Source organism: Mastacembelus armatus, chromosome 19 (assembly GCF_900324485.2).
Source record: "Mastacembelus armatus chromosome 19, fMasArm1.2, whole genome shotgun sequence".
In the NCBI taxonomy this organism is placed as follows: Eukaryota; Metazoa; Chordata; class Actinopteri; order Synbranchiformes; family Mastacembelidae; genus Mastacembelus; species Mastacembelus armatus.
The window spans coordinates 13,227,747-13,361,211 of NC_046651.1; the positions used below are offsets into that span (position 1 = coordinate 13,227,747).

Consider the following 133,465-nt stretch of genomic DNA (forward strand, 5'->3'; position numbering starts at 1 on the left):
TGATAACAGCAACATCAGCTTCTTTTTCTCTTTACTGTTTCAGCAGCACATATTGTATCTGAAGCTGTAGAAGTTATGTTTCATATTTTATCTGAACCCTCTGTCATATTGTTTTATGATTTTTATTTATCTAAAGCTATCCTTTACAAACTAACAAACTAATATTAGAGTAAAAGTGTTCTTGAAAGTAAATTTGTCTTTTGTTTGAGTCAGGACAACACCCCAAACACATGCCGAACAGAACATCAATACTTAGTAAATCTTTTTTTATTAACTCAGCAGTATATGCGACAGATTATTTTTTCATAAGTGGATGTATGAAGGTTTAGATCCTCCCCGCATCCTAAGCCTTTAATCTAACACCACATGTTGTAGCCTATAGTGCCAGAGGGAGGGGTGTACTGTATGTGTGGGGGTCATACTTAGGTCATCATTCACACAAACACATGCAATTAGTGCAATGACTCGACTTGTTCGCATAATTCACAGAAAACTGCACCTCATAACGCAGACTGTTAAACTTTAAAGCACGTGTGATTATTCATAATTGCTCCAGAAATTGATTTATTAGCTCTGGTGTGAAGCTGTGCAAGCCGAGTGCCATCTGACCTCCAGCTGAATGAATAATCAACAGGCACCCCGAGCAAGCAGATGTTTGAAAGTGTTGCTGTTTTATCAGGCCTGTAATGTGAACAGGCATGAAACCAGATTAAATTAAATGATGTGAAGACAGACAGCTGTGACACATTTGGACTTTGCTGCTTCCCTTCCTTTTTGTGCTAACAGCAACTAATGTTCTCCAACATAAAAGACACCCTGGTCTGCTTTACCCTGCTTTAATTAATGTGATAAACCGACACGTCAAGAGAAACTGTTGAAAGTGTTTGTCTGCTTTTCTGTTTTGCCTGAAATAAATCATAAAAGAAAAATAGCTAGTGAAAACAACAGCTTTAGAAACAACAGTAAATCCAAAGCTGTTTTTCCTGGCTGATGTTGCACCACTGGCTGTTTTGCAAGACATGGTTTTCCATAGGGACATGAATGATCCCTGAGCTTCAACATCTTTTTTCTAATTGCTGTTTAATTTCTTGCTTTGCTCATGATTGCAAGGTGTAGCCAGCTTAATGACGCACAGATGAGTTGTTTATGAACTCTGTGCACTTTCTGTTGTTAGCATGAGGAGGAGCATATGGTTAGATTTTGGGCTAAAACACATGCATTGTTTCTTTTGCTAGATCTCTTGTTTTATGACCTTTCAGAACATCTTAAGCAGCACAGAAAAGAATAATAAAACATACTGTAGCTATAGAAAATGCTCTGATGGCTTATCTTTGAGCGTTGCCAATATGCAGTATGTGATACTTTCAGCTGGAGAATGGTTGGTTGGCTTGCTTGTATGTCGAAATGACAGTCGTTGTACGTTTGTTGTGTCTGCCCCGAGGAGCTGTCGACTCCAGTATTTTTCTCCAAACCTGCCACACTTTTCAGGAACAATTAGAGAAAAGAAAGTAAATTGTTCCCAGGCACTTGGATTGCTGTCCTCGCGACATCTGCCACTGCAGTGCGGATGATAGATTCCTCGTTCATTAGCCAGGGGTGTGGGATTACCCAGTGAGAACACATTAATCACCACTTTCTGTGGCAGCCTGAATGCACTGCGCTTTGTTAGAAAAAACTTTTTTCCTGATGTGTCACTCTTCTCCTGTGACAGCCCACAATCAATCATCTTGACTGACAGCACAGATAGGTTACACTGTTTACACAATGTGTAATGAAAGATCATGTTGCCCACTATTGTTGTTACTGAGACAACTCTTTTGGGCTGGATCTCAATGGAGTGGTACAAGCATGCACACACTCATCTGCTTTCCCTTTTTGTTTCTATTGGACTTCCCCTGTGTCATTTTCTCACTTTTTCCTTCTCTTCACAAAAACCTCAGCCCTGATCTTTATGGGTATTTCTATATTGTGATTGCAAAGTTAATTGTTGTTAATGTTATAAGTTATAATAATTTTAAAACAGAAAAATCTAATTGGCTAAATATTTTATAAGTTTTATCTGATTCTATGTCCCAACCTGCAAGATGACATACTTTAAAAGTTGATTCATATGGCTTTTAATTTTAGGCTGCTGTGTAGAAAGTCATCTGACTTAAACTACAATGTATGACATTTGCTCCTCTCTTACAACCCAACCCATTGGACCTTATGTCACATGCTCTTCATGATGACTGTTACCCCAGCAAAGTGTACAAGATCATTGTCAGCATGAAAACAATTATAAATGCACAGCTAGATTGTGGAACTGCATGGTTTGATAAGGTTTAGGTACACATACACACACACACACACACAGAAACTTGAGTTAGAATTTGTTTTGGTTAAAATATTTAATTGTTCTAGGTTAGGAAATAGAAAATTAATAGCCCTTTAGACTTATGGAGCTGAATCGTTATACAAGGCTGTTCTAATGTTGTTGTGTCCTGAGTCACACACCTTTGTGGTGAAAGGCTAGAAATGACCTTTAGTCTTTCTTTGTAACATTCAAAGTAAGGGCATGTACTGAAGAGCACATGTTCTGGTCATAGTGTTTTGTTTTTATGTCACCTCTAAAATCAAGCCCTACACAGGACATGCATCATCATGCCATACAGTGCCAACACAGTTCTAATGAGAAATGTATTAAATTTTCAGAGGCTATAATTACCTAAAACACTCATACATCAGTTTAATGTGGACAGGTTGGTAATTGTGCTCTGGAGCGATCAATCAAGATCAGCCCATGAGTTATAATTAGCCCTTCCAAATTGATGCATTGACAGTTTATATTGAATTTCTTTGTTATTGGAGGTTTCCCATCAGTTGTCTGCCTCTCACTTTTATTACTAAACTGAGCTGTCTACCTGGATGACCACACAATCACAATTCACATGTATTTTCTCACATGCGTGCAGATGTAGTGTGGCCTCTATATAATGGTCCTCCTGGGGTCTTATTCCAGTCAGTGGAAAGGTCAGGCATCACTGTATTTTTACTTCAGTCATGGAAGATCTGTTTCAGCTCTGTGAATTTAAAAATCATTTACTCGATTGCTATAATATTAGTCTGTGCTGTACAAAAAGAATTTACTGATTGGAACTGTATGCAAGACTACCCTATTGATAGCCTTTAGTCTATGTAGGCAATAGCCAACAAATGTGATGCATTTCACTACATTCTTTTTTTTTCCCACCCTAAACTGAGACCTTAGTGCTCCCTGTAATGCCTTGTAGGAAACTTCATAACCCATTTCGTTACCTTGGTCATAGTGATAATGTACAGCTTAGAGTCAAGCAGTGCCTGAGAAGTGCTCCTCTGTGTAGCTACAAAGGGTTTTATTAGAAGAAAATCTAGATCTAGCCTTGACTTTTATTTGACTTTAGGTCTTTTTGACATTGTTCTTTGGGAAAAAAAGATGGTGATGTATTTTGCATTAATTTGCTAGCAGTTGCAAATTCCTGGAGGGGTCATCCATTGAAACAAAGTCTTCTAATAAATATTTGGGTCTTTTTAATTTAGCTCGGAGCGAAACGAAAGATGTTTTTAAGCTTTTATCAGTCATGTTGAATGACTCATGAAAATATGCCATCATTTGGCAACGGCGGTCAAATCTCTTCCTTCTGGGCATCAGAGATAAGCTGTATTATTTTACATTCCGCAGCTGCAGCCATGTGTTTCCTTTTCTGATATCAACACTCTATTCATAGAATTTTATACTTCCAATCATTTGATACAGTAAAGTACCTGACTGACCCAGATGAAGGTGTGATACTTTATGTCCTTCCAAACATCAGACAGCCGTAGAGATTGGTTTGCAGAAATATGATGAGGGGACGTAAACCAGCCAAATTCTGTGCACTCTCCTTGCAAAAGAGCTTTTTTCCCCCAATTGCTGTTTTTTCAAGTGGAATATAAAACCAGATTTATGTAGAAATCTTATGTATTTTTAACATAAAATCTTGTAGGCACATTTTGTTTTTTAACATTCAGACATTTGATGCTCGATACGTACTGTACATGGAGAAATGCAGCAAAAAAGGCACAGCAGCAGCACTAATTCAGTCACATGGAGCACAAACCAGCACCATTTTTCATATACTCTGGGCAGTACTGGATTTAAAGTTGACTTTCTCTTTTATGTTATGTTCATCACATCCATGTAGCTAAATTAGAGTCCACAAGACAGAAAGCAACAGTGACTTGGGTAGATAAGAACCACAGTTCCGACTGTAATGGAGTCGACTCATTCCCACATGGCTGCAGGAAGAGACATCAATTCTTACCTGTCATTTTTACCCCAGTACACTGTCTCATTACAATTATCTCTGAAATACACACAGAGGATAAAAGCTCCAGTAAATCAGATCTTCTTCTTTTACAGGTTGGGCTTTACTACTGTAATGAAAGTCAATGATCCGTTATGGAAATGCGGTACAATGTCGAGGAGTTTAGCTGAATTTTCTGCAGATAGAGAGGAAAATATGTATCTAGTAGTATTGATTAAGCTGGAGATTGTTACAGACACACAACTTTCTTAGAGGAGACCACTCTCCAGCTCCTCTTGGGTGGTCTCTCAAGACTACTTTCTGTATACTACTGCTTGGCGGCCATTGTACAATGCCAACAGAGCACAACAGCAAGATATACAGACTTGAGAAGAGAGCCACAAAACATACTCTGAAGGTTGAAGCTCTGGGTGTCTGCCTCATGCCTTTAAAGAGACTGTTAAATATGAGTCAGCTGTTGTGCTTGAGACTCCAACAACAGCTTTAATTCCTCTGCCTCCCCCTCTCTTGCTTAAAAGGGGGCTTTGTGCCTGTAGGGCCCCCATCAGTTACCTGCTGACAGGCCAAGCATGACTGATGAGCTGCCTGAGGCGCCTCAGTATACTTTGTCAGCTGCTCATAATTTATACATCTTATCTCCGTCAGAACAAAAGACAGAGCATGGCTTTATGGAAATGAAAACAGAGTTGTTTAGACTCCAGCATGTGGAGTGAAATGGAGTGATCCTACTGGTAGTTGTTTCTATCTGCAGACGAGCTGGCTTTGAATGCTCAACACCTATTCTGTCTGCCCACACCTTGATTGTGTGTGTTTGTGTGAGGTAACCCTCACAGGCCACGTGAGGTTGTTCTGGCTGTGTGACTGGCTCTGGGTGACAGATGACAAAAATCTAAAACAGGGTCATAATAGTTGCTAAATTGGTTAGTTTTGATGCACTACATTAAATCAAAGTGCCATTAGGCAATATTTCAGATGCTGACATTTAATCAAATTATTCATAGTACCAAATCTGCTGAAAATGAATGCCCAACTGTGCAGTTCTATGAAGCTATTAACTGGTTTTAATCTTAGTTCACTGTTTTGGTTGTCTGACTGTACAAATAGCTTTTGATAGATAATCAGAGATTTTTTTTTTTACATGACATCTCATTTGTTTGACTGATATGGACCCAGGGTAGCTGTCTCTCCCTTCCTCAAGTCTTTATACTAAGCTAAGATAACCATGTTCCAACTCCAACACCATACCTAATTCACATACATTAAATTGATAATGATCTTCACCTCTCACTACCAAGACGACATCCCTGATTTGAAAAGAAAACCTAGAAAGCCGGCAAAGTGTAAATATGGCAGAAAGTTGATCATCCTGCAGCAAAGAGATATTTTTCTCAAGGGAGTTGATGAAGATAAAGCTCAAGCCAAGAGGAGAATTAATTTTGGAATTCATCAGACAGAAAAACATTACTTTTCCTCTCAGATGTGCTGGATATGGTTAGCTGTAAATTTTTACACTCATAGTGCTAGGGTTGTGTTTGTTGTTTTCGGGCATTGCTGCCTTCTAGTGGTCAAAAACCACTGAGCAAAACTTAATTGGTGCCCAGTTAATCTTTACATTGACATTCTATATTTAAGAGCACATAGTAAATTATGATAAAGATGTAAATGTTTGCTGATTGGATAAACTGCACGACCTAGTTTTCTATAGTAAATTAGTTGAAAATATCCTTAAATATGCATTAAAGATTCCTGTGATGGGAGTCAATACATAATAATGAATGCAATATTGATGAGAACCATGTGGAAGACACTGCAGAGAAAGGCAATTTATCACTGGAGCATTTTTCTGCTAAGGGTGGATTTCTCCCCAAATGATCCAAATGCTGTGCTTTGGTCTGTGATATTGAGTGTTTCATTTACTGACTCATCCTCAACTACTTTGTCAGATTCAAATTGTCCTGCCAATGTTTTTTTTTTTTCTCATGGTCTTGAGCAAAACATGAGATATGCAGTTGTCTACACCAACTGACATGGCTGCCAAAACATCATCCTGGTTTTGTTTTGCTTTTTGGTTTTTGTGCCTCGTCAGTAATGAGACTCAGAGCGGGGCTAGAATAGTTAGCCCATAGTCTGAATTGTATAAGAAGTCTAACAAACAGATAATCCTCAGCATTATATGTAATGTCACCATAGATGCTTAATGCCGTTTCCTTCACAAAGCTCTTTGTTTCGTCGAACTTTTGCGAAATGCATTTTTCTTTGTGTCACTGAATTTCCTGTCCTCCATGATTCTAAGGTGAGTGTGAATAACAAAGACGCCAATCTAGGCATGCACAAAAGATGATATTTAAATCATGTTTGTAATAAGAGAGAGATAATCCAGAACAAACAGTGACTTTGAGAAGACCTCGCCCGGACAGGTGTGTCTGCTTAAGCGGTGAACGTTTGCATTATCCAGCTTCCATTTTTTTCCTCCAGCATTTGTTTTTGCGTTTTATCTAAGACGACTCATTATATACTCCTGGAGTGTCTGTTGAGTTACCTGGTTCAGATAGGTAACAAGTGGTCCAGCTGTAACTATCAAGCAGTGGAATGAGCAGATATCAGAACCGTTGAGCTGATATCCATATCTTTGTGTGGATTCTATTAGTTGGATTCTGGCTGTGCAGTGAATCATTTGCACCCCTGTGACAAGTACATCATCATCCACCTGTAACCCTAGCTCTGACAGACGATGCAGGCTTTGTTCTCCACCGGGCTCACTTGGGGGATGTTTGGCAGTGTGCTGATAGATATGATTATCCTTAATGTCAGTGCATAGCACCATCCCCGATAACAGGTTCTCTCAGTAGAATCCACCCTGCTTATCTTGCTGCTGTGTTGTTAGGCTGTGGCTGCCTTTCTGTGTGGGGAGATACAGACATTCTTTGTTTGCAGACTTTTGAGAGTTGATTCGGTGTGTAATTCAAGAGAAATTTTTACAAAGTTCTTTCAAAATCTCTGAGATCAACAAGAAATTAAATATGATAACATACAATTACAGCATTCTGTTACACAAAACTACCCTAATAAACCTGCAGTTTTAAGTAACAATTGCACCATAATCTGCTGATTGTGAGCAGATTTTTTGTGTTAAAGCTGCTAAGAATTTTCCACTGATGTATTCCTGGTTTGATGCATATTTTCTCTAATCTGGTCCCTGTTGTGAAAGGTTGTCCTTTTTTTCAGATATTTGTTTTTATTTATATGTTTCCTTGGAAGCTGATTAAGATCTAAGGTTTCTTTAGTTTGCAGCTGTGTTAGCAGAAGACTGCAGACAACCTCACCTGACACTTGTGATGGGGGGGGGCGGCAGTGTGGGTGTTGATGTTGTAGTGGTGGTAAAAGGGACAAGGGAGAGGCCTGAGGGGGAGCAGAGGATCCTGTTCAGCTCCACTCAGCAACCCAGTGATGAGCCCGCAGGAGAGGACTGTCTGCAGATTAGAGCCAGGAGATGAGACAGGGGCTGGAAGGGGTTGAGGGCAGGAGGGGTTGCAGACCTGGGAATGCCAGCTGCCAGACAGTTCACCATGTGCAACACATGTCTATCAGCACCTACTGTTTCACTATGCAAAGCCCCCTTCACCATTAGGATGACAGAACAGTTCATATCCTGCACTGGGATGATAGATATGTCATATCTCTGAAAACCCTGTTTGTCTTCCACAGGTGTATGAGCTCTTTTTTTCACTCTCAGCAGACAGCGCACATGGCACTTTTCGACACTCTTTCCCCGACAGTGATTTGGCATGCAGACAGTATCAAAGGGGAGATCTTTCCCATGCAATTATGGCAGAAAATAAAGGTGATGAGGTGTGTCACACAAAAGAAAGTAGGGGATCAAAAGGGCTAGAATGAAAGCAGATTACAATAAAGGGAAAAGCTTCCACCCACCCCAGAATGCCACGATGGGAGTCATAAATAAACAAAAACCAGAAGTACTCAAAATGTGATAGCTTCCCTATTTAAATGCTTTATTTAAATAGTTAAATGGTGCTATTCATGTGCTAATGATTTAAATAAGCATCACTGTGAACAAGATGTGATCGTAACTAGAACTGTTACATGGTGATTTAGCTGTTTGTGAATTAGGCGAGGGTGGGTCATTTTCTCCTGGCTGTCGGAAATAGTGGCTTATTGGTAACGAGTGGCCACAAACAAAGCTGACTCTGTATTTTCTTTTTTCTTTTTTTATTGCTAATAATGCATGATTGTTCTGTGTAACTTTCAGCACCGTTTCTCTTTCATCTTAGTGATGAGATAAATAAAGGAGATTTACTGGCCAGGCAGCCCTATGCCATGCTTAGACGGATCAACTCTCTCAAAGGGATTTATCCAGTTGTTATGACTTATACTGTGTGGATTACAAGTTAGTGAGAGGTCATCTATCACTTCTGTTTCCTGCAAGTGAGACTCTTGTTCTCTTTTACCAACCTAAAATTTACTACATGTCAAAGTGTATGAGAAGGAGTAGTAGCTCCAAATCATCTGCTATTGTCTGACATGAAGGCTTGCTTCTTTTGAACTGATCTCAAATTTTCCTTTCTTTAATTCAAAGAAGAAATCTGCAGCTGCTAAAATAGTGAATTAGGCTGATGGACAGAATTACAACAGGCTGGCTACCCAACCATCCAGTGACGCGCCTTCTGCTCCCAAATGCTGCCTCTGATTTAGCACCCTACTAGGTCAAGATGATGGAATTGAATTTATTCAAAGGAAGGTGGCGGCTAGCATTGACCAATTGCTTTTTGGCAGTGGAGCATGTCTCAATTCATCAACAAGTAAGCCCTCCCTAAAAGGGCAGGGGAAGTTCATAGGCAACAGGTAGTTAATTATTTATGAGTCAAGATTCAGAGGCCTCAAGGCCCCGTTACGTGGTGACAACCTAGCCCCAGCCCTGAATGATTTGAACCTGTTACAATCTTCTATCTGATTTATTACTTTAATTTTTTGAAAAGATTTTGAATTCTCAGAGTGTTTCCACTGTGAAGTTTCTGGCCTCTAGTAACCTGTTCAGTCTCCCTCTTAAAAACTGAAAAGTCCTTAAGGGGTTGATAATTTTTGGACTGATGCTTAGCAACAGCATTCCTGTGCTTTAAGTAGCAGTAAGCCCCTCACTGCACCCTTTGATGTGGCTGTCGGGGCAGATTTATTTCCTCTTAACACATTGTCTTCTTGTCCACATACATAAAGGGATGAAAGAGAATGATGTTTACACTTTTTTAGTTGTAATTAAATTGTGTTACTCATGATTTTTCAGGTGATGGGAGAGACATACATGATGGCGGATCACAGGGGGAGGTCTGACAAAGCAGCTTAATTTGATTTTACCAGCTGACATTTGAAAGCTGTTGTCAGGCTGTTTTAAGGCCAACTTGATGTCCGTTGTTTGTGATGTCCACAGAAAACGAGGTGCAGGAAATTTTTATTTTTAAAAATGTGTGTCTCAGAAATTGAACAATATTTTATCAACAAAATTCTCCAGTGAAAACATTTAATTTCCTCTCAGTCATTACTTATTCAGAACTGTATGGTTTGTTTATATCAGACCTCACATTGAAATCACTACAGTTATGTGACCAATAGCTGTGTACAAACCACAACTCTTGCTCCAGATTACTCACTGGATACCTGTTAGAAAAGCAGTAATACAATCCTTCTAAGGCCCCTGCTGTACATATGGCCTCTTCTAAAGCAACACTTGATGTCTGCTTGGCCGACCTGCCTGCTGCTCATCTCCAGTGAGCGCTGACTAACCCTCTGTGAGTTCTCATCACTCACACATGAGAATCAGGCAGCTGGAGAAGTGCTTGTTCTTTGTGTTTTGTCAGACAGCCCACTCTGTCAGCCACACGTCTCTGGAAAAGATGTCCAAGTGTGGCAAGGCACCAGGAGTTTCTTTGAAGGGACTAGGTAGAAAAAATCCAAAGAAACTGCTGGCACAAGGACATGGCGGCCATCCTGTCCTTCACCAGTGGAGCTCATCAGAACATGTTCATTGTCTCAGGCAGGCATGGAGAAGTATTATCATTGATTTGGAGTTGTTTCTGTCCGCCTGCCAAATGTACATTGTAAATTCACTTTCCTTTTAGCTCTGTTTAGGTCTCCACAACTTACATAGTAAAATATCTGACTCTGTCGCTGCGACTTTACAGCTACATCTATCCTTTGATTGCAGTTTGTTGAAAAACGGCTCAGAGAGATACCACAAGAACTAAGAGGTGACAAGATGACATGGCACTGATAATTCTCTGAGATTGTCACCATAGTTAATGTTTTGCATGTTGTAACTTTAGTCATTGCTAATATAATGCAATTCAAATGCTTGTGTTTAGGTGAAAATGTTTTTCTTCTTCATTATTTATCCATAAAAAAACACTGTGAGCACCAATCACAACAGTTTAAGAAGACAAATAGTATAATCCAATGATACAATGACATAAAAATACTTGCTTTAGGGGTTTATCATCATCTTAACAACAATCACATTAATACCATTCAAAATTTCTGATTTTGTTCACAGTTTTTTAATTGCAGCTGTATATGGGACTTTCGAGCAACACAGCCATCCTGGAGGACTGTTGGAGGTTAACTGTGAATGATTCAGAAGGCCTGCTGGACTGGGGCCCTGAGATATGCCAGACATAGATTTTCTCTGAGTCAGAGCTCTTACTGTGCTGGTGCCCCTGCTACCACCTTATTAATCAGCATTAACAAGTCCTGTAGTGCATGTCTAATCAAACCATGTTTAGTGTTTCATGCATTTTTGTTTCTACCTCAGAGTTGTGGTTCCTATTGTTCATATAGTCTACTCCTGCTCCCCTTCAGGTATAAAAACACCATCTCAGATTTTACTGAGAGTCTTTCCTCAAAACCAGGGCTGTGATATATCAGTGAGAATTGTGCTTTCTGTAGAAAAATGGTTTCTTCATTCTCTTCGATAATAACTTCGATCACTGACATCAAGTCAAGCCTGGCCTCCAGAATTTCTGTGAAATATGTGCTTCATATATTAGAAGTAGAGAAATCTTTCCTCATGACATGAGGAAAGCAAGATAAAAACAGGGCTGCAAGATAATACTGAAGTAGCAGTTAGAAGTGACGGCTGGAGGTGTGCACGTCTAAAACTGTCAGAAAAGAATTGATGTTTCAGTTTGTCATACATCATTGCATTGTGTGAAGTTTTCCAATGAACAAACACGACTTTAGTTTTTTAGTGTTTATCACTAGAAATCATTATTCTTACCCTTAATTCCAAACTAATGCATTGGAATAAAAAAAAATACACCTGACCACAAGCACACACTAGATTTCTTCTTTGTTCAGATTTGATTTAATTATGTTGGTTATTGACACACAGTCAGGGCTCTTGGTCATTTGCCAGTTTCTAAAAACAGTTTTTGTGTGGCTCCACCTACTCAGGTTCATCTCAGCACAGTGTGCAACTCTGCCTCTGAGAAATGTTTGTTTGACTAAAACTTCAATCTGGGATGATTCATTGCTTAATCTCCAAAGGCTCGACAGCAGCCGAAGACAGTCTTGTATCTTTCAGTATGATACTTTGGTAAACAACATGGCTCAGCTCAGCGGGACTGTTTTCACAGCAGGGCTTCGTTGTAGACCTCAGCATAATCAAAGCTCTTGTTTGGAGATGAAACGCCTAGTTTTCAGTTTGGACATCCCCAGTAATTTCTCACCACTAACAAAGCCTGCAGCCTTCTGTGCTGAGTGGAGCCTGAGATTTAGATCTAAAGGCCTTATTTGAAAATGCTGGTCATGCATGCAAACAAGAGGGTGCTATGAAACCATGCCCTTTGTCTGACACACAATAGCATTTCAACCAATGGGGAACAGCTTGGATCTCCATAGAACTGGCATTACTTTCATGTCAAGTGACACTGAAGGCAATAGAGTGACCAACTTCTCAAAAAGCCTCCACACATTCAGCTCTGATGCTCTCCCTTTTTCTTCTCTAGTCTTTCAAAATTGCTGGATTGGGACATTATTTCATATTCTTTTAAAGTTATGCCAAGCTCTTCTCGCAGCAGTAGCTTTGATCACGACTATCAACTGAAGAGTATATGCTAACAGCTAGGACTTGACTGGTAGAGCTCACCCAAGTAGAGGGATATAGTGATCACATCTTTAACACAACAAAGTGGAATATTGTCTTTTATTAGTGTACTCTGCAATCAAGCTTAATATATGCTTTATGCTGTATTAGAAAATATCGGCTACTTTCATAACAATAGCATCCTTTCGAAAAGTAGTTTGTTTTGACACATCAGCTGAAACGTGTCAGCTGCAGTATTTTACTTTGATATAACTGTCTGACTTAGAGTTCTGATCTTTCTCAAATGGAACACACTGGAAGTATATTCATTAAGTGTTGCTGCCCAGTTTTCAGTTGTGTACTCATTCTGACCAAAATCCATAGCAGTGACATTATTCAACAAATTCTTGTTGACCAACCATAAATGCACATATAGTTTCAGCACTAGGAAACATCAAACCAACCTTGCTCTAAATTGAATAGAATGTATATAGCTGTGTTTAGATGAGATAAAGTGCTAATTTCATTTTTTTTTCCCCCCTAAGTATTTTGCCATATCTATAGTGTCTTCAGGCAAGGGTAGATGGAGATAAAAGTTGAGAAAGGACACAATGTTGTATAGAGAGCGGGGGCACCCCTTGATGCTGCCAGTGGTCAGCTGTTTAAACCCCTGGAGTGACTGACACTTCTGACTATGGGCTGAGTGAGGGGGGTCGCACACAGGAAGGCCTGTTCCTGGCTTTACATTTGCATCCTCTGCCTGTGGGTGGTTGTGTTAATAATGTGGCAACTGGGAAGATTAATTGTGGACAAGCAGCAGGATTACGAAGGTCTTTGTGGGAGCAAAGGGAGCACTGGGTGGGAAAGGCTTGTGATCTGTGAGGCTGAGAGGAAATTAGTCAGGGCAGACTGGAGCTGCCTTTTAACAGCGCACCTAAGGAAATGAAAGCCTTGTGCAAAGAGGATATTGAAATAAGTAGCCAGAAAATTGTTGACATTCTTGAGAGGCTGATATTCTTAATATTCATTGTGCTAATGTGAACACTCAAAAATGATAAATACTTAGTAAAGTGAAAATATTTTTTTAAATTCACTTACTGAAGAAAACAACACTCTAACTGTATCAAATATTTTACATGTATTTTTTTTTTTTTTTTGATCAAACATAATGTAGGTTCATTTACTGAAAATGTAACAAATGTGCTCAGTTTCTGTTTAGTGCTAAATTAAGAAAAATAACAACAGAACAAAAGAGGCTTCAGTCCCCTGCAGCTGTGTCTCTTTTCTGTTGAGGAAAGAAATGATGGAACAGGGCAGGAGTCTCATGCCACCTGTTGGATTGTCCTTACATAGCAGCAGAAATTCAGACAGGTACTCACCTGCTTTGTGACCCTCATATGACCCCATCTTCACCACATTTTGTAAAGAAAACATTATTTTTAGGCTAATTTGTGCTCTTTGTGCACTACTTTCACATAATAGACAGTCTAAAGAGAGCATCTCATCTAACGAGTTTTAAGACACTCCAGTATTTTGGCAGTATCAAGATAACTGTGTGCTGTTAGAGAAGCACACAGCCTGTAATGGCACAAACAGCATGGTAGCAGCTTCAAAGAGCCTTAAACATCAATTTTCACCACACACAAGAGAATTCTCACTTTGCAGCCTGCTTGCTTTCATCGATGTTTGGCTGCTTCGCTTGTGGCTTTCCCATCAGTAATCATTTAAAAAAATAGGTAAGCATCTGGACATTCAAGCCTCTTAATTAAAATACTGGTGTTTTTCCAATATAAGAAAAATCATGAAAAATGGCCTGTCATGATGAGTTTCTAAAACCAGATGACAAAGCTGGGCGGCCTGGGAGGTGTTTCCAAACAGAAACACAAGGCTTAATAGTTGTTAATTAAATTTAATTGTTCAAAGCAAAATTGTAATGCTCAAATAGCATGGCTTAAATGTTCTGTAATTTAAAGACAGATTGCTATTACCTACTTATTCTCAAATAATTTCAGCCATATTGATCATTCTCCAGTGATACAAATGATCTACAGCATAATTTCTTTCACTCCTATCGCACTCATTGGGGGAAAACAGCTCGTGTGATTTAAAAACATTATACTTGGCAGGGGGCCATGCAAATTCAAAATGTGCTGTTGAAATGGAAGCTCGTTCACCTATGAGCATTACCAGACTTTCAGCATCACTCACCAGTGTCTGGAAAGATATACAGTTGCAAATGCATGTGTGACATGGTGCGCTTTGAAATGAATTCCTGATACACTAAACCTTTGTGATTTGTGGTCTTAGAGCTAAGCATCTGAGCTGTAGTCTTGTATTTCAGCATGTTTTTAGTTGTGCCAAGATGTTGCACCACTCATTATTTTCCTCTGATTTCTGAAGCAGCAACATTTATTAGGGAGATTTATTGGCAGATGGACTTCCAGATGTTTTGAGTATCTTTGCAGACAAAGACAGTGTGTTTTAAATGTTAAACCACGACAGTGCTGTAGATGTTTTTAGTTATTTTTTTTTTTTTAGCAGAAAAAATTGCGGTAGCTCTAAGTGGGGGAAAAAATAAAGTAAAAACCTTTTCGTGTTGTTGTGGACAGTTTTTTGAAAGCTTTGAACAGTGAGAATTAAAAAAACATTCACTAACGGTGTCGCATTGGCAGAAGTCATGGCGCGTTTCTCAAAACATGACCACACAAAACAATAACAATTCATATAGCTAGATACCAGTATGGGGTAGTAAGAAAGAAATGTCAAGGTATATCCTATTTGACATTTGGCTGAGACAGGATATTTAGGAGTTATGGGGGTTATGGCCTCCTGACTGCTAACATCACACATTATGCAAATTTGACTCCTCAAATTAACCTTAATGTCAGCTCTTTGAAATGATCATAATTTTTTCCATTGTAGCACAGGCCCATTAGTGCCAAGTGATAGCTATTTAAATAGTAGAAGTTAAATAGTGCTGTTACTACAGTAATAGACTTGAGACCAGTTATAAAAATAGTCCTATACATGGTAATAAATGAAGGGATTTAATATAAATAGGCTTCTGATGGAATGAATCACTACAAATAAATGTGGAAAAACCTTTGTGCCTGACATTATTAAGTAAATGTTGCCATTTGACCCCTGAATCTGCTCACAAATCAACACTACTCGGTGTCACACTAATCACGGCCCCTGTGATGAGACTATGAAACTGCTGGATGGAAAGAGAAAGAGAACAGAAATACAGTTTCACTTGAATTAGTTATCTATGCCTAATATTCCCTGAGTTTGATTTGATTCTTCATTGACTTCAAGTTCAAGTTTGAGTGAGCAAGCTTTAAAGGTAATGCATCATTGTTTGAAGGCAAATGGCTGTGCTGAAGGATTTAACAAAAGGATGCAGTCATTTAAGTCAGAAAAACAGAGACAGTTTGTGGCTGGCAATACTAAAATAACCTTGGGAGTGGAGATAAGAAGCCACAGGGCCACTTTTGTTGTCACTAACCAAATGTGACATTTGGGCATTAGAGCCGTTTCAAGTCAGCGTGCATAAGAAATTTGTATCTGAACATCTGGTTCTTTCCATCTTGTGCTTTGTGAACAAGCAGGAACAGGTTTGAGCCTGGTGCTTATAGTGGATGTATCCATAAATTATCATCAGAGAGCTGCTATTGTACAGCTTCACACTCTTCTCATTGAGTTTCAGCTCATGTTCCACTCCTCTCTTCTCTCATATCTCAGCTGCGACTTTGTCATGCAGCCAAGCACGTAATATGCTTTGAGCTCTGTATCATGTCCAATTATAATTAGCTTTGTCAGGCCTGAGCCCTACAACCCTCATGCAGATAATATGATAATATGTCTTCATAACCAAGTGACCTTACATGTGCAGTATTTCTTTCCTTCTTAAGATTGTGTGTCAATAAAGTAATGTATTCTGGGAGGCAGGGGCAGGGGAAGATTTAGGTGATTGGGCTCTCCAGTGCAGTGATGTATAACCGTTATGATTCTACCTGTCGGAGTTGTATACACAGCTGGGCGCAGCATGGCAGTGGCCAGGGATAGAGCCGGGCTTTCAAGGGAGGCCTTTGTTAATGAGCCTTTTAATCCTTCATTAAAACCCGGCACGAGGGACACTTGCTCATTTTCACTCTGTACATAGAGATTTTGTGCGAAATGAGTTTTTTTTCTAAAAGGCCTACAGGGTCATAGATATGATATTAATAATACTAGTCCCATTCATTATTTGGGATGTTACAGTAGCAGACATACAGTGTAGATTAGTGAGGTTTTCTTTTTTTTCATTGATCAATTAGAGACTGGAAATTATTTTCAGTCTGTAATTGTCTTCATGAAAACATGCCAAGCACTCACTGCTTTTGGTTATTCTGTTGTACATTATTGTGAAGTAAACTGCATATCTTTGCACAGAGCATCTTTGTCATGAGTAATTTGCGCTGAGGTTTTGCCTCCAGCTCATGGGCACAGACATGTGCAGCCATGCAGACACTTTGCGTTCCGTGTAGCAGCAGAGGTCAGCTAAAACACCAAACACATCGACATATATGTAATAGCTGTGAGATTCCCATGAGCTGTAGCACCTCACCCTGCTGTTTTCACCTCATGCCTGATAGAAACAAGTGGACAAAAGATGCTGTTTTAGAGAAAGAAGGCAGTGAATTCCTGACAGGCCGAGGTTTCACTAACACTGACGCAATGTAATGAGGGAGCCAGAGGTGAGGCCTATCTCAGCATGTCTGTGTGGATTTCCCTGAGTGATTGATGTGTTCGAGTCAAATGAAGCAGTGGGCTGAGTGATATGACACTTGTCTCACTGTGACACACGTGTTCGCAGCTAACGGTTATTGGTGTTGATGGGACCCACTCCACTCAGCCAGCCAGGCACAGTTATTTTGATCTCTTGTTCTTTTATTTCTGTCCCCCCTCTTCCCTGTTTTCTGTCTCCTTGCCACATCAAATCACAGTTTAAAGACAGAGGCAGGACCCTCAGGTACTAGCTTATTAAGCATCAGGAGCTGAGACGAGATGACGAGATGAAAGTAATAATGGGGACCAGGCAGCCGGGTGGGGGCCTAACATCTCAGGTAGGAAGTGACATTTAGGGTGTTTTTTTGGGGTTTTTTTTTTTTTTTTTGGTTGGTTTTTTTTTTGACAGAAACTTAGCTTTTGTGGCTTCAAAATGCATTAACTATAAAATGTCAAGGTGACATCTTCAGTAGGTTTATTTAGCCTGAACAACAGAACAGTATCACATGCCTCAGTATCAACTGAGGGCTTAATTTACAAAGAAATGAAAAACCGCTAATATTAACGTTACAGAGACAGGAACTAGCAGATATTTGGCATTTGGAGCCACACTAGCTGTTTGCCTTGGCTTTATAATGGTAGTGAAGGTTGGTTCACTGCATTTGGTCCAGAATGAAATATCTCAACAGGGTGGATTGCTGTGAAATTTGTTGTCAGACTATGTATTTTCCACAGACTTTTCTCTAGCATCCGTACCAGGTGGACTTTTGTGGTTTGGACTTTTAGTTCATAGTGAAATGTTTTGTCAACAAATGGATAAATTGCTGTAATATTTGGTATAATATACCAATTAACTGATCAATTGACAAATCAGTTTTTCTTAAATGTAAACCACTATGTTAATAACAATCTTTATGATAGATCCAATAAACATTACCATCCTATAGAGCTTTAGCAGTTAATTGATTTATTGTATAAGTCCATGCAAGAACTGGTGTGGAAATGTATCTAAGAGCATCTTTCTTGGCTGTTGTCTTGCTGTCTGCACTTAATATTTTCATCAGATGCTGTTTCTTTCATGTCAGCATCCCTGAATCAAACACTGATACACTCTGATGGTCTAATGACTAGTAATTGGATTAAAGTGATTTCAGATCAGTCCCTAATTTTGAACTGTTCCTGTAGTAAGAGCTGATGTGTAAAATCAGGGAGGCCTCCAGTCTTTTTTTTTTTTTTTTTTTTTTAAAATGCTGATAGGTGTGGGCAACAGTTCTAGTGGTCACAAGATGGTCGCCATCAAACACTATCTGCTTCTGGTCTCTGTGACAGCTCTCATTATTGGAGGCCATCGAATAGTTAGCAACTGATAAAAGCATATCACACTGTGGAGGAAATTGAATTTTGGAGGACATAAATTCTGACTGCGAGAGATCATAGTCAGAAGCTAATTTAAGGAAGATTAAATTAATTTCAATGACATCCATTCTATCTTGACGAAGTCAGTACATAACATAATGTACATGTAGCTCTGTTGCCTGGAGATAAGAGGATAGTCATTTGAGACTGGGCACAGCAGTAGCTGAGGATCAAGCCCTAATCCCATTGCTGCAACCTTTTTTTAACAGAACATCATGGGGGATACAGAGTATCTGACAACCATTATTCAGTAAGGGGATTTTAAAAGTCTTTCAGTTTAGTGTGATAATTTAATTGACTGCTGACCCAAAGCCTCAGGACACAGCTTGCCTTCATACACAGCCAGCTCAGTTTTCATGTTCACAGTCATATTTTTTATTTCCTATTTAGCCTCAAATAAAAAACTAGATAGCGATTCTTTATTTTTAAATTTTTTTCAGTAATGAAGTCATACTGCAATTCTCTAGCTGAGGCTAATGGAAAACATACTGTATTTGTGAGTTGAATTAGTGATTTATGTTTGGTATGAGTTGTGTTAACACAGCTTTTATATATTATCATCTAATTGTTAGCCACCCTGAAGTCCTGCCCAGGTTGTCCTCTGTTCTCCTTCTGTAATTCATCTGATTTTCCTTTTGTTAGAGAAATTGTATGCAATCAAATGTTTTTACAGACCTTTCACTTTATAACATAATTATTTCCATTCTGGTACTGAATTTTCTTTATAACACAAAATCTACAGCATGTAACATCTTGTTTGCTTTCATACTTTCATTGTGTGAAAAATAGCATTTTCTCGCACAGCAAAATCCTTGTGGTTGAGCTGTCTAAATGGCTAATGAATTACAGAGAACATTGATGGAAATTAATCTCCCAGAAGTCTCTGGGCAGTATGGCAACCATTTAAAACTTTAATCAATAACCCTGAAGTTGAAAGCGTGCAGGCGCTGCACTTGTTTGGTCACAATAAACAGAATGCAGACCGCATTCTCCTCTAAATCATGTTGACAAGCACAGTCATGCTAAATCACTGGAAGTGAAGAATAAATGTCTGCATAACTTTATCAGCTGTGCCTCCATGTTTCCTTTGGGAGCAGGAGAATATCAGCAATAACTACAGTGGAAATTAATGATTTATTGTCTAAACTAGTATTCCAGTCCTCTCAAATTGGTTGTTTTGGTTGATTATGATGAAATATGTACCATATATAAATATTGAGCAGGCCAGAGGAACATGTCATGAAGTATTACATGGCCTAGTAATGTTGGAATGTCAGTTAGTCTCCATTTTCACCTACATGCACAGTATTTTATTGTATGTTAACATTTTTCCCCTTCAGCTGCCATGAATTCATGACCATAATGTAACAGTCTCAGCCAAATATTACATATTTCTTTTAAAAAACTAGAGCTGATGGCCTATTCAGTAGCTAGCTTTAGTGCTAAGTGTCACATCCTTTGGCTGTGTCACCCATTAACACAGTAATGATCCTGAAGGGCTAAAGGCTGATTGCAATATAAAAGGTTCCTGACATATTGGCGGGGCTTGTCTGACTCTTTGAAGTTTCTTCCATGAGTTTAGGAAAAAAGACATCTGATCAAATTGCTTTCATGCTAATGCCTCTTTAATTCAGCCTGCAGATAACTGTGATTGTTAGACAGGTTTGCTCTGACACTGACACAGCAACAGTTTATGACCCCCCCCCCCAAAAAAAATCATCATCCTTCTCATGAATTTGACCCAGATTCTCTACCTCAGACAGATGATCGGTAGATGCAAGCTCTCTCTTCCCTCATCTGTCTCTTCCTCCCACTATCCCTTTCCTGTGCTCCATCTTTTAGATCTGTAACCTACGGTCACCAGCTGTGCAGGGAGCCCCAGAGTGTATTTATTGTGAGCTGCACTTTATCACACACAGCTGCACAGCTGCCAACTTGACTCCGAGCACAGTCCAGCCTTTCAGCCTCTGGCCATTTTTTTTTTTTTTTTTGTGTGTGTGTCAGTCAGATCCTGCACTGCTGCTACATGCTACTTTCTCTCCAGGTGCTGTCCTGCTGGAGAAGGTGAGGTGAACTGTTAATGGCACGTAGAGAACAGAGTTGCCTGGCAGTGCCACCAGGCTTCCAGGACACCTTTCAGTAAAAGAAAACCGAAACCTTTGCCATCATTCACTTTTATCTAGTAAATAATTCTTCTCTTCAGGGTTTTACAGAGCTCTTTTTTATAGCCTTCTGCAAAAGCAGTGTGTGTATTTATTGTTGGGCCTTCTGTCTACTGGCCTCTTGTTGATATTTTGATAGGTCATTAAAATATCTCCCACATGTTTAGCCCAGTAAGAGCAAAAGTCTGTCCTTAGACTGCGGGGGGCCTGTTGATAAGCTGCCTCCTTCCCCGCCGACCTCTTGTCCCCAGGCGGACTGAATGAAATACATTCCCCCCTCTCTCTCTTATATGGTCCCCAGCATGCTCAAAGCCTATCAGGACAGAGATCTCCACCCCCTCCTCTCTTTTTCACATAACAGGAGCTGTACATCTTCTGCTGGTGCAGAGCTTTATGCAAGGTGACAGCTCCTCACACTTCAGTGTTCGGATCACCTCAAGTAGCTCAGATATCGGAAAAAATGAGCACACTTCCCACCGTGGTGACCAAATGTAGATTGACTGAGGGTATCCGCAGGCCGCGGCGCCCCTATCCTGTTGTCCTGACAGAACAGGCCTGCTGGTAACTCTACATAAGCGAGTGTGGAGTCTGGAGACACATCAGAGAAGAATGCTGGCTGCAGACAGAAGAGCGGGGGTAGTGGTAGTGGAGGGTAGAGAACGCTTTGAAGCCATTGGAGGTGATGTCAAGTTTGCTTAGACTCAAGGATGATGTTTGAATATGCTGGCCACTAATATGGCACCAGTATCTCTGTCCCCATCTCTGTTTTCTGTCACTTTGTACAATCTGGGCTCGTCTTCTCGGCTCCTGACAATGTCCTTTCACATCATGTTATTGCGCACTCGGAGCTGCAGTCAGCAAGCCATCACTCAGCTTCTTTGTCTGAAAGTCAGGCACGTTGTTGCCATTAACGTGCTGCCTGTACAAAAGTGACACAGAAGACGCTGTTTTCCTATCAGGAAACCATCGGCAGTGAAACTGGAATATCCCTCACCACTCACTTTATCTACACGGCACATAGCTAAATACTTTACAGTCTGACGTGTTGTTTGCAGACATTTAAGATAATAACTTAACCTACTGCTCCAGAGGCCTCTTTATAGGAATTTCAGGCTTCTCCCAGATATCATCTATACATTAGTGTAATATATCCATATAATTTTACTAAAATGTGCCCATCTACCCATTTTCTAAACATGTAAATAATTTTTATTCACCCTGGGTTTTTTGTTTTTGGTGTGTTTATATAAGGTCAGCTCAGGTCATCAAAAATCAATGAAGAGAAGCTTAAAAATAACATATTTTAGAATTTTATTGTATTTTTTCTTCTAATTGCCAAGATGATGTTATAGTCGTGGCTCAGCAGCGTACTCTGTTCAGCCAATGATTCCTTCAAAGTAAGCTCCATCTGCTGTATGTGTCTAGACATTGTCCTAAGGCAGAAACATATTTTGAAGGTCAGACTTGAAGAATTGTTGTTATCCTGTCTTTTTGTAATGTTAGGAGCAGCTTTAGATCATTGATAGTGGATAGTTTGTATGGATAGCAGTTTAACAGAAATATGTATTTCTTAAAAACTGAATACAGTTTTTCTGCAGAGAGAGAACCCTGATATACAGTTTGTATCTTCCACCTCAAAAGCAAAACAAGACAAAAGCCAAAGTAAGGCAGAAAGGTTGTTCGTTAGTTGAATCTCCACCATTTTTGAGTCTATTCAGTCAGTTGTACAGAGAGGATAAAATCAGACATCACTTTATGGCTACCAAGCAATCAGACACAGCCCTCCAGTGTCTTCAGCTGACTCTTCTGGCCCTGTCAAGTCCTCCTTCAATCTGGGAGTCTGAGCAGTCGCGTGGAGGTTGACATGATTGCCTTTAAGCAGCCCCTCTTAGCCAGTGACACACAGCTGCAGCCAGGCACCTCTTCTGACAGTAAGAGCACCATGATGGATTGCCTTGCCAAAACTGCTGATCAAAGGAGGTCGAAGTTCAGATGTGTGTCTGGCTGCACTAGGCATGTAAAATCACCAGAGATTGCTTTTCCTGTCCAAACATCCAAATATGAGGCTGAATTTTTATTCCACTGATAGCTGACTGATTGAGTAACAGAGTAATTATGTTAATTATTGGCAGATATGAGAAAAAAATCTCTGTCAAGATTATTTGAGCTTATTGATGCAGAGGATTCAACTGAGCCTCAGGATGATGAAGTACAACCTTCTGACATTATGCCAATATTAGAGCAAATACTCCTCACTTTTTTTTAACCAGTATTCATCCACACATTAATGCACATAAAATGCCATCTTTAGACTGCAGAGGCTCTGCTGAAAAGAGCAGACATTTAAAAGTTTCTGACATGTGTCGAGCTACCACTGAGACAGTGCCACTGATGTAGGTGGAGCTGACAGCGTCCCAGCTATTGAAGATGGCTCTGGGACATACCAAGTTTGGTATGTGTCAGTTCTCATTGTTGTCAGGATACATCCTAAGTGAAGTCAGAATATGTAAACAGCCTCATTAAAAAGGGAATCCTTATGAAACATTTTGGCTGGAATGAGGGAAAAATGTTTTTAATGTTTTCCCTCACTCAGGAAATCCTCCAGATACTATAAATCCTTTTAAAAATAGAATGTATTCTCAAGAATGCATTAGTCATGTGGAGTGGTCATGTTTTTGAGTGACAGAGTGGGGGATGGGTTATGGTAGAAATGACTAGTTCATATGACACTTTGTTTACAAGTCTTTCTCAGCAGTAGTAAAAAAAAAAAAAAAATCATAGAGAAGAAGGAAAAATTATATAATGACGCACCATTTCCAGACTCTTTCTCCAGGAAGACGTTGTAGCTGGTTGTTCACATGAAAAGTGTCACTGAGAATTAACACTCTTTCTTTACTCCTGTACAGTTGGACCCTTGCTCTCTGAAGTACAGTAGGTGTGAATGTGGGATGTTTTGTTTTGGAAAGTTAGAGACGTTGTTGGACACAGCCTCTCCCACCAGCCCCAGGCTGCGATCATCCCAAAGGTGTTGGTGAAGGTGCTTTTGGGAGCTGTGAGGTTAGGGGTATCTCATGCTCTTCCTGATGAAGCATACATGCACTTTTGATTTTAAATATGAATTAATGTGTGTGAATGCTCAGTAGATAATACACGACCTAACGAGCAATTTCACAATTTGATGCTTGACTTCTTTAAGATAATTCAGGATTAAGGAGGAAATGAAACAGAGTGAAGCATCCATATATAAAGATCCTGTCTGGAGTGGAATACTTCTGTGGCTGCGGTAACTAAGGAGTCTTATTTCTAGGCCAGATTCACATTAGTGACATTTATCATTGAGAAGGAAGATAGTATAATTAGCTTGTCAGTCTACTTTAGGCTGAGCTAGCGCTCTTTGTGAAGAGGAATGGACTGCAAGCCCAAGGAGCTGACAGCCAGTCGATAATGTAGCAATTAATGTCATAAATAATTCTAAAGCCAATTATATTAAAATGGACCTCACACTCTAAAACAGCACTTTATTTCCTATCATTTTATGATGTGTTCAAGCAGCAGGAGCAGATTTTCTTCTTTATATCTACATATGGCCGACATATGGCCAAGCCATAATGTGAGGCATAAAAATCAGGAGGGCCATGCAGGAGATTTATTTGTTGATTTAGTTTGCTTTTGACTTATGAATGTCTTTCCTATTGCTGAAGCATCACCTGCGGTAAAAAAAAAAAAAAAAAAAGCAAATACAAAGTGTAAAACCACTTTTAATCAAAGTTATATTGCTCCATGTTGCTAGCTGTATAAAATGGCTTTAGCTCATAAAGGATGTGAGTAATTTAATGTCAGTAGTGGTTAAATATATCGAATGCTCCTTCTGGCCTTGGGAGGGTCAAGCCCAGTGTGATATATAGGGAAGATTGTGATGGCTGAAGGTCGTGTCAGCTTCTTCTGCATAATGCATGAATCCTGTAACTCTGCCTGACTCCAATCTTCTGAACCTGAACCTTGGAATGAAAATTTTACTAAGTAAATCAACAAGCATGCTGGCATTTCTATTAACCTCCAGTGTGGTACTGACAGAGACATGAATCACAGTAAATAATATCTTGCAAATTTTAAATCATGTTTACAACTCGGGCTGAGAAGTGACGTTATGGGATAGTGCCATCTGTTTGCTGTTTGTTACTGCTAATTTCTTTGCACAGAAGGAAAAGAGAAGGGGATTTGAAAAATTATAATTGGGCATAAAAAAATATGGGGTAAGTAATTGCTGATGCTAACACAAATTTCATGGACAGCACTTAAAGTGTTTATTTCTTAAACCAAACCATAAAAACATTTGCACTCAACATCTAAAGATGGCATTTTTATCATGTTTTATTGAAGTTGCAGTCTTCATGATTATACAGATTACACTTTTTTATAAGTGGTATTTCCCACTTCAAACACGAACATAGCCAAGAGCTTTGATTTATGCATGCGTGGACTGAAACAAAAGAAAAGGAAATGTTGACCTTTAGAAAGAACATAAAGGGTCAGTGTGGCAACTGTGCCTTCCAGGCAAATTGCCTCCCAGTGCCGATGGTTTATCCATACAACAAGGATGAAATTCTTATCTTTTACCATTTGTTTTTCTGTTTCTCTAGTAGTGGCAGTGTTTCTCTCTCTCTGTGTGCAGAGGAACAAATTATGCCATAGGGATAAAAATGTTAATGTCAAAGTTTTTCTCACTTTGAATCAGATTTAGAGAAAAGACAGTGCTGAGAATCTTCACTTTGTTTTAAGCACTGCATACAAGTCAACACACTCTCCTGCCCCCATTCATTTCTATATCAAAGGGTAAACTAATGCAAAATGTATATGGCCCTTGGCACAAAAGATGGCAGTGCAGCTCGGTACAGGAAGATCTGTGTGCTAAAAGCTTGAAACATCTGTGTAAACACATGGCTTTTTTCCAACAATGTAGACAATGTACTCATAGCCTTAAGATAGATGTCCAAGGCAATATACCTTGCCCTGGGGCCATGCTGGAATGACTTTGAACATCTGAAAAACCTTGAGCTCCAAGCAATATCCACTTGCAATATATACCAGCTTGACAGCAAAGCATTAACAAATTCAACCTATGGCTTTTATTTGGCTCTTTGTTGCTTCGGATTGATTATCTGAGTGGAGACTGGAAATGTTTTTGAAATGATAAAAGTACAGATGTTTTAATGATACAGTGATAGCTAATGGTTGTTATTTGCCCAATTCGTTTCAAATTTATGGCATTTTAACATAAAAGGATTTGAAAAGGCAGAAGCAGACAGAACAAAAAAGAAAGGACCTTCTGTCTTTGTTGTTGTTCTTTAATTCTGTTAATAGCCCAAGGTAAAGATTTATCTGCTCCTGTCAATTTATCTCGGCCTCAATATAAAGCACCAAGGTCACTTTTTCCTTGTCTGGCCCACAGGATTAAATTGTCATGTCTCTCTAATAGGCAGCACAGGGAATCATTAGTCCAGCTCAGCTGCCTGACTGATAGGCATTTCAGTCCAATCATGGGAGTGTGCCGCCACAGGCCAGCCAGTATTGACACTGTGTCAGGACTGAGAGGGGACGCCTTAATCAGCCAGGACACTCTCAACATTGATTTGACAAGCTGCCGTAATGACCCCCTTGTTTTGGTAAAGGATCACTGTTTATCCAGGCTAGCATTGATGCACTTGGAGTGCTGCATTGTCATGGAAACTATTATCACCAGCCAGGCCTGTGCAGCTGGACAACAATTGTCTTCAGAGGGGGACTGTGGTGTGTATGTGTGCGGTATATACAATCACAGTCTACTTACCAAGATGTTTGAAATACATATATCAAATGGTACAGTATTGTTATGGAGGACTTCAGCAAGTGTTGATTCACTGGTGAAAACAGCAACTAGTTTAACAGGTGGCATGAAACTCGAGTTTTATTGGGTATTGTCATAACTGATACTAATTTTACAAATGAGCTCAGCTTAGATATTTTTCCAAAATTCGCATGAATTAATTTCCTAATTTTGTGCTGCAGAATTGGAACAAATGTTCACTGTAGTATCTTTGTGATATTTGGAATTTCTGACACTGGCCATAATGAAATGTTAATTGATAGTTATACATAATTATTGAGACAATTGCTATCACAATTTGACAGAGCATATTTATAATTATACTCTTCAATTCTGGTATAAAACCTTAATTCAAAACCATTTAATGAACACAGGTTTCCTTATACTTAATATGTACAGTGTATTTTTGTGTGATGGCTAGATGTGTTTGTTTACTAACGTGTGATGACAGTGCTGCTAGCAGGAGGATCAGGGGAATCAGCAGCCTAGGTGTTAGATTGTAAATATTATTGGCATGCTGACAGTCTCCCACAGTGCTGTGGTGTGTAAAATCGTTAAACAAGCAACATGATGGGCCCCCTCATCCCCAAGGTTCGAATATGGAGGGTGTTTTTATCAGCCATTATCCAGAGGGTGCAACAGAGTGGCCTGTGTCACATGATCGGTTTGGTAATGACAAAATACCAGAAGTAAATACACACTAGCAACTCAGCAGAGTAACTTCATGGAACAGTTTGAGAAAATAAAAGACATGACATACTGTAGAACACAATACATCAGCTTTTAATTTGTGAAAATACAAAATGACATCATGTACGATTTATGTACAAGCCTATTTGTACAAGACGATAAACTGTATTTATTATTGGGTATTATGACATAGTCAGACATATCAACTTAGCACTGCCATTGTATCCACAAGTGAATGTGCTAAATAAATGCACAAAATAATACAAACTAGGCTGCAATGCTGAATGTTTCTCAACCCCACAAACAATATTTGTCAAACAAGAACACACTAGAAAGAAATATTTTACATGAAGCTTTACAGATTTCTTTGAGAATACAAACAAATTCCTGTTAAGCACCGCTATTGATGGTGGATAATTTAAATTAACTTTAGGACTTCTTCCTAATTATTTACGGTATATTATAGTTATCTCCAGGGAAAATTACAACCTTAATTCAAATTTTTTAGTCAGTAGTCTCTGAGCTGCCAAGATGGAAAGCAAAAAGGAAAGGAAAAACGTAAATTTTGCTTAAATCCAGCTAAACTGGAAGCCTCTTTTCGCAGCACAGTGGGTCTTCTGGAGTCCTCCGCTGGCTTCAGCACTGCCTGGCACATTACTGGCACTGAGGGAACAATGGTTTGGATGTTCTCTACATTGCCAGTAAAAATGTCACAGCCTCTCTTTTTACATCCAACAGTAATACTAAGCTAGACCACATTAAGGATTTTATGGATTGTTTGTTTCTTTTACCTTCCCTTCCCTCATTGATCCTAAAGTAAAGTGATAATATTATTATATTCCATTATTTAAATAGGACGTGATTAATTACCACTCTTAGCCCTGTATTCTGGCCTCATGTGCTTACAAAACAACTAATTGGTGCTTCATCAAATGTGTATAAATGGTTTGCTGTATACAGTAGGTGTACAGCATAAGAATATGTAATTGATCACATATGGTATAGCAACAGAATATAATCGGAACATAACAATAGCCAACAACCAATTACTTTATATGATAGAGCTGTTTTGTGTGTCTTAAAAAGAATATATATAAGTAAGATTTGTCATGGAGTACATACAAATGCTTGATGACCTCCAAGACAATCCTGTGTCAGGCAGTGCTTACAGCCAAAGGAGGACTTCACGATGCCCACTTCATGCGATATGTGGCTTTCACATTCAGCTTGTCTATAGAAATATCACATGGTGTTTTGTTGTATCATACTGTTTGGCTTAGTTTTCTATGGTGTAAATGAACAGCTCTGCCACTGTTTAAGTATCTGTGAGATTTTTTTTTTTTTAATTTATATCATAATGTTACCAACAAAACAGCTCTTTCATATTTGGCTCCTGACATAAGGAAAAGTAAAATAATACTTCCATAACATTTAAACCCTGGAGAAACTTTGCAGATACTTAAAAGCTTTACTTAATATTTCTGGGGTTTTGGACAACAAGACCGTGAAATGAAAACATGTATAACAAATGACTCAAAAAGGCAAAGATAAGAAAATATAAATGGATAGAGATAAGGCTGGAGCCAAATGCAGTTTACACATAGGCACTGGCCATCATAATGGTCACAAATGTTGTGAATTACCTCCAAATGGAATCGCTGAGAGTCAGTAACGATGCCATTGTGGTAGGATTGCAGCTTGATGTAAAGTACACATTTTACCATACTATACAAAATAACTCTGCAACACTGGGTAAGGTAAAAGCATTAGTAGTTGTTCATTAACAGCTAAAAAGGCAACTTTTACAATTGCAAAACTTGATCCAGGAATCTTTCAGTAGTAGCCATAGCAGACTTCTCCTTCAAGTGACCCCCGTTCCCCAAAATGGAACAGAAAAGTCATGGAGTCTGATCACCACTAAGGAACAATTGTGCAAACTAATAATTGAGTGATTTGCAACATTTGACTATGATTGTCTTCATGTATATTTTATATATGATTCTAAATCTGGTTGTACAGTAAGCTTGCTGCAAAGGTGAATGAAGAAAGCAAGCAGACCATGGAGAAAACAGGAGAAAGTTTATTCTCATCTTATCTAATGCCAATTTATGATTTTATGTTTGCAGATGAAAAAGTATCGCAAATCCTATCCTGACACCTACGCATCATCTGAGGGTCGAGGTGTCACGGTCCGAAGCTCAGCGCTCGTCCTCTGCTACTCTGATGGGTTGAATCAAGCTGCTTGTGGATTTATACTGGTTGGTTGACGGCGAGAGTATTCACAGGCTTGATCTGTACAGTCCTCAGGTGGGTATTCTCTGGTTCATCTGTAAACCATGTCTTTTCTGAGAAAGAGCAAAAATCATATAGAGACAAAGAGGAGGGACATCAGACAATGCCACATGGTTGTCAATTATAAATTCAGTGTCATCACACTTTTCAAAGCAGAACATTAGATGGACAAATTTTTTAAGAAGAAATTTTAATTTAAATTGATGGTGCTGAAAGAAATGTTAACATATAAGATGTTTTCTTTTTTAAGTATCAGTCAAACAGGAAAAAAAAATTGAAGAAAGGTGAGATCATAAAACAAGTCATACAAAAGCTTTGCACACTGCATCTGAGAGAGATCCTATTAGCCTTTATGTGGTCTGCATGACTGAGTCAGCCAATCAGAATAGTGCTGGACAACACTGTCAAGCATTCAAATTTTTTTTTCTTTTGGTCTTTATGTGTTAAAGATTTTTTTTTTTTTTTTTTTTTGTCTTCACAAGTGCAGCCTAGAAAGATCTTTTACAGGCAAATCTACTTTTGTTCCTGAAATGCCTCATTAGATTGTTAAATGTGGTTCCACAGTAGTGATGAATTTGTGCGACTATGATAAAGAAATCAATCAACAGCTCGGCCAGGAAAGAAATTCAGCTGAGATCGCAGTGAGGATATTAAAAAGATCATTCACTCTAACGCTATTTTGTTATTTTAATGGTAAGGGCAGAGGCATTACTTAAAAAGAATTTGAGTTTATGAAAGTAGATTATCCAATCACACCAATTACACATAACCCAAAATACACAAGAATTTCTAAAAAACCACCAGGTAGACCTATCATAACTACTTTGGGCTTTCTTACAGAGAAAATACCAACATTTGACTGTTTTCTAAGATGTCACATCACTCTCTTGTCCTTTGTGAAAGATTCCACTGAATAATTTCCAAAACAACTTATTTTCCTTTATGATGTTGCTGGTTATGCTTCATGTGGAATCACTCTATAGCAATATAGCACAACCTAGCAGTCTATATTTTTTTTAAACCTTAAAGCAGTCGATTTATTCCAGGGTTGCTTAATATTAAAATTAACTAAATTGATTCTCACAAAAAATTCTTCGACAGTAACAGTTGTCCAGCATTGGTCTATTCTGAAAATGGAGGCATTCTCAGTTATGCAGATCACAGCCACCTAACTCATGAATTTGTTTGTAACTATATCATGATTATTCCTCTTTGCGATTGGACAATACCTGGTAAAGCTCTGCATTAGATGGAAACATTCCTCTGCTGCAAGCTATTGCAAATCCTCTCTCTGATCTTTGCCTGAAGAATTACTCAATGTCCCATTGCCCCAGTTTTCACCTCTATAGTGCCACCCGTCTTAAGGCGGAAAATGTATTACATATACACTGTACTGTCACTGAAGCATGCTGTTTTGTTGGATCAGCAGACATGCAGATCAAATTTGTCTACTTATTTCATCAAATTAGACGTTCATTGTTTTAAATTCAGAATTTGAGGTTATCTTTAATCCTTTGGTTTGATGCAGCTTTCTTTTCTTATAGAAGGAAGTAGGTAATTTGGCACAGTATAAATAATTTAGTTGTCATTTAATTTTCATATTTTGACAATAAGAAAACATTCTTTTGTAAAAGTCTGATTAATCAGTTAATTGAAAGCATAATTGACCAATTATTGATTATTAAAATTGTTAGTTGCAGGCTTAGTTAATAATAGAAAATGTTTGTATCCATTTTGAATACAAATATCTAGTGATGTTTATTAACTTGTACTGTTCCACTTCCACCCATGATTTTTTTGGGTAATTGAGTAATGAGTAATGCAATGTAATGAGTTATGAGCCTTTTTTGTTATGTTGTTTTTCTAGTGTTGACCAGATTAAAAGATGGGTTTGGAGATACTATCCAGCTGAGCATTGCTGTGTCATCGCCAAAAATAAGATGGTTGCCTGTGTATACGACTGAAATCCATAAAGATGAAGGCTAAGACTGTTTTACCCAGGTAAGCTTGGAATTTCCACTCTTCTTGAAGTCTCTGGTTCAGTTCCTACACAGGGTGCCACATGCAGACTCAATATACACCAGAAATGAAGGAAGGTGGTTTTTCATGGCTTAGATGGCTCAGGGGAATTCCTGAATCAGCAGACAAGCATTGGTAGAATAGAAGGACTATAGCTTCTATGGTTATAGACGTACAAGCATGAGTGTAGAAGTAATTTGGGAAGACCATGAAGAGGCTTTTAGAGAGACTGTATGCTCTAATGACTGCAATATCAAACTGCCAGTGTTCTGTTAGGACAGTTCAATTGTCAAACCTCCAATTCAGTAAAAGACGTGGATGCTGTTGTGTTTCTTACTTTTGCAGTAATACTGGAAGGGTCATGGGAATTTCCTATTCAGTCTGTATGTATTGTGTGGATTTGGAGATAGTTTTGTGGATGTACTATTTGAGATGTTACAGCTTTTTCTATGAGGCATTTGGTCCTGTCATCTCACTAAAAATATTCTTGGCAACACTGCATATGTTGAGGAGTGTAGCGTGTCTGGGTTGGTGACTTGTGAACTGGATCTCTGCCTTTTTGCAGATGATGCAATTCTGTTTCATTGACCCGTGACTTTTGGCACACATTGTCCAGTCTCTCTTGAAGACATAATTACAGGTAATGCACCATGTTAGAACAATCATGTTATTGACTGTAACGTAAATGCATTTTATTGAAATAATATTTTGAAGTAATATTTAGTTGTGGCATTCACATGTGAAGACAGTATAATTATTATGGTGACGTAACTTTATTTATGGTATTATTTTCAACTTGCAGTTATCTTGACATAATACTTCATGGTTGCAAATAACATTTAAAGAGCTGGTATTATGACTTTGACCCACTTTTAGAAATAATGTACTTTAAACATATCCATTTTTTTCACCAGTTGTTTAGATTTCTCTATATCTACTGTTTCAAAGAGCCCAGTTTCCCCTGTCCTGTTGCAGACTGCTTCAGCAAATGTACATTATTCATGAGCGCCTTCTCTGATTGGCTGGTGATGATGTCTTATGTTTACCCCAGCTAATTAGAATAGGATCTAATGAATAATGCCAGCTAGCTTAGTTTAGAACAGCTATTTTAATTTAGATCAGTATGAAAAAGAATGTTTACAAAATAAATTTTAGCCATTCCTGATGTAAATTTCCATAGTGTGAAAGGATATGTGAATACTTTTAAGATACAATGCAATCTGAAATACAGAGATTAGTGGGCTCCCTATGCTCTCAGGTTAGTGCTGTGCAGGTGGTAAGCTTATCATTGCATATCTAATTTCACGATTGGATGAGATGGAAGATTCAAAAATTTAAATAACTTAAAAACACAATGAAGTTAGAGTTTAGTAGTTTAACAGCAGTGGAGGTCCTGCACCATCTCATCCCTCTCAAAGCTGATTGCTTTTGCTGTCCATAATACCAGCTCTTTAAGTAAAAATATAGCATTTGAATGATACTGGAAATCAAATCATTATCAAAAGCCAAATGGATCATACTCTCTGTGTTTTGTGGTTTATACTTTTTAGAAAAACTGATAGTTTCTAAACGCTGTTGCACACTGCACTCAACATTTGTGAACGCCACTCTGCACTGGGGCCCATACCACTGATAGATGTTTATTCCTTGCTGTGGCAAAACTGCAAGTGTACATTTAGGTATGCCAGGGGAATTAGCAACATGTAAGGAATAACAGTATTTTCCCTTTCCCCTGCTGACAATGGGAGTGTCTATAAGTAAGGTTGATTTTAAAAAAATATAATACTATGATAGTATTCATATACATAATGTATATAAAAGGAATAAATGGTGGTTGATGTCATGGGCATAGAGTGGTATTCACAAATGCTGAATGCCACTTACAATGGCATTTCTAAACAGTGGCTGGCAATATTAAAACACATAAAACACAGATCACCAAGGGAAAGCAGACAAAATTGACATTTGGCTTTTGATATTTAAGAGGAAACGATGTTCAGTATTTCATAGTCATGACAATATGAACTTAAAACATGTCCTTTTAAAATGCAGTTCAAGTACAGTTCAGTTCTATGAAAGTTTTCTGGGCACATTTTGAAATTCATTTGATTTGGCCTGCATTTAAAAAAATTCAAACAGAATTGATCATTAAATTGACACTTCAAGAGACCAGAAAACTTCCATAAGGTTCCTCTGTAAGTTTAAGCAAAAACACAAGTTTCAACAAAGTAAAGCTTGGAATGCTGTAAGTTGGAGAGACCTGGGAACCATTATCAGAGCTATTAACAAAAACTATAAGTGAAAGTAAATAGCTTAAAATGTTTGACAATGTCACTGAGGAGACACTCTGTTATATGCTACAATGTCAATACCACGGACAGCCCATGGCCAAACTGGGCCCTTTCTGATTGGAGTTTGCATGTTCTCCCTGTGTCTGTGTGGATTTTCTCCAGGTACAAGTCCTCCCATTCTCCAAAGACAGGAAGTTTATGTTGATGTCAGCATAAAGCTTTAGCCAATTAGCTCTCACGTTTTAATTCATCCATCGGGTGAAAGAAAGGGTAAACACTGGACAGATCTCCAGACTGACAGAGAGTTACTCACAGATACAGTTTGTCACCATTTAACCTAACCTGCATATCTTTGGACTGTGGGAGGAAGACAGCACCTGGAGAAAACCCAGGAGATCATGCAGTTTCCACACAGAAAGGCCCTGGGATTGAACAAGGTATGAACCCAGGACCTTCTTGTGATCTAACCAATGTGAATTCAGCACCTTAAAATCATAGCAATTAGAACAGTTCAATTAGGAAGCTAAACAATTTAAAAATGATAAACTTAGTTTAAATTATGACAAATTGTCCTTCATAAAACATTATGTACTTAAGATAATTGAAATTGTTCACAATCCTGGTAGATTTAATGTATTAGTGGCAAACGTAGAAGAATGGATATGGATGGAAAGAAACTCAGCGTGTCCTCAGGACAGATCAAAGCCCTTAGACGTTGCCAATTTTTCCTATGCCATGGACTTTCCGTGATTATTGGGCAACTCTTCTGTACTGAATGGTGTTACTGAATATGAACGAAGACAGAAAATTAAACACATTCAGACAAACATACACATGTCAACAACCAGACATGTTACAGTCTGTATGGATCCTGCAAAAGGACACCCAACAATGATGTTGGCAGGCACTGTTCATGAACAATGACAGAGAGAGCTTTAGAGGGGCACATACTTTTGTTTGTCTCGTGAGTCTCTGCTTTTGGTGCGGTTGGTGCGGTTGGTGGTTGGGATAGAGTGGACGGAGGAGCTCTTTTTACTGGAGGAATGGGATGAATGGGAAGAGTGGGACAGGCTGGTACGAGACTGGCCGGCGTTGTGGTCAAACTGCATCAGGCAGAAGATCAGGTCTGAGGGCACCAGCTCAAACGCATATGGTGGATTGGTTATTACATACCTAAAGGAGAGAAGAAATGGATGAGAAGCCAGTTCTAAATATAGTATTGGGAGTCTTCTTTGTGGATCCCATGCTCACCGTTTGGTACATTGGCTTTGTGTTGTTAGGTGTGCGTCTCGTAACCGATAGATACCAAAGCACAGCATGTTGTATGTTTTCAGGGCTTTACAAAACAGGTCACCGTAACACCCACCATCCTACAAGATAACAAAAAAAACAGTATACAGTTTTTATTTCAACCAGAGCAACTTTAAATAAGTAGTATTATATAGCATTGATAGTGACAACATATACATAATTTAATGAGAATGCTTTTGTTTTTTTTTCAGAAAATCCGAAAGGCTCTGGGACACCAACACTGAAAATGACCAAATTTTGCAGCGCAATTAATATTAAGGGAATCACAACAATCAGCAACCAGTAGAAAGCTGTTTGTTTTAGGGAACCCTGAAAAGCCTGATACTCCAAAATAGAGGATGTTATTGCACTGTCTAGTTTTGCGTAATCCTTATCTGTCTTAGTATAAACTGTTCCACAAAAAGATACTGTGGACGGTTAGGACAGGAGTCAGTGGTGTTGCAATAAATCTTACGGTCGTGTTAGTAACTTAAGTAATGTGCTACAGTTTACTCTATTTGGAAAGAAATTATGTACAATCCTGTGAACAAAGCGCCACTGGGGAGGCAGCACATTACAGAGAGAGAAAAAAGCTCACAGTACCATTGTGACTGATAACTATTAGCATGTTTATGCCACCAGGCCTCTAGCAATACATATTTTGCAAAGACAAACTCTGCTGTCCTATTTTCTGATATAACTAAGCTTTAAGATTGTTGTTGCACAAAAGATCTGCTACACATGTTAAACTTGACTTGTTGCTTATTTATGAGCTGCAAAGTAAATAACTGTTCAGGAGAAATCAGCTCAATGTAGTGTCTGAGATTAATATGCAGTACTAGTTACAGCTGATACACGGGTTACTTTAGACTACTTTAATTCTAAAAAAAAAATTCTAATTCTTTGCTTTAACACTTTTAACACAAAAAATTATACTAGAATAAGCATTATTTTTGCATTTGATGACAATATTGCACAGATGGCTATGAGGTTCTTTCATCTGCAACTGACACTCTTTGCAGTCCATAAATAACATACAGTATGAACTTTTGGAGTACAAAATGTTATATTGCTGTATTTCTCTCTAAATGTAAATACATTTATCTGAGGGATATTTGGTTAGATTAAATAATTTGTTGCATATTTTTGGATACACTGTTCTATTAATTACTAATTCTGAATCATAAACATCCCTAAGGTCGGCTCCCACAACACATGTGCTTAGCCCTTGAGTGACAGCACCAGTCGCTTACCCCTAGGTCAGCAAAGGGCCCATCGTACAAGGCCAGCTGTGCCACACGACACCTGTCCCTGTTTGCCAGGGTCTGTGGCGTGCTGTAGCCGCCTCGTAATGCATTCTCCTCTGCCAACAGCCCCTCCAGCTCTGGTGTCGCCCCGCCTGTTACCAGAGTCCGGATCAAGGTGAGGATATTGTCATTGAAGTATGTCTAAAGGAATGAAGGTAGAGGAGAGGTGAATCCTTAAGCAAATGCCACCATAGTCACAAGTGAACCTTCTCAAAGTGCCAGACAGGCCGAATGGTGCTATCTAACCCTGCTCTGTCATGTTGCATTGCTCTGCACAGTGAGTGAAAAGACAAGAGAATCCAATTACTGCAGGTTACTCTCACTTCCATCAGAGACGTGTGGAATCCATGTACACGTTCATGCTGTCCAGGCATTCCTTACAGCTAAATAACAGACGTGGAAAAAAATTCAGCTTTACAGACTTCACTTCTCGTGTGAAGATGGGATTTTCCACTGTGAAATCGTTTTTAATTTCAAACAGTTATTGCTCTGTTTATTTTAACAAGGGCAAATGTCTGCCCTTCTTTTTTGCACTGCAGTCTTTTGTCTCCCCCTGCTTGAACAGCACAGTGACATCTCCCTCGGCTGCTGACAGCACTATTGACTAAAATGATGGATGAGGGCTGTCCATTAGGAAGCATTACCTTTGTCTACACTGGAACGCACTTGAAGGCAGCTTTGTTCTAACCTCACTCAAACTGAAAGGCAGACAAATGAAGCCATCATACTAGTGTAAGTTCCAGTCATGCCATTTATTCTTTTAAGGGGAGTAGAGATTGGTTTTTGGGGGTATCAGTCATTCTACTATCTGTTTTCAAAACATAACATTTCTTTGAATATTTCAGATATTATCTGTCTCTGTATCTACAGATTTCTCTTGTCAGCTAAATCAGTTCTTACTTACAGCACTCATTAAAGAATCCAGTACACTGACTGCGAAGGCTGTCCCACAGGCAAAAGGCTGAGTGAGGTATAACTCCGTGTCTGGATCGTCGTCATCATCTTGGTCCAGGAACTGAACGTTGGAGTCATTCACTATGAGGATAACATGTAAATTTCATTAGTCATCTAAATGCTGCTTCCTTGTTGTTAGCACAATTATTTGTGATTTAAAAAAAAAAAAAAAAAAAAAAAACATTGGCTCATGTGCTCAAGCAATACATCAGGCAAAGGGGAGGACACAGAAGTACAATGATGTACACAAAAGTCAGTAGCTGCAGATATGGACTATATTAGAAATCTGTGAATGGTTCAACAAATTCTCCATTTCTTTGATGCAGATTTATGCAAAATATAGCTTTAATGAAAACATAGAAATTAAAACCGGTATTTGTTGTGGGCCTTGTGGCCAACATGTCTCTGCCACATTCCATATCCAGGCCGGTCATGCACACTCATGACACCATGCATATTGTCAAAGCTCCAGGCCTTAATTCAGAGTCCTCCTGAGGTCAATATTAGTAACACCAATATGCCATTGTTTGTTTTGTAAATCCAGGACAACTTCCAATTACTTGTACTTGCATGTCAAAACAAATTAAAGTATCTCATTGCCCCAGAACCTTCTTTGAAGATGTCTTTGAGCACAAAAACACATGCAGTAGCTGGAAGAAAGTAATGATGTAAAATTTAGTTGGAGAACTACTACTTCTGTAAGGACAGAAATATATGTCAATCATATAGAAGGAGCTTAGATGAAAGAAGGGTATGGGCCCGAGAATGTGATCCGACAGAAGATGCTGTGAAAACAGCCACAAGGACTTCTGAGGGATCAAAGGCCTTGTAATTCTTAGAAAAATAAAAGGGAAAATTTTTGCTTTGAGATAAGGGGCAAAAAAAAAAAAAAGACAGGCAATTTTAACCAGAACCAAGGGTAACATGTGCTCAAAGTGATGCCATGGGAATGGACTGAGCCTCTTGTGCAGCAAGAGAAATCAAAAGAAAGCTGATATGGAGGCAGCAGCAGTTACAACACTGCACTACAGGACAGAGGCACTTCTTACCCAGCTCAGTTATCATTTGTATGCTGGTCCCACTGCTTTTATCCTGACTGAATGAAATCACAGGCAGTTTTTTGCCTGGCTTTGCTAATGGTGCTAGACAAGTGTTGAGGAAAAACAGTTACTGAAGCATGTCAGCAAGGGACAGAAAACACAAAAACTTCACTTTTACTAGGGTTAATCAAGTGTTGACAGCCTCTAATTGCACAAATTGTGTTTTCAGATCTGTTTACAACTACTTAACTGAAAAACATGCAACAGTAGAACTAGCATATCAATCATCTGACACAATTCAAATGCACAGCAACAAGCTTACCTAGTTCTGTTATGATGGGAATATTTGCTCCAGTTGTGACAGAAGTCTGCCTTACTAGTCCATGGACTGGGCTGTTCTCAGAAGAAGATCTATCCATCCCTGGTGGTGTGAAGCCTGGACACACAACATAACAGGTGTGCTATATTAATGCAATATTCAGTGCTTCATCAGATGCTACAAATAATCATCATCATCTGTGGCTACTGGTAAATATATATATATATATATGTGTATAATAGATGTGACATACTGCACATTTTGTTACCCTTCTCTTGTGTGTGCAAGGAGATGGAAACCTTTTATACATACAGATACACAAAAAGAAGTACAGTATGGAGCCACGAAATACAAAATAAGTGACACGAGATTGAATTCGAATTGACTTGACATTCCTTGCTTTCCTCGGACTGACAAGTAAGCACATTAAATCAGGGATGCTGCATTTATTATACATAGGCTGTGTTTTGACATCACTTACTGCTGACTAAGGCAAAAGTGAGGTCATACATGTATTAGAGGAATAATGAAATTGGCAGGAATTTTCCTCTCTCCTTAGGTCAAAACGTTTCTAAAAGCATTTATCTCAGTGCCAAAGACCACTAATCTTAACTCACAAAGACTGAAGACCATCACAGCCAGAAATTAGAAATAATATATAATAAATAGATTATACATACATTAGGTATAATAAATTATACTTTTTTTTTTTTTTTTTTTAACAAAGCAGCGCCAGATACGGAAAAATCAAGTGTAAGCCAGATAAGGCTTTTGTGCCAACGTTGTCGTCGTTGCCACCAATTAGGTTTGTGAAGAAACCAGTTGCTACAGTAACCTGAGGATTAGTCAGTAGGGTTTACTGTCAAATGCAGTGACACCAGGTCAGCCAGACAGCATCCAGTGAGGGATATTCTCTGTGCCATGGCCCTGTCCCTTCCAGGCAGTGCAGTGAATTATCATAGGATGCTCCTTACCTTGGGAATTAGCCTGCAAGACCCCAATGCTGTCGTCAAACTGCATGGATTTAATGTTGAGTGACGCCAAGATGCATTCTTTGTCCTGCAGTGATGCATCATCAATATTGTTCTGATTGGCTGACAGAATGACACACATGTCACAGAGGTTGATGTTGACAGCCCTCAGATCTGCCCGACTCAATGGTGTGCCCTTTAAGAGGAAGTGAAGGAGAGGATTTGTTATCTCACCTTTGTAGTAAGAGGGGTAAATGAAAATATAGCCACTTTTATTTCTGAGAATTGTGTCAGCGCCATCTACTACAAAATACTTTTATACACTATTATTTTGCTTTGCCAAATATATATATATATGAAATAACTTCCATCTGGATTACATTCACTGGGAATTTTTTCCTAATCCACAGAGTGATGTTCACATTAGAAGTACTTTCACAAATGAGAACAGGGCTTATGTCCTGCGTTACAGGTGTTAAAATGTGGGTATTACTTAAAAAGAATTTGCTGTACTCACTGGCAGAATGGAGACTTTGGGAAAATTGTGAAGCGTCTCCCACTCTCGCTTCAGATACTCAAGGGAACCGACAAACACAATGTGCTTTAACTCATGGTAGTGGAAGTTGCTCGCTCTCAGAGGCATGACAAAGTTTCGGAGGCCGATCAACGCCGATTTCACATCTCCAAATATGCACACGACCACATGGCCACTTAAAACGGTCATGGCTGCCTCACTCCGGGTCTGAGGGAAAGAAACAACATTGGATAAAGAAACTGTTTATGAGAGGAATGTGGCATAAATTGACTTTTCTAGTAAATGTTAGTGCCTTCTCCTCTTTCAGTTACCAGCTCAGCAAGGAAAATATTTCCGGCTCATGACTGCAACAGACTATAAGTAAATTGAAAAATGGCATATGATTTGTACAACAAATGTACTTGGTACTGGGACCCCATATAGCAAATAGCATGTCAAACACCTCATTTCAGAGTGTTTAAGTGCCCTGTCAACCTTTGATGGTGCTTTGTGACATGACACATCTTTCACCAGAGAGAAGAGTGTCAGGGACAAATGATGTGTGCCGAGTAAAGGAGTAGAACTCACCAAGATGACCTTCTCGATGTCTTTGGACGGGCACCAGTGAAACATCCCCGTGGAGTCGTATTTCTTGACATTCTCGTCCATGCTCTCAATCTGCTCATTCCCTGGGATGAGGAGCGGGTCATGTCTATTCAAAAAGGTGAGGGAGGGAATGAAAGTGTATCATAAGACATCGCAGCTGTGGAGCGCAGATTTTGGCACTTTGCGAATAAATCTTAAATTATAAGTTAACCTAATATAATTCATATAATTAACAGGCAGACATAATAATAAGAGAAGCTTTTGTATCTTTTAAAACACTATTACCTGGTGGTTTGTATTACATCAAGGTAATAAGTAATGAAACAAGTGAGACAATTAAAGGTGGAAATATTAACTCCAGTACCATAAACAGAGATGAAGAATTTGAAGTACTAATGAATAAAAAAAAAAAGTAAACATTTAAACATTTTTAACTGTCAAAAACATTCATTAACAGACCATCTGAATTTTTCAATAAAACACTATACTACAAAAGTAGCTTTCTTCCTTTTCCCTCTCTTTGTTCGTTCCTGTCAGAGGCCATCTGCAGGAATGCCAACGAAACTGTCATGTCATCAAGCAGAGTGACATCAGCAGCGGCAGCCAGGCGGAAGGAGATGGAGGCAACACACTGCGTTGACTGGCATGAGCACGGAGATGCAATTACGCCCCCTTACTGCATACAGTTTTTGACGTAGTCTGCTGCGTGGTAAAAGCTTTAACAGACCAGACCTTAAATATTTCAGCAATTTGCCCAATCATATTTGCTTTCCAAAGTGAAGAGTATTAATGTTTAAACAGAGCATCAGAACTAGATAAACTAATTTCACTGAGTGCAGAGGAGAGTTTCATCCCAACACTGACCATTAAAGTGATCTCCAGACATGAGTACCTGCGGTTCAGCCACACTTTTAATCATACTGATATGATCTTCTTATACAGATCTAGGGATATGCTAAAATATAGACACCTGAGTTACCAAAAAAAAAAAAAATCTTACTTTCAAATTCTTGCATTTTTACCTTTCCTCACTTTCAAGCCAGGCTCAAAAATAGAAGAAAACTGGGCAAAACTAATATCACTATTACAATCGGGTAAATTTCTCAATAAGGTAAATTTATGCATATTAGAAATCAAATTGACATCTCACCTATATAGCACACTGTATTTCTACTGTTAGGTATAATATCCAACAGAACTTTATACATTTAAAATAACTAATATAACATTGTTTTAGTACAATTATATCTGGACAACTACATTTTGTAAAATGCTACGCTTGTATTACAGGATGTCAGACAGGATTCCACTGATGATCAGTAGATGATAACATTCAAATACTGCCTGAATTAAGTTTTCAGTTCAGTTCATGTCATTTCACTGTGGAAGGAAATGCATACAGACAAAAGGAGAACCTGAAAGGCAAAATGGTTCAACCAGCCAGTGCAGTCAAACATGACTAGCCCTCGTGGTAACTACAGGGCCTGTGCGCTGCCCTACAAAATTCCCTTTGCACTAAAATTGATTGTGTCAGATTCAGATCGCAGCTGAAGATACTATCGCCTGAAAACTCAGACAGCAGCCCTCTGTCTCTGTCCAAAACCTTTTAAATACTTCAAGCCTTCTCCCCATAAGAAGAGAATGTCTTTAATCCATGTGGGTACTTTAAAAGAATGGTACCTTAAGCAACACGTTAAGTATGCATGAAAATGTCAGCTGAAACTACCATCCCCTGAGCTCTAAGAGACTGAAGCCAAAGAAGCCTGCCTTTGGGCTTATAAACCCTGGGGCGAGACCTGGATGTCCTTTCAAGAATAGTAGTTTTCTGCCACTTTCTAGCTCTGACACTCCAACCTATGAAAGCAATTTTAATCTGAAAGGGCAAAGTTTAAATTCTGAGGTTGAAGGTATGTAAGTTCAAAAAGCAAATGAACAATGCAGGATCAGGAGGAATATCACTTATGTCCTTGTGCAAGCCCTACACAGTGACAAGTCAAACTCCATGTTCTTTCTGTATATAAGGTAGTAAATATTTTTTACTCCTTTACAGTTTGTACATTATTTTTACAGTAAATAACTTATTTTATGGTTAATCATTTTAAAATGCCATAAAGTAGCAAATATTCACACTTACAATTTGTATTTCATCCATGATCTCAATGGTAGCCCAATCTGTTAAAATTGCTGCTTTTAACATATTCAGCTTTGAATGAGTCAGTCTTCAACATTAGAGAAGCTTGGAATCAACAAATTCTCCCCAACAAATGAAGTTGTTGATTAACTTCTTGTACCTCAACTAAAATATAAATTTGACCTCTTTGTCCAAGGCAGTAATCTTCCATAACGCTTGTTGTACCCTCCATCATGGCCTATTCTTGAGTCTGATATGGAAGTTCCAATAAAAAAAGAAAGCATTTAGTAGTTTTACACCTCAGCTGTATATTTCATCAGAAGTCAGATGTTTCACCACTCACTCAGTGGAGCCACTGTCACTTCAGTTTGTCCTTGTGGAGATGACTGGTGAAGCAGAGCTCTGCCAGGATAGCTATCGCTCACTGTCAGCCATGACGGCCTGTCACTATCCTGCACTGCCAATTGCCTCTGCAGTGCTGTAGCAGACATGATGTGTATGTCACGGTATGGTCAGATGTGACCAAACGCGTTATGACATCCCACAATTAGATGTGTCTTATGACCCATCACGGAGCCTGTGGAAATGGTGTTAATTTCAGTGGAGTTGTTGCTGCTAAGTTCCAGACAGGATGTGCTAGTTTGCTGATACATCTGGAAAGAGGAGACAGTTCTGCTTCCACAGCTGAACGCTTTCTTCTTTTGTGCGGTTCATTTCATTACACAGACTAGAGGCGTCTGTGAGTGTCAATTCTGTGAGCACACTTCTAAACATTTAAAATTATCAGCACCATAATTCACTGCTTTAGTCTTAAGATGATATGTGACAAGACTTTACATATCATGACCGCAAAACATAAGGCCAGGTGTCTTCTAGAAGAGCGGAATGACAGCTGGGAGAGATATGAAGTAGAAGCTAGACATGCATATTATGTAGATTTTCTATTTCAGCATCACTGCACTGGCTTATTGTACACAGAGAGAAACCAGGCGAAGTCTGAAAATCCTCCCATCATGCAAACTGACAAAGGCTTGCTCTTCAAAACCCACAGCCAATCTGTTCATCATTATTTATTTACAATGGCCTTGAGGCCGCAGGTCCTGTAAAAACACATCTGATATAGTATACACTCAGATATTTTTTTTTCTACGCTTGTTGCGTGAAGTATCCCTTAGGCTACCACAGCGAATCCCTCTCCAGCATGTAGGCAGCGGACACACTAGCTGAAATAACACATCCACCTGTATCATACAGTGTATTAGCATGACAAGTGGATGGATTGGTTTGGTGGGCTGATATTTAGCTTATAGCTATAGCATTGGAAAAGCCTGGTTTCTGTTACCCTGGAGTCTGGAAATCACCTGGAGCAATTCAACTGTTAACACTATTTTAAAGCAATTCAATGAAGAGCAATGAATTAAGAGTATGGCCATAAGAACAAGTACTAATGCTAAGTCATTTGACAACTAGGCCTACTGTATGTTATTAATCTGTATTTTATCTCATAATAATAAATAATGTTTAAAACTTAATTTCTGATTGCCAAATAAAAAGTAGCCACATTAGAAAAGTCAGCATAAAGTAATCTGTTAATTCAATTTCATCTGTACAATCTCACTGTGTCTATGTCGAGCTGCAGGATTTCCCTTCCTTATACCATGGGACTTAATGACAATGACTGTTACTATTATCATTGCTGTAATGGCTTCTTGTTAAATAATAGTTTTATCTCCAGTCAAAATCAATAAGCGCCGCTTTAATTTTACGGGACAAGATAAAAGCAAGGTGGTATTTGAATTTGCTTTTCATTGTGATGATACATATCATCTGTGGCCTTATGTGCTGAAAGAAGCTCAAAGGGATCCGACAAAAGATGAATAGCCTTGGGCTATCTATCCTTTAGAGCCTGGTGCTGTCATTAGTACTAGGTCTGTTTAAGAGCTGTAGTCTGTGGATGTTACATGAAACCTTGTGGCACGGAGCCTTTCTGCAAGCCTGACATGTTTTCCATGAAAACATGGAACACAGAAAATGTTCCCTAAGATGTTCTCTATAATATATAATTTAGACTCCAATGGATATTGGATGTTTGTGGTTGACACCAATCTTTATATTTGAGAGTTTGAAAAATCAGAACAGTGTCAGCAGTATTTGGTTTTTTTCCATTTCAACACCTGAAGAATTTTGATGCAGAAATCAAGATTTTTGAATCAGCAAAATAAAAGGGATGAAAGGAGCCATAGAGAATGATCATCTCTGCAGGCCCCCTCTACAGAGCATTTTAGTTAATATTGACTAGTTAGCATTTAATGTCATTGTTTTGGCTTTATGGAGTGAAACATGTTTTGGTTCAGGCTCGCTGCTGTCATCAATCATGTTCTAGCCACAGCAGACAGCTGTTTTCTAAAATAATCAAATAAACCAGTTGTCCTACCTCATTATCTTGGGCGAGGTGTTCGGAGAGTTCCTCATGCCTCCGTTGCGTTGCTTTTTTTTGGGTGATAGAGCAGACTGTTGGTCCTCTTCAACTGCAACAAAAGCCAACAAGTATGAGAGGGCGAAACCTCAGAAGACACTCAAAAATCCACACAGCAAAACAGCAAAAGAGCAAAAACACAACACAATTTGAGGCCAGTGAATTCAAAGAGAATACAGCCAAAGAGACACAGAGTAAAGGTGAGTTTGGTGAAGAAAACAGAGTGGACAGGATGTTTTAATTACTGTGCAACAAAAAACAGTCACATGCTTGTATGATGATGACAGAGGATACATTAGTACATCATTTGCATGGTTGTATAAGAAGATGCAAACATGTAATAGTGCCATCTATAAATCTGATCTGGGTGGATTTATTAACCACAAACTCATCCAAAGAACTGCTGTCTGTCAACAATGTTACCATTCAGATAATGTAGTACCAGGGGTATCTTAAGGGGAATAAGGATACATTCATTTTTTAAATCACTTGTTAGCACAGATTTCCTCAGATCTAAGCTCTTTTGGCTATGCTAATCACTCTCAGTCTCCCTCAATCAAGTTAATAACCTATAAATATCAAGTATCCAACATTATAAATAAGGGTGTTTTTATGCCAGTACTTAATCCAGTCTGCTGTGTTGGTCTTTCTTCATCTTGGGAGTGACACTCTTGGCTCATATACTAAGGTTGGTCCATGTGCAGAGTGATTTATGTGCAGCTGAGATGCCCCTTAGACACTCTCTTTATCACAAAACTGCTCTGAGCTCTTTATCTACAGGGAACAAATTTAGCTTTACCCTAGAGTAAAGTAATCAGGCAAATATTTTCACAAGCTAATATCACAGTCTAGGAAAAAGAACACTATTCTGTGGCAGTCACTGGTAAAACATTCACAAGCTGCAAAAAAAAAAAAAAAAAGTGTTTTGCCTAATCACATTTTAACAGGCATCGTTTACAGTGAATATACCTCGTTACAGGTCATGTAAAACACACGAGTATCTTTAAATGATGGCTCAAGCGATGAACAGTTTTTGTTTTGTTTTTTTAACTAAGAGTTTACATTTAAATTTATAAATCCTTAAAGATCATGCTTCTCTGCAGATCAACACAGGAGTCAAGTAATACTAGCATGTCTGGGAGCGACACCATAATGGAAAATATTGAAGTACAAGGGGCTTTCAGTGGAGAGGGATGCTCCAACACACTGGCCCTTCACATCTTGCCTGGCCTGTTTAATATTTAATGTTTCACAGCTGACAGCTGCACACACTGGGTCATTAGTAAAGAATGCTACACATGCAACCACTCCAGCCTGGCAAGCACATGCTCTGGTCGTGCTGCTGTTGACTACAGGCCTGCCAAACACGCCGAGGGGACGGGGGAGGGGACGGGGAAGTGACCCTTACAGTGCCTGTGACTGAGTGTGGTGTTATAGGAGTGACTGGGGTGGTATCTGTATTTCACTGGCAGGCTACGTGCCCGCTGTAGCTGACTGGGCTCTTCTGCCACCTCTGGTAGTCGGCCCACCTGGCCCAGGTCCCTGGAGCCCATGAAGCTCAGTCTCAGAGTGGAGGCCTCTGCAGGTGGCAGGGGGTTTCCCTTACGATTGTTTACCAGTGGGACTGAAACGGCAACAACTCCGCTACGGGGGCCTCTATCGACCTTGCTTGCTGAGTTGTGGTTCAGTTTAGGTGACTTGTACTGATAACTTGAGCCGTTGTTTACTGCTAAATAAAGAGGAATCAAAATCAGCAGCTAAGCAATGTAAGTTCATTCATTCTTGGCTTTAAAAAAAAGCCAAGAGTGCTAAGCCAAGTGCTAGAAGTTATAACATCATTCTCTCAGATTTCTCTGTTCACATCTCAAAAGGATTCATGTAAATTAAATGTCATTTGTTGTGCTCAGAACATTTGAAAATTACTTCATCCCTATGAAAACTATTTGTTTGGTAGAATATCCAGTTTAAATAGGAAAGACTTGTTGCAGTTCATTCTTTAAAAGTTAGATTTTTTTTTTAATGCAAGAACCACAAACATCTACTGTATTAGAGAAACTAAATGTGTGAGATATCTCAAACCAGGTGGATTAAACTGAAATGTGTAGATACAACAGGGGTAAGAAAATGCCCGTGTTGTGATGTGGCTCAACCCTTTATTCATCAAGACAGGATTTGATTTAAACTGACTTCAGTTAAGATCTGCAGTGTATGTGTTAATAAAACATCTTGTGTCTCTTATCATAATTAAAGCACATTCACTGTTTTCTGTGGGTAATTCTTTCTGGCACAAGAATGCTAATATCTGAATAATTAAAAAGCCTCATTTTTATTAAACACCACTTAACCACTTGGCATAGCCACCAATGAAATGTTGGATTTGACATTTACTTTGATATTTATTATAAACATGAATTAATAAATATGCTTTCAGGTGTTCCAGTGATTGTTACGCCATAAGAACAAGGAGGTGACAATGGGAATTAACAAAAAGTAGCTGCTATATTCAACTTATGCCTGATGAAAGAGCAGTGCACTTAGTACTTCTTTTACCATTTGAAATCTTAACACTTATTCTCCTGGTGTTGTAGAATAAATAAAATAGACAGAGGCAGAAGAAAATATCTTTTCCATACTAAAAAAGTGACTGTAAGATAAAACAGGAGAAAATGCTGCTTAGAAAATGATCCTCCCTGCTCTAGACCAACACTATTCATCTGCCCCAGGTCACACACGCACAGTGGTTCTCCGGGACAACACAGTGGCAGATTTGCTGCCTATCACCAATCCTCTTAAAGTGGATTCCCTGCAAGGTTCTCAGTCTTCTAATGGCTGGAGAACAGAGAAAAATACTAAAACAGCAAACATTTCTATGCCTCTGTTTACAGATATATACACGTTTCAATGTTTTAATGTACACTGATCTTATTCATCCACTCTCACAGTGAAGCAGTAGCACCATCTACTGCTGAGCTCTAAAGAATACTCAACACAAGCCACTCTCAAACAACTTCCTAAAGCTTCACATATAAAATGTAAAGACTGATGATGACAGACTGGACAGGGTAAAATACAGCAGGTTAGAGACAGTGATAAAATACACAAGCAGAAAGGTTAGAAACAAATGACAAAAGAGGAAAAATGGAAATCAAAACTTACTTGATTTGATATATCCATTATAGCTATTTTTAGCTGAGAAAATGCAGAGACATATGAGAGGTTACAGGGAAGAACAGTTTTTAATGAAAGCAAATTATAAATGACAACTGGGACCTGAAGTCTAACAGATTTCTCTTTTAAGGCACTTTGGAAAAAATGAGAAAGCTGCCTTGACGACAACATGGACAACGCAATGAAATAAGCACAGGTCATTGTATAGGTGGTCACCTTCTGAATATGAATATTCACATTAGAGGCACTAAAGGAGGCACCGATTTGCTGTTCTGTCAAAAGCTGACTAAATGTCTAAGCTAAAACATAAATTTGGTTAAAATGTAACTTTTATAAATCAAGGGTTAAAGCTGCAACAAATGAAAAATGCTTGTTACGGTATAATTTTATGAAAGTTTAACATTGATGTCTAAAAAATTTAAACCACATTTACCCTGGCTTTAACCTGGATGTCTAGATGTCTTAACATGGAAACCACCAGTGCTCACTGGGTAAACATACATTTAGTCAGGAGCTTTGCAATGTAACAAAACTGCCTGTCTTTCCAAAAATCTGTTTCCCATTCTTCAGCACTGTCTTGACAGAACCTGCACAGATGTATGAAATTCTTTGTGCATCATTTTTTGGAGCTGTGAGTCCCACACATGCTCATTAGTACCTTATTTCAACCCCTTGCTTACAATAAAGGTCATGCATTGAGCTTAAGGCAGGACAGTGACAGCAATGTTCAAACAGGGACCTTGCTGGTCCTGGCATCTGTCGCCTGCAATCGAAGGGCGCGAGCAGAGTCACAGGACTAACAGGCTAGCATCTGTCCTACAACAAGAGAGGAGGAGAGGGGTGGGGGCACTCAGCTGCCTGGTGGTTAGAAACTGTCAGGCTGAGTTTCATGACAACCGGTAGCACTCCAAAAATGAAAATGCAAACATAATTTCCACGTCAGGCCGCATAAGGCCCCGCTCCATGCGCCTCCTTCACCGTGTCGACAGCAAACTCTGGAGCTCTGCTCAGGCTTAGCTAGCCAGGCGATGCTCACAGGACACAACCCTGGAAGACATGTTGAGGGGAGGAAATGCCCAGACATGCTCAACCATATGCAGAATGAATGGTCTTTGATCAAGAGACATTCACTTAAATTGTGTGACAGTCTACAATGTTTTCCAGCAAATTGTATCAGTGCTCTGCAAACTCAGACACATTCTTCATGCCTTCTGCAATACATCAGTAAAATTTTACATGCCCTCTGGCTTTAAAGGGGATTTACACTTAAATTAAGCATTCATATACAGCTCAGTTCCAGTAAGTTCACCAACATCCAGTACAACCCCTCTAATGCAACCCAGCTCTATTCCACTGTGTTCTGTTCATGTTATCGGGAACTCATTTAGTTCAATAAGACAAAAAGCTCTCTCAACACAAGAAACTACAACGCAGAGCTGCTCCAATGACAATGAATACAATAGTTTGTGTACTAAATATGTTTGAGATTTTACTCTTGGTGCTTGTTCAAGCTTTTGATCTTAATTTAACACAACCAGCATATTAACCTCAAAATGTTCTGCTATCTTCAGAAAATGCCCTCAGGTGCTCTCGACACCGCCTTAATTATTGTTGGCATCATACATATACAAATAAATCAAATCCTATCCTGTTCACCCATTTCTGCAGGGTATAGTAGTTAAATATTTTGATTAAAAGGATCTTATTTGGGCTATTTTTGAAAACATGAATTACCCTTTCCACTGACATCATTATAGCATTTGTGCACTCCAGTCAAATCAAATAATTTAAAGACGCATGTAAATTCTCCAGCAGGATTCCCAGTCTTAGTATGTGCTGTAGATATTTCATAGCTTCAAAGTTTTCACACCCTACAGAACTTTAGCTTTAGTGACCACAATTTACAGTAGAGCTCAATTTGAATTCACATTCTCAGACAAAACACCAGCAAAACAGTAAACTGACATGCTTCACAAAAACTCAGTCACCTCCAAAAGTTGCAACACATGGGGAAGAGCACCAGCTGACTGAAAATCATAAAACACCAAAGCAACATCTATATAAATATACAGTGGGTACGGAAAGTATTCAGACCCCTTTAAATTTTTCAGTCTTTGTGTCATTGCAGCCATTTGCCAAAATCAAAAAAGTTCATTTTATTTCTCATTAATGTACACTCAGCACCCCATCTTGACAGAAAAAAACAGAAATGTAGAAATTTTTGCAAATTTATTAAAAAAGAAAAACTGAAATATCACATGGTCATAAGTATTCAGACCCTTTGCAGTGACACTCATATTTAACTCACATGCTGTCCATTTCTTCTGATCCTCCTTGAGATGGTTCTGCTCCTTCACTGGAGTCCAGCTGTGTTTAATTAAACTGATTGGACTTGATTAGGAAAGGCACACACCTGTCTATATAAGACCTTACAGCTCACAGTGCATGTTAGAGCAAATGAGAATCATGAGGTCGAAGGAACTGCCCAAGGAGCTGAGAGACAGAATTGTGGCAAGGCACAGATCTGGCCAAGGTTACAAAAGAATTTCTGCAGCACTCAAGGTTCCTAAGAGCACAGTGGCCTCCATAATCCTCAAATGGAAAAAGTTTGAGATGACCAGAACTCTTCCTAGACCTGGCCGTCCAGCCAAACTGAGCAATCGTGGGAGAGGAGCCTTGGTGAGAGGTAAAGAAGAAACCAAAGATCACTGTGGCTGAGCTCCAGAGATGCAGTAGGGAGATGGGAGAAAGTTCCACAAAGTCAACTATCACTGCAGCCCTCCACCAGTCGGGGCTTTATGGCAGAGTGGCCCGACGGAAGCCTCTCCTCAGTGCAAGACACATGAAAGCCTGCATAGAGTTTGCCAAAAAACACATGAAGGACTCCAAGACTATGAGAAATAAGATTCTCTGGTCTGATGAGACCAAGATTGAACTTTTTGGCGTTAATTCTAAGCGGTATGTGTGGAGAAAACCAGGCACTGCTCATCACCTGCCCAATACAATCCCTACAGTGAAACATGGTGATGGGAGCATCATGTTGTGGGGGTGTTCTTCAGTTGCAGGGACAGGACAACTGGTTGCAATTGAAGGAAAGATGAATGCGGCCGAGTACAGAGATATCCTGGAAGAAAACCTCTGCTCAAGACCTCAGACTGGGCCGAAGGTTCATCTTTCAACAGGACAATGACCCTAAGCACACAGCTAAAATAACAAAGGAGTGGCTTCGGAACAACTCTGTGACCGTTCTTGACTGGCCCAGCCAGAGCCCTGACCTAAACCCAACTGAGCATCTCTGGAGAGACCTGAAAATGGCTGTCCACCAACGTTCACCATCCAACCTGACAGAACTGGAGAGGATCCCCAGGATGAATGGCAGAGGATCCCCAAATCCAGGTGTGAAAAACTTGTTGCATCATTCCCAAGAAGACTCATGGCTGTACTAGCTCAAAAGGGTGCTTCTACTCAATACTGAGCACAGGGTCTGAATACTTATGACCATGTGATATTTCAGTTTTTCTTTTTTAACAAATTTGCAAAAATTTCTACATTTCTGTTGTTTTCTGTCAAGATGGGGTGCTGAGTGTACATTAATGAGAAATAAAATGAACTTTTTTGATTTTGGCAAATGGCTGCAATGACACAAAGAGTGAAAAATTTAAAGGGGTCTGAATACTTTCTGTACCCACTGTATATGACAGTGATGACACTGTAGCTAGAGAGCACACAGACTTATAGCACATGTCACGGTTAACACGGTATGTTACAAACACTGAAGAGCACATGTCATGGTGACAACTTACAGGTACGTAAAGTGGCTGAGCAATCATTAACAGAGACAGCAGGGAGTGGGATGTCACGCTGAGGGGAGTCCATGTTATAACGCACATTAACCGGCATGCAAGAGCAGTCCCGCTCTGAGCGGCCGCAATCAAAACAACATGCCAGTCTCATTTTCTTGTAGGTGGGCATCTTGGCTACAGTCACGGGGTCAGGCGAGAGGAAAGGAAGAGCAGGTTAATGTTGAGGGTCGTTCTGGAGGAAGAGTGGACAAAGGCAAGACAAGGCACAGAGGAAAGGCTGCTGCTGGGATGCACAAGATAAACTTTGTCTTGACAAGGTACAAATGTCAGGGTAGGGATTTGTAATGTTTTCAACTGATTTTCCAGTTTGTGTTTCTGTAACTAGTGTGGGAAATATCATGAGGTCCTATGGTCATGAGGCAGTGGGGTAAAAATGTGACCAGTGAGGGTGAGAGGAAGGGCAGGTCAGTTACTTCATCAGCAGAAGTAACAATAATTGCCATGAGTTCCCTTAACTTCGCTCCTATCCTTCACCTTGAAGAAACTGTGCAGTCACAGTACATTATGTGTCACATGATTTCTTCCTTTTATCAAATGAAAAATATTTCTTCTTTCTCACCCTAATGGTTTTCTAGCTCTTTTTGCAGGACTGCAGGGACATCTGGTGGTAATCTTAAGTACTGCTAACCCAAACTGACATGAATGGAAATATTTTCCAAACAAAGACTACATGTCTATTGTAGGTTTTTTTTTTAAGATTGTTGTTGAATGTTTTCTTCAATTTGAAAGGGATGTGTGCACGTGACAATGATGAAGGTACCAGGCAGCATCAACCATTGTACATGCAACATTTACAGTACATTCAACAGGTTGCTTCAGTCAGAGGGAGCAGGCTGTTTTTGGACAGGAAACTAAATGCAAATTACTCACAATATATCACTACAAAGTGAATATTTAGAAAAGCGTGTCAAGTTCCCATGCAGCAAGAAAAGAAACACATCAAATGTTAAAGTCAGGTGTTAGCTGTCATGGTTAAGACAAGACAAAGTGCAGTAAAGAAGTGAAAGAAAATGGCCCATGACGTTTTTAACGTCTCGAAAAAACATGATCCATCCACCTGTGATGTTAAAATTCCTGTTAACATCACAAAGTTATCAATGAACTGTAGTGGCACAAATAATTACTATAAAAAAGGAAGCAGAACAAGCAAACAGACACATCTGAGAGGAGTTAACATGCTTGACTGCTTACATCTGTGTATCTTATAAGTGGTAATCACATGGAAAGGAGAACATTGTATATGCTGAATAAATCTATAATTTGGAATGGTGGCATGACAATTAAAAACAATCAATCAGAGGTATATACGTATATATACACACCATTGAAAAGCTGTGCTTATGATTTGGGAGAACTGACTCTTTAATGGGGGCCCAGAAATGTAGTTTTACAAGTAAAATGTGGAGTGCACCTGTTTGTTCTGGCTGTGGAAAGAAATTCCATGAACTTTATTCATGCACAAGTTACAGGGCTTCATGATATGCATAATTAATGCAAGAACACAAGCCAGTGGACGTAAATACACACCACTATACCAACGCTCTTGTCCTGTTTCACTTTAGTCTGAAGTCAAACAAACACAGATGGCATGTTTATATGTGTTGGCTTACATTTCTTGCATCCACATTTCTTTATCCTTTTAGGGTCGGTGATATCATCATGGCAGGCTTTACAGTAAAAGAGCGCCCTGTGGAAAAAAAAAAACAAGATAAACCTGACAGAGCCTCTATCAGGGGAGAAACTTTACTTTTCAACACTTCAATCTTAGGTCCCATTCATTACCTCTTCACTTCTTTGGCATCACTGGCAATGAAGAAGCCCAAAGTTCCCTCCTGCATTTTAACGTGGTTGCCAGGGTTTATCAGGGTGCTGTGAGGATTTATACACCAAAGATGTCACAGCAGAAAGTTATATCACAAAATTTGCAAGACTGCACTAATCAGTCTCAGTGGCACATGCTGGCAGGATTAGTTTTTGCAAGTCATTTGGCAGAACCGCCTCTGCTTATTGAATTAAATTGATGGAAGTAGATAGCAGTGACACTGCTAATGGTATAAACTGAGCATCAATGGATTACACTAAAACAAAGGATCAGCTGTGCCTATAGAAACCAACTACCCCCCCTATTAAGCTGTCAGAATGTTATCATACCACCCTATGCTGTCTGGGAACAAAACAATTTAGACACTAATTTAGCCCATTTTGTAAAGTGCCTTGTGTTTGCACTCAAACAGAGAAACTGATTCGAATGGGCTTCATCACTGAAAGCAAATAATGACAACAAACACACCTGGTTATTCAAGTTCTTGCATCCATGAATTTTAATGACTCCTAACAATCCAGTTGCCACATTCACTTACCTACTTTCCCTTTGATCAGACTTGTACTCTATAGCTATCAACAATAGCTTCAACTTCACATAGCAGAGTCTGAAACAGAGAATAATGAATATAATTAGAGTAATTTTGAGTGAGTGACGGTCAAATAAAAAATCCAGTAGTTAAAATATTAATTACTGTAGATAAGTTGATGTTTCAGTATACTTACTCGCAAATTACAGGGAAGGACAAACCCACAAAGGCACTCGACAGGTACTCGGTGTACATCTCATTGGCTACTCCTTCTAAGTAATACTTCTGCCATGTGTCTTCCTCAATCTACAACAGACGAACAAAAAAATACAGTAGTTTGTTTATTTACTTTAGAAGTTCATAACCACACACTCCCCAGATGCTACAGGTAGGCCCCATCTCATATAATCCTTAACTATTCAGACTATGTTTATGGCCAAATGTGTTTTGAACGTAATCCCATGAGCACAGATGGATGAATCTCGATTGTGGCTACCTTTATGAAGGACCTCATGGAGAAAAGGTTGGCCAGCATGGTGGAGAGGCCCTGAGCCAGGCAGCTCTGGGCAATGAAGCCGAGCTTCAGCTCTGCAAGGCAAATGGCATCATCTCCCTCCTTCCAGTTCCAGCTTGGGATGTTCAAAAGGTGGGCCTTAGGAAAGGAATACAAAATTACAAAATAATCGAAACATAAATACCTATATTAAAATGCTAAAATACAACAATAAAAATTTAATGGTCTCTAAAAACCTGCAGAAGAAATAACTTATGTGAAAAATAATAGAACATACTAACCTTATTGTGGTACTGCAACATTTGAGTGATTATTCTAATCTTTGGATGGTAGTTCTTGATCGATATTACCCTGATATAGCACAAAAAAGAAATCAGAAGACAAAACAAAGCTTTACCTATCAATATCTACTTCTTCCTGATAGTAAGGACCTTTAAAACAGCATTTTCTATTACAAAAAATGATTGCTATGATATAGCTGGCAGTTTGCATTTACAGCGACATATAAAGACGATAGAATTTGGTTTAATTAATACACGTAATATATTCATGTTCTCTCTGTCAGCTCTTGATCATTTTCCAAAAGGGAAAGTGAGCACCAGGAGTTTGGTCATGCTGAGAGTGTTTGTTTGTAGTGAGAGCCAGCTCCGACACGCTCGCTTACACACACGTTTTGACTCCAGGAAGAACTGATGCCAAACACTGGAATTCACTGTTTGAGGCATGAACATTTGGCAGTATTTCATATATACCTGTCAGCAGTCAAAGAAGACATGCTGTTTCAGTCTTTATCAGCCAATGTTTTGTTTACCAGCTTTCGTCCTGATTAATTTAGCATTTTTAGAAATTCCACATTATTAGTTTGTGGTACAACATAAAGCCAACAAAGTACTAGCACAGTAGTAGCACATGTCAAACAAATTTTGCTGCAGGTGTTATTCTTCCCCCAAATTTCCCACATTAAGTGCTCGTACTCTCACATATTAAATAACTTCAGTTTTCCCGGATGAAATTGTTTACAATAATAAGCATTTTTCTCCAAAGCTGTAAGTTAATGAAACCTAATTTACTACAGGGGAAAAAAATAAAAATAAAACCAAATATTGGTGAAGCTGCTCCAGTTTGTTTACCTCATGATGTTGGATGCATCCTCAGCATCAGGATCTGCACAGTATTTGTTGGCTAAGATCAAACAGGCGTCGGCGGATTCAATCTGGAAGCAAATCCATGGAGTTACCCAATATCACACAGTAACCAACACTGTTATATGTATATACAGATTAAAGATGGCTGAACAGCACAGTTTCCTGCAGAGCAGATGAAGAAATATTCAGTATCTACCTTGACTCTGGCCAGGTCGTGTGGATTTAGGACGGACCCTTGGTAAAACTCCACCTGAGTGAAGTGACGCTTGAACAAGGCTTCCAGCTCAAGATTAGGGGAAATACTAAGAGAAAAAAAAATTGAAATCTTTAAATCTGAGGAGGAAACATATTTCTATTGATTTTTTTTCTCCAGGAACACAAATGTTTTGTACTTACTTATGGAGAAAAACAATTTCTACATTGACATCATCCCTGTCCTTGTGTAGGAAGTCTTTTAGAAAATTGGACACACTCTCAAGTGTTATATGACCACAGACCACGATGTGCCTAGAGAACAAGGTAAAGAAGAATAATGAAGCTAAAAGTCAAACACAAAACACACATAACTGTTTTGTCTTTATCTTTGTCCTGGAATCAAAAGGTAAATCTGAGATGAGAGGCTAGTAACAGACATAAATAATAAATAAATAAAACAAAAATAATCAGTGCTGTTTTATTCAGCCAAATGATGTGAAATCTGTGTGGAAACAAAAACTGAGTAACAGAAGGATGGTTTGATGTCCCCTGTGTGATGAGTGAGGACTGAATGAGGAGGTCAGAGAGCACTGTGGATTTCAATATCAGATTAAAAAGGATCAGAGTTTACTTAGATGGAGATTATGAAATGAGTACACAGTGCTGCCCTATTCCTACGTATCATAGCTCCTTTATGTGAGGACCTAGTTTAGGATTTTCCCCACCTGCTTCTTATCTTTAAATTATTTAGTAAATAATTTCAGATGTTTACTCTAATGAACATTTCATTTGAACGTGCTGCTGCCTAAGAAATCTCACGATCTCTTCATGGTTGTACAATAAATGAATCAGTCTGCTATTTGCAGCTCTTGTTCCAAGTTAAGATGTTATTAAAATTGCAGGTAAGAACAAATAAAAGATAAAAGAAGAATAAGACAGGAGGAATTAGAAAAATAAGAACGCCAATAGTACACATTACAAATAAATATGTAGGGAGGTGAAGGTTAAATCATACTAAGGAAATAATAGCATTTTTTTAAAAATGTGACAAAGCTGTTGGCTGTGGGTGAAGTGTAGCTACTTTTCTTGCCATTGTGTTGACCACAACCAACACAAAAACACAAACAAGCTTCATTTGCTTCAGCTCATATAACTAAGATCATTTATGTTAACTTTATTTTAACTTTAATAAAAAAAAAATATAGAAATACAAAATCTTACAAATGCACAAGAATGACTTAAAAAGCTGTAATAGTGAGTTTTCTACCAAACTACCCAAACAACAGAAGCAGCAATTTGGTTTAGGAAACTTTCCCAAACCAAGTCTGTTCTACACAACTAAGCAACTACAGATAAAAGCATGCTTACTATAAGCTGGATTTTGTTTCGGAGGCATCTGGCAGACTTTGAATGTCTATACGTTAAAGGAATAGTTTGACATTTTGGGACTAAGATTGACAATATCAGTGCATTCAGAGCGAGGAGGCAATATTTTCATCAACTTTCATCAAGAGAGACATATCCCCGAATGGCAAACTATTTATTTATACTTTTTTAATTTAAAGTCAAGAGAGTTTATTTAGTCCTGAGGGTGTAGTTTAGACTGAAGATAAAGGCCAAGAATGTTCAGAAGCAAAGCGCAGAAAACAGACAAGCAAAGCAGGGTGTAAAAGAAAAAGTTTCCAAAAATCAGCAAGAAGCAAGCGGTGGCATACAGGACTGGATGTAAGAGCTGGAACGAGGGTAAAAAGGGGCTCTGTCTATAAAATCCTTGTACAATCCTGTTCAGTCCAAATCCATCTTGGAAAATGGGAAACTGGATTAAAAAAAAAACAAAAAAAAAAACATATTTTTTCCTAATTTTTACTTTAAAACACAAAATGAATAAGGAAAAATGCATTTTTTTCATAACTATATATGAATTTGACAAAATAGGCTTTGTCTTCTTTTAATTTGAATCTCAGTTCTGAATGGGTAGAGCTGAATTTTGTGATTAATTTTCTTCCGTCTTTGAAAGAAAATCCAAACAGATGCGGCTTGGGATTTTCACATTAAAAGTTCTGTTGCGTCTAATCTGGTTTGACAGTGGGAGTGTTAACTCAAGGGTCGTGTTATGACAGTTTACAATAATCTAGAGACTACCAAAAGAACAAAGCCTGCAGCACCTGTGGACACAACCAGGCTTTGACTGGCCATCTAACAGTCCTCACTTTGCATTGATCTGACATTTGTTTTATTTTGTTTAGAACAGGAATTTATGCGATATATAAATGGGGGCTTAGAAAGTGCGAGGTGTGTTCATTAAACTGTATGAATGAGTGCAAACACTTGATTTACAAACACACAACACAAATAACATCACAAAGCATATGGGATTTTCTCACTGTGGAATAAATATTGAATAAAAATATAATAAATAAATATTGAATAAACAGGTCACGAACTAGGGGCTGAGGAATTGAGTCCGTTTTTCAGTCTCAGTGGCCTGGTCAGGGCTCCGGTCAGGGCTCCAGACTAGCTTTTTGGTTTGGCTGCACAGGTGCGCCTAATTTTTCCAATTAGGTGCACTAGCGCAAATTTAAGTGCACCAAGCACATTAACATGAATACACTGTCTATGCCACCTCTTTGGCATTTCTCATGCGCACTGATAATTTTGTAATTGACTGCAAACAGAAATAAAAACGTGCCTTGCAGGTTAACACTGGTGGTCACACACCTGTCGCGACATGTTTCGTCAATTGTTTCAGTTCAGGCAACAAACAGGCCGACAACAAACGCAGTCACCGCCCATGTGGTCATGTCATACCTCAGCCACGGGAACTGGGCCAGTTCGGTTCGCTCCGAGTCTAATGACAACGCTATCAGGGGTCGGGGAGACGGGAACGAAACAACTTCCTATGGGTTTATTTTACTTCTCTTTGTCTTCGCACCGTGTTTGACTGGTCCCTTCAGGTCGCATTGTCTTTTAATATGGCACACTGGTGTCACAGGATCAGACCAATCAGAATCGAAAACCTGCCCCCTTTTTTTTCCTGGGATTGGTTGCGAGATTGGGCTCAGACAGGCTAAAAGGTTGGCTGCACCAGTGCCACCAAGGAAACTTTATTATTTCCAAGTCTAACAATGAGTAATCAGTTTATACCACACTGAGAAATTCCTCCATGTGCCATCTTTAAGCATGACAGTATACATGTATAGGACCACACTGCAAAAACATCAATCCTACCAAGTCATTTTTGTCAGTTTTTGAGCTCTTAAGGTCCAATTTTTACAAAATCAGTAAAAAAATAAAAATAAAACAAAAATTTCTGTCAGTAAAAGTACTTCAAAATACTATAAATAATGTAACAAGAAACCTCCAGAACCTGGTACTGATACTAGTTTCTGCAAATTTTAGGTACAATTTGAAAATAGAAAGTAGATTTCTGCACTTGTTTTCTGAAAATAATCATTTTAGAATTTAGAAGAGAAAATAATTTGTTAAGATGATGTTTTTACAGCGTAAAAGCAGACATTCATTTTCATGGCAAGCAGTGATGACATCTTGCACACACAAAAAAAGCAGCAGCAACACAGTACAGTAAACTTTACACATGAATCATGGCCAAGTTCTTCAGTCACAGTGTGACTTTAGTGCTAACTGAGATCATTACATCTCTAATGACAGTTTCATGAAGTCTGTTTTAAGCAACAATCGGCCACCTCTTTAAGAGAACATGGCCACTTGAGTCACACAAAACCACACCATTAAAGGTTTGCTGTTTTTTCATTTGTTTGACTTACTTTCTGCCTCTGGTCGAGTTATAACTCCCTCCATATTTCTTCCGATTAAGGATGAGAGCAGCAATTTCTGGCACGTAGCGAGCAAACATGGCCTACATGCATGAAAAAGAAAAAGAAAAGGGCATGCAGAGAAGGTTCTACTGCGGTGGAGGCAGTAGAGCCTCCTTGAATACTTACTTTCTCCCATTAACCGCACTATAGGAACCACCATATTTCTTGCGGTTTCCTATTAACTCTATGATTTCAGGGACGTAGCTCGCAAACATGGCCTAAGGAGAAGATAGGAGACAGAAGAAGAGACTAAAAAAAAGATAGGCAAAGAAGAGAAGGACCTCTATTTTCACCTTAAAGAAATCTGTCAAGACCGAAAGAGGAACCCTACTGTATGTGCAGGAGTTATCTTACAGTAGACAGAAAATAAGAAATGTTTATTCAAATTAGTCATAATTGACTGAATGTAGCCTGACGTTTTATTAGTCACGTTCCAAATATTGAGAAGTGGCATGGAAATGAAAAAGGAAATTATAAGGCCAATATTTACGGATATTGGAAGAAAAGCAGAATAAAGGAGAAAAGTGGCAGTTGAGGAGCAGTGTGTTGATCTGTGGTAGAAAAATAAAAGTTATAAACTCAAGGGAGAAAAAAAACCTTATGTGCCATGTTTCGTCCAACAAACACACGCATTGGGATGATTTGGACAGCACAGCCACATGGATGAAAGACAACTCAATTCTGACGTCTATGTTGCTGCAAGGAAGTCAAGAATTTATTTATTCTTATTGTGCCAATTGCATTCAAATTGCCACAATATGTATTTATTACAGTTGCCATTGATGGTTTAGAGAATAACATTACTGTTAAATTTCCACTAGAATTTGTGGGTTCAAACAATGTTTGGCTGCAAAGAACAACATTGTACTGACTCTCTCTTCTGTCCTGACTCCACAAATATTACATTCATTATTCACTGAGCCTGAACCTTTATTGATTTCCAATGTATTTCTGTTAATCAAAGAAAGTTCACTGTGGCTTTAAAAAGAGAGATAAACGAAACTGGCACCACATTTATACTCAACACTTTTACTGGATTAGTGTATGTTTAATCCACTTTATGATCTGGATCACTGTCCTCACTGTCCATCTTTGGCTAAATCCCAGAAAGGATGTTTTCTCTTAAATGTTTTTTTTTCCTCATTTTCACCTTTTTGTTCTAGAAAATCTTTATCCGTTTTATTCTGCAAAACAAGTCTAAATTGCTTATGCTGGAGATAATGTCTGTACATCCATAAAACCGGGCTAAAATAAATCATCCTTGTATCATTGTGTTTGTTGGAAAGAGAGAGGGAAGCCAGCAGGGTGGAGCCACCTGAAACCGCAGTCCTATTACAATTAATAACAGATGCAAAAATGCTCATTCTCCATCACTTACAAATGAATAACAAAACAGATCTTCACCAGTATATGTGAATAAATAAAAGCTGCAATACTGTAGACAACTCATACATTACATGCAACATACTGTGGTGAAGTGGTGTGCCACAAATACACCTCACTGTAAACAACAGGTGAAGGGTATCCTGAGTGGAGACTGTCCTTTCTTAACACCTGGTAGGACATGAGGATTGGTTGCATGGAGGATTTAAAGCAGGAATAAGGATTGAGAGGGATTTTTACCAAGCCACCAAGGATGAAGAAGACCATAAACAGGCGGCCCAGCGTGGTTTTTGCATAAACGTCTCCATAGCCAACAGTGGACATAGTAACCATGAGTAAGTAGACACATTCCCAATATGAAAGTGCCTGGGAATTTTGGAAGTTTTCCCAAGGATCCCCTGAGTTTTCCACCTGGAACAAAGGTTGAGATTTAAACAACAATGAACAAAAATGTGTATTAAGTTTTTTGGTTTGTTCTATAAATACAGTATATATAGAGCAGAATACGCTGAGTGTATTTTTTTTTTTTTTTTTTAAAGTGCCAAATGGCTCTAGCAAACCTTAATGTAATTAGGTCTCTAACTTACCAGATGAATGAAGCCTGCTGCAGTTAGCCATGTGCTTATGAAGATTGAACACAAGTTCACCAGCTTTATTGAGTTGCTATTTAGATAAAGAAGAGCCAGAAAGCAATGTTTGGGTTGTTGCACCGGTCCCAGAAAAATATATAGTCCAAGACATCAAAACAAGTTATTAGATTATAAAACACATGCTCTAAAATGCATCATCATGTGTTATAACATAATGCAGCATCAACGAATTACAGTGCAATGCATGTTTGTACTGTGACTAGTTATAAAAGGACAAAGAAACACATAAATCTATTTGTTTCTAAATATGCATTTCACAATTTATATTTAATTTCTACAAAAATTACATTATCACATGCCAATAAAATATGAAGTAGTATGAATATAATCCCATTCACCCGTGCACTATGTATTTAGGATTCCTTTATGAAACGCAGTACATGTGTCTCATTATGGGAGAAGTCCCTGTATAACCTTGTGTGTTCTGTCTTTACCTTCATTTAAATGAATGAGTGAGGAGATTATTCTAAAGCATTTTGTCACACTAAGCTCTTCATGACATCTGTGCAAAAGCTTTAATTCTGAGCAGCATGGAAAGAAACAGAAAGCTATTGCATTCAAGGTGGCATGTATGTGTGCACGACAGCTACAGCACATTACTGATTTACAAATCACTGAATCCTCGTCAAATTAAAGTTTTCATACTGTGATTGAATTTTCCACAAGCAAATAGAGATAAATCTCCCCTTCAAATTAAACTTGAACCATGCGTATGTCTAGAGCCACAAAATGAGTCACTGCCCTCTTTCATGTTGCCACAAACGTTACAGTGTGCCACACCGACAAAGTGAGATAAAATATCCGTACACTTACCTTGTCTTTAGTATATTCAAAAACTGTAAAATTTCTGAGAACTGTATCAATCTTAGGGCCCTTAAAAACCTCAAGCCTGTGGGGAAAAAAAGACCATAAAGAAATTACCATATATGAACAATTCAGACAGCATCAACTACTCTTAACAGTTGTTTAACAAGAACAGCATACCTTTCATACTTTCCTCCATGTTTATCAGCTTCTTTGGATTTATATTGATTAAAAAAACGTTTAAAAAAAAAAAAATCAAGCAATACAAAATAAAGACTTATTATAAAAGAAAACACTAGTTAAAGGAAGTAGGAAGCATTTTGGAATATGCTAGAAAGATAAGCGCTACCATCTCAATATCTCGTCATCAACTCATAACACCCTGGAATATAGAAGAGTTGAAAACCTGGATTAGGGTAAAAGCAGGTGGACGTTGTCACGCAGGACCGAATAAGTAACCAGGTGTGACGTCAAATCCTAAATTTGAGAGTATTTATGGGAAGAAAAAAAATGGAGCCTGTGCCTGTTGCCAAGGATTCAAGGACATCATAATACTGATAATCAGCAGTGTCAGCTCTAGTATGAGCCCCTGGCCATGGTTACCGTATGTTACATCACAGCCCCAGCTTTCAGCCATCGCTTTTCAAACAGCTTATATGCTAAACATAAATCACTACATTTCCCACAAAAGCAAAACAACCTGTTTTCTTGTGTTTCGTCCTTTAGGTACACTGCTGTAAACTACCTGTTAAAAGGAACACCCCACCCCAAATGATTCATAAATCCAGCTCAAGTCTGAAAAAAAGCTGTACCCACCACAGTGTCACTGCTGCATAAACAATTAGAAACCTCCTCGGCCAGAGTGAGCAGTCAGTAAAATCCATCTCTACATGCATTTATCAGCAAGACAAATTTCCCTGCTGCAATAGATTTGTGCAAATGCTAAACAACATGAATCAAAGATACCACAGGCAATCATTCCACAAAGAAAAATATAAATAAATAATATTTTCTACCATGCACTGTGGTTAATGACGTGAACTGTGGTGTGCCTCGCCAAAGCTTGTTTTTGATTTTAAGCAAGCGTTTGCCAGATGGGCAGCATAATACAAAGCAAATCCTGAACCTGAATCTGCTCCAGCTGACACACAGACACCAAAGAGTTCCGGGCTGAGATTCCCCCTCATAGCCACATCCTGCAGGTCTTACCCCAGTAGGAGATTACATGGAGGCATGCACCAAAACTGTAGCAGACACTGTCCCGGTCCTCTTTGTCGCTGACCTGCCCGTGGCCCATCCTGACCCTGTAACCATTCTGGAAGAGCTCCCCAGTCGATTTCTTGCGTCTTCGTGTGTCAGAAATTGTCTGAGTGTGTGTGTATCCATCAGGTCCCCTGTACACTAACATTTTAGTGGGAATCATGTCTGAAAATTACTGGTGAATGTTTCAAATGTAAAATCCAAAATATTCTTCACCTCCACGATTTAACTACTCAGCATCCACCATTGAAGATATGCAAAAAATAAATAAAAAAAAAATATGATCCATGTCCAAAAAACAACAAAAACAATTAAATGCTTTCATGATATTCACACCCAGCAGGTTGGCTTCAATATGACTCATCAGACTTTCATAGCATCCTTGTGGCAATCGGGTGGTGCGGCGAGCTTAAAGCAAACCCTTTTCCCATCAGGATATTAGAGTGTAAGCTCCTTTAGGATTCATCCAGGGAAAGGAAGAGGCCAGACACTCAGTCTGTCCATCAGCTGGCTTCACAATGTAACCTACATGCCTATAACCTCACTCCTGATAAACCAAATTTCATTCTCTTAATCTTACACAAGAACAGTGTGTATCTTTTTCTCCCATTTATACACCAGAAAACAAGTCACGTGAACAGCCAGTCAAACTGTGTAAAAGGGAAGCTTTGGCAACCATTGTGTTTTTCTATGGATTTAGTGATTCTGCAATAATCCTTAAATTAATCACAGCAGAAGTAATAACTGCTATTGTAGCTGATGTTAAAAAAACAAAACAAAAAACTGCAGAGCATGAAAAACACAGGAGCTTTGCAGTCCATTCAATCTAACATGTAATTTAAAACTTGGAATATGTGTCACTCCTGTTAGCAAAATAAAACATGCTCCCAGTTTGACACAAACAATGAATAGTCTAAATGTTGTGTTAGTGTGTAGAGGTTTCAAATGCCGTCTATTTAAAATGAAGTGCTGTCAACTGACAAGTTCAGAAAGGATAAGACTTCCTTCTTAGAGAGTTTCAACATTTTTAAACCTATTAAGTATTTCTACAGGCAAAAGCAATGACTGGAGAATAGTCTGAAAAAAATGGACAACATTTAGTGACCATAGTAAATTTAAGAAGTTTTGTTCGGGTGTTGTGGGAGTAACTACTCCCGTGTTTATTTACCGCTGCTTGTGCCATGCTCACACCCACGAGCTGTTCATGCATCAGCTAGCGTCTTAGTATTAGAGCATATTTTGTGTATTTGTGCCAAACTGTTCAGATAGGAGGATTGGCAGTTTGGCTGAGTGCCCTGTGGAAAATGCAGCGTTGATCAGAAGTAGGAGTTCGACAGCTGCAAGCAGATGCTGCTGAGCTGGTTTTGACCCTCTTCACCTGTTTAACCTCAGTTTAACTAAACACTAAATCAGGCACTAATCCTTCACCACTAATTGCTCACTGACCATATTTACCTGAATTATGTCTGAGAATTTTTTTCCCCCCAATTTTACTGAAAAATGTTTCAATTTGGATACAAAGCCAAATTAATTTAGCTCCTGTGCTTTTCCTACTGGGGCATTACAGAATGTAAACTTGTTTTCAGTATACAAACTATCTGCAGGAAAACATCTTGTCTCAGCCTCTGGGATATGAGAGGAAATGGTTTGTTTGAAATTGTGAAGCACAGTAAATAGGAGGAGGACTGCACAGTAAATGAGAGCAGTGAGAGTCATGCATGGCTGCGCAGAGAGCAAAATGAGCAACACCTACACAAACAATTACAACAGGATGGTTGCAGCAACAACAGGATTTCAATCAAAACAATCAGCACAACAAACAATAACTAAAGAATTTAGAAGTACATCTCCGGAAAATAAGATGTTGCCTGAATGCAATTATGTGAATATCCGTCTAAAATAACTGATGTGGGTTGGTACTTTGTTTTGAATAAACTCCAAGCTCATTTTACTTCTAAGATAGCCATTGTTGCCACAGACAACAGCAGAGATGAAGAGCCATTCAGCAAACACTGTTTCTTGCCCCAGTTACTATCAGAATAATAATTAAGGCAACACAACACATACAACAATTACACGGATACTCTATAGTGCTGCATAAATCTACAACATGTATGATGATGGTAAATCTGCGTAAAGGAAATTCTACTAACTCAAATGACAGCCATACTCAGGTTATGTCCTCTAGATGGCACCAGCAACCAACTCTACCTTCTCCTTTTGTTATTTTCATACTACAAGTCAAAGCATATCAGCTCAGAGAAAACACACATGCACATTATGCAACTGTACGTATTAAGCTGTCATATTGATTCTAAAGAGAGAGTGTTCATTGCTGTAAGAGGTGCTGGTGTTAGCTACACGCCAAGGTTTGTTCTTCCGCCGACAGAAGAAGAAAAAGCAGCTAATGAAACTTCTAATAAAAAAAAAAAAAAAAAAAGATCCCCCTTAATCCTGTAATTCCTCACAGAACTCTCCAAGTGATGAGCTTCACACATTTAGCAGATTGACTTCTATTCTAGAGCTCAAGCCCCCAACAAAGCCTATTAACTTATTCATCTATTCATGTACTTTTCAATCAGAGTGTGATTTCACTCAAATGTTAGTGTTAGTGAAGGTGTGCTGCAGAGCTCTGTAGGAGGAGGGAAGGCTGTGTGAAAAACAACTGCAGCACCAACAATGTATCTCACAACCAATGGTCAAAGACATGGAAAATTACTTTCAGAGATGCCTTTTAAATGGCACACTAACAGCTGCAACACAACTCTTGCTAGTGCTGTTATACACACAAATATTAGTTTGATGACTAAAGCTCGTAAAGCTTTTGAGTCATCATGCTATTCAGTTGTCATGCTGTGCTATACTGCAGCTACTGTTTCTACAGCAACAGTGAGGATGACCATCCAGACTTTTCATGCAGGACATACAATGTCCCATTATAAAAGTTAATTTCATGACAAAACCCACTAATATTGTAGTTGTGCCTACGTAAATATGTAGATAACGAAAAAACATCTTTTTGCAGCTTTAGAGATTATTTGGTGCATTTGGTTACACACAGTAAACCCACTGGGTGGCACCACAGGCTGATCGGAAAGCTCAAAAGAGCCACTGTACACTTGGTCAGTTAATCTGCCTGTGTGAGTGAAGTAAACATCCTTACCGAGCCAGCTCCTGTTCAGGTACACTGACACAAACACCGGAGGAACCGTGAAGAAGTCCACCACAGAGTTCACCTCCAGCCAGAACCACAGCTTGTCATTGGCAGCAATAAACTGTGGACATGAAGGGTTAAATATGAGTCACAGCATTGAGGTGCACGGATCAGAGCGAAAATCAACAACCTAAGTTATACTTACACGGAGCCCGAAGTACAGAAGGAAGAACACGTTGAATGCCATGTCAATCTGCAACGTGAAGTCTTTGTAGAAGTTCTTACAGGTCTCAATAGGACTATTAAACAGGGACAGAAACGAAGCAAGTTAATGTTCAAGGTCAACTGACAACTGAGAAAACTGGATATACAACAATAACATTTCATGAAAAAAGCAGAAAAGATGCATTCTTCTTTTCCTGAAAATGCTTTTTAAAATTTTCATAAGAAGCTGAACACAACTGTTCAAAAAAAGTGCAATAACTGATATTTTCCAATGATGTTTTTTTTCTGTTGAGAAATTACATGCATTTATTGTCAGACAAGCAATAACTTGTTGATATACCTGATTAACCCTTAAATAACTGCAAAGCAATATGTCTAAGGAATATATCATATTCCAAGTGCACTGATTCATAATACAAATTGTGCTGTTTTTCTTCCAGGCTTGCATTTCCCATCTCATGGACAACATTTCAGATACATATTCAGTCAAACATGATGGAAATGCAAAACAAAAGCAGTAGTTTAAGGGTTAAATGCATGCAGGGTACATGTCTTCTTTTATGAAATCAGGCAGCCATAGCAAATGCTAGCAATGTAGTGAAGTCTCACCCTCAAAAAGCTCGTATCTGGCACTAAGAATTCAAATAAAGAGAAATAATTCACCAAGTAAATGTATTAGGTTAGTATGATGCTGTAATAATATTCATGACTTGAAATATTAAAAAAAAAAAAAAAAAAAAAAAAAAAAAAAACAATCCTCTCAAAATATTTACTCCTACACTGAAAACACAGGTTTACTGCACATTCAAAGCTTGACAATGTGGTGACAGAAGTTTTATTAATATATCAGCTAAATGAATAAATTACTAAAATTAATACAAAGGCAACAAAAACTTCTTATGGTGGAAACAGTTTAATTCTGTTAGCCATTAGTTCATTGCTGATTCCAATGTGAGTTTTACTCTTTTCCTAGGTTTTATATAGTATACTGCAAAACACACACACACGCACGCACGCACGCACGCACGCACGCACGCACGCACACACATTTATATATATTTGGTTAGTGTGTTTTTCATGCTTCTTCGTTAGCCCTCCCCCTGCAGGATCTCTATACTCACATTCACAAGCTTCACTAACACACACCACATCCCTCAACAGCTACAATCACCCCCGTGCTGTTTAATACCACTCAGATTAAAGCAAAGTGCTTTTGTTATGTAAAAAAAAAAAAAAAAATCTCCCTTTGACAAAATACTGTCCTCACAGAGTTCATAGGGTGACATTAAAATACCTCGGAGATTAAACTGAAACGATCTGATATCACCAACCTGCTTGATGATCAAGTCAGGGCAGTCATACTCATAATGAAGAGGCTGCTGATGTGATGAAGCAGACAGCTTCATAAAACCATCCCCTCTCCTCCAAGTTTCTAATTGAAGCAGTATTTATAGAAATCCTCACTAGCAGACAGTACATTAGTGCACCTACTGCATTACTGTGACTCTCAAAAACGAACTGGATTTGTTGCACTGTTGCATTTGGATGGACGGATGGATTTGCATCTGCACAGTTTAGTTTTACCTACAAATTACAACAAAGGTTAAAAAAAACTAACTTTTTCTTCCTGGCACCACTAAGACTGGTCTTAACATGTTAGTGCTTCCCTCAGTCACACTAAAGACACGTCAGCCCAGCAAATCCCTGCCATAGTAGGGTGACAGACCATATAGTGTAGGTAGACCTGGAGTGCTAAATAATTAAGTTCCCGCAGATCTGGTCTGGAAGAGGACTAAGCCTGTTATAGATCCCAAACCATCCCTGTCCACAGGAGTCCTGGTCTCTCTTTTCCTCATTCAGTTCAGGATCAGACCAGACAGGACCTGTTCTCTGATGACAGTAACTCATTTGAGAGTTTACAACCGTAAACAAATGATGCACAGAAGCTTTAATCACACAATTCAAATGTTCCATTCTAACTCACAACAACATAATTCTTTTATTCTTTTTGAAAAATATAAGAAAGTTTTGCTAAAGACAATTTTTCTATATGATAAAGATCCAGATTTAAAGTGTCACTAAAACATAAGTCTAAATAATGGATAATGTTCCTCTGTTTCATGTGGATGTATGAATCCATGTTAGTCATATCAGCTGTGTTAGGGGATAACAGGTTAATACTTTTACAGCTTGCTGCACTCAAAGTGACCAAAATAATGAGGGTTTAAATTCAAACTTACCAGGAAATTTCACAATTTAAAGTGATGAAGACAAAATTTTAGCTTAATGAGGGTTGTTATTATATTTGTAGTTGCCAGGTGTCCACATAGCATCAGCTTTTCCTACTCTGCACCATGGACACCTGTTAGTTCAGTTCTCACTACTGAGATTGATGCCCTGCTCTACTTTAATACTGATGAAACAAAGAACAATGTGGCACATTCTCTCTCTCTTCATCTGGATTTATAAATGATATGGCACTAAATCGAAGCACAGTGTCCAAAGTAAGAGACAACTAAAGTTTAATGAAGTAAAACTCTCTCGGGACCCAACTGTGCAGCTCTTCTCAGTGAATCTAAGTGGGCCTGCTGTGTTGATGCCTCTCTCTGTTTCACTTCCAGCCAGGTCAGCCTCGCCAGCCCCACAGGACTAATTACAGGAAGGGCTGTATCTGTTACAGTCTGCTGCCACTTAGAAACACACAAGAAAGCAGCTAACTGGCTGTTCTTTGGTTTAAAGTACCAGGCTTGTTGGTTTGACAGGTAGTGAAAAAGCAGTGTGAAATGGATAAGACCTGGATAAGACTGAAAGAAAACTGGGACAAAGAGCCTCGTGGGACAGATATGAATATAAGTTATCAAACAGGTGCTGTAGCAGCATCCCTCATTGTGCACTTAACAATGCTGTTTAAAGATAGAGGCCGAAGGTCATTCTTCATCAGGTGAAAAAGTATCAGGCGCTGGTACAAGCAAGTTCTGAGAACAGGAGGCCACAGATGGCACTGGTGAGGATGTAACTCTAGCTGAGCTTGTCCACATAATGAAATGAGATCATGCTCGCAAAGCACATCAGAGCAAACCAAGCCCTCAGCTGTATGTGGTCCTATGAAGTAACAAACAACCTGCATGCCTGCCTCCAGGACCATGAGTCAGATTACGTGAGTTTACAGGCCATTTTCTCTTTTCTGCCTTAGCGGCAGCAGGGACTCCCTCTGGGCTTAATAAAAGCTTTTATCCTGGTCCATTCTGCCCCTGTGTTTTAATGGCACATCCTGTCCAAACACCACAGGCTGCAGTAACACTGTACTGTCACACATGGAACTAAAAGGCTTTTCCACTTCCCCTGGCTTGATGAGTGATGGTGATTGTTTTGAACAGGAACTTTAGTTTTTCCTGCCTGTCTGAGACTCTGCTCCTTTCATTACAGGGATTGAGCACTTTTTATCTGTGGGCACAGGCTGATGGTCAACAGGCCCAGAGCAGTTTACCTCTACTGGGACTGGATAAAAACAAATCATAATGTTCAAAAATATACTGTACTGGACAGAGCATGAAGTACTCTGTGCCATTAGGCTGCACTTTAGTACAGGCATTATAGAAGGATTCAGGATCCAGTTAATGCCTGAAGTCTGTGGGAATTAATCTAAATCATACATGTTTGAAACACACAAGAAACTACTACAGCCTATATAACTGAAGAAAGGTCATTAACCTACAGGGACACTATGTACATAGATTGCTCAGTGTGTAAGAGATGTATTATAAAAGTTGAACTATTCTGCATTGGAACAGCATAAAACAGAGCTCAAGTGTGGCATACAGTACAGGACAGTGCAGCTTAAATGATGAGGCATGATGATTTAACTTATAAGTTAAAAAATACTTACTCAGAGGAATCTATGAAGTATATTACAAGGGCTCCAATGCTGAGAGCAAATACAAGCACCACCTGAAAAAAAGGGGGAAAAAGATCATTTAAGTTAATACGACACTACTAAATTATTCAAAACACACAGAAAACTACTTTAGAAGTACTAGACAACAGATGTGTAATCTTTTCACGCTCTGGGATGGGAAATGAGGGAAGGAGGGCACCGACTTTATGCTTCTGACTGAGGTGGCAGACAACACTAATTTAAGAGGATTTTGGGGATAAGCAGGAGCTTACATTAATTTAACTTTTGAGGATGATAATGCCTTTTCTGTAGAGTAAAACAGAACTACAGAAAAGCATGTTTAAAGGTTAAACAAATGAAAAACAAAGAGGTTGTACAGCGAGACTAGAGAGTCTAATTCTAAAAGTTTAAAATCCTATTACTACATAACTACATGGTGTTTTTAAAAAAAAAAAATTTAAAAAAAAAACAGGGATTAGTTGATTAATTACCCGAGGAATCTACAAGGGTTTGGATAATTGAGTATTCCTTATTTTTAGGTAAGAACTTCAAACATCATGTGCACAGATGTAATGAAATAAGACTTAAGGTTGAACACCTACTATAGACCATATTACTTCTCATCGGGTTGTCTTTATTGTGTTACATAAAGCAAAAGAGTCGGAATTTAGAACAGCAGTGTCACCATCACATTCATCACTTATTGTATATCTGACAGTGTAAATAAATACACAAGTGCTTTGTTCATGTAAATAGGCAGTGAGAGAGTGGGCGAGCTGACAGAACATGGTTTCAGCTTTCACAAACACAAACAAGGAAAGATTCAGCTGAGCACAAAGCTTCGGTGGCCACAGCAGAGCAGCTTGATAATAAAAACCAGGGCATCTCTTTTATTCTGTCACTCGGCTCACTCTGCCTTTCTGCAGGGGGAAGACGCTGCTAAATAAACCGAAGCCTGCAGAGAGCCATCAGACTCTCAGAGCGGACTGGGAGGCAGCTTGCAGGGTAATAAACATGAGATCTAGAGGTGTTAGGGAACAAAGCAAGTGTTGTCAGGTGACAGCTCTGACACTGATAGATCTTGCGAGAAACTTAATCACTGTTGCGAATGCCGCAGGAAATCAAACTCTGATGTAAATACGAATAGCTAAATGAGAAACAGGAACATCGGCTTATCTAGATATTCTGTGCTTGTGATGACCGCTCTTTCATTTCACTTAGTGTTACCTACAAGTTGTGCTCTCACCTGACAATGCTAATGTCAGTGGGAACCAGGAATAGAAGACAAAGTACAAAATATCTGTTACCTAAGTAGAAAATACATCTTTCAAATCAGGTTAAAAAGCAACTAAACCATAAAGTTCATGAACTTATATATTTCACATTTTGCGTCATAGCTGTTACAAAGCATAGTTTCTACCATTTGGATTACAAAAGACCTAGATGTTTCATCATTTAAACAAAGTTAATTGAACAGGATCCATCAGTTGACATTTAAAAGTCAAAAAGCTCAGCGGTTCATTAATTCTCTTGAAAAAAAAAAAAAAAAAAAAAGTGTGTCCCCATTTTCTCACAAAAAAGCCAGAGCTAACATAGAGGAGGCCTTGACCCATGCAGGAAGATGAAGATAAGAAGAGAGGGGCTTCTGCCAGACAGAAGAACTAATGTTTTACAACCTGAAATACACTATCAGGTTAGCTGACTTTCATCTTTTTGAAAATGACACAACAGCCATCTGAACAAGAAAGCAGTGTGTATCCATAATGAATGAGCTTGGCCTAATTCATTTCCATGAAGTGAAAATGTATTGTCAACCTGCAACCCCTGATGGACCTGTAATGACAAAAAACACCTGCATGCATTTTTAATCAACCTCTCTCCTCTTTGAAAGAGAGGAAAATCTCTTTATGTCTGTGACCATTTCATTCAGCTTGAAACAAAGGTGGTGCAACCCTAGAAATGCTAATGCCATCTGCAGAGGAAGAGTCAGCAATGGCAGGAAATAAATTACACTGGCTGAGTTTGTCAATGAGATGATAGCAGACAGTGCCAGTGTTCATCATTCGTCTCGGTCACTTTATAATGATGCATCACATCTGTACCATCAGTCACCCTCAGCTACTGTTGGCAGATGGTTCCCCCACAAGGGGGCACAGTGAGCTCAGACTCAGAGACAACAGACCTCTACACAATGACCAAATGCTGCAAGGCAGCTCTTTTTCCAATGTGCACTTAATTTAGAACAACACCAATGATGAGTTTCTTTCTGCATGAGATTTTATAAGGTGTTTTAGAGTAAGTCTTGATGAGCTAAAGGCATAAAGATGACTAATTGTTATCTGACTGATTAATTGTGACTTTTCACAGCTGTGACCATGTTTGACTTTTCTATTGATGCAGGACTTGTCAGAGATTGGCTGAACTGAGGAATCCAAACAAAAGTCTGACAGGTTTTAAGCAAAAAACATGAAAAACTAAAATCTGGACATAACTGACATGAGCACAAAAAGTGGGAAACATGAGGCTGGCTGAAAGAATAATTCTTTTCACAGAAATCCCACAATTCAGCTGTGAACAGAAAAAAAAAAAAAAAAGAATCCTGTTTGTCCACTTTAACTGTTTACAATTACTTCACAGATCATAATATCAGCAACGATCTGCAAGACAGTATATTAGTAGGGGACAGCCTTTCTGTGCCCAGCACAGTGCACCAGCAGGTCTCACATATTCACAAGTCAACCTGAAAGCATCACAGAACCAAAGCAAAAACAAAGAATCAATAGTAGAATTGTATTTGAATGTAGTAGCATGCAGTTAACATCATCAGTGTGTTAAGAGCAGTTAATATAACCCTACTGCAGTGCTCCTATTAAAAGAAAACCTGATAATGGCTCATTGAGTTCTAGTAAGGTAGAAACACATTTGACAAATTCTGCAGTGGGAGGTTGTGTTACTCTGTGAGCTGCTAAAAACAGGACAGAAAAGAACCAGGGGTCAGATTATTCCATATTTCCCTAAAGCCTGAGGTCACTGTGGGATCAAAGCTGTCACTGGTTGGATGCCAGAGATCTGAATGCTTGAGACATCCCCTCACTTTTAACTGTGTGCAACTTCAGTGTTCACAGCAGCGTGAGTCCCCGACCTGCTGTTCCTCACGGGTGACTGTCTGACCCCCAGCAGGTTCACCAGAAACACAGGGCTGCTTTCCAAAATAAAATGACCTAAGGATGATCCTGGTGAATTCTAGACAGCCCATCTGTCTTTCCTGACATACCACATCAATTAAACAGCCATCTTAGATACAATGGAAAACATACAAAAATATACAACTGCACAATAGAAAAGGAAAAAAAAAAATTATTAGTCAACCTTAAGCTCAACAGTGCTGTGATATGAATTGTAAGGAAAGTGGCTATCCATTTCTTCAGCATTCATATTTTGTTTTGACATCTGTGTGATTTAGAGCTGCTGTAAATGTTTATGTGGTGGGCCTTGAATTGAAGGAGACATGGGTCATCATGACTGTCCTCACTAACTAGACTTTGTTTACAGCACTTCTGCAGTTTAGCCTTCGCCCAGGGTGATAACAGCGAATTAGCATGTTTACAACAACAGCCATAAAATTGACAGACTGCAGCTCTGACAAACACAGACAGTAAATGAACATTTAAGACATTTACACCGCCATTACTGTTGAACTCCTCCTCTGTTATAGCTGGCAGGGTATCTGACATATGAGCCAACATCAGCTCTATAACCTCAAGCTATTGTCGTTGTTTTCCATACCAACTTCTGTGTTTTCATGTAAGGTGCCACTTCAAGTGATAAACCCCGCAAATTATTATTGCCAGGTCTTCATTACCCTCTGTTCTACAGAGCACTTGAGTATCACATTAGCTCTGTTCTTACAGGCTACAGCTCAACTGTTTTGGAGCATTTAGTTTCTAAAAAATCTGATATTTGCCTCTGGAGTTGGCAGAGGCAAAAAAAGAGCTACAGGCACTGTTGTACTGAAATATAAACCAGAATCAAATAAATGCTAAGGTTGCTCTATGTCTGCTGGGCATTTAAGGAGACAATGTGTTAACATGTCGGTAGAGCAAAAGCATTACAGACGTGTATTGTATATTTAATATATTTACAACATGATCACAATCTACACCCACAGAGGACTGTTCAGCAGACTGACATGCTTGTTAAAAGATATGAAAAAGGTAATATCTTAAAGGTAAAATCAATGCGCCAAATGTAAACAAAGTCAGCCACTTTCATAAAGTGGAAACACAAGAGACATCAGATATAAAAAGATCTGTCAGATTGTTCAATAACACAAGTACATATAGGCACTACCTGTAAATGATACGGTTCAAATTGACAGATTAGGTCTTTAGGAGACAGGTGTATCCCCGTTCACTGCAGTCCTGTATTCACTGGCTGTGTCTGCATGTCTTGTGGCAACAGGCAAAAACACAGCATGCATACTAACAGGGTCATGGATGGTGTTCCCAAAGGCTGGCATCCTCCACAAGCATGATCTTAATATAACCTGCCCAGCATGTGTTTTATTTACAGTCTTCAACCTCATCTGCCCGAATGAGAAATTATGATTAAACGGTCCAAATCCCAGCATCAGTGGTCAGAAGCATCAGAAGTACTGGACAAGGTCACAGACAAGAAAGTCACACTGAAAGTCACACTGTAAGGATGAAAACCAGCACAATTCAAAAAAAAAAAAAAAAAAAAAAAAATACATCATCATACAGTACATCAATTTAACAATCCCCTTTTAATTTGCTTTAATTGTGTGAAAACCAATAAACATTTACAGTACACAGTGCTTTGTAACACAAATGAAAAATTTACTATGATTTTGGGTGAGTTATGATTACTGTATTATGGGGAACATGCAGCTAATATCACTTCAGTTCATTTACACAGAGAAAAGAATGACAGGAAAATGAGTGGGCTGCCTTCATTGTCGGATGCTTCATTCACAGGACTGTATTGATAAGACTGCATCAGATCTAAATGATAACTTAAATATCAGCTTGGCGGAAAGTGTGACTGCCCATAACCAGGCGAGATAACAATCAGACTGCACAATGGGATGCAGTCACAGCAGCAGCAGCAGGATGGTGAAGATTAAACAGTGTGCAGAGTGTGGTAAGTAATGAGCTCACTGTGGCATTCTGATCATGCCTGAGCTGCTTCGACAATCTAATGATTGATGATGGAGGTGAAACCGAAGGATACAGAGATGGACGGGTTCAGTCTATCTGTAAGCTGCAGGATAGATGACCATGCCAGAGTTCTCCTCTGGACTGACTTAAGGACAGCAAGCTGATCGGTAGCAGGTCAGTAACATAAGGACAATGTTAAACCATAGGCTTGTTGGGTCTTAAGTGGAGTAAAAATGTGCTAAGAGGACAATAAGGTACATAAAACCTCCAAGTTGCCAATAAGTGTAAAAAAGACATTACCATTAATTTAAGTGTTTTAGTTTAGTTCCAAAACTCCATAATATCTTTTTTTTCAGGTTTCATTCATGACCTTATTGGCTGATTGTTGTTAGCAATTTTCAATCTGCAGCATTCATAAAACAAAAATCACAGAGGATCATGTTTAGCAGCACAATAAAGGGCACAGTGTTTCCACAGAAAAATAAATAAGAATGACTAAATTACACTAGAGAATGTACTGCACATTATGTCAGCTTTCAGCAACAGACCACAAAGAAACCATGCACCCGAGTGGATGGTTCTCTCTTGGATTAAGCCCAACTAGTCCAAATAATATTTAGACACCACTCCCCTTGAAAATTTTCTTCAACAATGAATTGGACTCTGGGTCTTTTTCCTCCAACTAGAGCCATCAGTAAAAAATTATAAACAAGAGATTGAAGAAAAAGACAAGGCAATTTGCCTTAGAGAGCTACTTTATAAGAAAGCAATATTTCAGCAGTATTTGCAACTGTGGCAAGGAGAGTTAAAATCATTATTACTTTGATAACTTGCAGGTTAGTATTATAAAATGTCTGTGCAGTGTTTGATAAACCTTCAAACTGAGGGATTTGTTTCTTCAGGGCTTTTCAAGGTCAGACACTATGGGCCTCCTGACATAAAAACATTCTGACATTCAGTAAATATTAAAAGTCCAACATAAAAACATTTTAAATGCATATTATTTCTTAATACTGTTGAGGGATAACGCTCAAAGTTTTCAACTATGGATATTATTCCCATGGGTTTTTATTCCATATTCAATTACATTTTAGCAAACAGACGATTAAAGCTATGCAGTTTATACAAGGACGTACAGAAAACATCACTTTGGCAGTGAAGAAAACGTGCCAATTCTCAGGTCATGTTCGTTTTTCAGTAATTCCCTAGTGAGTTGAGGAATTGAGGTTTTTCATAATGGATATTTTCATAATGGTTATTCATAATGGAACCATATCATCTGAGGTGTCTAGAGAGGCTTAATGTTCGGCCCCATACTACATCATTCAACATGACTACAGACACTGCACAGAACATACAGTATCTTAAGTGTTGTTCAGTGGTTTTTCTTTTGTGCCTTAGACTTTCACACGAGTAAGATCATTAGGATTTTGATCTTTCATCTTTCAACAAAAGCACATGAATGCATCGTCTTGTAGGCGATGCATGTAACTGCTTTCGTATCACTGGGGATCACTATCAGCATTGCAGCGTTTCCAGAGGAACCAAGCTTGTATTCAGTAATGACATCATAATTCCCAAATGTGAACTCATAAGACTCTTCAAGAAACCAACAAGAGAATTTGCATGTAATCTAACACAGCTACAGGTCAGCTAAAGCAAAGAAAATCTAGTGGAATATATGAGGTTCTCCTATTGTTAACTAAAATTCAAAATTAATTAAAGTCCTGAAACCTACACACATACCATAGCAATCTTCTGATCCGATTTACTTATGGCTCCATAAAACATTGAATAACTAAATCCAAAGTAAAAGCCCAAGCCCTTGTTTTATAAAATGGTCCAAAACAAACAAAAAAACAATGAAACCAAGACAAAAAATATCAACTAGTGGCTCAGTCACACTGACATTTTGTGCTCAAGTTTGTTCTTTTTAGTGGGATAGAGGGTAGGGTTTAATTGTGGGTTTGCTTTGAGGCAATAAAGAAACCAGACAGCACAAAATCACAAAATGTAGGAACATGTACTGCGACAATTTTATGAAACCTAGCTCTGCAACAATTGCATGATCCATAAGCTGCCACCAAAACTCCCGCTCCACCTGAACATAATCCTCAAGGAACGTGCCACCTTGCACCCCAGACACCCATTAGGTCCTCTTAGGTCAACTTTGTATTTCACAGAAGGCTGTTTTGCAGTAGTGCACTAGTATTAAAATAATAATAAAAAAAAAAAAAAAGTCTCTGCAGTGCAAGTAGCTGCATTATTTACACACTTTCTCCCTGGTGTTACAGCCACCCTCAAAAGACTTTACACCTGCAAGATTAAATGAGCCATCAGTTCAGTCAAAAACAACTTATATAAGTGCTGATTTAGTCCTTGAAGACAAACCAAAATTCCTGGCTATATTTGTTTACTTTTGGCAAACTGGCACCATTAAATTAATGCAGAATTAGCTACAGTATTATAAATATACTATAAATATGTGTATCATGTCTGAGTGTGCAGATATGACCAGATCTGAGTTATGACTCAAAGAAGCTCTACAATTAGCCAGTAAAGCCAGCCCGTACGTTATATAGTGTCAATGACAACTACAGAGAATGTACTGACATTAAAATACTCTCCAGGCCTTGTTCAAGGTTTTGCAAATTTATCTCATAGAATTTTTAAGAGGATTGAAGCTAAACAAATGTTACAAAATTAAATGAGCAATGGAAAGTTAAAAAATATATTATAAAATATAATTTTTATATATCATGTTACTCGTTACTACTACCATATTCTGTAACACACATTGTCAGAGAGACTGTATTGTTGATGACATTATAATCATTAACACCATTTTAGCAAACACTGTCTGGTGTTAAAAATGGCAGGTCAAAAATAACTGGTGAACTTTCCCAACAGCTGCTATTTATGATTTTGTACTATATAACATAATACCATTGCTGAATATATCATGTGTCAAAAATCAAATTGGTCATATTTTTTTTTTGAACAAGTAAAAAAGAGACACAAAATTAATAAATTTGGCAAATGTTTTCCAAGGGACAACCTAATAGAAAATTGTTGCTTTAGCAATAAGCAGCATATTCCTGTGAAGTGAAGTTTGCCTAGTCTCTATAGCCCCTAACGTTTCCTGATTCTCTCTGTAATCCATCATCAACACACTGAGGTCTAATCTCTGCTGTTTCTGCTGGAACATATAGCATGGCACTTCGCCAAGTTTCTATTGGGAATCCAACAATTCTAATGAAAAAATGTAAGGAAAATCCACTCTGAACATTTTGGATGGAAGTATAGGAATATATTCAGGAGCGTGTCTACTGTGCGGCTCAACATATTGGCTATTTCCTAAAAACTACATTTTTATGCACTCAATTGCAGGTAGAAAATTGAAGTATAAATAGACAATTTAACAAGACACTCAGATTCACCTTTAAACTGTTTATACACCATGTAAAATCGATGGTGAGCAATCGTTTCCTGTTTGGATGAACCAGCCCAATTACTGCACAAATAAGGGCATGTTCACCAAGTACTGCACATCTGGAGTCTGAACTTATGATCCTTGTGTTGAAAATTTCTTCCTCCTCCAACTGGCAAAAATATCCAACTCAACATCAAACAAGGTTAAAAAAACAAAAAGGAACATGGCTTTTAAGAACACGGTCACTAATCTAACCAAAAAAAGGAAGAGGCAATATCCTGTGGTGGTAACAGTAACAGTAGAAGCAGCATTTAAAGTTAAAACAATAACCATATGTTTAAGAAGATATACTTTCTTTTTTACTTCTTCTCCCTCATAACAACAATGCGGATAATGGCCACATTGCAGAGATATGTAAAAAGTTTAGGTGTTAAAGCCATCATAAACTGGATCGCCACCTTAAACCTCTGGTAGCTACACGCAGGTATTTAGTTTGTATATCATGCTGTATAGTTTGCCTGTAACTAGCCATAGTCTGAAATCAGATCCCCTGTTGGTTTGACCCCCATCACTGGAAATAGTGGGCAATCTGATCTATGAGCTCTGATGAAGACCTGTCTGAGCTGTAAAAACAATGCAGCTATCCTTAACATTTTAGGTCAAGCCTATTGGAACGTATCTCATCTTCAAGCTCTATTTGGGATTCTCTTTGGATTGTATTACATATTTGATGTGACAGGACTGATATAAAGATATACTCTCATTAGACCAGAATAGCATGTTCTGCTCTGGTATAAATAAGGAGATTTTAATGTTTTCTACTACAGTTTGTGCCATTATTCAGCTATTAAAAACACCCACAAACAAAACATGCAGTGTAGAAATCTAAATCCTGCAGTGGCTTAGCCCTGATTTAAGCCATCCTGGCAGCAACCCAACCACTCTCACAGTGAGGCATAAAGAGCTTAGGATGGAGGGGATGACTGTGTCTGCCCCCTGCCTCTCACTGTCTGTCTAAACTGAAATATGAGGCTGTATTACACTTTTGGAAAATAAGAGAAAGTGGCTGACAACTAAGGAAAATTGACAATATATATTTTGGGGGATTTTTTTTTTTTTGCCTTATTGATGTCAGAGGGAAAAAAAAAAAAAAATCTTGTTGAAAGGGTTTGATTGGAGCAAACTGATGACTCACCTCTCTGGCAGCTCTTCAGAGAGGAGTGGTTCTCACTCTGCCTGCACAAACAATCAAAATGGGAATTCCTATCATGTGTTAAAATGTAAATCCTGTTCTCTATCTGGGAATTTGGAAATACTGCAGCAGCTACATGCATATTTAAGTGTTGAAGACATGCAGGATACTTCAATAGCACAAACATATATAAATGTATAATATTTTATTCAAATCCCACAGTTGGAGATAATTTTATTGCAATTAAGCACACTGAATGAAGGCTGAACCTTAGTGAACATTTGAACTTTCAACCTGTTGTGTAACCAGGTTGCAACATAAACTCCAACCATTAACTTCATCGAAATTAAAGTGAACTTCCTAGCTGCAAAAACCAAGCACTACTTCATTCATGCTTCCTTTGTGTTTGCAATTCCTGCAAGAGGAAATGGGAAAATGTGAAGTTTTGAAGAGTACATGTGCTCTAATACAGCAGCAGTTGCCAGGTCGTTGTGTAGCTGATGACTGGAGAGTCTAATTCGTGACTGATGGGAATGTCTGATCATTATACTGCTACTCCACCATTATACTGTACCAATTGTCAGTGCCAAATAAAATCCTTCTGAATACGTGGCTGGCCACCAGTTCCAAATTAGAAACGCTGCCTCTAGAAAGATGGTAATCATCACACCTGATGCTTGCTGGTGTCCAGAACTATTGGTGTGATTGCTGCAGGTATTCAGATCCACAGGCACAGAGAGCTAAGGATCAAGCAACTCTCGATCTGTACGCTCTGCAGGCACAGATGGCCACAGGTCACGACAATCTCAAATTAATATCAAGCCAACACTGATTTGTTTGTGTGCTGCACTGAGGGCAAATGTTAATATTATAAATCTAGTCAGACTCCAGATATTCAAGACACCAGACAAATCAAGCCAGTAAACAAGACAGCCTCAGCCTTTGCACTGAAATTATAATTAAAATAATTGAATCTGCTATTAACAGGTATTAAATGCACAATGTACATGACAGTCTTTTGGTTTGGCTTTCAGTAATGACATTTTTCTAATAAAGAAATGATACACTGTTTTTAAAGTAGACTGAGTTACTGGGAAGGTTGACATACTGAAGCATATGTGTCCTACAGCACGAAGACACTGGCAACGACACTTTTAAGCACACAGGGTCAGTTTTGTAACATGTACAGTATAACTCAAAAAAAGGATTTCCTTCCTAAAATGTGGAAAGAAAAAAATCACTATAATCCAAATGAGCTGCTGATTTCGAACCAGCATTCATCTAGCATTTGTCTTGTTTCTTGATTTTAGTGTACTGCCCTGCTTATTCATTTTTGTGTCATGATACAGATTATTAGATTATACTGGCAGATTTTCATATGCTAAAAAAAATTATGTTTTTAAAATGACATTATCCTCCAAACAAGTTAATAAAAGGCCCTCAGTTGTTGACAAAAGCAACAATATAACTTTAGTCTCACATGGCATTGTTTCCTTCTGGCAGGCCCTGACAAAACAGGCCTGGCAGCTGCTGTCACCCAAAAATAGCGGCAGACTTCGAGGCGGGCAGAGAGCCGAGTGATGCTGCCACGTTGTTCACTGGGTGTGCCTGAGAGTCACACATGATCCCATTGGCACCAGAGTCCACAGGTGGCAATCAGCTTCCTGTGTTTGACAAAAGGCCACGGGCATGTTGGCAGAATATCTATTACAGTAATATATAACAACACAGGCTCCCTAATGTGAAGCCAAGAGTCAACTGGGAATGTCAAGAAAAAGACGTGCAGAAAATGTTTTGAATCCTTTCATGCTGAGCTCAAAGCCAGGGAAAGAAAACTGAGCTAAGCTGGAGTCTCAGTCATGTAAAGGATAAGTGTTTCCATCACTTCCCAATGGCACTTTGGACATTTCTGCTGCTGCAGCACCATTATCGTCTAGAGAGAAAAGAAAGTCCCCACCAAGCGATTCCTCTTTCACTGTTTTTTTCCTTTTGTCACTCTCATTAGGCATAAAGCTTTTCCATGTAGTGGAACAATTGCTGCTGCATACTGAGCATTTTAGAGGAGGAAGAGGTGAGTTTATTCACATGACGAAAAATGCCCTAATACCCAGCCTATAATTTTGTTCAGGGTTCCTTTTCTCTACCTGTGATTACACTTAGGCAACATTAATTCTGGACAAACAGTCAAGCCAGAAGATGACGACTCCACCCAGTCATCCAAGAAGATGTCCTCCACATGATGATACCTGTAATGGCCCCAAACAACACAGCCATATCCATCATAGCCTCTTTGCTGTATACCTGGTCTGATCAAGAACTCTGTCTCTATGTGGTCTGCATGCAGAAAGTCATACAACTGGAGCTGGACATACACTTTCAGGCAGCCTCTCTTCAAAGACATTCATGCTGTTGCACCTGTTCAGCAATACGTTCATGAAGTAGTTGTGTGGGGTATTAAAAAAAATAAAAATAAACAGTCATAAAATCAAACGCTGCCTACTTTTCTATTAGTAGCTAATGTAGAATAACCTTCCCTGGTTCAGGTTGGCAATAATATGAATTGTCATTTATTGTAAATAATATTATAAGCAACAGGGCTCAGGTGTAGCCCGCAGCTCAACAAATGACTCACTGACATTATTATACTTCATATTTACGTCATCCACATTTCAGAAGCTCAAATAAAGGTAGTTAACACAGAAAACAGCCTAGAGTCAATCTACAATGCTAAACAATCAGAGACAATTCATCCTAGTCTGACATTAATACCACTGATTCTGTTCAACCTGTGACTGGGGTTATAGACCAAAAACTGAAAATAAATAGTGCCCGAGGACAACCCTGTGTTCCACTAATAGAAAACCTCTCTCTACTCAGACTATTAGCTTTACGACATCCCATCTCCCCTGCAGACCTCTAGAACTGAGCATGTGTGGGATAAATGTCACTCAGCAGGGTCCCATCATTTAAGAGAAATCACATTTTCCACACTAAACTCAGACTCACTATCATTCACTCTTCATCTCACAATTCATTGATTGCTTTCTCATGAAAAGTGTGACTGACCATTGACCATGAATGACATTACAGGAGACCTGCTGGTTTTTGGCAGAGGCACACGCTGCAGCCACCTGTTCAGCCCCCACAGTGAGCGCTGTTTGTTTTAACGTGAGCAAACAGTAACGTGATGACATTTTTGATGAATAGGGAGGTTGGTCTTGTATGATGCAAACGAGGGGGAGGGGAAATGCAATAATGCATAAACTGACAGATGGGATCCTTCTGTCCCCTTTCTCTGGGGAAACCATGTCCTACCATATCACATGCTCAGACAGAAATTAGTATAGAGAATGCCTCTCCTTTTCTGTTTTACTTGAGAGCATGAAGAGTAGAGTGCTGATCTCTAGCAGACAAGGCTTTACAGATTGAAAGGTCATCAGGAAGCGTCCTCCCTACTAATCAAATAATCCTGAAGGAAAGGTTTGATCTTTTACAATCTGCTGAGATACAAGGCCAGTCAGGCAAACGAATATCAGGCCTCTGCGTCTTCCGCAGCGCAGCCTGCACCTGTTAATCACTCAACATCCACCATCAATTATCTGAGTGTGCAGCAAGGACTGCTGTGCAACATGCCACATTTGTATAATGAAATTGTTCAGGTCGATGCAAGTAATTTTACTTTGACATATCAGATAATAAGAGAAACTTTCATGTAATAACCGAATCAGAGAAGCTCAGGGAAGTAAAAAACCCCAGGTTTGTGCCGAGCACTTCACACACTTGTTTTCTTGATTTTATAACTTTTTATTCTGTGTTTGTACGGTTAATAATTTAGTTCCTCTATCCTTTCTCCCTTTTGTACAGCAACAAATGCTTTGAACATTAAACAGCTATGTAAGTAATTGTCTGACCAAATCCATAAACTTGCATCAAAATTGCAAAATACTGCAGGCATCCTGTTATTGATCCCATCTTGGAGTCTTTTAAGGGTTAAGATGTATTGTCTTTGACTTACACATCCATGTTTAGTAATGTAGAATTTAAAATTGATTCGAGGACATGCATTTTCATTCAGATTCAAATGCAGAACAGATCTGTCATTTCCAATCCTGTTTCAGAATAGTTTAATAGCAAACTACATTTTCAAAGAGAAAATCAATGTGGGGGAAGATGGGGGGGAATAGCAGCTCAGCCCTACTCAACAAACATAAACACACAAATAAACTAAAACACACACACTACACTCAGTCTTTCATTTAAGCCATACCATGGTTTTACTCAATAGTACATTCCCTTTCACATGGCCTGGAAATAGGTCTTAATGTGCCCCCTGAACAGGCTGACATTAAAAACACACATCTGCCATATTTAGGTAAGCTGCAGTTACCATGGTTACAGACGAGCACTTGCTTAGCAGTTCCGTGTCAAGCCATCATTGAGACAGAGCACTTGAGCTATACGCGCACACACACACATACAAATGAGTTGAGGGAAGCGTTGGTGGTTTAAAGTGAAGGAAGGAAACAAGAGGCCGGGGAACTGATGTCACTCTTCTGTTGCTCAAAATGTTGCTGTCATCATTAATCGTCACTAGCATCTGTGTTCAGGATGAACGTACAGAAGATGCCATCGGGACAACCTGAGTTCATTCAGCCTGAGTCATCAGTTTCAAATGACATTTGGAGGAAGAGGAGCAAAATGCTGTGCTGTTTTTAGGATAACTTGACAACTTAAAAAAAAGGATTCCATTTATTCCATTCCAAGTAAGATGTTCTGTCTTAGCCTTCCAACATGGGTCAGTAGCTCTTTTCTCAAGTTTGGTTTCACAAACATGAACTAAGCACATTAATATTCCTCATCAACGATAATGCTCGAGTGTGGCTGCCCACCCAGCATTCATGATTAACAACCTCCACATTGAGCCAACTGGAGACACTGCACCACATTTAGGGGGGTGGGTGAAAGTGGGATCAAGCCCCGAGCACTGCGGCAAACCTTGGCATGGTGCTCCCACTCATACAATCTCATTTCATCTCTCATCAGTCCTTCTACTTTCATTGCTAAGCAATCAAATACAACCATGAATTAAAATCTGCAAAAATAAAGCAGAAAGACCTCCATAAAGACTGAGTCTCTCAACATGGAATAGGTTACAGCAAAATAAGGGCCTGATAAAGATCCCATGCCTTCTTTTAATCCTGCTGCACACTATGAAGATGTTTTCTCCACATGATAATGTCCACAGCCACCCCAGGTGCCACAGGAACCACTTCATTTGTCCATTTGTAATTGATAAACTGTATGTCCTTCCTTCCTGGAATTGTTTCTTGCTGCTGACTGAGGGCATTATGGGAAGTATGAGTTTAATACACTTTAAATCTTTCCACTTTGTTGCCCTGGCTTTATTTTGATGTTTCTACCCCATGCCTGACAGATAAGCTAGCAAGACCTACGCTTCAAAACAGTATATAGTTATACATCAGACAAGCAGAAATAAATTCAAGGAACATTCAAGCATGTCTGATTTGTGGCTTGTCAGATACAAGCTCATCCTGAGGACGATTTCTGGCTTGCTCTATAATAACAAATATTTTTCACAAAGCCCCCTCAGACACAAATAAACTCTAAAGAAAATTCAACCTGAGTGCCTAGCTGTTATAAAGAGGTTTGGGGGTGATCATGTCGTTATGCTTCATATCACTGATGCTTTAACCTTGCTACATGTAGACTAAAGCAGTTTACGGTGTCAATCAAAGGTTCAACTCACCAGGACTCTTCCTGTCAGTGTCTGAGCAGATATCATGACTCCAGCCCAGTCTTTGACCGAGGTCATCCAGCCCACCTCGCTGGCCACGCCTTCATCCTTGTCAGCACGTTTCACACCATCGCCAGTTGTGATCCGATGGACCTCCTGAAGAAAAATAGGATGTACAAAGTAACATTATTAAAAACTTGACCATAGTTAATCACTAAATGATCCATTTCCAGTCCAATAAACACTTAGAATTAAGTTTTTCATCTTTACTGAAAAATTATTAAAAATAAAATAAAACAAATTTAAAAAAAATGTAATTCCAGCATGATTTGTCCTGTCTTTGTTTGGCTCTGTATCTATGTTCAGTTACCATGCAGTCAGCCACAGAACTGAAACCAATACAATGACACAAATGGCATTTAAAATGTCCAATGGAAGTATTATTGCTCCTGTTTTTGTAAACAGTCCAATATTCACTGTTCTTTAAGTCCTATTTTGTTTTCCATCAACCCCAGAAAACCCCATCAACCCTGGCTCATTCTCCAGTGTGTTAACTGGCTACCTGATAGCATTCAAGAAAAATAGGTTTTAAAAAAAAAACAAATTACAAAAGCTTTTTATTTTAAGTTAACTGCCTGCAGCATTTGAAGCAAAGTTGGTGAAAGCAACCAGGGCCAGCAAAACTTCAAGCCATAAAACAAGAAAAGCGAGAGAAACTGTAGAGTCACTGATAATCTGTGTGGGTTTGTCCCTGTGCTCTCCACATTATATTAGAATTTCATTCAATGCTAATTAAAAATATTGATTAGATCAGCTTTAACTTATTATGAAGGAGTTCCACCTAGAGAAACTTAACGATGTTAATAGAAAGTACGCGTGTGTGAAAACACATTATGAATAACTGCTCTATACAAGTTGCCACTTTAAAAGACAAACACATTATTCTCAATATAGTGACCAAGCTCAAGACTTCCAAGATAAGCCCACGCACATGCACGCACACATGCATACAGTAAACATATACAGAGCAGCAGAGAGACTCCAAGAGTGTATCCATGGCAGCCGGTGAGCTCCTGGTGTTTCTGCTCCACTGAGTGGGCTGGCTGGCTGCCTGCCTGCCTGTCTGTCTCTCCTCTTGTCTGTCTGTCTGCTGGGACTGGCATGATTCACAGAGCAAGAAATCAAGACAGGATGCAGAGGTTAGCCATGCTCCCTGATGACGCACCCCACAGCCTTGAGGCCAACACGACTTGGACCCTTTACTCCATGACATCCCACTCCCCCTCTACCTTAATGGTGTCACACAAATTCTGAAGGCCTTTCTCCTCAAGCTCTGCTCATCATCACGGGGCCAGTTGATTTTTAGTCTACATAGTTAGTGAGGAAAGCCAGTTCATACATGTGTCATGTGTAGACTCTTACAGCAGCTCATTTTGACGTGTCTGCGCCCAAAATTGCAGCATGCCACATTCTGCCATTGTAGAGGACTATCGTGTGTCCCCAACATAGGACTGCCAGCTTCAAAGAACTCCTGGCATGTAACTATGCAACATGTGTTGTGTTTCTATTCCACTATAAATCTTTGTAAAGCTGGGGTGGGGGTTGTATCAGGGATAGCACTCCTGAAATAAGAGAATGAATTAATGAATATTGTCTATAGAGCACAAGAAGGAAATTGGTTTGCTAGCAGTTTGATTTAGGAAGCAAAGACGTGGGCAAATGACCTTTTACAGTCTGAATATATACTGACTTCCTAGCTCTCAATCCAAAGTCGATTGGTTCCTACTGAAAATGCAACATACCGTATACATGGCATCATCTTTTTAAAAAGGGCAAATCATTTTGAACACCAGCTAGGTACTGTAGTTTTAATATGTAACACTACTTAAATGGGCATAAACACCATTTTTATTATGAGACTCAGAATGCTAGTAGGTATTTAAAGCATTAAGTCAGTGAATGTGCAACTGATTCAATATAAATCCCAGTATCCATGTTCATCATGAGGGGGGAATATGCCTAAATGTCAGATAAAGTTAGTTGAGTTAAATATGTCAATTTGGAGTAGAGGAAAATGATCAAGGCCCAGAAAATTAAAAACCAGCAGTTTGCTTGTATAAGAGTACTTGCTTATTTGACACTTTTTAAAATAATACGCCTTTTGTCCACACACACAACAGATTTCAGCTATTCAACCTCCATTATTATCACTAAATAGTTTGCCACACAGAAATTCAATCATGTTTAGAGCTATTGGTCAGATGTTAGACTGCAGCCTGTCTTTCCTCAAAACCTTTTGGGACAATGTCACTAGTCACATGAATGTGTTGTTACACAGCTCTCTGGCTTGATGTGCTTATCTGACTGTGCACTTCCATGTTTTAATGAATGAAGTGATGCAAGGTGGGTTAGCCCTTAAGCAGGCTTAATTGGCACCCTGCTGTTATGACTTTGCACTTTAATGACCACATCTAAAAATGCATGCTGAAAACACATTGGCCATGATAGTTTAATACCAGTGAAGTCAGAGTTCAAAGATTAATGGTTTGTGCTTCGTGACATTCCTCTGTCCAATTATTTTTCAAAAGGGTCAGATGACTGATTTCATCTTAAGGTCACATGCAGGAAGGTACTTCCAATGGGAAGATGCAGAGTTGTATTTGTGACATTTAAAGTGTATTGTTGATTTGAAGGGTATGTTTGCAGAAGTTGTTCATTTTAGTTAGCTAGAACATAACATGGTCAGACAATCCTTCCCTAGATTTGATTTTAATTTCATTAAACTTGATATTATGCATTTTTAATATGGACAGACACAAGAAAAGTACAAAAAGTCATTACAGCACATCTCTGCGTTGTCGCTTTGATTAATAGACTGAGGCTAAATTTAGGCAACACCATCTCACCTAAATCTAGTCTTCCTGACACCATGGGTCATTGATCAACAACGTTAGCCTATTCTCATAAGCCACCATGATCATTTTTCAAATGGCGGGTACATTAGACTAAAATAGAACATGTAGCTTGTGACACACTTTCTTCAAAAGGGAATAATTTATTTAAAATATATTAATATAAATCACATAAAAAATGAATCAAGACTTTCTCAGAAGAGGAAAAACTTCCTAAAATATCAAGTTTCACAATGGATCTATGGGCCCTCAGCAATGTCAAGTAATTCAGTGAATTATCACTGTTTTGGTAAATCTATGTATCTGTTGGTTAATATTTGGTATTAAGCTAAATTCAGTTTAGGTTCAAGGACATAAATGTTACTGTATTTGATATCAGCAGCTAATATTTGACTTTGCTTTTGATGTAGATGATCATGAAGCAACAGTTGAAAAGTGTGTGCTAAAATCAGTGAAAATGACTGAGGACTGCTTTCACAGTCAACTGCACAGACTTTCCAATGATTTTTTTTCTTTACAAATAATGAAGTAAATTGCAGAAAACATGGCAAAAGGCTTGATGGTCTAGACATTAAATAAACTCTGGTACGTACAGAATAAATTAAGTAGATCAAATCAGACGTATTTTTTGTTACTCTCCTCAAGCAGCAGAGAGCACATTCGTATTTCAGAAACACTGAACAAAAACAGCAGATTTTCTAAATAGTTTATGATCGTTGATGTAGCTGATGTTGCCCTGCATTAATATTCACTCTGCTTGACTTGTTGGCATTTTGCATGCATGGCTGTGTGTGAGAGAGAAACAACTGCAAAGTGCCACTCAGCTATTCCAACTTTCTGACTTGTAATTACCACTGTTCGATCATGAGCACTTGTCTCATAATTACAATATTTCAGGCAGCTCTTAAAAACACCATGAGAGTGACTCTCCATCTGAATTCTCCAATCACCCTGAAACCCACACCCACCCTGTGCACCTGACACATATAAGGACTCTGAGTCACTGCCTGAAGATGCACAAGGCACTCGGGCTGTGCATACCTGCCTTTTTAGACACCCTTTAACAAATTCAGCCAAAGATGATCAAGCCCAGATTTTTTTCCTCAACTCTCCCAATTTAGCACGCATAGCCTACTCATAAGCATTTAAAAAAAGGTTTAGAAAACTACAATGTACTAAGCTGAACTCCTCCTGTGGGCACACTTAAACAGTGCATTAAACAAAATGCTACATCAATATGATCACCAGTTGACGATAATGCCAACATTTATCAGGCAGAATGCTCACCGTCTTAGTTAAGCATTTTAATACGCTAACATCTGCTGTTCTGCAGTAGTGGAGGAAGTACTCAGATCCTTTATATAAGTACATGTTTTCCAGAATATTGAGAATACTAAGACATTACTAAAACATAACTGACACAAATTTGATTGATTTTTCAGACTGAATGAAGAGGGGAAGTAAGCAGTATAAAACAAAAGAACTTCAAACTTGTACTCTAGGCTCCTTGTTATCATCAGTGCTAAAAAGCACAAGGTACAGCTGAGGCTGATGGGAATTTATCCTTGGTCTTGTATGTATTTAGTAAGTAATATTACCTTTATCTCTTTGTGCAGCAAATCAGTCACTAATTGTCAAGACATTTCACACGAACCAAAACTACGAATTTCATTATGACTTCAAAGGGAAAGACTGGGGACCATGAAAATGACTGCAATTCATCCTCTGGGGAACATGATTGTGTGTGCCAAATTGTAATTATAAATCCACAGCTGTTCAGTCTGAATCAACCAACACTGCCATCTATTGCCATTGGGAGGTGGCAGGCTTTTTTCACTACTGTGAATAAGCAGCATATTGGCCAGTGACACATGCATGTTTGAATGCGAGGCCACTGTTGGATTTGTGGCCTGTCAGACATCCCTCAGCTTTTCTGAACATATATGCAATAAAAAATAAAAACACATTTTAAGAAAACCTGAGCACTGATTCTGAAACATGACTGAGGACTTGTGGCAGCTCCTCATTCTCCTATTATGAATGAACTTCTATTTACAACGAACATGGTTTCCTTCTTCCTCCCAGACAGATAATACCCATCATTCATCACAAACCTCACAAACAATAAGTTTCATTGATTACATCAGACTGGGAAGGCAAAGCCACAGAGATGGATGCTCAGGCTCACAGACATGAAACGAGGCTGAGAGTGACCCATGGAGAAGAAAAAACTGGAAATCAGGAGGACACAGATTATCAACAATCACACATCCATGAACAATGCACTGAAAAGCTCCATGTTTGGGATGCTAATAACATGCACAAACTAGGAGAGAGGGGAAGTGATCCTCCAACACAACCTGCTACATCTCACAACCTAGACAACTGAATAACAGAGATTTACTCTTATGATGAAATCCTTGGCTTTCTAGTTGCTTAGCAACAAAAATAGTGATTTATATGGCACATACCGCATGCACCCAACACTGCATTTCTGACACTTTGGAGGAAGGTTTATCCTTGGACTGGACAAAAGAGGCCAGAGAAGAAGACGGGGCATGAGTTATGAAACGAATGCCAGGAAAGTGAAAGGCAGAGAGGGGAAGATCGGAAGCGAACGGCCTGGCTGCCTCCCACAGAGTAGCACAACAGGTTGGTGGAGCTCACCAGCTTCACTTGACAATATCTGAACAAAAACACAAACTGACTGCTCCTTTGTATTCACAGTGATCAACACAGTTGGACTGTGGACACTGAAAGGAACACCCTCATCCTCATCTTATTTTCACCAACACATTTTGGTTCTATTTCTGTATATTTGTAACTAAAATTTAGATGCAAGCTGACCCAGTTCTTCTAAACGCTGCAAGTAAAAGCTGAAATCTTCAGTTAATACTTTATTAAACAAAAAACATTTGCTAGCTTCGGCTTCTCAAATGTGTAGATTTGTTCCTTTTCTCTGTTTTATAGCATAACTTTAATATATTTGAGTTTTGAACTTATGGTTATAAAAATAAATATCTGAGGACATCGCCCTGGGCCCTGGAAACTTATGACAGGCATTTTTGAATATTTTTATGACATTTAAGAGACTAAGCAATGAATTAAATAACTCAAAATTGATTGGCAGATGAAACACTGGTGGAAAAATTTGTTAGTTGCAGCCCAAATTGTTAAAAGCTAAAACCAAGGCCTGGAAATGACAGACATCTTCCACAGGTCAGCACCATCATGGAGCAGCCTTTTGCCATTGCTCACCCTCCAGCCTGCCTAAGAGATAAATCCACAAACAAACAAAAAATGAAAAGATAAACTGCTCCATCTTTAGCACCTTTACCAGCTAGTCCATCTTTGTCCTTCAGCACAATGAGTGATATAAACTTCACATTTTATTAAACATATCCTAATTAGAGCCTGATGAATGTTAAGTGGATCAGAAAAACTCAACTTTGTTTAATAAAACAGGACTGCAGCCAGCTTCAGGAAGATAAGAGTCATAGCAGGTATGAAACAGAAAATCTAGTGTCAGTCTGCCTCAAACGTTATGAAAATTGTTTCTCAGAATTACACAGTGGCATGAGTGTTAACCTCCATGCAGCTTCTCATATCACGCCACTGGTGAGAGAATTAGGCATCCAGCAATGCCTGACACAGGTAGCTGCAGCTGGCGGCTCTGCGTGCACTGAATGACAAAAGCTCACTCATTTCAAAAAGTCAGGAATAAACAATTAGTGCTGTGCATTTCACTGGAGGGTTTAAGTAGCTCATAACAAAGGCAGATGGGAATATACACATTAAAAGAAACTGTGTTAAACTACTTTTTTCTATCATTGCTACAATGTAAATCAAACATTTATATTTTTTGTCTGTCTTAAAAAAAAGAGTGAGTTTGTCCAAATCAAAAAAAAAAAAAAAAAAAAAAAAAAATCATATTCTCCCTCTCACATAAAATAGAAGAAAACGTCATTTTATTTGTGGAGCTCAGAGCATTAAAAAAAAACCAAAAGGTTCAACAGCAGCATCTCTATCCCCAGTGGCCCATTACTCCACTAATCTGCAGACAGAACAGCTTTCATACCGACTAGGAGAAAGTCCTTCCTTGCAAAACATAAACAAGGTCTGTGGATTATTCCGAGAAACCAAGACATTGTTCCTGTAAAGACAATTCATTGCAAACCATTGACTTTTTATGAATGTTAAAATATAAAGGAAGGAAGAAAAGCAGCCTTAATTCCATGTACCCTGCTTGTGATCGTTATAATCAACCTAACAGAACCAACAGGTGGACCACCACCAAGTGTCAGCTGCACTTCTACACTCCCCAAGACACCTGCATTATCTGCCACCTAAATCCAGTCCAAAAGTGAAATTGTTTTGTTATAACTCTGTTTAGCCATCACTGAACATAAAGCCAAGCGCAGTAGTTTGTCATACACTGTGTCAATGGGGCCTTAGAGATTTATTGAGGAGCCCATTTCCAACTCAAACTGGGTGGAAACACTACTATCCAGCCTATAATAAAGTCACTGATAGATGGTGGTGAGTTACCTTCTTTTTGGCGTTACAGTGGCAGCACACAGTCCACAGGTATTTGAGAGTTCTCCACAGCAGGATTATGAAGAGACCCCCAAAAAAAGTGACCATGGAGGAGGCGAGGAAAGCCCACCACATCCGCTGGCCGTTGCTATCACAGGGCACATCTAGTGAAAACGGGATGATCACATTCATCTTGGATATGTGGATGGACGGATCCGGACTGAATTTCTCCCTGTTTTTCGGCATTGTCGGCCTCTGGTCACCTGCCACCCCCTAATAAACAACTCAAGCGAAATTCAGGCGCTTTGGGGAGCTCCAGCCAGCGCCCCCTGATACCACAGCGGCTCAGCCATGTTGACTCAACCACCTTCCGCTCCTCAGTCTTCTCATCTGGCCTTACTGTACAGAGATGTGAAAGTTGAGTCGACAGTAGGCACAAGCACCATAAAATTAAAAAAAAAAAAAAAAAAAAAAAAAAAACTTCCTTTGAAATCGAGTTATCAGTCGTGCGCCTCAAGATGCGCGTACAAGGCTGGGACTGCGCGTCATCCGTTTCATCTCTGTGCGTAAAAAAATAAAAAATAAATAAGAAAAAAATCACATATTCTTGTTAACTCCTCAAAAGCTCAAGATCTCCCCGGTAACATGGATAAAGATGGGTAAGTGTTATACTGAAGAGGCGTGCTGCCCCAGCCCGTCGACGGATTCACTCATTCCACCTTAACAGCGCAGCGTTCAGCAGGTCCGCTACTTGAGATCCGCACCGCGCACTGTTGAATGCAGCCGTCGCGTTAAAGGTCGTCGTTTATCGAGGATATAACGTCTTTTAATAAAACGACTGGTTCTTGTGCTGAAAAGCTCTTTACATCATTTTCGCTCTCCAGGCTCCAGCGACCGCCTGTAACATGCGTTGGAAGATGGCACCGCAGATTTACAGGTAGCGGGGGAGGAGCCATCAATAGCAGACGTCGATGCTTATCCGGCTGTCTGGTTATTTATAGTGACCGCTTAATCAATTTTTGATGATTGTAACTTTGGGGTTACAGCCATTTTACTTTGAAACTCTTAGTAACATTTATGTTGTGAAACTAAAAACCAATTTCCAAACAGCGTTTTGCACGTCAATGACTTTAAAAGTCATTTTTTCACCTCATACTGGTGTGATAACGTTGCTTTGAGTTTTGTGAAAAACACATGGTAAACTGTTCGTTCCCCATCTGTTCTGCATTACAGATAACACATTTTTGTCAAAAAAAACAAAACATGCATGTATGTTTTTTCTCAGATCTTGCAGCGGAGAAAGAATTTCAGCATATTCCTCACGCATAAAACAGTTTAAACGAGTCTCTGCACAGGCGTATTTTTACAGAAGATGCAGCTATGATAGTGATGCATGGAAGGGAAAACAGGACATCTTACCAGTTCTCACCTACAGTGGTTGTTTACTCCCCCTAACGGACAAAGTGCGGAACTCCAATTTGTGGCATTGACTCCACTAACATCCACCTACATTTGGCTCATTATTTTTGGAGAAAAGGTTCAAAAGCTGAGGAAATTGTTCAAGAAAACACAACTCACATTTCTTTAGAGAACACAGACAACTTACTTCTCCTTAAGTATACTCTAGCTTTAATATTTTCTTACAGAATTATTAACCATGATTAAGAGAAAACCTGACTTGAAGTGTTGATGAAATAATGATGTGATCTACTGAAAATCCAAGAGGTAAATGTGTTTAGTTGACAGTTCTTGAACTGGCAATTTAAAAAAAAAAAAAAAAAATCCCTTCTTAAAAACCCAGTTGATAAAGAGGAGCAGTATTGGCAATACCAATAAGAACGTACCAACTGGGACAAAGTGTGATGAAACAAAAATAACCTGCAGTATGACTCATCATGAAGTTGATAAATCCAAGAATGTATAATGATAAATCCATTTAACATGGACACAATATTATGTCAGCAGGGGGGGGGAAATGCCATGAGACAGAGCAGAGTACAGCATAATGTGAAGGGGGCAAACTTTCCTCAATTTCTCTCTCCACTATAAATAAGATTAACTGAAAAATATCACCTATTAGCTAGACAACTATATATTTTTTTATAAGAAAAAGGTTCATAACCAACATTTGTGTTTTGATTAGATAAATTAAATGGAAGGAAAAAGTATAAATAAAAGGGAACACAGTGGTCCATTTTGTGTTCACTTCCTCTTCAGTTTGGATCGACATGGGATTAAAAAGAGTGCTACTGAATATAAGAGGGAAAGCAAACATTCAAGTATTAAAGACTAGTGTAAACAAATCTAGCTGTAATACAGTACATCACTACTGAAGTGAGAATAGCATGTGATCGTCATCAGTGCTGATATTGCTATATATGAAAAGCATTGGCATTAACCTTGATATCTGTTAGAAGTACCAATTCACTGCATGTCCAATAATAATAATAATAATAATAATAATAATTAACATCCTCTAAGGTTTTTGTGTGACATGAGGTGAAATTTCTATGGTGCTCCATCTGGAATCCACAGTACTTTACACTGTTCCTGCTCCACGATGATCATGATCTGAGTGCAAATGTAAGAAACGCTGCCTCCTTGGACAACGCCTGCAACACAGCAAGGGTGGGGAGGAATATTTACATGGGGAGTGTTAAACATCTGTCTGAAACTTCTTTTTCGAATGCATACAAATCTACAGGGATATACCCGCTTCACTGTCACTGACCACCCAATGGCCAGGTTTATAACTGCTGGTAATCATAGTTCTCATTGTGATTTGTGTGCAGAAGATGGTTAGACACCCTGTTAGATGGGCTCAGCATGGTATGTGTTCATTTACAAAGCATCATCATAAATTACCTCCTTTAATAAAGTTATTAATCAGCAGACAGTTTGGTGTCTCAGACTGCCTGCTGCTCCAAATATGAAAGCTTGAGCTCTCAAAGACCACAGAGGTAGCATGCTCCAAATCCTCAGATAACCTTCAGTGCTTTAAGAAACTTAGTTTAAAAAAATAAAAAAAAGACCATTCACAATTCATCTAGTTTGTACTGTGGATTAAGAAGTATCAGCAGCTAACAAAGTGGAAAAACAATCAGTGTGATTATTAGTCATTCCTGTATCCATACTATTGTTAGTATGCTAAAATGAAAATAAACCATTCCCTCCAACCTGTGAAGAAGCAGCTGTACTCCTGCTCGATTTTCTGTGCCACATCAAACTGCTCCTTGGAATGTTTCTGTGAGAGTTTATCCCGCAGGTACAACGGGTCCTTCTGGTCTCTGAAGAGACAACATCAGTGGCATCAGTCAGCATCCGAGAACACTTCTTCACACAGTTCCATAACACGGCACAATAGACTAGTGTGGAAAAAGTCAGTTTGACAGCTCTATATAGTTTTTATGATTTAATTCTTCAGATCAGACTTTACAATTACACTATTTTATGTACATTGTGCTTGTATGTTTGGAAGCAGGATTTCAAGAAGCTCACCTGAAATTCACAACAAAAACAACATATGTAAAACAAAATGTGCAGTGCAACAATATTAAAGTATCTGTAGGGTTTGACTGTATATTCTGCTACTGTAACATTATCCACAATAAGCCAAATAAACCAGATTTGAGATTTTCATCAAACCATACAACCCTTTCAGGTGCTACCTACAGCAGGTCAAACAAACCACGGTAGAGCTTTAGTGAAATCGTTCCGTCTTAATACTCTTCCAGCCCACTGGTTCACTCTATCTAAACCGTCTTCACCCACTGGGAGCCTCTGACCCAACCTAGAATCACACTCCCTGGCACAGAGTATGCATCCAACATATTGCTCTGCTGATGCCTTTTCCAGAGGATAAAAACCCATAAAAAGCTTGAGATCTGTCAATCGCTGCAGCAAGCAGGCAGTGGGAGGTGTATTTATGTGTATGTGGTGGCTGTGAAGGATGAGGGCAGCGATCGTGTCAGCCACCCACAACACAAGTGGAGCCACAGGCCCTGTGAGCACTCCCTGGACAGCTGGCACTCAGCTGATGACAGTGAAGGTTTAGTAGGAATCAATCTCCACCATGTTTGTATTCTGCAACACTTCATGGATTTGCAGATGTGGGTGTGCACATATGTGGTCAAAAGAGCTTGTTTCTACCAGATCTCAATGCATCTTTATTAGTGTGTGTATACATGCGCATGAAGAACAGTGCTGAAAATTTAATCTTCCCATGTGATTTCAAATGAAAAAGCCGAGGGATTTCTGAGATATCACAATCATCCTATCAAAACCAGAGCAGGTGGTGGATGAGAGCAGGCTGTGTGTTTCTGAACTAATGACACTGATCAAATCAGGTTGATCAATTAGTTTTTGTTGTCTGCAGCATGAACATGATTATGAAAGCAGCAAGACTTTACAGATGTCAATTTCCTGAGCATCTGTCTTGACAGACAAAAAAAACTGAGTAATCAACAATATTTCCTGGAAGGAGAGATGTAAATGATTTTTGGAGGACTATGCAGCCCAGTCATTCTAATATCCATCATCTTGACCAAAGCATTGTCCTGAATGGAAAGAGCATGTAAATATGTCTTTAAAAAAAAAAAAAATCCCACATTTTTGCATAACTGTTCCATTTATGATTATATATAAACTCAATTTCCATTCCCTTAACTGCCAAATAAGAACAGGTGATTACATTAGATGTTACAAATAGTATTGTGTATGTTGATACTTGAACATTCACCAGAACCAAAATACTGAATGATTAATTTTCTAAGTATGATGTTGAAATATCCCATACGAATGAGAAAATCCCAAGTTAAATTGAATAAAAAGCAGTGGCTTCAAAAAAAAAAAAAAAAAAAAAAAAAAAAAAAAAAAACATGCTTAATATAAATGTCATCTTCAGGCAGAAAATTAGAAAATAACATCTTTAAAGGGATTGGATTACTCACTTTATCTGCTTGGCATTTTTGTAGCGAATGAATATGACGATTGGGTAAATGTGAACGCTGTGAAGACGTTCAATGGCGTGAGGGGCAATGTCAAGTAAACAGTGACAGTCCTATGAAAGAAAATGACAGCAAAACATTGCATGAGAAATGGGGGATGGTTCAAATCAGAATGTTTAAAAAAAAAAAAAGCCAATTAACTTGCCTTGCTTTTCTCACACAGGCTAAGTGCATATATTTTTAAAGCACATTGTGAGTTATGTAGTAGTTTACACAACTGTTTCCAAATGTGGACAAATCTGTTAATCAGTTGGGTTGGTGCTCAAAATTATTTTTAGTTATATTTTGATCAAATTAGCAGTTCAGCCATAACATGTTATTTGTAATCACAGACTCACAGGCTAAGGTTAAAAACAAAGGGATGAAGAAATTTGACAGTTATACTCAAAGCCAGAATTGTTATCTGGGTTTTATTCACAGATGTATTATGTGGTGTTATCTATACAGCAATAAAGAATTACCTTCTCTGCGATTTCTTTTATTGATGCAACAGTTGTCACATCAAAGTGACCGCTCCTCCGTTTGTAGTCGATGAAAACACAATCCTTTACTCCTCGCTCTATTGCCTGCTGAGATGCCTTCATAATCTCTAAGTAAGATAAATCCGGTTTAAAAAAAAAAAAAAAAAAAAAAAAAAAAAAAAAAAAAACTTCATTGACACACTGATGTGTAATGTGCGTGCGCTCACCAGGGAGACAACGACAGAACTTGGCAGGTGCCTCCTTCACTAGCATGTCCTTAGTGGCCTCCACTAAAGGACCCAAGATCAGAACTGGTCTGGGGGACGGGCATTCCACTTTCTGAACCCGCTGGTACATCAGACTCAGGCCATCTGAGCAGAAAAAGAAAAATATTCCAAGTTACACAAGACAGCATAGATACTCTATCATGGCTAGGGTTCTGTTGAACTAGCATTCTTTTAGCAACACCATCCTGCTGTATAATTGCACCATGAAACCTAGATGGTGTTTTCTCACCCTCTGTGATGGGTAATGAGTCTGTGCTTATGGCATCCAGAACCATCAGGTCCTTCCCGTCCTTGGATCCACTGCGTTTGTGCTTTAGTCTCCGACGGAAGAAGGACCTCCTTGAAGCAGCTGAGAGTGTCTTGCTGGTGCCGTTATCATCTTTCATTTCAGCCATGTAGTGTTTCTTGTAGAACTCCTGATCCACCCTTGTGAATACAGATCAGTGATTTTACATCGACTCAACTGTGATCATCCCCATGGTACTTATCTAAGCTTGATTAATATGGAAGCAATGACCGGCTGGACATACATGTATTTACTTGGAATCTGCCCTGCCTTCAGCTTCAGCCCATTCTCTTCGAGTTGCCAGGCCATCCAGTAGCCAAAGCTGCCATTTGGTAGCGTGTCTTCAATGTAGAGGATGTCATCTTTCTTAAAGCTCAGCTCCTGCTCTACTTCAGCCACCTTCTCATAAAGTGCTCTGAAAACACAAATATTACAGCTGCATGATTAACACATCCTTTGACATAAATGAGAGAAAAAAAAAGATGAATATTAAGGTGTGTTTCAACTTAATCTTTTTACAGGTTCAGCCTTGACTAAAACCAAAATAGTAAAATCTGGTAAAAGAATATCCTTAAGGTTCTTTGTTTTGCCTCAAAAATGAGCTCAGGATGACTTGTGTACTGCTGTAGCTGTTGACTTAATTGCATGGCAGTAAACTCAAATGTGCACGACTTTGTTTGGATTGTTTACTAGAGGAAATGATTAGAATACCTTATGAAAAACCCATCTCCAGGGGAGTCTTTAACCATAGGTAGGTCATCCACACAGTTCTGCACCTTGAATGTGACCGTTTCTGCTAGTTTCAACATTTCCAGGTACGCCTCCTCTTTAGTTCTGTTCTTCATGCTGACACCATTGTACTGTTCGAAAACATCAACTACACAGTTGACAAAAGGACGCTGAGCTCGGCTTCCAGCAAAGAATAACACATTTTCAGTAAAAGCAAGTCAAACAATGCACAAAACATTACATTCGAGGCCTAAATGTTTGTGTCTAAACTGCTAAGTTTCTATTAAATCTGCTGAAATTCAGCAGTTCTTGAACTTTGAGTGTGTAAATGCAAGGTGATCTCATTCAGTCACAGGGAGTCTTATCTAGGGCAGATGTAATTTTTCAAGTTATATTCTAATTGAACACTAAACACTACAGATACCTCCAATATCAAGTCTCCAGGCTGTAAGCCATCAGGACCCTTAGCAGGGCTGTCATCATCCAGACTCTCTACAAAGATGCCATATACATTTCCTCCACAGATTTGAACTCCCAGCTCTGCCTGGACCCTCTTCAGTCTCACTATTCGAGGCTCTGCCGACCTGTGGGAACTTGACCCAGGAAGCCTGAAGAAAAACCGTAATTTCAGTTTCTATGTCCTTCCACCAAAAGACCACCACAACATGTAACGGATACACTTTCCAGGCCTACCTGAACAAGGTGTCAGGGATGGTGCCAGGAGTCATCTGTTTAGACAATGGTGTCATGGTGTCATCATTCTGCTCACTTAATGGGGTGGTGGGGTTATTGTCCAGGGCCATGGCTCCACTGTCTTGGGGTGTTAGCTGGCTGCTGATGGACTCCATACGAGAACTGAGGAGAACAAAAGGGGAATCTATTTTACACAGTTTAGTTCTTTTTCTTATATACTGAAAACACAGGTTCATTTAATTAATATAATTACTTATAAAACTTACTTATAAGTTTATGAAACCCATTTGCTTAAGTTACTTAAGTGGTGTTTGCTCTTCTCATTCTTACCCTGAACGAGAGTGGTTGCCCAGCTGAAACATGTGAGGATTATACTGGGCCAAAATGGTGACAGTGTCACATGGTTGTCCAATCACCAGCCGTGCCTGCTGCTCATTAGCATTGCGAAGGTTGATTCCATTAAACTGGAAACCACAGTGATTTATTAGAAACACAAAGAAATGAAAACGCACAGGTAGAAGCTCAGTTGGTAACTGCTATACCTCAAGGAGTTGGTCTCCGTATGCTAAATGAGCCTGGTGTGCAATGCTGCCTGCTGTCACTTTGGACACAAATACTCCACCGTTTTCTCCACTGACAATGGAGATCCCCAGCGGTTCTGCTCCTTTCTGTACTGTCACATTGCGTGGCTCTTCCAAGTATGGCCTTCAGGGAAGAAAGAGGAACACTTTTGTACCTCTGACGTACAATGTCTGGCAATGAATGATACACACTTAATACCAAGTAACATTCAAAGCAGAACCTGCTATATGATATTTTACTGTAATGTACTGTGATCTGCTTTTGATGCTTTCATCAAAACAAAGATGTATAACAAGGCTGTGAAAGGTCTCGGCTATAAGAATTTGGAAAATGAAGTCATGCAATCATACAAACACATATACATGTTAGCATTCATTATTTGGACTATTAACCATTCAAACAAATCTGGGACCTCTGCATCATAGATATCTGCAGTCTGTACACAGAGCCTTGCAGATACTGTATGTGCTATAAGCAGCACAGGACCAACCTCAAGCTTCTTAAAGAGAAGAATCTGGGCTTAACTGCCCTTGGAAGTCTGACAGAAGAAGTGTTATAAGTAACAAGTCTGAGAAAGAGAAGAAGAAGAAGAAGAACTTTATTAATCCTCAAGGGGAAATTCTGCAGGTTTGATGAGATCTGATGAGCAGAGATGGATAGAGGAAAGAGAGTGATCACCCAAAACAAGAGAGAAAGTTTTCAGGTAATAATGGATTGCAGCAAAAAGGAAAGAGAATAAATATAGATGTTGAGTCAGTGTTCTGACAATATGAGATGGAGGCTCACAGTGTTTACTGCCTCACAAGCACTTATCACAATGAAGCAGACAGAAGCAGTGACAAATGGTGGAAAACACATCCTGCTCTGCTAAATGATGACAGTAGAATAACCCGGACAAGAGGCTGGCCTACCCATCCTTTCGCCTGTCACCAACTGGTGCAGGGCTGACTGATATTCTGTGCTGGGTGGAAACTGAGCTCTGTGATTGGCTGCTAGTGAACGATGATGTCTCCAGGTTGACAGGAGACACTGGAGGTGTTGGGCTGCTGCACTCTGAATGTGATAGGGAGCCTGGAATGACAAAAGAGAGGTGTGAATCAAGAGTTGTTGTTTATGACTGTAACGGTACATCAGACAATGTAGCTGCCAAAGTGAACCGTACCTCTGTCAGAGCCAGTGGAGCGAGGATAACGAGTCGGGGGGAACTTAATGCGTTCTGCCCTAAACTGTAAAGCGGTGAAAGAGCCTAAAAACCAAACAGAAAACTTTTGAAGTAGTGAGTTCAGCAAAATTAGAAAGAAATAGAAGACATAGTTAAAATATTGCAGTTACAGGTTTTCCTCTAGGAAATTATCTAGTGAAGGTGTTTTTTTTTTTTTTTTTGACAGACTGCCCTGATTACTGTCATCATTTTTACTGCCCAATGTAATATTTGATAAATGTCTAAGCAGCTTTTGTTATTTGAGCAACTGACCTTTGAATACAGATGATTTACAGAACATATGAAAGTCACATGAAAGTCATGTGCCTAGAAACTAGGCCTTTGTACATACCCTGCCTGGTGCCAGACGGCAGGGTGCTGGGGCTCTGTGGAGCTTGGCTACAGCTCATCTCAGTCGACTCTCCAGTGCGCTTGTGGCTGAAGTCCAGACTGAGGCAACCTTGATGCTGGGGGCTAAAAGGGAAGAAGAAGTCCCCAGCAGTTAATTATTCAACTCAGAAAGATGTGATTTGCTGCATGGCATCTGTTAATGAGTTCTAGAGCAGTGTAAACACATTTGTGTAAGAAGTACACTATCACAAGATTTTTAAATCACATCATGCTGACTAAATAGACTTTACCTTAATAAAACAAATAATGATAAAGTTGAGCAGTGACTTTCATTAGCTGTTTAACTTCCAGAGACCTGGTACTGTGCATGCTGACATCACGCCACAGCTTACTAGAAGGCTTTAATAGAACAGAGTATTATCAAATGTTATTGGTAACTGGTGCCTTGCCTCCTATGACAAGTCAAAATGTCTGCTGTGAAAAATGCCTTTCAGTGTAATTAAAGAATAATGCAGTGTGGAAAAGTAATAGACTGGCAGATGTTAGTACCTTGTGTGTGAATGTGAGGGGACTCCTGAGCTGGGAGCTGGAGGACAGTTGTTGTTCTGAATCTCATGGCTCCAGGCAGTGTAAACTGGGTTCCTCATCACTGCAGTCACAGCAGGACATGGAGCTAAACCTGGGTCTAGAGGAACACAAAGGATGAAAATAAAGACCTGTTCAAACTCAGACAGTGAAGACAAAAACATACTTTGCAAATGTATAAAACCATTCTATGTATTATTATGGCAAGTGCATCTTCCAGTTCTCATCTCTAACCTAATTAAATGTCAAACTACATCAAATGTCAAGAACAGACCAGGTTACAAAAAACTGAGAACACATCAGGGCATCACGAACATGAAAGGAAAACTGAAGAGAAGATTCTTGTTCGGATAACTTACGACCTGCAATGCTGCTGTAGGTGGGCGGTGCAAAGGGCATGCTGTACCGATTATTTCGCATAGGAGAGAACCGTAACAAGCCAACTGGCTCTGGGGAGTGCTCATCATTAGAAAAACTCTGTACCTGCAAAGTGCAAACAAACGGCTAATTATACTAGAGCTGCAATTGACATTTCTTTATATTTTAATTAAATCATTTCCATTTTAATATAGTAAAGTTTCCAAGGATTCAACAGCCCAAGGTTTCATTGAATGATGTTTTTTGTCTGATCAAAAGTTGATCAAGTAAATCCTATACAGTATAATCATCGAGTTATTTCACCACTAAAATAAGACATTCTAGCAACATGCAAGTGTTCCTGATTCAGATAAGGACACCAGGTTACCTGCATAGGAACAGGGATGTGTAATGGAGTCACATTTCGGCGCAGAGCCGGTGCCGATTTTGGTCGGTACCTCCTCTTTTCCTGCTCCTCGGTTCTGTGTTGACTCCCCTCCACCTCAGCAAATTTCTTAGAACCACTCTTTGTCTCTGTTGCAAGAGTGTCTGTGTAATACAGCTGGTTACCTGCCTCTACCTCATCCTGTGGGCTTGTAGCTTGGACTGGGGAGGCCGGGGGAGTGTCGGTGGTGATGGTAGAGTCCGATGCTGAGCTGTTCTGCTGCCGGTGTTTGAACCTGAATGAGTCGCTCCTGGCTGGTGGTGTGGGAGGGGTTTGATCAGATATTGAGCTCTGTGGCAGGTTTTTGGGCAACTGAGACAAAGACATGTAGTCCAGGTTTGGTGTGGCCTCAGGTCTCCTAAAAGCAGTCACATCAAAGATGGACTTCCTCTGTCTGGGTTTTTTGTAGATGGACAACTGGGCGCACTCAGGAACAGAAGCTCCGGCTATAACTTTAGGCCATGTGCCTCCGCTGGGCTTGGCTGGAGAGCTATGTACCCAGTCCACAGCAGTCTGAGGTGAGTTGCAATCAGACAGAACTGGACTGAACGTGAAGTGGTGTTGGAGTTCCTGCCTCCTGTAGCAAAAGTCTGGGTGGGGCTCTGATGGGGTGTGGGAGGTGGAAAGGGAGCGACAGTGTAGTGGGCTGTTGGAAAAGGGCTTGTGGTGGGAGTGAATGCTGTTGTCTAGAGAGTCACCTGTATCTTTAAACCCTTCGTCACCTCTGCCACCCAAGTCACAGCTGCAAATGTCCGTTTGTGTGGAGCAGTTCTGCTTGGAGCAGCTGTGCTTAGAGCCTCTGCAGCTCCTGGTGTGGACCTCACAGGAATGGAGCCGAGAGAGCTTTTCTGAGTCTTTCAAATTTTCTAATAAACTTTGTCCAGAACAGCTTTGTGGAAGATACTGTGGGGGTGAAGAGGGGAGGTGAATAAATGGTTATGTTGCTACACTGATTTCTAAGTGACAAGAAATTAAGGAATACAAGGACCATCTTTGCAAGTTACAGTGGGATGTGAAGCTGATGAATGTAGACCGTAAAAAAGCTGGACATAATCCTCATACTAAAAAGTTATCAGACATTCCATCTCTAAAATATACCAGTCTCTAAACACAATTTGTAGTCTTAATCTGAAAACTGTCTTGTGTACGTTTTATACAAAAAAAGATTTTTAGTTAATATTCAAAGCAGAACAGTGTGAGGTCAGAGTTGATTTATAATCACTGTTGGTCTACTGCATTCCAAGAAAAGCACTACTTTATTAATCAGGGATACTTGCAAAGGGCCACTGTAAATTAATCTACTACATGTAGTACTAAAGGGCCTTTTTTCATTGAGTTCACATCATAGTGCCTGGGACAATTTTTGAGAGTGTAGTAAGTGAGGAATTCACCTTCATGAGGGAGATGCTGAGAGAATCACAGCAGTTTCTCAGCAGAGACTCACATTCAGAGAGTGACTTATTATCAAGTGCAATTCCATTGATCTGTAGTCCAAAAAAAAAAAAAAAAAAAACATTTTTACATAATTGTACATTTACACACAAATCCAAATCTCACTCATGACTAAGTTACTACAGTAGCAGCAGTGTTCATGCTCAGGAGCAGCCCCAGGGCTTTAAATGAGAATCATCACTTTCCATGTAACTTAAGATTTTGAGCAGCATACTCACAGCTATTAGTCTGTCCCCAACAGTAAGGCCACATTCTCTGGCAGCTGGACTGCCTGGTGCTAAAGCAGCAACAAACACTCCACTTTCTAGGCTTATGCCACTATCTGAGAGACAATGAGAAATTATTTGTTAATTACTATAAAGGGCTGTCAAATATACAGTTAAAAATCTGTCAGACTTGTAGCCTTGCAATAAATGTACACATAACTACTTTTTGGGCTAAAATGTTCGTTTCCTTTTAATAGTAGTCGTCTACGCTGTAAAGTGTATTTCTTAGTTGGAGCTTGAAGCTGACCTTTGTTTCCAGCTAGGTTTATCTGGATTGGAGTGATGATCCGTCCTCCTAGTGATTTCCTTCTGCGAACCACCATATTAATCACCCCTTGTCTACTTAGCACAGCCTTGATCACCTGCTTCCTATCCTTATTGGTCAGGTCCACATCATTAATTTTCAACAACCAGTCGTTCACCCTGAACAGACAAAACAGAGGGATGATTTGATTAATCAAATTATCCAAATGAAACGAAGGACATAAACAAAACATAAGGCTGGATATTCAACCTTAACACCTCATGAGCAGTGACATATGTGTCCATAGCATTTAGTATCAAAAGCAGCACTCAATATTAGGTCTATTTTTTATTTTTTAATGAGAGGTTTGTTGTTTGAGCAATTTGGCACATTTTGTTTAAAAGAAGTTAAAACATATTGTTATCGTATCTCAAGAAAAAAAAATTCAGGTTATTATTAGCATTTGCAAAGGATACCCAGTGATAATAATATGTGCCAGAGGTGGTTAAGCAGTGAGACCTTTACCTTAATCTTCCTTCAGCAATACTTCCTTTGTCTACCTTACTCACAAATATCCCACAATCTCCTGGTAAATAAGGATCATTTACCCCTTCAGCAATATCAAACCCAAGTGCTTTCAAATCCATGTCCTGAAATAAGACAAAACATAGAAGTAACTGTTTTTCCTAAAATCTTGACTTTCTGATTTCAAATCAGAAATCATTGAGTTAATTTACATCTGTGGAAAAGACAAAGTGGTTCTTACTCTGTCCTTCTCAAATTCAACAACTTCCGTTTCCCACTCCATTGAGTCTGTGTCGATGGCTGAATCATGTGAACTGTGAGCCATTAGCTGACGAAACCTTGCCTCCTTTTCCAACTGGTCCTCCATCTTTTCTCTGCAGGAAATATAAAATTTGTTTAAATGTGCACAATGGCTTTTAAGAGTAATTGACATAATATTTCCACTGGGTGGCACCAAAGGTCTACTATGAAATTCACTTTCTGGATCACCAAAGCAGAGGAGCACAGATTCTCACATACTCCAAGAGTATTCAAATTTTATACCTAAAAATAGTGCAAAAGAGCACATAAATATGGCAAGAAGTAGTAGAAAATTGTGTGGAGAAGTGACTAACTTCAATTCTTTCAGCTCCCGTGCAGAGTCATTCTTCTGCTTCCTCATGTCATCCAGATTTCTCAGAGCATCTGCTAGATCACTCACAGCCCTGTCCCTCTCTCGCCTCAGGTTGTCACATAGCGTGCTGACAGATGCACACATTTTCATGAAGCAGCAAAAACATTTAAGTAGCTGAAGTTTAAGTTTCCGTGTAAGAACCACATAATTTTTTTATCTACTCTTACCGAATGCTTTCTCTCTCTGCAACTATCTTGTCCCTCTCCTGAAAGGCCCAGTCCCGTCGACACTTAGCTACCTCAGCCTCCTGCAAGGCCTCCTTTAGCTCCTGAGTGATGGCCTCGTACTGCTTCCTCAGCATCTCAATCTCTTTGTTGGCTCGTTCCATGTCCACAGTGGCAGAGTCTTGTTTCTAAAAGAGTGCAAGGAAAAGGTAGGTGATAAATTTTGATGCTGGAGTGGACAAGGAGTGATGAGAGATCAGGGCTTTTAAGCTAATACACTGTCAGACAGAATGATAAATACATTTGTTTCATCATTTCACAGTGAGATATAATAAATGTACATATCATTGAGAGTCTTCTGCCTTATCAACACACATGCTTTCTTCTTCTCTTTTTAAATAAAGGTCCAGAGACTGCCAAGTGTAGTGAGAGCATTAATTAAGTCCATTGCGAAATTAATTCCATTAGACTACAATAGATTTATCCATGTCAGACGCAGTGATGTATTCATGTGAACTTCGTCAGTCTTTCCACAGTAATTACTGGTAATTTACTAATGCAGAAAAGTCAGCACTTACATCACAATTAAGCTTACAATCACACTGAAACATAGCATAATCTTAGCATAAACTAAATCAATGGGTGCAGGCGCACGAGCTGCTGGAAAAAAACATTTATTAATATTATGAGACGGGATGACAGGATTATTGTCATTGTAATAAATCAATCCACCATTTGTAAAGTCAAATCTCCCGTCTGTCTGGCTACCTGTCTGGCCTGGTAATACTCTCGCAGCAGCTGGTCCCTCTGTATGATGGCCTCTGTCCTCTCCTTGCGGGCTACGTCCCTCTCCTCACGCACCATCTCAATATCCTTGCAGGCCTGGCTTAGCTCCTTCTGTGCCTCGGCCTTGTCCTTCACCTCATGGCAATATTTCTCCAGCAGCTCATTCTTTTCACAGATGGCTCTGTCCCTGTCAATGAGTGCTGAGGCCAACTCCTATAAAAAGATGATGGTGATTATAAATTCAATTCAAAGTAATATTTGTACTTACTAACTTACTTTAAAGCAAGTAGTTTTAGTTCATATCATTAATATGGCTTTATTTTGTATTGTTTCTTCTACTTATCTATACTTGCTTCTACTTACCTTTACTGACAGTATTTGATGTGCTTCTTGTACAACTTTACAAAATTTAATTTTTATTATATGACTAAGGAGTCCCTGTTTCGACTGTCACCTGTCGGAGAGCCTCCAGCTCCTCACTGGCCACCCGCCTCTCTGAAGAAGTGTTCTTCAGCTTGGCCTCTGCCATCTCCAGCCCAGTCTGGAGCCTGTCCACTTCTTTGATCACCTGGTCCCGTTCACTCATGATCAGACGGTACTCACTGATCACAGAGTCCCGCTCATCCTTGTATTTCTCACAGTCCTTTACTGCCTTGAGCTGCTGTGTCTTGAGCCTTGTGGCTTCTGACTGCAGCCGCTCCATCTCTCGGTGCAGCTCCTTGTTCTGGGTTGTAGCCTTGGACAGTTCTTGCTGCGTGTTGTCAAACCTGTCCCAGATAAGGAATGTAGTAGGTTTTAATGCTTTTTACAGCATGAAATTTCAGACTCGCAAAGAAAAAAAACTGGATGAAAACAAAAAGCATCTGCCCAACTGCAAAGCGTCATCTGCCTTGGATTAAGAATGTTTTATGCACTGTACAGATTTGACCTCGGCATTAAGCTCAAGCACTCGATTTGTAACAAAGTTTGTTGCAACTGCTGATAATCATCAGATTTCTTGCAGAGTGCAGCTCATTTTGTGTGTAATATTTCCAGCTTTACCTTCTTATAGAAGAAGAATACTGCTGCTGATAGTGGATGGCAGCATCTCTCTGCTTCAAGAGCATGTCCAGCTGTTTCTGTAGCCGGTGGTTCTCCTCCTCAGCCTGGTCCAAACGACTCAGGTCTGCATTGTGACTAGCCATCTTCTCATTATAGCACTTCCTCAGAGCCTCATAATCACTCTTCATGGCTTCTAATTTGTCCATAGCTGTGTCATACAGTTTGTTGAGGATATCAGATGACCCCTCTCTCATCACCTGGAAGTGACACAATTTAGTTTCTTTACTGAATCAGAGTGCCCTAATGACACAGCTTGTTTCTCACAAATCGTATGGTAATGGAAGTAATCCAGTTCCAAATGTACAGTGTCTTGGCACAGATAAGTTAATTTATTGCTCAAGTGATCAAATTAAGAACAAGACCACTGTGAGCTGAGCTTACTTCCTGTATGGTGTAAAGCTTTACTTGAAAAGACAAATACATACAGAAATGGCAGTCCTTTATCAGAACCTGTGTGTTCAAAAGTTAGAATGTGCAACTCTGTTACACAAAGTTAGTTCAATTTAAAATGAACTAATCAGATAAATGCCTCAGACAACTACACCTAGCCCACTTGAAAAGGAGCATCTCGGTTCTGTTTTAAACCAGACTGGTGCAGTCGTAGTGTAAAAAAAAAAAAAAAAAAACAAGACCAACTGTAGGATTGTATGAAACATGATGTTGGTACAGAACACGACTGCATTTACAGATCCATCTACTTGTACTAGTCAGCACTGTTCTATTCTGGTTTTAATTTGATTTTGTTGCTCTCTTTCTCCCAGTGTTTCATCTCTGCCGCTATACTCTCTACTAAAGGCACAACACAAAGAAAATATCTCAAGAAACTGGAAGCAATCTATGTAAGTATATAAAATAATTTGATGTTAATGAAATCATCAGGTACCTGCTGATGCAGCATCCTCATGTCAGCCACCTCCCTCTGGTTGTCATCATGCAACCTTCTCAGCTCCTCACAGGCTTGTTTCACATGGTTGTGCTCCCTGACCAGCTGGATGTTGTCCTGTCTCACCGCCTGAAGCTCGTCTTTCAGCTGGGCATGCTCACTCACCAGACGGCTGTGTAGTGTACTAAGGACATACCACAAGTACCATCAAACCACGAGTGCTCCCAGTTATATTTAATCAGCATAACAGTATTTAAAGCCAATAAAACATAACTATGTCTTATGTGTCACAGGACAACAAATGCTCAACTGCTTAAAAAATCCCAGAACCTAATGTCAGGGCTATACATTTAGATTGTCCAAACAATCCAAAACCAAAAGATATTCAAATACGAAAAAAAAAAAAAAAAAAAAAAAAATCTAAAATCAGAGAATTTCTACAATGTTTCCTTGTTCAACTACTGAAATGATTAACATTGTCCTTGATTATTATATTTCTTTCAACTAATAATTTCAGCACTGCTCAGCAATAACACCAGAATTTCTTAATGGATTTCACACTCGTTAGAGTTAGTTTAAAATTGAGACTAATTTGTTTTACACCAATGTTAAAAACAAACTCTTATGTAATACTGATTTACTCGTATGAGTTCAAACATGACTCTCACTGAAAGAACCAAGACAGTTCTGTATTATTAAGTGCTAACACTTGCCTGTGTACTATTTAAAGTACAATTCATTTATATGTGATTTGTTAAGTCACAGAGCATGGTGCTCAGTATGAATGAACAAGTGCAAAGGCAGACAGGACAGTAATAAAGATTTTCTGTGATGTGCAAACAGGGTCCAGAAGGAGAGGCTTAAACATGGCAATAATCCTTCATCTGTCTGTTTGCATTGGGGCCAGATGTTGTTTCCCTACACTTTAGAGACAGTATGGCATCATTAAATCACACAAATGGACCAGCCTTCCCTTCACGTCAACTCGGCAGAGCCTATTTCACAGGACAACAAATGCTCGGTTTGTACAATTATCCTCATGGCACAGATGTCGCGCAATGCACAGGGCTCAGATGATGATTACAGAGGATGCTTTGCCATGAACTCTTCAAGACAAGCATTGCTTATAGAGAAGTAACTCAGTCTACTCTCAACCTCTGGTCTGAAAAGATGACTGGATTTATGCTGCAAAGCAGACAAAAAAAAAAACTTAAAAAAAAAAAAAAAACAATCACAAAGATCAAATTAAATTGATGAAGGCCTGTGAGGATTTTTTTCATGGCTTAACTCATCAGTGTTTGGACTGGTATAAAGGCTATATCCCTATTACTCTGACAAAAATCAAATCTGTTCTATGCAATCTGCTGTGAATATGTCAGAAAAAAACTGAATACCAGCTAAAAGCCTGCAGGCTGGACATGAATGCATACAGCACAAATGCTCCAGCTGTTAAAAAATTTACAAAGGCCCTGTAGTAGGCTTTCCACTCACTGGTAGTAGTCGGCTTTCTTCACAGCCTCCTCACACCTCTTCAGGGTGGTGCTATGTTGGTTCTGCAGGGACTGCAGGTCTGCCATTGCCTTCATGCACTGCAGCTTCAGACGTTCATAATCATGACCTGTTTTTGTGTTTGGTCTATTTTACAGAGTAAGGAAGTAAAAATTGTGTTGCATCAAAATTGAAATTTAAGATGCCACATGAAAAGTTAACTAGAATGAGCAAAATAAACATTAATACAAACTTACTGGAACAGGAGGGAAAAGAGGCATCATTAAAACTGTATGCTCATCCCTTGTTTAATAAAATGAGCACATTTTACATCAGATCTTAGTTCAAATGTATTTTTATTTAAGAAAGGTAAACCATGCCCAATTCCTCTATTCAGGTGCAGGTGTTTCACTGCATCTTTCTGTAAATGCTAGTTTCAGAAAACAGAGAATGAGATCAGAACAGTACCTGCAGTCATCAAAGGTGGTTCCGGGTGATGAGAGTGCTAGGCGTTTACGTAGTTCATCCCTCTCACGGGTCACATGTCTGAGCTGGAACAGAACTGTCTCCATCTTCTCATTCAGCTGATGGCTGTCCATATGGGCAGGTGGAGGGGAGGATGCTTGAGCAGGCGTACCTGTGTGAGTCAGCATGTCACTGGTGGCAAGTGCCATTCACAAAGCTCAAATGATGGCGGTGTTAGTCCAGCTCTACCAATTTCCTACGTAATGCACAATCACGCAATGGAATTAAAATAAAATAAAATGTGTAAGTGATGTGTGAGTTCACAAAACTGTTGATCATTTTTTGATTTCAACTTTTTGCATGTACAACTAGTGTACTTGCACTAGTTCTACGTGCAGTATGTCCTTAGTATACTACACAGAACTTCTTTGGTCTAAATATCACAAAATCATAAGCAAGAACTCTGTTATAGCTACTAGATCAAGAATAAATACATTACTTAACATATTTTTATCTTTGCTTGCATTTTTAAAACTAAAATCAGTCTAACATTCAACTTCTCTTTATATACCAACAGTGCTTATGAATATATCACACAGAAATCTTGCCCCTCTTTCAGTGGGGTGGAGCAGTCTAATCCTCTCGCAGTGAATGACTTAATTGAACAAGTTGTGTACAAATTTGTATGTGTGAGGGGGTTGGAGAGTTTCTAAATCCTTCTCACATCTGTATAATCACTTGCGTGTGCCAAGAGTCTAAACAGGCACCAACCAATGACAACATACAACTGTGGCGGATTCCTTAGAACACACTGGATTTTTTTCCAGGAAGACAATGTTTGTCTCTGACATTTCTACACGTGTCACTCCAACACCACCAGACTTGCATGAATGCATCAACACTCACCTAAACTGCTGAGAGAGCTGCTGCTTTCCGAGTCAGAGGGCATGGTGGACAAGACGCTGTAAGTGGACCCTGTGAGACAGACAAAGTCAGCTCTGATTGTGCTCAACCACGTCTGCATTATAGTCCCATAATTACCTCCAGCATTGTATGGTACATCAAGGCTCAGCAGCTTAGGTTACATTCAGGGGCCTTTGCTGAAAAAAGTCCAGCTGGAGGCATAATAAGGTGGGACTTTCCCCCAACTTGAGATGATGGGCCTATGGGCTGACAGTAGAGTGTGGCTAATTATCAGTTGGCCAGAAAGCTTGAATACTGACTAACCAAGGCCCCAAAGAGGCTGCAGCATCAGAGCTTTCCCTTTTATCCTCTGTGACAACATCACACAGCCCCCTGTGAAAGCCCCTTCTTTTATAGCCTACAGTGATTCATAATTAACTGGACAGAAAGGAAGCCTCAATGTAACACTGTAAGTATTATGAGATCAGGCTATTTAAAAACAATGCAAAAGAAATTCTGCATTTTTCCAATTATCTATTAAAGCCACTATGTGTAACATTTTTATGTGTTCTCATTATTCTAATGGCAAGTACTTCATTTGGTAAAAAAAAGATTCTCAAGGTGAAAAACTGGCATAAGTCACAACTATGAAATAATTGATTGACAGGTATTTATGTGTGTATTATTAAATTGTTGGTTTGAGAAAGTTAGATAGAAATTGTTGAGCGTGGACATGTCTGTTTTGATATTGGGAAGGTGTGGTGAGGGGGTTTCCAAAGATATTTGACGGTTATAAGCAGTTATGTTTGGAATAAACTGCCATCATAAGGAGTGTGATGTGCATTTTTCTCTGCCAGTGTATTTTAACTACACTAGCAGACATCAGACAGAAACAGACTGATAAACCAATTTAGCTGAAACACTATGTTAGTGTGTACAGTAGTTCAACAATATATTGCATTTCATAAATTCCATAGATTGGTGCCTATATTACATAGGCACAGGCATCAATAAGCAACCACAAAATGTCCCACTCAGGACATAAGTGTCAAAATTCCTCCTTTAAAAATATATTTTCAATAATATTGGTTTGTAACTGTTCATGTAAAGATGACTACTGACTCAAGTATGGTTATCAGATTTATGTAAATGTCAAATATAGATTAGCCACTAAATTCCAGTGCTGACTGAACTAACGCTTGAAGTTTTCAACACAGTGGATAATCATTTTCTCTGTGATCACAATGTGATTAACTGAAATTATTTATTGTATTCATCAAGGTTTACTTGGCTGTGTGATGAGCAGCTTATAGTTCATTTAAGTCTGCAACTTCTGCTCCAGATACAAAGTCTACTGCTCAAGTCAGAGCAGAAGCATGACAAACGATTCTATTTACCCATGTCCCAGTACTCTACATCAATCCCTGGCTGGCTCAGTTCCCACTAGCGAAAGGAGACTATGAGTTTGATTAAGATTGGAAGGCACCCAGCTAACATAGCTCACCCCTCTTTTTCCCAGCAAAGGACTGAAAGGGGGGAGAAAAGTGATGTGTCTCAGGAACCGTGGCATCCCATGTATCAAGCTCTCTTTGTTCTCACTCTAGCTTAAGTTTCCCATGACTGTGTTTGAGCACAGAGTGTCTCAATGGGCAAGGTTCACTGTGTCATAGCTCACTCACTTTTCTGGTTGGTAAGTCATGTCTGGACCTTGCTGTGGTCTGGCCCTCACCACTCAAAGTATCTCTAGGTTGATTTCTTTGCCATAGTGAAAGTCATGCAGTGCTCTCTGGACTTTTCCTGAACTACCTAAAACATGCCTGTGAACAAGATAGAAAGGGTGGCAACTTATCTGTTGGAAAGTTTAGTTAACACCGTTTCTCCACGAGCTGAAAACAGGAACATCAACACCTAGTTCTGATGATTTAAAAATCACATGTGGTATTCTGCTCCACCGATACTGAGAGAGAAACACTTAATACTGTGCCCTTTCTGTAAACATGGGCACATGTTTTTCTTCAATCTGACAAAACATAAAATATACTCTTTCAGCACAGGGGGGACTGAGCAGACAAACCTAGGTCAAATAAACAGACATCTACCTTGGTCAATCTCAGAGTCGTTTCATATCTGGAAAACTATCCTACAGCAAGGGTCAAGGTGATGTGAGAGGATAAATGAGACCATCCTTTGCGTCTGTTATGGAACAACACCCCCTTTTTAAAATCAGAAATCAGTTGGGATCAGAGGAAACACCATCTCATATATCTCTTGCATCTTACATCGATGGGAGTACAATGCAAGGAAAAGACAAGACACAAAAACATGGACGCAATTAAGGGAATTAGGATATACCCTTTGTGTTGAATTTGATGAGTTGCTTCACCTTATTTGCAGTGAAATTCTAACTTGCTGTGATGATAAAATAAGTCATTTTAACAGACATTTTGAACTGCCATTAAAGGAAAAAAACTCAGATGTTACTAACATTAAAAGGCAGCAGTGCACATACACTGCACAGATTAAAGCCATTACACATTTTATTATTTCGAACTGTGCTACACCAGCTGTGATAAAAATGCTTTCTATGAAAAATACCAGTCCTGTGAAATGCATTATTTTTAGTGTTTCATCAGATTCTAATAACCATATAATACAACGAAATCCATTAAGGAAGGCTTGGTTGTGGCCCAGACAAAACTGTGGAGTTTTTTTTTTTTTTTTTTTAATAAACAATCAGAAGTTATATTTACATTCACGTGTTACCAGACTCTACTGTGCATGTCCTTGAAATCTAACAGACAAGGAGTACATTTGTTTCCTCAACAGAAAAGCCCAGCATTGTTGGCATCCATGAGAACTTTGCTAGCACTCTTCAGACTCCTTAGCTTTGCTGGTCCCTTTCTGGATATCTTGGTGAGTTACTGCCACCTGTTGAACTAGTGTGAAAATCCACAGGCAACCTCTAAATATCTCAGTAACTACTGCATGCCTTGCCAAGAAATGTGCCACAGACATTCATAGTATCCAGAGGATGAACCAAGTTCCACCAGCAGGATCACATCTGTGGTTCAAAGGGAAACATCTCACCCTTTCGGTAAACTTACATGGACTTTGGTACTGGTGTACAATACACTCATGTCAGTGAACTTTGGCTTTTTTTTTTTTTGAACTTCTCAATTAGCCCAATATAAATATATCACTATACTAAATTTAATGCTGCTTAAAGTACGAACCAGCTTAAAAAAAAAAAAAAAAAAAAGCTTGTTGCATTTACCAATTGCCATGGTAATAATAACATAAGTGCACTGTAAATAATGGTGAGACTAATCATTTTACACCGGCGGAAGCACTCGATTGTCTTACTTTGCAGTGACACAGTAAAGTACAGCCAAGTGTCCACGTCAGCCACGACACACACCCATATTATATGCTGCCATAACATTATTGTTATTCAAGAAAAGGTAAGAACAACCTGTAAACAAAAGGTGTCTACTGTTGAGCCCTGGAGCTATGGTTACATAAAACTACTGAATGTCTTTGTTTTTTTTTTTATAAATAAGTCCACTAGGCTATACACCTTTTAAATACTGAACAAGTATACATTTTATTACTTTTTTTTGTGGAATTCTTGCAGCTCATTGATCATTTAGATAGACCACACTTCTGTTAACTAACAAACCTCTCACTAGTTAACACTTTATTGACTTTAATGGTGAGCTAACTCTCACCATTTGGGATTTTAGGTGAGTGTGGAGTAACAAGATCAGGCTGCTATTGGTTCATATTATTGAAGAGTCTACTCTGTAACAAGGTACAGCTTTCATGGGAAAAGGCCCTTCTTTTAGCTGTGCAGTGGAGGAACCTGTCTGCCCAGTAGCAAAAAGCAGCTCAGCCCATTTCTGTCCTATGTGACAATCAAGAGGGAGCTGCAGACTACACCAAACTAATTAGACCAGCCCAGAACATGTTTATGTACTTGTATCTCTTCAGTAGCAGAAATCCTATCAGTACAGTTTTAGACTGGGTGCACAATTGTGAAATGCAGCGCAAAAACGAAAAGGCTTAGGGAAAAGAAGACTGACTCCACAGCTTTAGCGCTCATAAGTAATGAGGACAAATATATAATTAACACCTCACCTTTCAGCTCACTGCACATATGACACAATAGCTGAGAGTGAACAAAGTAACAAGTAACGCGACCAGTTCTGCTGAATGAGATGACAAATTTATTATCATCATAAAAACCACAAGTGCATTTCTGTAGCTTTAGGATTTAGCTGTGAAGAAGTAAAACGTGTAGAGCTACCTATAACTGGGTCGGACAAGGTGTATTTTTGTGAGCATACTGCACAAAATGAACTTCACACTGAAGGAACTACAGGATACACGCATCAGTTACATAGCATCTTATCACTCTATCATCAACAATGCAATGTTTTAATATAAAATTGCTGTTATCAAGCTGTAATGATAAGGAAGAGAACGAGGAAGAAATGTGTGTTATAACATTAAACGCAACATAGCATGCATGTGTACTAGCTATTCTCATTTTAAAAACAATGGTGGTGCACACTGTAAATTTATGTTACAGTGGAATAAAGCCTGCAGATTGTCAGTGGATATTCTCAAATTGTTCTACTTTGTAGAGCAGCATATATGAGATATTCTCTAAAATCATGTAAAGGGCTCATCCTGAATATATTTTGTTACAAAAGCTGTGGGCTGTAGACTGCTGGAAGAGGTAAATGATAACTTGATCAGTTAAACCGCAGAAACCTGACAATGTGCATAAAAATAAATATGATGATTAATCATTTAAGACATTTAGTGAGAAAAAAAAATGTCCTAGTTCCAGCTATATCAATCATTAACGATTTACTACTTTACTCAGACTTATGTGATAATAAACTGAATATCTTGAATGAGCACTTTAAGTACAGCAACCTTAAAAAAAAAACAAAAAAGAAACTAGTGCAATCTAATTCTGAAGTCCTGCATTAAATTCTCCCTTTAACAGAAAAAAAAAAAAAAAAGTGTAGATTCAGCTGGAAGCTACCAGTTTGCTGCTGAATTGAATAGCACTGCAACACAGTGAAGATTATTTCTATTGTTTTGTCCTATGTATTACAATGAGGCCTCTCTATAATGGAGTACAGTTCAAGAGCAGCACAATCCATAATCAAATGATCATTGAAATGATCGTCCAATTGTATCATCACCTCAAACATTTTGAGCAAAAACTTGACATTGTGACTCTTATTATGTATATATTTTATAGTAGGGCTGCAGCTGAGTAAGTCACTGCACTGTGTTCATTTACACCACTTAATTCTTCACCCATTCATTTGACCTCGACAGTGCCTTATTGACTGCCTCATTCTCTCTCACACACCCCCCTTCAGGCAGCCCTGTCTATGACTACATTGATTGTTTGAGTTTTTAGCTCCATTAAATACTTTCACAAAAGGATAGCAGGCTGTGCTTTTAGTGACAGAGCAAAAAAAAAAAACAAAAACAAAAAACAAGCACAGTAGTGTCAGACTAAAACATTGGGTCACATGATTGTGCAGTCCTATACTTGCCCAAAGGAAAAGTCATACCGTGCATCAAGTTGTCATATGGTCAATACCCCTAACATTAGTTGGATCTTGCCTACAGCTGGATCGAAAACAATCCTAACCAAAATAAAGGTCCCTAGACCTCAACACACAATATGCATCACTATAATAAAGATATAGATGGTTCCATATTAATGGATTTTGGTTCTTACTTTCCTGCGGGGCAATGCAAGGACTTAAGAGCAGTAAAAAAAAAAGAGATATTGTGATTGTTTCTCACCGCTTGAATGATCCACCGGTCCGATGCCATCCTGCAGCACAGACAGCAGGTGAGGGTGCGTCTTCTCCAGAGCCGTGCAGAACTCCGTAAAATGGTCTCTGTCCTTACTTATCAGTATCTTCAAGAGAAGGTCCACTTTTTCCGAGTTGGAGGAGCAGCTGTGTCCCAGCTCGTAGCGTTCAGACTGGCTGAGAGTCCCGCAATGAGCCAAAACATCCACAAGTCGGTCCACATCTGTTATCGACTCCACCAAGTTCTGGTAACATTTCTCCAACAACTCTTTGTGCTTAGGGTCCATCTCTTCTCCTACTGTTTCTCTCCCCTTAAATAAACAAACAAACAAACAAGCGCCAGGACAAACCCAGCTCTTTAATCTGTCTGGCAGTCAACTTCACTTCGGACTACTACGGTGACTCCTCGAAACTATCCGGCTCGGCCCAAAAAGGACGGTTTTTCAACCCGAACTGGAGGATACACAAGAAGTAGCCATATTTGTTGCCCAAGGCTGTTGACTGCACAATGATGACAACACATTTTCTCAACCTCCGCTCAGTCCTTCCTGAAAAAAGACGTTTCTGCCTCTCCAAGCTCAGCTCTGCACACACTACGAGTCCAATGCCGTCCCAAAATCAACTTCTTTCGATATGCTGAAAAGTAGAAGAACTCCTCAGGAGTCCTCTGCGTGACGCCACAAACTCCGCCATGTCTCACCGTGCAAGCAGCTGCAGCCCTGTGCCAATCAGATTTCCGAGCAATGGACATTTAAGGTAATTGTGGGCGTGGCTTTCTTTGGGGACGCACCTGGCTCCTCTCTGCTTTAATTAACAAGGAAAATGGTGTGATAGTTTCTGTAAAACCTGCAGAATATTCTTCCAGGACATTATGGAGGATTATTTTACTGAATACTACTAAATACTCCATTACAAGTAAACGTCATGCACTGCATGAAAAGTAGGAAGGTGTAGGTCTACTTAAAATTACTCATAAGGATAATAAACTCACCTGTAAAGTAAAGTAAGTAAGCTGTCATAAAATTGTGGAGTCAAACGTAGCCTGAATTATTGTGAAGTACAAAGTGGCTTGAAGTAAAAGTACCTGAAATTTGTACTTAACTACAGTACTTAAGTAAATGTACAAGATTACGTGTCACCACAATAGCGCGCATGGGTCATAATTTCATTCTAATGCAAAACCAATAACTTTTATTTTAGGTTTTCATCTTTTTTAGAGCAATCATGGCACAACATCCACTCAGACAGAATAGTTGTTGGCTTCTCATCTGTCTTGTCTCCTGTCACTTCTAAAAGGAAGTAGATGTCAGGAAAGAATGAAATGATATCATAAATTATACAATTGTCTGCACAAGCTTATCTGTAGCATCAGTACTAACACAGCTGGAGAGATGCTAAATACTAGATGCTAAATCTACTTTGAGCTTGTTTGCCATATTACTGACTACACTGTTAAGGGGCTTCAGAGTATTGCCTTTTTAAGGACAGTGACTCGTCTGGAGCTAGCTGGCTTTAAGGTTTAATACAGTACACAGTGTGTCTATACATTTCCTTATTTAAGTTTAAAACTGCTTTAACAATGTAAATAGTTATATAACAGCTCAACTATTGTTTCCCCTTGCAGGGAAAATCCATTTGACACTCACTGAGAAAATTAGTTGTAATGTTCAGGAATTATATAAAATCCTAAAATACACAATAAATTGGCTGCAACCCCCTTAAACCTTTAAACCTAGATTTGTTTTGCAATGAAAACATTAAGTGGAAGCCATTTACAGAGTGACTTCTGGCAGACAGTATGCTGCTCTTCTTCAAAGCTGCTTTAGCTAGAGTATGCAGACTGCATACATAAATAAAAGAAACAGGGTGGACAGGTTTTATTGTCCTATTTTGTCAAATATCTGAGCCATGCAGGCTGCAACTCTGCAGGCAGTATAGTGATATCTTTTGATACAGATATATCTGTTTGTGTTGTTGATCTAATCCTTGAATTTGTAATTTGCATATATGCACTCATGAAGTTTAAAGCAGGATTACATCCCTGGCAACCAAATGTCATTTGCCTGCACATTCCTCATTGGACAGCTACACAAAATTCCCATCAGTTTTACAGATTGTCTGGAAGACAGTATTAACATTACAGGCCTGTGATGGGGATGTGAATTAAGCTGAAACAAAGAACCATGACAATAAATTAATAATTTTGTTTATTCAAATTATGTTTGAGCTTTCATGAATAAACTTTTTCATTGGTTCCAAAAATGCTTCATTTGGTAGCCTTCTTTTAAAGTAACATATAAAACAAATAATCCAACATCCACGGCTTAAAAAAAACACCAAGTATATATGAAGTAATATGTATCAAGTAATACAGATATTTGTTTTAATTTTGTGATTACAAGTAAGGGATTTGAGTCAAAAATGATCAAAATCAAAATCCTTTAACTCATTTAAGAGAAAGCTACAGGGATGTGATGGGAACTGAGGGCCAAGAGCTAATCAAAGGCTGACCTTTGCAGGTCTCATCTGTCACTGGGACTGATGACACAGACCGATACTATTGATTGACACGACTCTCATGCGCACATAACTGACATGTCCAATAAGACAGTTTAACTGTGTGTGTGTGTGTGTGTGTGTGTATTTAAATGGAATGAAGTTCAAGAAAGGCTGCAGCATCCTGCTATCACATGCACAAGTTAATAATTAAAGCACTTTGTCTCAAGATCAGGATCAGTGAAGTGTTCTGTCTATAAAAGTAAAAGCGAACCAAATGGGACTCCCTCTTAGCCCTCGCAAAATTTCCTTTTGCCCTTAAATTGCAGGAGGTATCACAGCAAACAGTCTCCACTAGAGAGAAAACACACAAATAGCAACATAAAATATTCATCCCTCTTTGTCCTCCAGCTGATGGGAATTTTTCACTTCCAGTATGGATATAAGAAACAGTGAAGTGAGGAAAGTGTATAAGAAGTGAGGCTCGGTGAAGTCATTTGTCTCCCCATCACTGTCCCACTGAGGCGCACTTAGAGGCCAGTGAGCACAGCAAAAAGCAAACTTTAGGACATCTGTGTCTCCAATATGGTCACTATTTATAGCCCTAAGAAAAGCTCTCTGTACAATATCACTCCAGCTGCAAAGTAACCTGCACATTTCTCCCCCTCTCAGAATATAAAGCAAAGCACACACATGCAAGCCACATTACTTAAACCTTTTAACAGACCGCGCAGTTTGTGCTGCTCTGAGGATGGGGACTGCTGTAATACACACCAAGGTTTTAAAAAATGAGCCTGGCTTTGAAATGCAAATTGATTATTGTGTGGTGGCTCAAAGCACAAAATCCATTATCACTGTTTAATGTTAATCATATCCTTTACACAAAGACAATACAGATATGCTAAAATGTTTTTATTAAAGTGGGAAGTGGCTGTTTGTAGTAGACACTGGATGTAATAAATGGCAAAATGTTAAAAAAAAAAAAAAAATAATGAGGCAGCTATTGAATTTCATGTTACACAGATAATTACAAAGTACAGTTAGTGGTATATACTTAGCTTAAAGCCTAATTCTAAGTTAGCAAGCAAAAGTATCACACTAGAAATGGCACTTATGTGGACCAAGAGCCCTCTACTGGCAGTGAAACAAACCAGTCAAGGGCACCATGAAAGTAAACACTAAGAACCAAAGTAAAGTTTATGTTTGTGAAGCCATAAAATTAAGATTATAGATTGTTTGCCACATAAACCACAGTGAACCACTGACTCCTCTGAACAACACAGCAGCCCTAACAAAAGGCAAAAAAGATCTGTCTTTAGGCTTTGGCTTTTCATTTTTCAGTAAAAGGCAACAGCATTTGGAAATGTTGAATAATGATTGCAAAGGTTTACATTTCAAGAGCAAAACAGAAGAGTTCTATAAAGTTGATATAAAGAAAAGTGGAAAATGTTCATTTGCATAGATTTTTAAGCAGAAGTATAAATTCTATCAAAAAAGGCAATGCATAATTAATATAGATTTACTGCCACAGGAAAACTATCGAGTGCATGCATCACAGGTGATATAAAGTACTACAACATCCGTTATGTGTGAGCATATATATATTTCCTATGAGAGGTTCTCTTCTTTCCTTCTAGTCGTTACCTCCACACAGCTTCAACAGCAGCTTCTTGTAATCCCCAGAGGTGTCACCCTGAGAAACACAAAAAGATATACATTGTATGAAGAAAGGAAAATATGACTGAAACTGTGATTGTCATAACAGCATGACTGGTTGAACTTACTGAGATGTGAGTGTACAGTGATTTTCCATATTTCTTCAGATACTCCTGTCTGATGTCCAACATATCTACCTCAGAGCGGGACACCATGATTCGGATGAGGGTTCTGTCCTTGGTCCCTGCACCCTGTCAACACATCAGAATATGGCATAATATTTGAGCAGGAAACAAAAATTTGTATGCTAATAAGAATAAAATGTGATGCTAAACAACAGGTGTACCGTCATGGCGTTGTAGAGCCTTTCTGCAAAGTAGGCAGGGGTGTTCTTGATGCATCTCACTGGGAAACAGAAGCAAATATTGATGTCATTCTCTTTAAACAAATGAACAAGTCTTGTATGAGTCCACAAAATAAAACAATGCTCCAAATGAGATGTGGCTATGTTAATTCATCATTTATATGTTCTTGTCCCTTTCAAAGATGTTCCCAGCCACATTTTCTGGTTTGTTAGTTTGTTTTTTATTGCAGAATAATTTTTTTTAAATACTTTGGCACTTTCTGCCATTTCCATCACTGCACTTAGTTAACAACAGATATTCCACACTGATTTCCTGTAACTAGCTGCCAAGTTCTTGTGGCCACTGTCCATTTGAAATGGCTGACAATATCTCGACACATACACATTTGTAGAAACTTAAAAATTTAAACATTTTGGGAGAGCCACTTCGGTTTGGAGACGAGAACCAAAGAACATACCCACAGCCACCATGCCATCCTCTAGGTTACCAGACATTTCCCTGCAGATGCTCTTCTCAATTTCTCGCCCACTCATATGCTGATACTCCTGGAAGACTAAAATCACAGTGAAGACAGTATTATTTGAAAACATGTGTACCAAAAGGTCGACAGGTGCAGTTATGACAGTGAAAGAACAAAAAAGAAATCTTATGGGGAACTTTACGAGATGGAGATAATAATGTGAAAGTAAAACGCTGCAATAGCAGACCTGCCCGAAGGTGAGGCTTGCTGCGAGCACATAGGATGGCATTAAACTGAGACTCATCAGTGCCCACTTTGTTTTCTCCAGCAGTATACAGTTTCTGTTGCCCAAAAACAGACATGAAAAGGCGCGTGATCAGGCTTGCTGATTACTTTCCATGAGTATTACAACACTAAATAAACTTTAAACCAGTACCTGAGCATCCTGTTTGGCCAGGGAGATGTCAACAGTCTCTCTTTCGTCACGATTTCCCTAAACAGAGTTGCAACATGTTGAACCAACTGAACACACATTACGTGGGCGGAGAACATTGGCAGAGGTAATAATTGAAAGTTCCTCGAGCTGAAATCTGTTTTGTGACCGCTCATTATGAATTACATATAAAACGTGCAGCAGCTACCTGACAGAGAGAGATCAGGAGTCTGCGGAAATGACCGGAGGTGTCACTGCTGATGGCGTCCTCCAGTTTCTTCCCATACTCTGCAAAGAAGGTGGGACTTCTTAGGAAAAGTGGTTCATTTGCAATACATTTGCATTTTGTTTCAACGACACTTTTCACAATCCATTACTGAAAGGCCAAAACCCTTTTAAACCCTAAAACAAAACATTTTGACATGCTTTGACCTGCCTTCATTTGAAAATTTTAATGTTAAAAACACTGATGTTCACAATGCAATGAATTGTGATCAAATGTGAAACATGAAATTTAATTTTTTATATCTATGTTAGAGTTACCAGCTGCATGTCGATATCCAAACATTTATATGATGTAATGGGGGTAATAATGTTTTTGTTTTGTTTTTTTATTTAGGCTGCTCCCACTCAGGGGTTGCCACAGAGGATCAATTGATCTGCATGATTTGTCTCGCAGAATTTTACACTACATGCCCTTTCTCACACGTCCCGCTCCTGTGGGGCAATTTGGAATCACCAACCTACCATAATATGTTTTTGGATTATGGGAGGAAGCAGTAGTACCCTGAAAGGACATGCACACTCCACACAGAAAAGTCCCTACCAAGTTTTAAACCAGGAACCTTCTTGCTCTGAGGAAACAGTTCTAACCACCAAGCCACCATAGGGTTAAAAATGTATACTTGACTTAAAATTAAATATAGTAGAAAATGCATGAATAAATCAGAACTCACCAGCTTTGTAGATTTGATTGATTTCAAGAATTTCTGCATTTGAGCGTGAAGAAAGAATCTCAATCAAACAAGCTTCATCGGTTCCTGCACCCTGAAAAATAGGTTAAAAAGACTTAGTGAGGCATTAACCTGTTACGCAGAGCAAATATAGCAAGCATTCATATGCATTTACAGGATTTATTTCACACTTTTTTCCTAATAAATGTCACATAATGTGTTCTGGACTACAAAACCACAACAGAAGCATCTGCTACGGCAACAACTCAAGCTTCCAACCTTTATAGCCTCTCTGAGCTCATATGCATCATAGTGCGCAGGTTTCTTCATCATGGCAATCACCAGATTCTCAAAGTTTCCAGTAAGCTCAGACTTCAGATCATTGATTAAATCCTAAGAAAAAAAAAAAGCATGCGAGGAAGCTCATATGGTGGCCAGGATATTTCAGCCATGAAAATCAAACAACCACAAAAAAAGTTAAAAGAAATATGAGAAACCATACCTTGCCGTAAGTCGTTTTGTAGGCAGTTACCATTGGAACCCTCTGCTTGTTTGAACGATTACCCAGGAGTTCAATAATGGCGTTTTCATCAGTGCCTGTTCAATGTTTTTATTTAGATTCAAGTTTTGATGTGTAAAAAATGGGAACGTGAAAATGAAGTGCCAATTAATATTGAATGATAATATATTTAAGGGGTTTACTAAACAACTTACTGACCGAAACCCTTCATAGCCTTTCGAAGAACTTCAACATCCCTCAGAGGATCAGCCCCTGGAAAATCTTTAATAGTGCCCCTGAACCCTTTCTATAAATTAAAAACATACAAGAAATAAAAGCACACAGTTACAGAGTTTTATCTGCAGTTGCACTGGAAAAGTCTAATGCATCTTACAGACAAATGCATCTTACATTAAATGCAGGGGCCTGAGGGTTGGCTGGAACTCCACCTCCATATCCAGGCATTGAGGGGTTAGTCGCAGGGGCTCCAGGGTAACTTGGCATGGGCTGGCCTGGGGCAGGGCCCCCTGGATATCCCTGGGGAGCTCCCCCAGGCTGCAAACAGAGGACAGCTGTAAGTGCCAAGTGCACTGTGAAAAACTTCATATAGAGCAAGAATGTTTCAAGTGCAGCTGATGAAGATAATGTGATTCAAGCAAACAAGAGATTCAGCTAAAGTCACTCTACATGTTATTAGTATTAGTGATGTGGCCCTGCAGAGTTGAAATAGAGATAAGAAATTATGTACCACGCCATATCCACCTGGTGCTGCACCCCAGCCTCCAGCTGCAAAGAAAATATTGACATGAAAATTAAAATTCAATTGCTTTAAAAGGACAAATCAGAAATATATTTTTATTGTTGGAAAATATAGTGCATGTGAATTTTGCAACTTTACCTTGTGGAGGCATGGAGGGATAGCCGCCTGCTCCAGGCTGTGGTGGATATCCGCCTGCCTGAGGAGGGTAGCCTCCACCTGGGGCAGGGTAGCCACCGGCCTGAGGAGGGTAGCCCCCTGGAGCTTGAGGGTAGCCCCCTGGAGCTGGAGGGTAACCGCCTGCTGCAGGAGGGTAACCACCAGCCTGGGGTGGGTATCCACCTCCCTGTGGAGGATAGCCTCCTGCTGCAGGAGGGTAGCCACCTGCTTGGGGTGGATATGCCCCTGGTTGTGGTGGGTAGCCTCCTCCCTGTGGTGGGTATCCACCGGATTGTGGGGGGTATCCTGGGTAGCTCATGTTCAGAACCTGGAGGTGACATGAAGTTGCGGTTTGTTATAATAATGATAAGCCATCATATAACCTCCCTACCCTTAAATGTCCCATTCCAGGGATACAAGATTTGAAGTTTGCTGTACTCATATGGCCAAACACAATCAAAACTTTTTGCATACAACTTTCAGTCAGACTTTAAACTGGCAATGATATTTGTCTAATTTGCCCAACATCCAAGGTTCTCAAGATCCAAAAGTGGTAACACCAACAGGAATTTGCAGGTGGGACTTTACTAAAGGGACTCAGCCTCTGGTGCTGCAGGTCTGTCCGTTGTAATTACAATGATAATGCCAAACTGGCTGACTGTGAATTCACATTGTTTGTATGCAGACTAGAAACCAGATACTCAGAAATGAAAGGGCAGTGTAACCTACAGGCTCTGTAATGGGTAAGAGCATAGTTCTTCCTGACATGCACCTAAATCCTAAGAAGTAGTCCACTGTTTGGCCTAAAGCACAATTTAGTTACAGTCACAGTTATTGACAGCCCAACAAAGACAACACAGCTGTAAAAATCGGATTTATTTATAGCTGCTGAGTTAATTTTAGTACTAGTTTAGACGGTGTTATCACCAATCTGTCAAAGGTGAGTTTTCTTGAGGGGACTCATATCGTTGACTCGCCCCTCAGTTTTTCAGGTTTTTTTTCCTGGACCCCTGAAAGCACCAGCGCTACCGAAAAAAACAAAAACACGTGTGCCACACCACATATTTACCACACCACATATTTACGACACACTGGAAAGATAAATATGAGTCGGTAAATCCGTATTTGACACGACCAAACAGTTTACAGTTCCCTTAGAAGACGTGCGAGTTTTAATCTAAGCAGTTTAAAATGTCCAAAATGTCCAATGGGTTTTTAATGATGTCCGTCCTGACTTCCTGATTTATAGACTAACGTTAAAGACTAAACTAACGTTACATTAAATCACTAACCAACAAAGTATTACTGTTGTTACACACTGCACGTGTTTTGTTTTGATTTTTTTGTAGTTTTTCAGATGTTAAAAGTGCGAGTATGTACACATTTACAACTCCAGTTTAGAGTTTTACAATTTTACGAAGAGCACTGGAAAGCACCAAATCCTCTAATCTCACTCAGCATCACAGGCCTCATTTCCCAACTCGCTGGGCAGCTAATAAACTCCGATTTTACAGTAGTCTTATCGTTATCTGTCTACAATAATCCGTGTAACCTTAATAACCACACATTATCGAGCCCGATGTGTCATTTCACCGCAACAACATCACTGAATCTCAAAAGCCTGCGGTCCCTTAACGTTACATAATATCCTGAAGAAGTTTAGCACATAGCATCCAGCCTAACCACACACCCGGACAGTACATTAACATGTTAGTAACTTTAGTGGACACAGTCAAATGTATCATATGGTTATTTTAAGCTTTTAAATGGAAGAAGTGTCGTAGTTATGGCGGATGGAGTCTCGGTAAACAGCTGTCTGTTAGGTTAGCTAGGCGAGGCTGCTTTCCTACGTCCAAACTGACACACACAGCAAACTTTATTCAAACACCTTTATTAACTTGGTATCCGAATGTGACACACAGAGCGGGATCAGTGTTTATGAAGTTATATTTACAGTCCGAAAGAAAAGAGCGACCCACTTACCTGACAGAGACGGATTTCAGATCCAGGAAGAGACGAGCAGCGAAGTGGCGGAACGTGGGTGGATCCGTCCTGCAGCAACAACCTTCACTCGGCTGATGTTGACTCAGAGGGCGGGGACGTGTCTTTCTCTCTACAGGGGACACTGAACTATTCTCTAAAAGTAATTAGATTTATTTCCACGATCACATGGAGGACACGACATTGTTGGTGTTAAGCTACAATTTTATAACATGTAACAACTAATGTTTGAAAAACAAAGAAATACGTAAAATGCAAAGTGTAAAGTATTTCCCTTTAGGGTCTGTCTCTGGATGTCAAAGGCTGTTTGCCACGCCAACACCGCGCCGCCCCCTCACACTTCCCAGTTGAGGGCCTGCATAAAGCGGCAGAACATGATTTGTTTAGGTGTGGTAGAAGACAATACCATGAGAGCAGAACAAAATGACCCAGTGGAAAAAAAAAAAAGTGAACTGACTTAAATAGGATATACAGGATATACATGTGTTGTGTGTGTTTAGATATATCTAAATAAATAAATAAAATTTTATTTATTTATTTATTTATTTATTTATAAATAAAATTTTGAGGGGATGTTGAGGGGAGCTACAAGTACCTTGGAATCGCACAGGCAAATGGGAACCAAGAAGAAGCCGCAAGGAAAGCAGCCACAGCCAAATACCTACAGAGAGTAAGGCAAGTCCTAAGAAGTCAGCTAAATGGGAAGAACAAGGTCCAAGCCATCAACACCTACGCCCTGCCGGTCATCAGATACCCCGCTGGCATAATAAGCTGGCCAAAAGAGGACATAGAAGCCACGGATGTCAAGACAAGGAAGCTCTTCACAATGCATGGAGGACTTCACCCCAAATCCAGTAGCCTAGACTGTACACTAAGAGGAAGGAAGGAAGCTGGGGACTGGTGAGCGTCAGAGCCACCATCCAAGATGAAACGGCCAAGATCCATGAGTACATCGGGAAGATGGCCCCAAGCGATGGAATACTTAGTGAATATCTCAGGCAACAAAAGCCCGATGCAGAGGAAGAAGAGCAAGAACCATCATGGCAGGACACACCCCTGTACCACCGACAGATACAAGAAGTGGCTGATATCGAAAAGTCCTACCGGTGGGTGGAAAAAGCTGGACTGAAAGACAGCACAGAGGCACTGATCGTAGCAGCACAAGAACAGGCCCTGAGCACAAGATCGATAGAGGCCGGGGTCTACCACACCAGGCAGGACCCCAGGTGCAGGCTGTGCAAAGATGCCCCTGAGACAATCCAGCACATAACAGCAGGTTGTAAGATGCTAGCAGGCAGAGCGTACATGGAACGCCATAACCAAGTGGCCGGCATAGTGTACAGGAACATCTGTGCCGAGTATGGGCTGAAGGTCCCAAGGTCAAAATGGGACACACCTCCAAAGGTGAGGGAGAATGACCGAGCTAAGATCCTGTGGGACTTCCAGATACAGACCGACAAACAGGTGATGGCTGACCAACCGGACATAGTAGTGGTGGACAAACAGCAGAAGAAAGCCGTAGTGGTAGATGTAGCAATCCCAAGTGACAGCAACATCAGAAAGAAGGAACATGAGAAGCTGGAGAAATACCAAGGGCTGAAAGAAGAGCTAGAAAAGATGTGGAAGGTGAAGGCAACAGTGGTCCCCGTGGTAATCGGCACCCTCGGGGCTGTGAGCCCCGAACTGGGAGAGTGGCTCCAACAGATCCCAGGAACAACATCAGAGATCTCAGTCCAGAAGAGCGCATTGCTAGGAACAGCTAAGATACTGCGAAGAACCCTCAAACTCCCAGGCCTCTGGTAGAGGACCCGAGATTGAGGAAGACACACACACACCACCCATAGGGGTGAGAAGGGAGATTATATATATATATTTATATATATATATATATATATACAGTGGGTACGGAAAGTATTCAGACCCCTTTAAATTTTTCACTCTTTGTGTCATTGCAGGCATTTGCCAAAATCAAAAAAGTTCATTTTATTTCTCATTAATGTACACTCAGCACCCCATCTTGACAGAAAAAACCAGAAATGTAGAAATTTTTGCAAATTTATTAAAAAAGAAAAACTGAAATATCACATGGTCATAAGTATTCAGACCCTGTGCTCAGTATTGAGTAAAAGCACCCTTTTGAGCTAGTGCAGCCATGAGTCTTCTTGGGAATGATGCAACAAGTTTTTCACATCTGGATTTGGGGATCCTCTGCCATTCTTCCTTGCAGATCCTCTCCAATTCTGTCATGTTGGCTGGTGAATGTTGGTGGACAGCCATTTTCAGGTCTTTCCAGAGATGCTCAATTGGGTTTAGGTCAGGGCTCTGGCTGGGCCAGTCAAGAACGGTCACAGAGTTGTTCCGAAGCCACTCCTTTGTTATTTTAGCTGTGTGCTTAGGGTCATTGTCCTGTTGAAAAGTGAACCTTCGGCCCAGTCTGAGGTCCTGAGCGCTCTGGAAGAGGTTTTCTTCCAGGATATCTCTGTACTTGGCCGCATTCATCTTTCCTTCAATTGCAACCAGTCGTCCTGTCCCTGCAGCTGAAAAACACCCCCACAACATGATGCTCCCACCACCATGTTTCACTGTAGGGATTGAATTGGACAGGTGATGAGCAGTGCCTGGTTTTCTCCACACATACCGCTTAGAATTAACGCCAAAAAGTTCAATCTTGGTCTCATCAGACCAGAGAATCTTATTTCTCATGGTCTGGGAGTCCTTCATGTGTCTTTTGGCAAACTCTATGCAGGCTTTCATGTGTCTTGCACTGAGGAGAGGCTTCCGTCGGGCCCCTCTGCCATAAAGCCCCGACTGGTGGAGGGCTGCAGTGATAGTTGACTTTGTGGAAATTTCTCCCATCTCCCTACTGCATCTCTGGGGCTCAGCCACAGTGATCTTTGGGTTCTTCTTTACCTCTCTCACCAAGGCTCT

The 133,465-nt window shown here is 39.3% G+C and overlaps 3 protein-coding genes across 7 annotated transcripts; all 3 read right to left on the reverse strand.

Annotated features, from left to right (window-relative positions):
- Window positions 1-28,681: 28,681 nt before the first annotated feature.
- On the reverse strand, window positions 28,682-95,541 carry LOC113135722 (calcium-activated potassium channel subunit alpha-1). 3 transcript variants are annotated; one of them, XM_026315950.1, is made up of 31 exons: window positions 94,989-95,243; window positions 87,541-87,684; window positions 71,960-72,021; window positions 68,054-68,147; window positions 67,858-67,969; window positions 63,444-63,519; window positions 62,568-62,643; window positions 62,221-62,391; window positions 60,724-60,815; window positions 56,963-57,073; window positions 56,763-56,868; window positions 56,552-56,634; window positions 55,703-55,772; window positions 55,404-55,559; window positions 55,104-55,213; window positions 54,917-54,985; window positions 54,339-54,425; window positions 54,167-54,243; window positions 53,427-53,435; window positions 52,497-52,670; window positions 48,682-48,714; window positions 45,484-45,577; window positions 40,901-41,024; window positions 40,316-40,540; window positions 39,802-39,994; window positions 38,831-38,944; window positions 37,419-37,549; window positions 36,461-36,655; window positions 35,169-35,287; window positions 34,869-35,090; window positions 28,682-29,660 (listed from the first exon to the last, which is right to left on the reverse strand). In XM_026315950.1, exons 1-31 carry the CDS (start codon window positions 95,220-95,222, stop codon window positions 29,639-29,641), a joined length of 3,585 nt encoding a protein of 1,194 aa, XP_026171735.1. In that variant the 5' UTR covers window positions 95,223-95,243; the 3' UTR covers window positions 28,682-29,638. The 3 variants fall into 3 exon arrangements, with proteins under 3 accessions (XP_026171735.1, XP_026171733.1, XP_026171734.1); XM_026315948.2 differs by lacking the exons at window positions 52,497-52,670; window positions 53,427-53,435 and having other exon boundaries at window positions 94,989-95,541; XM_026315949.1 differs by lacking the exons at window positions 48,682-48,714; window positions 52,497-52,670; window positions 53,427-53,435 and having other exon boundaries at window positions 94,989-95,540.
- A 1,047-nt stretch (window positions 95,542-96,588) lies between these two features.
- On the reverse strand, window positions 96,589-121,490 carry LOC113135614 (disks large homolog 5-like). 3 transcript variants are annotated; one of them, XM_026315800.1, is made up of 33 exons: window positions 120,748-121,490; window positions 114,913-114,981; window positions 114,010-114,163; window positions 113,545-113,688; window positions 112,054-112,237; window positions 111,111-111,367; window positions 110,524-110,836; window positions 110,052-110,282; window positions 109,287-109,471; window positions 109,061-109,186; window positions 108,688-108,820; window positions 108,447-108,571; window positions 107,925-108,100; window positions 107,630-107,733; window positions 107,351-107,443; window positions 105,903-106,862; window positions 105,517-105,640; window positions 105,122-105,257; window positions 104,574-104,695; window positions 104,183-104,266; window positions 103,932-104,091; window positions 102,981-103,143; window positions 102,769-102,902; window positions 102,439-102,600; window positions 102,170-102,353; window positions 101,728-101,876; window positions 101,261-101,431; window positions 100,960-101,156; window positions 100,671-100,814; window positions 100,444-100,571; window positions 99,926-100,035; window positions 98,154-98,263; window positions 96,589-97,588 (listed from the first exon to the last, which is right to left on the reverse strand). In XM_026315800.1, the coding sequence occupies exons 1-33, from the start codon at window positions 121,043-121,045 to the stop codon at window positions 97,485-97,487; spliced, it is 5,934 nt and encodes a 1,977-aa protein (XP_026171585.1). In that variant the 5' UTR covers window positions 121,046-121,490; the 3' UTR covers window positions 96,589-97,484. The 3 variants fall into 3 exon arrangements, with proteins under 3 accessions (XP_026171585.1, XP_026171583.1, XP_026171584.1); XM_026315798.1 differs by having other exon boundaries at window positions 114,010-114,178; XM_026315799.1 differs by having other exon boundaries at window positions 105,520-105,640; window positions 114,010-114,178; window positions 120,748-121,045.
- Window positions 121,491-124,066: 2,576 nt separating this feature from the next.
- anxa11b (annexin A11b) lies at window positions 124,067-130,675 on the reverse strand. The gene is made up of 15 exons (XM_026315617.1): window positions 130,520-130,675; window positions 128,519-128,864; window positions 128,369-128,406; window positions 128,032-128,175; window positions 127,840-127,927; window positions 127,624-127,718; window positions 127,401-127,514; window positions 127,125-127,215; window positions 126,377-126,456; window positions 126,172-126,228; window positions 125,983-126,076; window positions 125,733-125,828; window positions 125,257-125,315; window positions 125,039-125,161; window positions 124,067-124,947 (listed from the first exon to the last, which is right to left on the reverse strand). Exons 2-15 carry the CDS (start codon window positions 128,853-128,855, stop codon window positions 124,888-124,890), a joined length of 1,476 nt encoding a protein of 491 aa, XP_026171402.1. The 5' UTR covers window positions 128,856-128,864; window positions 130,520-130,675; the 3' UTR covers window positions 124,067-124,887.
- Between the last annotated feature and the right edge of the window lie 2,790 nt (window positions 130,676-133,465).

What these genes read in the sequence shown, in the direction of transcription:
- LOC113135614 (XM_026315798.1), bottom strand. Translation starts at nt 121,045, where the DNA reads ATGGACCCTAAGCACAAAGAGTTGTTGGAGAAATGTTACCAGAACTTG. An exon ending in CCCTCACATTCACACACAAG is followed by an intron (nt 104,696 to 105,121) that starts GTACTAACATCT and finishes CTTCCCTTTTAG; the next exon opens with CCCCCAGCATCAAGGTTGCC. An exon ending in CTGGAGACTTGATATTGGAG is followed by an intron (nt 101,877 to 102,169) that starts GTATCTGTAGTG and finishes GTTTTCGAACAG; the next exon opens with TACAATGGTGTCAGCATGAA.
- LOC113135722 (XM_026315950.1), bottom strand. Translation starts at nt 95,222, where the DNA reads ATGCCGAAAAACAGGGAGAAATTCAGTCCGGATCCGTCCATCCACATA. An exon ending in TCCTTCCCTGTAATTTGCGA is followed by an intron (nt 54,986 to 55,103) that starts GTAAGTATACTG and finishes TCTCTGTTTCAG; the next exon opens with ACTCTGCTATGTGAAGTTGA. An exon ending in GATGCCAAAGAAGTGAAGAG is followed by an intron (nt 54,244 to 54,338) that starts GTAATGAATGGG and finishes TTTTTTCCACAG; the next exon opens with GGCGCTCTTTTACTGTAAAG.
- anxa11b (XM_026315617.1), bottom strand. Translation starts at nt 128,855, where the DNA reads ATGAGCTACCCAGGATACCCCCCACAATCCGGTGGATACCCACCACAG. An exon ending in TCCCTCCATGCCTCCACAAG is followed by an intron (nt 128,407 to 128,518) that starts GTAAAGTTGCAA and finishes TTTTCTTTGCAG; the next exon opens with CTGGAGGCTGGGGTGCAGCA. An exon ending in AAAGGCTATGAAGGGTTTCG is followed by an intron (nt 127,719 to 127,839) that starts GTCAGTAAGTTG and finishes AACATTGAACAG; the next exon opens with GCACTGATGAAAACGCCATT.